We start from the raw sequence: 143,507 nt of genomic DNA on the forward strand, positions 1-143,507 counted from the left end.
CATAGACATTAAGCCCTCCATGGGGTGGATGACAGGGTCAGACACCCTGGACCTCAAGGAGGGGAGACCAGGCCAGCAGCAGCCTGAAGGCAGGACAGTTTCCTCCACATCAGACCTCTGTGTCTGGAAAGAAGGAGAGAAGAGAGAGAGAGACAGGAGTTGCATTGCAATACAGTGAGAGTGAGCGAGAGAGAGAAAAAGGAATGAGAAGGAAAGAAGAGCAGTAAACAAGTAGCATCCTCTCTGCATCTTAAAGTCAGCCCAGCTTACATAATCCTCCTGGGTTCTCCTCCCTAAACCCATAGCCTTTCTCCCTCCTTTCTATATACCTCTTCACCTCTCTATGCCATTCACCCTCTCCCTTATCACTCATCATATCCCCCCTCTTGTTCTCTCTACACCCTCCCAACCTCCTTTCCTTCAGTATAAATCATTTCCCAAGTTGCCCTGCAAGTCTGGCATTTCTCAGACCTGTAGGACGTGACTGTCCTTCTCTCTTCCACCCCCTCCCTCCCCTTTCATCCTATCCACTCTTCCTCCTCTCAAACTCTCCCCTCTAAGTGAGAGTAAATGAGTAGTAATGTGTAGAGGAGAGGGCAGTAAAGAAGGACCAGGAATGAATCCTAAATACGCAGAAAAAAACATACACACACACACACACACACACGCACACACACACAATGATTAATTGGGCATCAATGTCCTTTCCTTTCAGTAACCATGGAAACCCAACTTCATAGGCCACAGGGGATTATAGCCCTGGGCAAATATCCAGTGACAACCTAAACCTAGGCTATTCCCTCTCCATTTAGTTGCCCTATATGGGGACCAGGGTGCCATTTAAATGTAGTCCACTCTATGGGGATATGGTGTCATTTAAAAGGAGTGCACTATACAGGATGTGTCATTTAAAAGGAGTGCACTATACAGGATGTGTCATTTAAAAGGAGTGCACTATATGGGATGTGTCATTTAAAAGGAGTGCACTATACAGGATGTGTCATTTAAAAGGAGTGCACTATACAGGATGTGTCATTTAAAAGGAGTGCACTATACGGGATGTGTCATTTAAAAGGAGTGCACTATACGGGATGTGTCATTTAAAAGGAGTGCACTATACGGGATGTGTCATTTAAAAGGAGTGCACTATACGGGATGTGTCATTTAAAAGGAGTGCACTATACTGTCATTTGAGACACAGCTGGTGCCTTTGAAAGAATCCACAAATGTCTTGCCACAATAGCACCACCAGCACTGTGGTAAGACTTGGGTCATCATCAACATACTATGAAAGAGAATGGAATAACACTAATGAGACTATGATTCAAGACTAAAAAACTGAGACATTTGTTGATGTTCTGTCTGATACAGGATGAATTGTGGCGAGAGCATGACAGAGATGTAGACGAGCTTGAAACAAACAGCTGATCCTCTCTCCAAACTAACCAGCTCTATGACTCCCTTACAAAGTGTGAAGAACTAGCCAGATGAGATGTGGTTTTATAATGACACCAATCGGTCAGTGCCTGAATAACATCTGATGTCATGTTATAGGATGTCTATGGAACATCTGAAGAGAAACACACAACTGGGATCATCTGGTGGTAAATATTACCCTCTGCTGGTGACTCCACAAGTTGCAGAAGCAAGTCATATCGAATCAAATCAAATATGATGTCGCATGCACCAAATACAACATTGTGAAATGCTTACTTAGAAGCCCTTAACCATCAATGCAGTTAAGAAAATATTTACTAAATCACCTAAAGTAAAAAATAAAAAAGTAACAATAATGAGGCTATATACAATGGGTACCAGTACCGAGTCAATGTGCGGGGATACAGGTTAGCTGAGGTAATTTGTACAGGTAGAGGTAAAGTGACTATGCATAGATAATAAACAGTGAGTAGCAGCAGTGTAAAAACTAAGGGGAGGATAAAGGCAAATTGTCCATGTGGCCATTTGATTAGCTGCTCAGCAGTTTTATGACTTGGGGATAGAAGCTGCTGAGCAGTTTTATGGCTTGGGGATAGAAGCTGCTCAGCAGTTTTATGGCTTGGGGATAGAAGCTGCTGAGCAGTTTTATGGCTTGGGGATAGAAGCTGCTCAGCAGTTTTATGGCTTGGGGATAGAAGCTGCTCAGCAGTTTTATGGCTTGGGGATAGAAGCTGCTCAGCAGTTTTATGGCGTGGGGATAGAAGCTGCTCAGCAGTTTTATGGCTTGGGGATAGAAGCTGCTCAGCAGTTTTATGGCTTGGGGATAGAAGCTGCTCAGCAGTTTTATGGCTTGGGGATAGAAGCTGCTCAGCAGTTTTATGGCTTGGGGATAGAATCTGCTCAGCAGTTTTATGGCTTGGGGATAGAAGCTGCTCAGCAGTTTTATGGCTTGGGGATAGAAGCTGCTCAGCAGTTTTATGGCTTGGGGATAGAAGCTGCTCAGCAGTTTTATGGCTTGGGGATAGAAGCTGCTCAGCAGTTTTATGGCTTGGGGATAGAAGCTGCTGAGCAGTTTTATGGCTTGGGGATAGAAGTTGCTCAGCAGTTTTATGGCTTGGGGATAGAAGCTGCTCAGCAGTTTTATGGCTTGGGGATAGAAGCTGTTCAGCAGTATTATGGCTTAGGGATAGAAGCTGTTCAGCAGTATTATGGCTTGGGGATAGAAGCTGCTCAGCAGTTTTATGGCTTGGGGATAGAAGCTGTTCAGGAGCCTTTTGAACGTAGACTTGGCTCTCCAGCATCAATGGAGTCTTTGACAATTTTTTGGGCCTTCCTCTGATACCTCCTACGATATAGGCACTGGATGGCAGGAAGCTTGGCCGTACTCAGTTTGTTGGTGATGTGGACACTAAGGAACTTGAAACTCTCGACCCGCTCCACAGCCCCGTCGATGTGAATAGGGGTGTATTCGGTCCTCCTTTTCCTGTAGTCCACGATCATCTCTTTTGTCTTGCTCTCGTTGAGGGAGAGGTTGTTATCCTGGCACCACACTGCCAGGTCTCTGACCTCCTCCCTATAGGCTGTCTCATCATTGTCGGTGATTGTCGGTGATTGTTGGTGATTTCACAAAAGTTCCGAACCTATATATATTTTACAGATCCCGTATGTTTTACATTGTTTATCTTGTTATTAGTCCCACCCTTCAGCTCCATTCAACCCCTCCCATCTGTCTCTCAACATCATCCATTTCGGATTTCTACTTGCCATATATAATTCAACTGTGCTGTGATGCTTCACAAAATAATTGAACCCTCCTATTCTCATAGCTTCTACAGATTGTAAATTAAAAATAAACATTTTTGCTAAAATAATTATTATATTATTGATTGATTGACTATGGCTTTTCAAATCACCCAGTATTGCTATCTGTAGTGTTAGTACTAGGCAAATGTTGCAATTCTTCAGCCATTCCTGGACCTGTGACCAAAAACGATCTACATATGGACAGTACCGAAATAAATTACCTAATAACTCTGCCTCCTCACAGCAGAATCTGCAGAGCTGGGAAGATTGTATCCCCCCATATATATAACATTATATTAGTTGCAAGAATTTTGTATAGTAATTTATATTTAAAAATTAGAATTGCGTATCAATTCATAAACCATGTGCCATGGAATGGGTACATCGAAAATAACTTAATGATGGTGTAGGAGTTGTGCTTTGCTACGCAGTCGTGGGTGAACAGCGAGTACAGGAGGGGACTAAGCACTCACCATTGAGGTACCCCGTGTTGAGGATCAGCGTGGCAGATGTTTTGTTGTCTACCTAGTCAATGAACAGCATTCTCACATAGGTGTTCCTTTTGTCCAGGTGAGAAAGGGCAGTGTGGAGTGCAATTGAGATTGCATCATCAAGGCCTCCCGGGTGGCGCAGTGGTTAAGGGCGCTGTACTGCAACGCCAGCTGTGCCGTCAGAGTCCCTGGGTTCGCGCCCAGGCTCTGTAACCGGCCGCGACCGGGAGGTCCGTGGGGCGACGCACAATTGGCCTAGCGTCGTCCGGGTTAGGGAGGGCTTGGTCGGTAGTCCTTGTCTCGTCCTTGTCTCATCGCACACCAGCGACTCCTGTGGCGGGCCGGGCGCAGTGCGCGCTAACCAAGGTTGCCAGGTGCACGGTGTAGCCTCTGACACATTGTTGCGGCTGGCTTCCGGATTCTGAGATTGCATCATCTGTGGATTTGTTGGTCTGGTATGCAAATTGGAATGTGTCTAGGGTTTCTGGGATGATGGTGTTGATGACCAGCATTTTAAAGCACTTTATGGCTACTGACGTGAGTGCTATGGGGTGGTAGTCATTTAGGCAGGTTACCTTACCTTTCTTAGGCACAGGGACTATGGTGGTCTGCTTGAAACATGTACAGTTGAAGTCAGAAGTTTACATACACTTAGATTGGAGTCATAAAACTCGTTTTTCAACCACTCCACAAATTTCTTGTTGACAAACTATAGTTTTGGCAAGTCGGTTAGGACATCTACTTCGTGCATGAAACAAGTAATTTTTACAACAATTGTTTACAGACAGATTGTTTCACTTAAAATTCACTGTATCATAATTCCAGTGGGTCAGAAGTTTACATACACTAAGTTGACGGTGCCTTTAAACAGCTTAGAAAATGGCTTTAGAAGCTTCTGATAGGCTAATTGACATCATTTGAGTCAATTGGCGGTGTACCTGTGGATGTTTTTCAAGGCCTACCTTCAAACTCAGTGCCTCTTTGCTTGACATCATGGGAAAATCAAAAGAAATCAGCCAAGACCTCAGAAAATAATTGTTGACCTCCACAAGTCTGCTTCTTCCTTGGGAGGAATTTCCAAATGCCTGAAGGTACCACATTCATCTGTACAAACAGTAGTATGCAAATATAAACACCATAGGACCACGCAGCAGTAACACCGCTCACACATTCTGTCTCCTAGATATGAATGTACTTTGGTGAGAAAAAAGCAAATCAATCCCAGAACAACAGCAAAGGGCCTTGTGAAAATGCTGGAGGAAACAGGTACAAAAGTATCTATATCCACAGTAAAACGAGTCCTATATCGACATAACCCGAATGGCCGCTCAGCAAGGAAGAAGCCACTGCTCCAAAACCACCATAAAAAAGCCAGACTACAGTTTGCAACTGCACAATGGAACAAAGATCATACTTTTTGGAGAAATGTCCTCTGGTCTGGTGAAACAAAAATAGAATTGTTTGGCCATAATGACCATTGTTATGTTTGTAGGCTTGCAAGCCGAAGAACACCATCCCAACTATGAAGCACGGGGGTGGCAGCATTGTGTTGTGGGGGTGCTTTGCTGCAGGAGGGACTGGTGCACACACAAAATAGATTTCATCATGAGGTAGGAAAATTATGTGGATATATTGAAGCACCATCTACGTGATGAAAGAAATAAAAGCTGATATAAATAATTATCTTTACTACTATTCTGACATTTCACATTCTTAAAATAAAGTCGTGATCCTAACTGACATAAGACAGCAAATATTTACTAGGATTAAATGTCAGGAATTGTGAAAAACTGAGTTTGAATGTATTCGGCTATGGTATATGTAAACTCACGACTTCAACTGTAAATATTACAGACTTGGTCAGGGAGAGGTTGAAAATGCCAGTGAAGACACTTGCCAGTTGGTATGCGCATGCTCTGAGTACACATCCTGGTAATCCGTGTGGCCCCATGACCTTGTGAATTTTGACCTGTTTAAAGGTCTTGCTCAATTCGGCTATGGAGAGCGTGATCACACAGTCGTCCGGAAAAGTTGGTGCTCTCATACATGCTTCAGTGTTGCTTGGGCAGCTCACGGCTGGGTTTCCCTTTGTAGTCCGTAATAGTTTGTAAGCCCCTTCACATCCGACGAACGTCAGTGCCGGCGTAGTAGGATTCAATCTTAGTCCTGTATTGGCACTTTGCTTGTTTGATGGTTCTTCTGAGGGCATATTGGGATTTCTTATAAGCGTCCGGGTTAGTGTCCCACTCCTTGAAAGCGGCAGCTCTAGCCTTTAGCTCGGTACGGATGTTGCCTGTAATCCATGGCTTCTGGTTGGGATATATACTGTACGTACGGTCACTGTGGGGACGACGTCGTCGATGTACTTATTGATGAAGCCGGTGACTGAGGTGGTATACTCCTCAATGACATTGGATGAATCCCAGAACATATTCACCTTAGCAATCTCACTAGGATAAAGACCTCCTCCATTCCTGCCATTATTGAAAGAGATCGTGATACCTCACATCTCAAAATAGGGCTACTTAATGTTAGATCCTCACTTCAAAGGCAGTTATAGTCAATGAACTAATCACTGAACATAATCTTGATGTGATTTGCCTGACTGAAACATGGCTTAAGCCTGATGAATTTACTGTGTTAAACGAGGCCTCACCTCCTGGTTACACTAGTGACCATAACCCCCGTGCATTCCGCAAAGGCGGAGGTGTTGCTAACATTTACAATAGCATATTTCAATTTACAACAAAAAAAAAGACGTTTTCGTCTTTTGAGCTACAAGTCATGAAATCTATGCAGCCTACTCAATCACTTTTTGTACCTACTGTTTACAGGCCTCCTGGGCCATATACAGCGTTCCTCATTGAGTTCCCCTAATTCCTATCGGACCTTGTAGTCATAGCAGATCATATTCTAATCTTTGGTGACTTTAATATTCACATGGAAAAGTCCACAGACCCACTCCAAAAGGCTTTCAGAGCCATCATCGACTCAGTGGGTTTTGTCCAAAATGTCTCTGGACCTACTCACTCTCCCAGTTGTACTCTGGACCTATTGGACCTACATGGACCTACATGTTGTGGATCTTAATGTTTTTCCTCAAAATCCTGGACTATCGGACCACCATTTTATTACGTTTGCAATCGCAACAAATAATCTGCTCAGACCCCAACCAAGGAGCATCAGAAGTCGTGCTATAAATTCTCAAACAACACAAAGATTGCTTGATGCCCTTCCAGACTCCCTCTGCCTACCCAAGGACGTCAGAGGACAAAAATCAGTTAACAACCTAACTGAGGAACTCAATTTAACCTTGCGCAATACCCTAGATGCAGTTGCACCCCTAAAAACTAAAAACATTTCTCATAAGAAACTAGCTCCCTGGTATACATAAAATACCCAGGCTCTGAAGCAAGCTTCCAGAAAAGTGGAACGGAAATGGCGCCACACCAAACTGGAAGTCTTCCGATTAGCTTCCGACTAGTCTTCCGTGCAGTATCGAAGAGCCCTCACTGCTGCTCAATCATCCTATTTTTCCAACTTAATTGAGGAAAATAAGAACAATCCGAATTTGCAGCATTCCCCAAGTGAGGATGGCTTTCACTTCAGCAGTAATAAATTCATGAACTTCTTTGAGGAAAAGATTATGATCATTGAAGAGCAAATTACGGACTCCTCTTTAAATCTGCGTATTCGTCCAAAGCTCAGTTGTCCTGAGTCTGCACAACTCTGCCAGGACCTAGGATCAAGAGAGACACTCAAGTGTTTTAGTACTATATCTCTTGACACAATGATGAAAATAATCATGGCCACTAAACCTTCAAGCTGCATATTGGACCCTATTCCAACTAAACTACTGAAAGAGATGCTTCCTGTGCTTGGCCCTCCTATGTTGAACATAATAAACGGCTCTCTATCCACCGGATGTGGACCAAACTCACTAAAAGTGGCAGTACTAAAGCCTCTCTTGAAAAAGCCAAACCTTGACCCAGAAAATACAGTGCCTTGCGAAAGTATTCGGCCCCCTTGAACTTTGCGACCTTTTGCCACATTTCAGGCTTCAAACATAAAGATATAAAACTGTATTTTTTTGTGAAGAATCAACAACAAGTGGGACACAATCATGAAGTGGAACGACATTTATTGGATATTTCAAACTTTTTTAACAAATCAAAAACTGAAAAATTGGGCGTGCAAAATTATTCAGCCCCCTTAAGTTAATTTTTATTTATTTATTTATTTTACCAGGCAAGTCAGTTAAGAACAAATTCTTATTTTCAATGACGGCCTGGGAACAGTGGGTTAACTGCCTGTTCAGGGGCAGAACGACAGATTTGTACCTTGTCAGCTCGGGGGTTTGAACTCGCAACCTTCCGGTTACTAGTCCAACGCTCTAACCACTAGGCTACCCTGCCGCCCCATGATAATACTTTGTAGCGCCACCTTTTGCTGCGATTACAGCTGTAAGTCGCTTGGGGTATGTCTCTATCAGTTTTGCACATCGAGAGACTGAAATGTTTTCCCATTCCTCCTTGCAAAACAGCTCGAGCTCAGTGAGGTTGGATGGAGAGCATTTGTGAACAGCAGTTTTCAGTTCTTTCCACAGATTCTCAATTGGATTCAGGTCTGGACTTTGACTTGGCCATTCTAACACCTGGATATGTTTATTTTTGAACCATTCCATTGTAGATTTTGCTTTATGTTTTGGATCATTGTCTTGTTGGAAGACAAATCTCCGTCCCAGTCTCAGGTCTTTTGCAGACTCCATCAGGTTTTCTTCCAGAATGGTCCTGTATTTGGCTCCATCCATCTTCCCATCAATTTTAACCATCTTCCCTGTCCCTGCTGAAGAAAAGCAGGCCCAAACCATGATGCTGCCACCACCATGTTTGACAGTGGGGATGGTGTGTTCAGCTGTGTTGCTTTTACGCCAAACATAACGTTTTGCATTGTTGCCAAAAAGTTCAATTTTGGTTTCATCTGACCAGAGCACCTTCTTCCACATGTTTGGTGTGTCTCCCAGGTGGCTTGTGGCAAACTTTAAACAACACTTTTTATGGATATCTTTAAGAAATGGCTTTCTTCTTGCCACTCTTCCATAAAGGCCAGATTTGTGCAATATACGACTGATTGTTGTCCTATGGACAGAGTCTCCCACCTCAGCTGTAGATCTCTGCAGTTCATCCAGAGTGATCGTGGGCCTCTTGGCTGCATCTCTGATCAGTCTTCTCCTTGTATGAGCTGAAAGTTTAGAGGGACGGCCAGGTCTTGGTAGATTTGCAGTGGTCTGATACTCCTTCCATTTCAATATTATCGCTTGCACAGTGCTCCTTGGGATGTTTAAAGCTTGGGAAATATTTTTGTATCCAAATCCGGCTTTAAACTTCTTCACAACAGTATCTCGGACCTGCCTGGTGTGTTCCTTGTTCTTCATGATGCTCTCTGCGCTTTTAACGGACCTCTGAGACTATCACAGTGCAGGTGCATTTATACGGAGACTTGATTACACACAGGTGGATTGTATTTATCATCATTAGTCATTTAGGTCAACATTGGATCATTCAGAGATCCTCACTGAACTTCTGGAGAGAGTTTGCTGCACTGAAAGTAAAGGGGCTGAATAATTTTGCACGCCCAATTTTTCAGTTTTTGATTTGTTAAAAAAGTTTGAAATATCAAATATATGTCATTCCACTTCATGATTGTGTCCCACTTGTTGTTGATTCTACACAAAAAAATGCAGTTGTATATCTTTATGTTTGAAGCCTGAAATGTGGCAAAAGGTCGCAAAGTTCAAGGGGGCCGAATACTTTCGCAAGGCACTGTATAAATACTTTCGGCCTATATCGAATCTTCCATTCCTCTCAAACATTTTTGAAAAAGCTGTTGCGCAGCAACTTACTGCCTTGCCTTCCTGAAGAGAAAGAATGTTTCAAAATGCTTCAGTCTGGTTTTAGACCCCATCATAGCACTGAGACTGCACTTGTGAAGTTGGTAAATTACCTTTTAATGGCGTCAGACTGAGGCTCTGCATCTGTCCTCGTGCTCCTAGACCTTAGTGCCGCTTTTGATACCATCGATCACCACATTCTTTTGGAGAGATTGGAAACCCAAATTGGTCTACACGGACAAGTTCTGGCCTGGTTTAGATCTTATCTGTCGGAAAGATATCAGTTTTTTCTGTGAATGGTTTGTCCTCTGACATCAACTGTAAATTTCGGTGTTCCTCAAGGTTCTGTTTTTTTTCTGAAAACTATTGTTTTCACTATATATTGTACCTCTTGAGGATGTCATTCGCAAGCATGATGTTAACTTTCACTGCTATGCGGATGACACACAGCTGTACATTTCAATGAAACATGGTGAAGCCCCAAAATTGCCCTCGCTAGAAGCCTGTGTTTCAGACATAAAGAAGTGGATGGCTGCAAACGTTCTACTTTTAAACTCGGACAAAACAGAGATGCTTGTTTTAGGTCCCAAGAAACAAAGAGATCTTCTGTTGAATCTGACAATTAATCTTGATGGTTTAACAGTCGTCTCAAATAAAACTGTGAAGGACCTCGGTGTTACTCTGGACCCTAATCTCTCTTTTGACGAACATATCAAGACTTTTTTCCATTTACGTAACATTGCAAAAATCAGAAACTTTCAGTCCAAAAATTATGCAGAAAAATGTATCCATGCTTTTGTCACTTCTAGATTAGACTACTGCAATGCTCTACTTTCCAGCTACCTGGATAAAGCACTAAATAAACTTCAGTTAGTTCTAAAAATGGCTGCTAGAATATTGACTAGAACCAACAAATTTGATCATATTACTCCAGTGCTAGCCTCTCTACACTGGCTTCCTGTTAAGGCAAGGGCTGGCTTCCTGTTAAGGCTGATTTCAAGGTTTTACTGCTAACCTACAAAGCATTACAGGGGCTTGCTCCTACCTATCTTTCTGATTTGGTCCTGCCGTACGTACCTACACGTACGCTACGGTCACAAGATGCAGGCCTCCTAATTGTCCCTAGAATTTCTAAGCAAACAGCTGGAGGCAGGGCTTTCTCCTATAGAACTCCATTTTTATGGAATGGTCTGCCTACCCATGTGAGAGACGCAGACTCGGTCTCAACCTTTAAGTCCTTACTGAAGACTCATCTCTTCAGTAGGTCATATGATTGAGTGTAGTCTGGCCCAGGAGTGTGAAGGTGAACGGAAAGGCTCTGGAGCAAGGAACCGCCCTTGCTGTCTCTGCCTGGCTGGTTCCCCTCTCTCCACTGGGATTCACTGCCTCAAACCCTATTACAGGGGCTGAGTCACTGGCTTACTGGTGCTCTTTCATGCCGTCCCTAGGAGGGGTGCGTCACTTGAGTGGGTTGAGTCACTGACGTGATCTTCCTGTCTGGGTTGGCGTCCGCCCCCCCTTTGGTTGTGCCGTGGCAGAGATCTTTGTGGGCTGTACTCGGCCTTGTCTCAGGATGGTAAGTTGGTGGTTGAAGATATCCCTCTAGTGGTGTGGGGGCTGTGCTTTGGCAAAGTGGGTGCGATTATATCCTTCCTGTTTGGCCCTGTCCGGGGTTATCTTCGGATGGGGCCACAGTGTCTAAGGACCCCTCCTGTCTTAGCCTCCAGTATTTATGCTGCAGTAGTTTATGTGTCGGGGGGCTACTGTCAGTTTGTTATATCTGGAGTACTTCTCCTGTCTTATCCGGTGTCCTGTTTGAATGTAAGTATTCTCTCTCTAATTCTCTCTTTCTCTCTTTCTTTCTCTCTCTCGGAGGACCTGAGCCCTAGGTCCATGCCTCAGGACTACCTGGCATGATGACTCCTTGCTGTCCCCAGTCCACCTGGCCGTGCTGCTGCTCCAGTTTCAACTGTTCTGCCTGCGACTATGGAACCCTAACCTGTTCACCGGACATGCTACCAGTCCCAGACCTGCTGTTTTTAACTCTCTAGAGACAGCAGGAGCGGTAGAGATACTCCTAATGTTCAGCTATGAAAAGCCAACTGACATTTACTCCTGAGGTGCCTTCTTGCTGCACACTCGACAACTACTGTGATTATTATTATTGGACCATGCTGGTCATTTATGAACATTTGCACATCTTGGCCATGTTCTGTTATAATCTCCACCCGGCACAGCCAGAAGAGGACTGGCCACCCCTCATAGCCTGGATCCTCTCTAGGTTTCTTCCTAGGTTTTGGCCTTTCTAGGGAGTTTTTCCTAGCCACCGTGCTTCTACACCTGTATTGCTTGCTGTTTGGGGTTTTAGGCTGGGTTTCTGTACAGCACTTTGAGATATCAGCTGATGTAAGAAGGGCTATATAAATAAATTTGATTTGATTTAATATTCCAGTCTGTGCTAGCAAAACAGTCATGTAGCGTAGCATCCGTGTCATCTGACCACTTTTGTATTGAGCAAGTCACTGGTACTTCCTGATTTAGTTTTTGCTTGTAAGCAGGAATCAGGAGGATAGAATTATGGTCAGATTTGCCAAGGGGGAACTTTGTATGCGTCTGTGTGTGGAGTATTGGTGGTCTACAGTTTTTTTCCCCCTCTGGTTGCATGTGACATGCTGGTAGAGATGAGGTAAAACAGATTTGTCTACCTGCATTAAAATCCCCATCCATTAGTAGCGCCTCTTCTGGATGAGCATTTTTCTTGTTTGCTTATGGCCATGTGATGGTCAATATACAGCTATGAAAAATATAGATGAAAATTATCTTTGTAGATATCGTGGTCTACGGCTTATCATGAGTTACTCTACCTCAGGCAAGCAATACCTCGAGACCTTCTTAATATTAGATATCTCCCACCAGCTGCTATTGACAAATAGACACACCACCACCCCTTTTCTTCCCAGACGTAGCTGTTGTTCTGCCGATGCACAGAAAACCCAGCCAAATGTATATTATCCGTGTCGTCGTTCAGCCAAGACTTGGTGACACAAAAGATGTTACCGTTTTTAATGTCCTGTTCGTAGGAGTCTTGAACTGAGCTCATCCAGTTTATTCTCCAATTTTTGTACGTTGGCCAATGGAATGGATGGTAGAGGCGGGTTAGCCACTCACCAAACTAATTATCACATGGCACCCAGAACTGTCCCCCCTGGACCTTAGTCTTTTTTTTCATGCAAATGACAGGGATTTGGGCCTGGTCTGGGAGAAACAATATATCCTTCGCATCAGACTCATTAAAGAAAACAATCTTCATCCAGTTACAGGTGAGTAATCGCTGTTCTGATATCCAGAAGCAAAAACATGTATAAAATAAGTTAGTGAAAAAAAAAACAATTGGTTAGGAGCCCGTATAACGTAATTTATCCCCTCCGTGCCATTAGCTTGCTTTTACAAAAAGCAGGGTACTATACATTACACATGGCACCACAATGAAAACTGTGAAAATAAGTGCGACAATCATAGTCCTTGAATGAATACACCATTATATGCGTCGGCTTCTCAGATCCAGATGACCTAAATCTTAATTTTGGCTCGAGGGCCACATTGGGATTTCAAAATTAAACAGATAGCCACTGATTTTATGTTGACAGATTTGCTGGTCAAAATCAAATTACAGCCTAGAAAACTGGCACTCATTTCTAATTATATAGGTCTATTATCATTTCTACATACTTTCCATCTGGTTTTAGAGATGTAGTATTATTTAAATTAACATGCTGTATTTTGCCCACCCCTGACCAAAACCATCACGCTATTCTACATCACCACCGAAACAGCAAGAGGAGTTAAGGAGTATACTTTATTGATTTGATAAGACCAAGTGTACAGTACATACATCAACGTAAACTGCTGTTTGAATGGAATTGTTTGAAAAATAACATTGCGTCCCACACCATTAGGCCTAGGCCTTCGGTACGTTTTAAACAATAACTGGTCCTGTGATCAGACTGACATTGAGGTTAGCAGGTTAGATAGATTTTCAAGTAGACGTTAGGATGAGATAAAGATAAATTGGACAGCAAACACATGATTAAAAGAAATCAAAGGGTAAACACAGAGGCCCAACATTCTAATTTAAAACACCTAACTCCCCATGCAAATACACTTCCTGAAAGAACATTGAGATTTGACATCACCATCTAACCCCCTTCATGCTAAAGAAGCTGGAATCTTTCAGTGAATGTAATGTCATGTAAAGGTACTAGGTGATGTGTCTATGTATATAAGAGGGTGTATGTTGGTGTATTTTAGTGGGGCAGCTCGTGGGGCACCAGTTTGTAGTGGGAGCCACATGAGGGACAGCGCTGAGCATCACCCTGATGGAGCCAGAACCACACCACTGCAGTGTTATCCTCCTCACCTAGAGAGAGAATGGAGAAAGTGAGAGAGAAGGGGGAGAAAGGGGGGGAGAAAGGGGGGGAGAAATATAGGAGGGAGGGAGAGATCAGTTGAAGGAGACATTAGATATGAGCAGGAAGGTCAACCCTCAGACAGCCATGACAAATCAGAGTGGTACAGCTTCTGGCCACAGAACTACCAGACAGCTGTAGAAAAACTAATATAAAGCTAGTCACATACAGACACAGCCCACAATCCTCTTGGTAGTGATGGAGGGCACCAGATGGGGGTCAGCCTTTGAGCCAGCATACTCTTTGGGCTTCAACATGCTGTAGGGGTCCTGGAAAGAAATCACACAAGACAGGTTCAGTTTTAGACCTAGGTATGACTTGGTGACATGGAGAACAAAGCACACAAACCTTTTAAGGATCCTAAATGTGGCTAGAGACATGTCGGGCCAGTGCTGAGAACAGAGTGAGATTACTGCCAAACTAATTAATACTTGACATGTTAAACTACAGGTGTCACGTAAATGTTGGCCATAGCAACACAGTTGACGCAAATAATATTAATTTCAAACAAATGTCATCTCGACTCACCGCGCCCTGTTGCGCAGCCTTCATAACTATCTTCTCCAGACCAGTGGCCTGCTCCTCGTCGGTGGGGATGCCTGAAAACATGTCATCAGTGTTAGCTAGCAAGGTTAAATAGTTGGCATTAGCTAGTTTAAAAGTTAGCAAAATTAGCAGTGGGCTACTTCCGCGCTAAGCTCATTCAAAGATAAAGTCAACACGGATAGCTCGCTGACGCGCTAGCTAGAACCCTAAACTAAGGTACCATCTTTGACTTTATTATTTTAATTTGTTTTACCTTTATTTAACTAGGCAAGTCAGTTAAGAACAAATTCTTATTTTCAATGACGGCCTAGGAACAGTGGGTCAACTGCCTCGTTCAGGGGCAGAACGACATATTTGAACCTTGTCAGCTCGGGGGTTTGAACTTGCAACCTTCCGGTTACTAGTCCAACGCTCTAACCACCTGCCGTCCCTTTGACAAAGGTCGCTATATAAGGCAAAATAGCTCAATATAGGACATGAAAACAATCTGCTCAGCTAGCTACTTAATGAGAACAATGTGGACAGATTGAAAATTGTGATAACTTGGCTAGAAAGCCTTGCGCCATTGTCTGGCAATGCATCGCCTGTCCTTGGCAAGACATCAATATGTCAAATACGATGCTTCCATGTCTTCTGCCCAAAACCTCCACATTACCGACTCACCACCAACCGCCATGCCGCGGGTGAGAGCAGGGACCGGGGCGGCCCGGCAAGTTGTAGCGGCCCTGACGGCCGAGCGAAGCAATAACCTTGCAGCCATTTCTCCTTCTGGTCGAAAGCACTGCTGTATAAGAAGAGGTCGCAATACAACTGGCAGCACACTGATGACGTTTAATATTTACGTGACAGTCGCATTATTCTGACGTCTGTGCTCTTGTATTTAAAAACTAGACGCGTTCAAGGCTCGAGTCGTTGACTAACGTTACCTGAAAAGGTAGGCTATGAATATACTTTATCATGCAAACTGATTCAACCTTTCGTTCCCAAAACAACTAAGAAAACATTACAGTCCAATCAGTAGGCCTACATGACATCATCTGTTAATAATCTATTTTTTATTTAACCTTTATTAAACTAGGCAAGATTAGTCCAAATGAATACACCGTCCCCATTTCATAAAAGGGGGGTGAGCATAAATAATCTAGAACTCAAAAAAAGATTAAGCACATGGAAACAGTTGGACATTCATCTTTATTTATTGAAAAGTGGATCAAAAGCAAAAGTCTGACAAATTCAAGACACATATAAAACCCCAAACATCCCCATAATCCCATAGAAGACTGCTAGTCTGAGACCTGACTAAAACCAGACAATCATAAAGACTAGAATACACTGACATGAGCTCTGTTGTACATTAAAATACAGTAATCAAGTGACAGTCACTTTCCCTGACATCCCTGATAAGCCCTGCACCCCCATTCTCTTCTCTTTCTACTTATAAACCTAATATCTGTGCAGAGAGAAAAACATCCCCCTTCCTACCCCTGTATTGTTCGCATTGGTCGCAGTCAGAATGATCTGATGCTCTAATTGGTTGTAGGCATGTGGGAGGGCTTTGGAACTACAGGAGCTCAACGTAATTAGCAGGGAACATTCCGTAGTGTCCATCCGGTCCGTAGCCTCTCCACCAACCCTCATCCTCCATGTCTATCCCTGTGAGGGTTGGTGATGTCTATCCCTGTCTATCCCATGTCTATCCCTGTGATGATGTCATCAGGATCAAAGGTAATCTCAGAGTCGTCAGCTGAGGAGGAGAGGAGAGAAGGATGAAAGAAGAGTAAATTCAATACAACTTTATGGATAGAGATGAGATAGGGATGAGTGGTGCCAGAAGAGATGAAAGAAGGGAAGGAATATGAGGTGGGACATCAGAGAAAAGATTAGAAAAGCAAAGAAGGATCAGATGAAAGAAGATGAAATGAGAAAAAGAGAGGGACTTGATTTGAACCCAGAGCTGGGCAACACTCACTGGCTTGGTAGTCATACAGAGCCCTGGCACGCACATCCTGTCCACTGGCCTCCTCTCTCTGCTCCAGCACCCGAGAGAGATTGTTCAAGTGATAGGGAGTTAAAGAAGATTTGAACAGAATAAAACAGTGGAGTCATAACACCACAGAATTTTCCAACCTATTTGGAATAATATTTGATAACATGGCTAAGAGCAACGTCATCATACTTCCTGTAGACTTACTGTGGGTGTGTCCTGGTAGATATCATCATAAATGTTATCCTCCTCATTTGTTGCTGCCAATGGCAGGAGCTCGTATACCTCATCTAGGTCAATGTGCCTCTCTCTACCCTGAACCAGGCCGGCAACTGTTGGCTCTGAGAGATTCAATATTTAAAGACCCTCACCAGCTGTAGTTTTTAAGTGGTAACAATGTGAGAGTGGAAATGAGTTTGCGTTTGTGTGTGAGGTGGAGGCCTACCGTCCTCTGGTGCTGTGTCCTGTGTATCATCATCAAAATCATCTGACCAGTACTCCTCTTCAGTGAAGGAAGACTCTGTGACACACATACACACACATATTATTTAGACAGCCTTATCACTACGACATGAATCAGCCTGTGGTGGAAAGTGTTAGCTGCATGCCTGTATGCATGCGTGTTTGGCTTGTGGGTTGGACATGTGAGTGTAGGGCTGCTTGTGCCTCAGGCTGTAGGAACACAGTAGCAGGGGTTTCTGGGAGTAGAGGAGCAGGGCGTTCTGGGAGCAGAGAAGTAAGGGGTTAAAGGCTTAGCTATGATACAGATGTGTGTGTGCATTCATGTGTGCATGCGTGTCTGACTTGTGGGTTGGACAGGTGAGAGTGGGGCAGCTGCTTCTGGGAGCAGTGGAGCAGGGTTTAAAGGGCTATCTATGATACAGGTGTGTGTGTGTGTGTGTGTGTGGGTGGGTGCATGTATTACCTGCGGGTTGGACAGGTGAGAGTGGGGCTGCCTGTGCCTTGGGCTCTGAGAGCAGAGCAGGTGTTTTTGGGAGCAGTGAAGCCAGGGCTTCTGGGTGAAGAAAAGCAGGGTATTGTGGGGAACGTGGTTCGTTGGGTGTTTCTCTCTCAGTGGACTTCTGAGTCAGGAAGTGGCTCTGCAGCTTCCCTGAGGGAGGGGGAGAGGGGAATAATATGTGTTATATGTTATTGGGGCTAGGGGAATATGTGTTATGGGGGGGCAGAATGTGTTATTGATATGTCATAATGATTTATTGCTAACTTTATTTAAGTTATTAAGTGTGCTTAGCGTTGACCAGTTTTCTATATCAATACCCACCTTGTTGCTTATCTATAAAACATTATTACAACATTCTAGGTGATTTTACCAGGTCTGGAGCTGGGCGTGTTGTCCAGTGAGGCACTCTGCTCTCTCTTTTTAAACAGCTCTCTGGGGTTCAAGGACCTTTGGGAGATCAGACGTGCTGCCTCCTGACACACACACACACACACACACACACAGTTCAGTAAATTATGACATATTGAACACACAAACACACACACACAGTGAGTGCGGACTCTCACGTTTGCTTTTTGTACAGATGCAGGTCTTATCCTCTGAGAGTTCTGACGCTCACTGTCCTGCTGCTCCTAAAAAGCAGACACACACACAAAAACACACACACTCAAATAAGTTTGGAATACTGCAACTCACAAAAGCATTTTGTGCAATGCATAGAAATCACACATAGTACCACATAAAAGGCTCACCGGCTGATGTTGTTCCTGGTCTCTATACCCTGACTCCTGCTGCTTCTGGTAAGTCCTGTCAAACAGACACACACACAGACAATATTATATTATTGAGCATGTGTTTGTGTGTGTCTGCGCATATGTGCGTGCATCTGTGATGACTGACTTTGCCTGGTCGATTTGAGAGGTTCTCTCCTTTGCCCTCATTTCTCTCTCTGCAGCCTCCTTTTCATCCCTCTCTTTTTGCTCTCTTTTCACCCTTTGCCTCTCCTCCTCCACTCTCTTGCTCTCCTCCTTCTGACGTACCTCCTCATCTCTCTGAGAGAGAGAGAGAAAGTGAGAAATGTAACATTCTGTTGGAACCAAACTCCCAAAGAACCAGCAGCAGAGTAACTCAAAACAGGATTGCATACCACATTAGGAATAGGGAGATAACAATATAGTATAGTATTACTTTTGCCTGGAATTTTGTTATGTCTTAAGAGCAAGCACTTAAATGTAGCTTACTAGTTACATACAACAAATAAAATGTAGGCTTGGCTATCTGAGAAGGTCTACCTGAGATTGGGCCCAGAAGTTGTCCTTGTTGGTTTGCAGAATCTCATCCACAGCATTAGTCTTCTGGTACACCGACCCCTGAAACACAACAATACATTCTCTGCTGCCAATGACTGGAACGAATTGCAAAAATCACTGAAGCTAGAGACTCATATCTCCCTCACTAACTTTAAGCATCAGCTGTCAGAGCAGCTCACAGATCATTGCACCTGTACATAGCCCATCTGTAAATAGCCCATCCAGCTACCTCATCCCATATTGTTATTTATTTATTTTGCTCCTTTGTACCCCAGTATCTCTACTTGCACATTCATCTTCTGTACATCTATCACTCCAGTGTTTAATTGCTAAATAGTAATTGCTTCGCCACTACTGCCTATTTATTGCCTTACCTCCCTAATGTTACCTCATTTGCACACACTGTATATAGATTGTTTTTCCAATTGTGTTATTGACTGTACATTTGTTTATTTCATGTGTAACTCTGTGTTGTTGTTTGTGTCGCACTGCTTTGCTTTATCTTGGCCAGGTCGCAGTTGTAAATGAGAACTTGTTCTCAACTGGCCTACCTGGTTAAATAAAGGTGAAATAAAATAAATACAAACATTACAGCTGTTTGTGTGTGTGTGTGTCAAATCAAATCAAATTTTATTGGTCACATACACATGTTTAGGAGACGTTATTGCGGGTGTAGCAAAATGCTTGTGTTTCTAGCTCCGCCCGTGCGGTAATATCTAACAAGTAATATCTAACAATTTCACAATATATACCCAATACACATAAATCTAAGTGAAGGAATAGAATTAAGAATATATAAATATATGGACAAGCAACGTCAGAGCGGCATAGACTAAGATACAGTAGAATAAAATAGAATACAGTATATACATATGAGATGAGTAATGCACAATATGTAAACAGGGTAGGGTAGCCTAGTGGTTAGAGCGTTGGGACTAGTAACCGAAAGGTTGCAAGTTCATATCCCCGAGCTGACAAGGTACAAATCTGTCGTTCTGCCCCTGAACAGGCAGTTAACCCACTGTTCCTAGACCAGTTAACCCACTGTTCCTAGACCAGTTAACCCACTGTTCCTAGGCTGTCATTGAAAATAAGAATTTCTCCTGAACTGACTTGCCTAGGTAAAATAGACTTGCCTAGGTAAAATAAAAAAAAGTTACTATTGTTCCATTTTTTTTTTAAAGTGGCCAGTGATTTCAAGTCTATGTACAGTTGAAGTCGGACGTTTACATACACCTTAGCCAAGTACATTTAAACTCAGTATTTCACAATTCTTGACATTTAATCCTAGTAAAAAGTCCCTGTCTTAGGTCAGTTAGGATCACCACTTTATTTGAAGAATGTGAAATGTCAGAATAATAGTAGAGAGAATGATTTATTTCAGCTTTTATTTATTTCATCACATTTCCAGTGGGTCAGAAGTTTACATACACTCAATTAGTATTTAGTAGCATTGCCTTTAAATTGGTTAACTTGGGTCAAACTTTTTGGGTAGCCTTCCACAAGCTCCCCACAATAAATTGGGTGAATTTTGGCCCATTCCTCCTGACAGAGCTGGTGTAAATGAGTCAAGTTGGTAGGCCTCCTTGCTTGCACATGCTTATTCAGTTCTGCCCACAAATTTACTATAGGATTAAGGTCAGGGCTTTGTGATGGCCACTCCAACACCTTGACTTTGTTATCCTTAAGCCATTTTGACACAACTCTGGAAGTATGCTTGGGGCCCTTGTCCATTTGGAAGACCATTTGCGACCAAGCTTTAACTTCCTGACTGATGTCTTGAGATGTTGCTTCAATATATCCACATACTTTTCCATCCTCATGATGCCATCTATTTTGTGAAATGCACCAGTCCCTCCTTCAGCAAAGCACCCCCACAACATGATGCTGCCCCCCCCCCCCTTCACCATTGGGACGGTGTTCTTCGGCTTGCAAGCATCCCCTTTTTTCCTCCAAATATTAACGATGGTCATTATGGCCAAACAGTTCTATTTTTGTTTCATTAGACCAGAGGACATTTCTCCAGAAAGTACGATATTTGTCCATGTGCAGTTGCAAACTGTAGTCTGCCTTTTTTATGGCGGTTTGGGAGCAGTGGCTTCTTCCTTGCTGAGCAGCCTTTCAGGTTATGTTGATATAGGACTCGTTTTACTGTGGATATAGATACTTTTGTACCTGTTTCCTCCAGCATCTTCACACGGTCCTTTGCTGTTGTCCTGGGATTTATTTGCACTTTTCGCACCAAAGTACGTTCAACTCTAGGAGACAGAACACGTCTCCTTCTTGAGCGGTATGCTGGCTGCGTGGTCCCATGGTGTTTATACTTGCGTACTATTGTTTGTACAGATGAACGTGGTACCTTCAGGTGTTTGGAAATTGCTCCTAAGGATGAACCAGACTTGTGGAGGTCTACAATTTTTTTTCTGAGGTCTTGGCTGATTTCATTTGATTGTCCCATGATGCCAAGCAAAGAGGCACTGAGTTTGAAGGTAGGCCTTGAAATACATCCACAGGTACTCCTACAATTGACTCAAATGATGTCAATTAGCCTACCAGAAGCTTTTAAAGACATGACATACTTTTGGGGAATTTTCCAAGCTGTTTAAAAGCATAATCAACTTAGTGTATGTAAACGTCTTACCCACTGGAATTGTGATACAGTGAATTATAAGTGAAATAATCTGTGTGTAAACAATTGTTGGAAAAATTACTTGTGTCATGCACAAAGTAGATGTCCTAACCGACTTGCCAAAACTATAGTTTGTTAACAAGAAATTTGTGGAGTGGATGAAAAACGAGTTTTAATGACTCCAATCTAAGTGTATGTAAACTTCCGACTTCAACTGTATATAGGCAGCAGCCTCTAATGTGCTAGTGATGGCTGTTTAACAGTCTGATGGCCTTGAGATAGAAGCTGTTTTTCAGTCTTTCAGTCCCAGCTTTGATGCACCTGTACTGACCTCGCATTCTGGATGATAGCGGGGTGAACAGGAAGTGGCTCGTGTGGTTGTTGTCCTTGATGGTCTTTTTGGCCTTCCTGTGACATCAGGTGCTGTAGGTGTCCTGGAGGGCAGGTAGTTTGCCTCTGGTGATGCATTGGGCAGACCGCTCCACCCTCTGGAGAGCCCTGCGATTGCGCGCTGTGCAATTGCCGTACCAGGCGGTGATACAGCCCAACAGGATGCTCTCAATTGTGCATCTGTAAACGTTTGTGAGGGTTTTAGGTGCCAAGCCAAATGTATTCAGCCTCCTGAGGTTGAAGAGGCGCTGTTCCGCCTTCTTCACCACACTGTCCATGTGGGTGGACCATTTCAGTTTGTCAGTGATGTGTACCCCGAGGAACTTGAAGCTTTCCACCTTCTCCACTGTGGTCCAGTCGATGTAGATAGGGGGATGTTCCCTCTGCTGTTTCCTGAAGTCCACGATCATCTCCTTTGTTTTGTTGACATTGAGTGAGAGGTTATTTTCCTGGCACCACACTCCCAGAGCCCTCATCTCCTCCCTGTAGGCTGTCTCATCATTGTTGGTAATCAAGCCTGCTATTGTTGTGTCATCTGCTAACTTGATTATTGAGTTGGAGGTGAGCTTGGCCATGCAGTCATGGGTGAACAGGGAGTACAGGAGAGGGCTGAGCTGGCACCCTTGTGGGGCTCCAGTTATGAGGATCAGCAAAGTGGATGTGTTGTTTCCTACCTTCACCACCTGGGAGCGGCCCGCCAGGAAGTCCAGGTCCCAGTTGCACAGGGTGGGGTTCAGACCCTGGGCCTCAAGCTTAATGGTGAGCTTGGAGTGTACTATGGTGTTGAATGCTGAGCTATAGTCAATGAACAGCATTCTTACATAGGTATTGTCCAGATGGGATAGGGCAGTGTGCAGTGTGATGGCGATTGAATCATCTGTGGATCTATTGGGGCAGTATGCAAACTGAAGTGGGTCTAAGGTGACAGGTAAGGTAGAGGTGATATGATCCTTAACTAGCCTCTTAAAGCACTTCATGATGACAGAAGTGACAGCTAAGGGGCAATAGTCATTTAGTCCAGTTACCTTTGCTTTCTTGGGTACAGGAACAATGGTGCCCATCTTGAAGTATGTGGGGACAGCAGACTGGGATATGGAGAGATTGAACATGTCCGTTAACACACCAGCCAGCTGGTCTGCGTATGCTCTGATGACACGGCTAGGGATGCCGTCTGGGCCAGCAGCCTTGTGAGGGATAACACGCTTTAATGTCTTACTCGAGACGACCACGGAGAAGGAGAGCCCACAGTCCTTGGTCGCGGGCCGCGTCGGTGGCACTGTGTTATCCGCAAAGCGGGCAAAGAAGGTGTTTAGCTTGTCCGGAAATAAGAGGTCGGTGTCCGTGACTGGTTTTCCTTTTGTAGTCCGTGATTGTCTGTAGACCCTGCCCCATATGTCTCGTGTCTGAGACGTTGAATTGCAACTCCACTTTGTCTCTACACTGACGTTTTGCCTGTTTGATTGACTTGAGGAGGGAATAACTACACTGTGTGTGTGTGTGTGTGTGTGTGTGTGTGTGTGTGTGTGTGTGTGTGTGTTCTCACCACAGGCCCTCTGGGTATGTCATATTTCTGTGTCTCTTTGGTTTGCAGAATCTCATCCACAGCATTAGTCTTCTGGTACACCGACCCCTGAAACACAACAACACATTACTCTGTGTGTGTGTGTGTGTATGATTGTGTGTGCATGAGTGTGTGTGTGTTCTCACCACAGGTCCACTGGGTACATCGCTGTATTTCTGTGTCTCTTTGCGAAAGTTAAAGTTGGCCCCCGACGCCTTGGCCACTTTATCCATGATGCTCTCTGGCTCCACGTCATCCTCCCCCCGTGCATTGATGGTCACATGGGCACCCTGCAGGAATGAGATTGGTCAGAGAGAGAGTCTACACAGCGCAAATTTAGAGAATTAACATTTTGGAGCATCTCTCTCTTTAATGCAGGTAAAACTCACCCTTAGGAAGTTACCCATGGAAATGACATGGTTGGCGCACTGTCCTTTCCGAGAGTCCTTTACCCCTTCACCTGTCTAAAACACACACACACAAAGGTGAATGGCTGATTTGGCAAAGGTCTCTATTGATCGTTATGCTTCGAGGGTGGTGTGTGTGTGTGTGCTACTTACCCAGTTGATGAGGACATATTTACACAGGCCAGAGTTGGGGTCCTTGACACGACAGAAGGCATACATCACCTTCCCACTGCTCAACTCCTCCACCATCTCCTCCAGACCGCCGTCTACATACAGATACACATACACAAACACACAAATCGAATGTGGGTCGTCAACGTTACTGATGACCATGTCAGCCAGCTAAACTAAAGCCTACGTGGTATGGTGTATCATCAGTTTTCAGTTATCATACAACAAATTCCCTGAACCCCCCCCCACATTACACACATGCACAAACAACTTATATTGCAGACCCACACTCACCTCCCTTCTCTGCCAGGCGGATGTCATTGGTGTTCCCCTCATAGGTGAACAGAGTCCTGTAGACAGACAGAAAAACAACTGGAAGATTCTCTCTCTCTTGTCATTGCTGAATCACAAACACACACATACAGATACAACTGTGATACCAAATCAACTGATCTAATCCTTCTCTCAGTTCTTGCTCACCAGTTGGTATCAGACTTCACATCCACCACTTCTTTATACGCGGCCGTGAGTGCTGCTCCGTTTTTACTTAGATTCACCGACATTCTCCTGTGTGTCTATCTGTGCCGTGGCATTCACTGCGTCAAAGAAAACGCAGCACCAAAACTTTATCCAGGAAATAAGAAATGGTCTCTTCAGTTGGAGTAGCTGAGATATACTGAATGATGAAAGAGCACTCTAATGGGTAAAGGCAGAACTTCCAATGACGAGCGAGTCTTGTACCAAGGGGATTCTTTCAGCTTTGTCAAAACTGGGATGGATCAGGACCAAATCGGCAAAATAATGGTCTCCTCTCTGTGTCAAAGTAAGATTCAAATATTCTACCTAGAGAAATCAAGGAAAGAGGACCGCTAACACACACAGGCTGTCCGAGCTGATTCAGTATGAAGGAACTACTACACACACACCCCTCTGAAACTTGTCGGGGCAGTGTGTGTGTGTGCGTGCACGTGTGTGTGTGTGTGTGTGTGTGTGTGTGTGTGTGTGTGTGTGTGTGTGTGTGTGTGTGTGTGTGTGTGTGTGTGTGTGAGAGAGAGAGAGAGAGAGAGAGAGAGAGGGAGTGAAAGAAACCGGTCAGGGCAGAACCGGAAAAGTCTAATTTTTTAGATTGGTGCTGCAGTACCGCAAGTTCTTCAGTACAAGCAGGTCGGCAGACTAAATGCTTCCTGCTAACTATTTAGGTGGTGGAAGAGTCTACTGTAAAGGGACTGAGGGTGATTGCTGGTTAGACTACAGAAGGTTCACAAACATCAGCCTTGTTGATAAGTAGATCTCCACTCTTTCTCTATCCTATCTCATTATCTCTTTGCTGTTGGTGAGCAGTTCCCTCTCTCCCTCCTTTTCTATCCCTGCCAACCCTCTTTCTCTCTCTCTCTTGCATGCTCTCTCTCTCTGTGTGTAGATGAGCACCCTCCAGCTTCCTCTTTTACACATGCACATGCACACACATACACAAACACACACACACACACACACACACACACACACACACATACACATACTGAACATACACTAGCTTTCTCAGGAACAAAAGAGGGAATTCCTTTTCACCAATGCACACAGACAGACATAGAGGCATAGACACAAATACACTCACACACACACACTATTTCAGATGCAGTCTAATCCCTTGTCTCCTTTGCTCGTTGGTGGGTGGTTTTATTATGAGGGAGGGGGGCATGACACTCATCATTCCCAACACCCCCATCACACACATGTTTGCACTACACACACATGCACAAACACACTATTGTGCAATAGTATTATGTTAGCTTGGAAATGCCTGTGGTTTGCTAGAGGGTTGAGTGTCAATTTTGTAGCAAGGACCTGCAGTCACATAAACATATATGGGGGGGGGGGGGGGGGGGGGTGTAACAGATAACAGACCAAGGGAGGGCTCGGGTTACAGTCTCACAGAAAAAAGTACACACACAAAGATTAAAGAGAGAAGGAGAGCGGGCATTATCAACACCATTATCTTCATCATAATCATTAGCCTACTATTACATCCTTCAGTTCTCTCCTATGAATATGCACATGAAGCCAGCTGGAATCCAATATAATTCAGTGTGGTGAAACAACAGTAAAACTGAGCGATATTCAGTGCGGAGGCAAACTGATTTGTATTTTTAATTGTGTGCCACCCTATGGGACTCCCAATCACAGCCTGATGTGATACAGCCTGGATTTGAACCAGGGACTGTAATGCACTGAGATGCAGTGCCTTAGACCACTGTATCACGGGTGATCTGGCTGGGAATCCAGACAATGCAAAGATATACTTTCCCCCTGACCAATATAATTTTTTAGCTCCAGAAATCAGATGGGAAAAACTCCTGGCACCATTGACACATACATCATTGATAGCTGGACTGGAATTACTCTGCCCAAGCGTCTTCCCTCCCCACTTTCTTCCTCCTGTTTTCTCTCCTCTCCCACCCCCAGTCTTCCCTCCCCACTTTCTGCCTCCAGTCTCCCGTCTTCCCTCCTCACTTTCTTCCTCCAGTCTCCCTTCTCCCGTTTTCCCTCCTCCCCCACCCCAGTCTCCCGGCGGCGGCCTAGCTCTTCCTTCCACTCCACCTCAGAAACACCAAGCGACTTGTATTATTTCCCATGCGACCATATACACGCACACAACCAGCGACTAACTTTTCTCAAACTCGCAAGGGTTGAATTTTCTATTTTTGAAGGATAATGGACGACAAAATAATTAAGAAAGTAGGCTTGTGAGCTGACTTTTCTTCGGGCTGATTTTACTCGGGAGGCTAACGTTAAGTAGGAGGAGAACGTATGTGCAGGAGGACAACTTATGTGCGTGCGTGTTTTAAACTTCTGCGACGTACAGCTTTCCATTGTTTTCGTTTTCCCTTTCAGTTTTAAGAGATTGCTAGTTGTTTTTACATCAGTATACGGTTATTCGTGGGGTCGTCGATGTGGGTTGTAACGTTAGCTAGTTTTTCTAGCCCAAAATAAAAGACGCGACAAGAAACGAGTGGAACAACTCCAGGAATCGACTAGCTAGTTAACTAGTTAGCTTAGCATGGCTAACTAACGTTAGCTAGCTAACAATGAACAGTCGTTGGATGCTTATTTTTGCAAAGTTTGCAACAACTCGTCTTGTTCATGGCTAATCTCGTTACTACCACTGGAAATCGTGGAAATCCAAATAATACAGTGTACTAGCTAGCTAACGTTAGCAGGGTGTTTTGAAACTCGGTGGGTACGACATCACTTCCACGGCAAGACAACAGTGAGTGTGTTTTTAGAAATTCAAGATGCCGCAGCTGGACGGAGGAGGAGGAGATGATTTGGGAGCCAACGATGAGTTGATCTCGTTTAAAGACGAGGGGGAGCAGGAGGAAAAGACCGCCGAGAATGTGTCCTCTGAGCGGGACCTGGACGATGTCAAGTCTTCACTGGTCAACGAGACGGAGAACAACAGCAGTTCGTCTGACTCCGAGGTAGCTAACTTTACTAGCTAGCCAGCTAGGGACAGACGATTGAATCACTATATAAACAACTACGGTACTAACCTTTTTCTTCTAGCCACCAATCTCCAGTGTTTTTTGGCAAACAACGTTTGTGTGTGTTTGTCAGCAGGCAGTCAGTCATAGACGTCCCCAGCATCACATACCGGATTGGGAGAGTTATGTCAGACAGAGAGAGTTCGTTGCAGAAGGTAAAACACGACAGACTCATAGTAAAACTATAACTCTCACTTTTATCCTTCATATGAGTGCCCCCCTCTCCCCACTTTTCTTTATATCCTCTCCTTTATCTCTCCCTCCCAGTCCATTCCTTTATTTCTCAATTCATTTAAAAAAAAGCAGTGTTGAAAGAGTTAGGTCATTTTACACCCCTTACAAGAAACACAGAACATATAGCAATAAATCAACAACTACAAGCATTCTTGCCTTGGCGGCAGCTCTGCAGAGTGGTCACTAGCTGGCACAGTCATACAATCTGATTTGAAACACACTGCAAACCCGAATGCCTAAACTTAAATTGAGACCAAAAAGCTAATTTTTGTATATATGAATTTTTGCGTTATTGCCAATTATGACTTTGCAGCTGGAACATCTAGTGGAAACCGCTCAGTTCTTCCTCCAGAATCCTCCTCTCTCCAGCCTCATTTCCCCCCCTCACCCATCTCCCACACCCCCATTTTTCTCTCCCAATTCAATGAGCCCTGTTAACAAGAGATGTCACTGTCTTACATGCTAACAAAGCAACTAAACAGATTATAATAGATTGACAACAACCCATCCCTAGTCTATCCCCCAGCTCTGAGGAGGCAGTTGGTCAATGGTTGTTGAAGTAAACTCGGTCTCAATTTTTTCAATCCAATTTAGGCTCTCTATTGGCATGGGAAACATATGTTAACATTGCCAAAGCAAGAGAAGTAGATAATAAACAAAAGTGAAATAAATGGAAATTAACAGTAAACAACACACTCTCAGAAGTTCCAAAAGAAAAAAGACATTTCAAATGTCATTATTTCTATATACAGTTTCTCTCTCTCCCTCTCTCTCCCAGCTCTGAGGAGACAGCAACACGACAGTGGGTTGTTCAAGGCATCTCTGTACGCTGGCTATCCCTTACTGATGATCCCTGACCTGGGTAACCTAGCCAACCTGGGCCACTTGGGGAACCTTGGTAACCCCTACCTTTCTCCTGGAGTCCTCTCACCCGGCTCCAGGACGGTGAGTCAGTCACATGCACGCAGGAACATGCATCACATACTGCCTCTCTGTTATTGTTCTTATAATTTTTGCAAGTAAGGCTGCTGTACTAACATAGCTGTCTGTGTGTGGTGTCTGGCGGTGTGTGTATCGACTGTGTGGGATGTCTGTTGTGTGGTTATAAGGGACAGTGAATGATGAGTTGTGTGTGTGGGCTCCAACTCTGAGCAGTGTGATGTATCTCATAGCGATTAATGGTGTATTAACACACTGGCACTACCGCTGCAGACAGGCCCCAACACAGCCCTGATAAAACACTGTTGCTGGAATGTGTGTGACAGAGTGAGCGAGGGGGGAGAGAGAGGCTACAGTATTTCATCACCATCCATGCGTAACTATGCTACAGTTGTAGCTAACGTTGTTGTTTTTTTTTGTTTCCTTTCTGTGTTTTGGGATTGAGGCTAGAGGTCGACCGATTATGATTTTTCAACGCTGATACCAATTTTGGAGGACCAAAAAAAGCCAATACCGATTAATCAGCCGTTTTTTAATATATATTTGTAATGACAATTACAACAATACTGAATGAACAATGAACCCTTTAATTTTAACATAATACATAAATCTATTTAGTCTCAAATAAATAATGAAATGTTCAATTTTGTTTAAATATTGCAAAAACAGTCTTGGAGAAGAAAGTAAAAGTGCAATATGTGCCATGTAAAAAAGGCTGCCGTTTAAGTTCCTTGCTCAGAACATGAGAACATATGAAAGCTGGTGGTTCAATATTCCCAGTTAAGAAGTTTTAGGTTGTTATTATAGGAATTATGATGCGTCAACTATTTCTCTATACCATTTGTATTTCATACACCTTTGACTATTGGATGTTCTTATAGGCACTTTAGTATTGCCAGTCTAATCTCAGGAGTTGATAGGCTTGAAGTCATTAACAGCGCTGTGCTTCAAGCATCGATTGCTAAGAGCTGCTCGCAAACGCAGTAAAGTGCTGTTTGAATAAATGCTTAAGAGCCTGCCGCTGCCTACCACCACTCAGACTGCTCTATCAAATATCAAATCATAGATTTAATTATAATAAACACACAGAAATACGAGCCTTTAGTTTCCGGATTTGACCATATTAATGACTATCATTTCGAAAACAAAACGTTTATTCTTTCAGTGAAGTACGGAACCGTTCCATATTTTGTTGAACGGGTGGAAACCCTAAGTCTAAATATTGCTGTTACATTGAACAACCATCAATGTTTTGTCATAATTATGTACAATTCTGGCAAATTAATTACGGTCTTTGTTAGGAAGAAACACAGTTTGCAATGAGCCAGACAGCCCAAACTGTTGCATATACCCCATCCCGCATGCAGGAGCGTAATCATCGCCTGACACTAATTAGCATAATGCAACGGACATAAATATTCCTATTCATGGAAATCACAAGTGAAATATATTGAGACACAGCTTAGCCTTTTGTTAATCACCCTGTCATCTCAGATTTTCAAAATATGCTTTACAGCCAAAGCTAGACAAGCATTTGTGTAAGTTTATCGATAGCATAGCATTTTGTCCAGCTAGCAGCAGGTAACTTGGTCACGGAAATCAGAAAAGCAATCAAATTAAATCGTTTACCTTTGATGAGCTTTGGATGTTTTCACTCACGAGACTCCCAGTTAGATAGCAAATGTTCCTTTTTTCCAAAAATATTATTTTTGTTAGCGAAATAGCTCTGTTTGTTCTTCACGTTTGGCTGAGAAATCACCTGGAAATTGCAGTCACGAAAACGGTGAAAAATATTCAAAATTAGCTCCATAATATCGACAGAAACATAGCAAACGTTGTTTATAATCAATCCTCAAGGTGTTAGGATATCTATTTGATAATATATCCGTCGGGACAATTAGTTTTTCAGTAGGACCGATTGGAGTAATGGCTACCTCTGTACTTTACACAAGAATTTCTCTGTGGGCATCAGGTGACCACTTACGCAATGTAGCCGCCTACGGCTATTCTTCAACATAAATGCGTAAAACTACGTCACAATGCTGTAGACACCTTGGGGAATACGTAGAAAGCGTAATCTGGTTGATAGCACATGAACAGCTCAATAGGGACTCATTGTAACGCAGCGCTTTCAAAATATGGGGCACTTCCAGATTGGATTTTTCTCAGGCTTTCGCCTGCAACATCAGTTCTGTTATACTCACAGACATTATCTTTACAGTTTTGGAAACGTTAGAGTGTTTTCTATCCTAAGCTGTCAATTATATGCATATTCTAGCATCTTGTCCTGACAAGATATCCCGTTTTAAAACGGGAACTTTTTTTTTCTCCCAAAAATGAAAATACTCCACCTAGAGTCGCAACAGGTTATGTCATAATTATGTACAATTCTGGCAAATTAATTACGGTCTTTGTTAGGAAGAAACACAGTTTGCAATGAGCCAGACGACCCAAACTGTTGCATATACCCTGACTCGGCTTGCACTGAACGCAAGAGAAGTGACAAAATTTCCCTAGTTAACATTGCCTGCTAACATTTATTTTAACCAAATATGCAGGTTTAAAAATATATACTCTGTGTTGATTTTAAGAAAGGCATTGATGTTTATGGGTAGGTAGATTTGTGCAATTTACGTGCTTTTTTCACGAATGCGCTTTTGTTAAATCATCTCCTGTTTGGCGAAGTTGAAGTAGGGTGTGATTCGATGATAAATGAACAGGCACTGCATTGATTATATGCAAAGCAGGACAAGCTAGTTAACCCAGTAATATCATCAACCATGGGTGGTTAACTAGTGATTTTGTGAAGATTGATTGTTTTTTTTATACGATAAGTTTAATGCTTGCTAGCAACTTATCTTGGCTCCTTGCAGCCACAAGGTCATTTTGACGCTACACTGCTGTAACAGGTGGCCTGCCACGCAGTTTCCTCATGGATTGCAATGTAATCGGCCATAATCAACGTCCAAAAAGGCAGATTACCGATTGTTATGAAAACTTGAAATCGGCCATGCCGATTAATCGGTCAACCTCTAATTGAGGCCCTCTTTGGGTATCTTCACTCTGAATTGTGTATGTGTAAGTAGACAAAAAGCTAACATTCCGATTCAAAGGTTTTATAAGTCTGATGTGGAAATGTTTCCCTTCAACACAACTGGTAGTAGTTGCTCTTTTTTTGTATACATTAACTCCACACCCTGTCTGCTTGCCTTTGTATTCCCTTCCCCAGGTATTAATGGGATATTGTTGTCATTAGGAGGAGGTGGAGAAGCTGAATGGACTTAATACTGTTCTCAATAGGAGATCATCCCCACACAGTGGTTGATACGCCTTCCTCCTCCCCCAACCTTCCTCCTCCCCCAACCTTCCTCCTCCCCCAACCTTCCTCCTCCCCCAGCCTTCCTCCTCCCCCAGCCTTCCCCCCCCCCAGCCTTCCTCCCCTATTAGATGGTGATAGAGATGCCCACTTCTCTGTCTGAGAGAAGATAAACATACTAATGTTAACCCCTTAAATGTAGGGATGCACCAATATTACATTTTTTGACCGATACCCGATAATACATTTTTTTGCGGCCTTTTTAGCATTCTAATACAGTTAGAGTTGAAACACACACGGACCTGCTGTTTCGTTGTTCATTTGTTCAATCGTTTCATTCTCAACCAGAATTTCATCATACATGTCAAGCAGTGAAGTTTCAGCTCTGTCTGTCCGTGGCCTCTCCTCTCGCGGGGCCTCTTCAGTGCGCACTGTCACTGTGTCCGTTTCTATCTTGTCCAGCTGTGTCACGTAAACCCTGTTTCTTGTCTGCATCGAAGTAGCGGTCCTTGTACCTAGCATCGAGCATGCTGGCGACACAGTAAAGAGGCTCGGAGAGAATGACACAAGTTACTTGTTCACAGCCTCTAGTAGAGTACTTTTGCAAGTTTTGTTGAGCAGGCGTTTCAATGCCATGACAGAGGGTATCACGTCTGCTGCAGACGCAGTTGATGAGCTTATTTCTCCAGTCAGTTGTTCAAATGGAGCTAGGAGTGTTTCCAAGTTTCTAACATGTTCTCAAATGCAATTGAAATGGCAGCAGCAGTATGAGAATCAGCACATTCTTGAGCATGCAATAAGGCTTTCCTCAGTACGAAATCCTTGTCAACCCACTGTGCTGTTAGACTCAGCATGCTCATGGGGCTGATATCGCTGGTCCAAATGTCAGTTGTGAAACTAATAGCAGTGATGGCCATAGCAAGTAGCTCATGAATGTGCGTTTCAACGATACTGTGTAACTCCGATAGGGCAACATCTGAAAAATAGTGCCTGCTTGGAAGTGTGTACTGGGGCTCGAGGTGCCCGACCAGTCGACGAAAGCCAACACCATCCACGACAGAGAACGGTTGATTGTCAAGGGCAATTATCTTGGCGTTAATGGATTTTACCTTTGAGGTGTCTCACTGAAATGTTCTTACTTTTTCAAATGACTGCTCAACTTGAACTTGTTTAATTGTTGGAAGTGGGCACTTAGTTTTTTTCGGCTTTTCTTCTAAATAGTCGCCTAACGTCTGGGGGTGATGCACTTTCAAATGAGTAATTAGGTTTGTGGTTTTGAAAGATTTCACTTTCTCCCCTCAGGAAATAATAGCAGCACAAACATTGCTTATGGCCTTTTTGTTATCTTCCTCTGAAACTTCAAAGTAGATCCACACAGCAGACATTGTGGGCCAGGTTAGGAATAGTGTTGCGCGTGTAGCGTTGTATTTTTCGTGGCGTCATTACGTCATCTACCTAACGTTATATAGGTATACATGTCCGCTTTGACATCGGTGTTAAACTAGACATTTGTCCGATGTTGTCATTTTTTGCTAATATCGTCCGATTCTGAAATGCTTACCGATATATCATGCATCCCTACTTAAATGTAAAGTCCCCATGTTTGGGGAGTCTATTAGATATATATATATATATATATATATATAAATTCAGTTCAATGAGAACGCTAGCCCCTAGCTGCAAAAGCAGGGTGTCTGTCTGCAGAAAGCTGAGTATCTTGGTTATTGATCTGTGCCTTAAAATCTTTGGTGTGGCCTCAATCTGCCTGACTAACCGGTGTCTGTATGTAGCCTCGCTACTGTATATAGCCCGTCTTTTTGCTGCTGTTCTATTTTTTTACTTACCTATTGTTAACCTAATACCTTTTTTGCACTATTGGTTAGAGCCTGTAAGTAAGCATTTCACTGTAAAGTCTACACCTGTTGTATTCGGTGCACGTGACAAATAAACTTTGATTTGACTTACTACATTATATGGGCATACTAATGTATAAGGGCAGGCCAAGCCAATGACCTAATTTCAAGATAGTTGCTACCTACATTCCTGTTAGCGCTGTGGAGCATAAACAAAATAAACACAGAATACATCGATTCACAACGAGAGCCGGGACTCTGCAGATCATGATTATGTCTTATTTGTTTGCCTGTGACCTACTGTTATTGATCACCAGTCCCGAGAGTCAAAATGTTTATTTTACACAATGTTTTCAGCAAACATCTTACAAGGTAAGCTTCCATTTGGTCTGTGTTTGAGCTATAGCTACATGGGGGTATAAAATTAATACTTAGGTTGGTAGGAACAAATCTAGCCTATTGCCAATGTTATCTGATGATATATGACTTAATGGCAACATAGAATGTCCACCAAGTGACTCTTTGCTCATCAAAAATATGACGTCGCCTGCTTACACGCCGTAGGCATCCATTACACAGGGTATTGGCTACTATGGCACCTTGACAGTCTTGTAGCCAATGGGATAAGCTTTTTAGGAATATGCAGTTGGCCTGGGTGGACAAAGCAAGGCCTAGAACATTTTATGCGTAATGCAAACTATTGCTACCTGGCTCAGAGACGAGACACACCAAGCACGCTACATTACATTGTAAACAGATTTAATCTCTATAATTTCATCGCTTTAGCATAAAATATCGCTTCTCAAGGAAGAAAAAAGGGGGGGGGGGGGGAGACTAAGAATATCGAACAGGAAGCTAGAAAAAAGGCTGCTATGTATACCGATCTCGGATCAGGGGAGCGATTTGGGCAGCGATTATTTCGACTCAGCCGAGGAAGATTGCTTTCTAGAAGGATTGGATCCACTTTTAGCTCTGTAAGTAAATTATTTTCATGACTTTATATCGATAATTTACTAAACTTATCAAAAATTAAATGTATTCTGCTATTTGTGCTTTGGATCTGCTATTTGTGCTTTGGATTTAGTTTACATAGGCCTATGTAACAAGTAATTTCTATGTTTCATAATAGTTCACTGTTCTAAGTTTCATCCTTGTAACTTTGGAGAGGCCACTAAACTCTCCTAGCCGTTGTTTATTTGTGGTTCTCACTGTTTGCATTGTGTGTGCTTCACACCAATTTGAGTCACTGTATAGATACAGTTTAGGCTTAGTGTGTTTACAGTAATATTTTGTAAATATAGTCAACTGTAATTCTGTGTCTTCAACAATATATACATTTATTTAATTCACAACAGAGTGGAGGAATCAGAGGATATGGAGGATGACATTTGGGCACCATCCCTCCCCAGCAAGCGCCCCGCCGGTCAACGTCTTCACCCACTCTGCCATGTCAACCACCCCATCTGATGGTTCCACATCCACTTTTAATAGACCTCTTGAAAAATAAAGTAGTGTCTTGTGGCACCATTCATCCTAACAGAATCGGTTTCTCCAACACCAAGGTAAACGACATGACAAAGACAGCGGAGAGGGAGACCATACTGTCGATCAGGACTAACAAGCTGCTTTTTGTGAAATGGAAGATCACTAGCGAAGTAACCATATTCAGCATAAGGCATTCAATAACAACCATGTCTCAAGGAGGGTGAAAAAGGAAGAATATCTCAAATCCTGTTTCTGTGAAGGACTACAATGCTATCATGGGGGGTGTCGACCTATCTGATGTTCTGATAGGCTACTACCAGGTCCTCCACAAGACCAGGAAGTGGTAGATTTTTTTTTTTTTTTTACACTTTGTGGACATTGCTACAGTAAATACTTTCATTCTCCACAAGTATATGGCCAAAGCAAAAGGTCAAGCTCCTCTTTCCCAGTTGGCCTTCCGAGAGCAGCTGGTGTTGGAAATAGCTGATTTGGGGGCCCAAAGCAACCTCATAACCATCACAAGACCACCCACTCAAGGTGAGTGCCACTATCTAACACACATGACAAAAGAACAATCTGGAGGGTAAAATGCCAGATCTTCTGTCCGAAATGCCAGTTCGCTTTTTGTTTCCTGGTAGAGAGGGACTGCTTCAAAGACTCATGACATGCACAAGCTACGGTGAAAGTGAAATCTAATCATCTACACCTGGGATGTAAAACGAACACGACTGCCATTTGTAAATAGTAAAGCTTATTTCTATTTTGCACCTTTTTTTGTGAAGGACACGTGTGTAACCAAGTTCGTTTTTTATGTACAGTACCAGTAAATCGTTTGGACACACCTACTCAGTCAAGGGCTTTCTTTATTTTTACAATTTTCTACATTGTAGAATAATAGTGAACACATCAACATTATGAAATAACACATATAGAAACATGTATTAACCAAGAAAGTGTTAAACAAATCAAACTAATGTTATATTTGAGATTATTCAAAGTAGCCACCCTTTGCCTTGATGACAGCTTTGCACACTGTTGGCATTCTTTCAACCAGCTTCACCTGGAATGATTTTCCAACAGTCTTGAAGTTCCCACATATGCTGAGCACTTGTTGGCTGCTTTTCCTTCACTCTGCCATCCAACTAATCCCAAACCATTTCAATTAGATTGAGGTCGGGTGATTGTGGAGTCCAGGTCATCTGATGCAGCACTCAATCACTCTCCTTTTTGGACAAATAGCCCTTACACAGCCTAGAGATGTGTTGGGTCATTGTCCCTTTCAAACACAAATGATAGTCCCACTAAGTGCAAACCAGATTGGATGGCATATTGCTGCAGAATGCTGTGGTAGCCATGCTGGTTAAGTGTGCCTTGAATTCTAAATAAATCACAGACAGTGGCACCATCACACCACCACCTCCATGCTTCACGGTGGGAACCACACATGCGTAGATCATCCGTTCACCTACTTCGTGTCTCACAATGACACGGCAGTTGGAACCAAAAATCACACATTTTGACTCATCAGACCGAAGGACAGATTTCTACTGGTCTAATGATCATTGCTTGTGTTTCTTGGCCCAAGCAAGTCTCTTCTTTTTATTGTTGTCCTTTAGTAGTGGTTTCTTTGCAGCAATTCGACCATGAAGGCCTGATTCACGCATTCTCCTCTGAACAGTTGATGTTGAGATGTGTCTGTTACTTGAACTCTGGGAAGCATTTATTTGGCCTGCAATTTCTTAGGCTAGTAACTTTAATGAACTTATCCTCTGCAGCAGAGGTAACTCTGGGTCTTCCTTTCCTGTGACGGTCCTCATGAGAGCCAGTTTCATCATAGCGCTCAATGGTTTTTGTGACTGCAAGTTGAAATGTTCCGGTTTGACTGACCTTCATGTCTTAAAATAATGGACTGTCGTTTCTCTTTGATTATTTGAGCTATTCTTGCCATAATATGGACTTGGTCTTTAACAAACAGGGCTATCTTCTGTATACCACCCCTACCTTGTCACAACACAACGTATTGGCTCAAATGCATTAATTTGTGGAATTTCTTTCCTTAACTTTTAGCAAGGCACGCCTGTTAATTGAAATGCATTCCATGTGACTACCTCATGGAGTTGGTGGAGAGAATGTAAAATGTGCAAGGCTGTCATCAAGGCAAAGGGTGGCTACTTTGTAGAATCTCAAATATAAAATTGTTTGTTTTTGTTACTACATGATTCAATATGTGTTATTTCATAGTTTTGATGTCTTCACTATTATTTTACTATTTAAAAATAAAGCAAAATCCTGGAATGAGTAGGTGTGTCAAGTTTTGACTGGCACTGTGTATCTGTTGCTTTTATATTGTTTTTGTAAATTTGTATGTGGGACCAATACATTGGATATGCCTAGGCTAAACTTTCAGGCACGTTGGAAGGTTGAAAAACAGTTGGATGTCCCCCGACACTACCACAATGTTTGAGAGATGTTGGTGTTGTGGAGATTTTGTTTTTATAGCGAACAATAACTTTTAGGCACATCCAGTGTGCAAAAACAGTGCAATTACCACATTTGGACACTTTGGAGAAGTGAAAGGACACTTGAATGTACCCTGGTTGATATGGTAGAAATTGTATTTTTATGCTGAACAAATAGCATTTAGGGATTGCAAATATGTAATTGCACTGGAATTGTCTAATTTACAGACATATCAAAATCAAATCCAACTTTATTTGTCACATGCGCCAAAGACAACAAGTGTGGACTTTACTGTGAAATGCTTACTTACAAGCACTTACTAAAACCATCTGTCCATTTTTATTTGTTAGGTCTATCAATCCATTTTTTCCCTGATTGTTCACATGTTGTGGAAGCCATCTAACGTGTTTCCAGCTCTGGGAATCAATTCACTAATAGATTGTCATTGAAAGATGACTTTCAAAATAAAAAACGGTTATTTTGTGTGTGTGTGATCTTGTGTTTTCTGAACTATGTAACTCCTATCTTTTGACCATTTCCGCATCTCCCACATGTCTTCTTTCCAAATATACCAAGTTTTGGCATGTCAGAATCATGTAATTACACATGAATAGCAGTTTACTTTTGGGTATGTCTATTTAGGTGAAAATCAACATTTTGTCATTACATTTAAATGGTTAACTGTAGAATAGCCAGAAATGGCACTGACAGAAAGGGGAGCCGTGCTTCTAGCTCCTAGGCAACTTTACAGTATTTTGTTTTTGTAAAGTCATGGCCAAAAGTTGAGAATGACACATTAATTTCCACATAGTTTGCTGCTTCAGTGTCTTTAGATATTTTTGTCATGTGTTGCTATGGAATACTGAAGTATAATTACAAGTGTTTCATACGGAGTCAAAGGCTTTTATTGACAATTACATGAAGTTGATGCAGAGAGTCAATTTTTGCAGTGTTGACCCTTCTTTTTCAAGACCTCTGCAATCCGCCCTGGCATGCTGTCAATTAACTTCTGGGCAGCCCATTCTTGCATAATCAATTCTTGGAGTTTGTCAGAATTTGTGGGTTTTTGTTTGTCCACCCGTCTCTTGAGGATTGACCACAAGTTCCCAATGGGATTAAGGTCTGGGGAGTTTCCTGGCCATGGACCCAAAATATCGATGTTTTGTTCCTTGAGCCACTTAGTTATCACTTTTGCCTTATGGCAAGGTGCTTCATCATGCTGGAAAAGGCATTGTTCGTCACCAAACTGTTCCTGGATGGTTGGGAGAAGTTGCTCTCGGAGGATGTTGGTACCAGTCTTTATTTATGGCTGTGTTCTTAGGCAAAATTGTGAGTGAGCCCACTCCCTTGGCTGAGAAGCAACCCCACACATGAGTGGTCTCAGGATGCTTTACTGTTGGCGTGACACAGGACTGATGGTAGCGCTCAACTTGTCTTCTCCAGACAAGCTTTTTTTATGGATGCCCCAAACAATTGGAAAGGGGATTTATCAAAGATAATGACTTTACCCCAGTCCTCAGCAGTCCAATTCCTGTACCTTTTGCAGAATATCAGTCTGTCCCTGATGTTTTTCCTGGAGAGAAGTGGCTTCTTTGCCGCCCTTCTTGACTCCAGGCCATCCTCCAAAAGTCTTTGCCTCACTGTGCGTGCAGATGCACTCACACCTGCCTGCTGCCATTCCTGAGCAAGCTCTGTACTGGTGGTGCCCCGATCTCGCAGCTGGATCAACTTTAGGAGACGGTCCTGGCGCTTGCTGGACTTTCTTGAGTGCCCTGAAGCCTTCTTCACAGTTGAACCACTCTCCTTGAAGTTGTTGAGGATCTGATAAATGGTTGATTTGGGTGCAATCGTTACTGGCAGCAATATCTTTGCCTGTGAAGTCCTTTTTGTGCAACGCAATGATGACGGCACTTGTTTCCTTGCAGGTAACCATGGTTGACAGAGGAAGAACAATGATTCCAAGCACCACCCTCCCTTTGAAGCTTCCAGTCTGTTATTCGAACTCATCCAGCATGACATAGTGCTCTCCAGTCTTGTCCTCGTCAACACCCACACCTGTGTTAACGAGAGAATCACTGACATGTCAGCTGGTCCTTTTGTGGCAAGGCTGAAATGTAGTGGAAATGTTTTTTGGGGGGGTTTCAGTTAATTTGCATGGCAAAGAGGGACTTTGCAATTAATTGCAATTCATCTGATCACTTTTCATAACATTCTGGAGTATATGCAAATTGCCATCATACAAACTGAGGCAGCAGACTTTGTGAAAATTAAGAATTGTGTCATTCTCAACTTTTGGCCACGAATGTATGTGTTATTTCTTAGGTTATTAGGCCAGAATTTTTTTTGTGTAATTACATACAGCCGGGAATAACTTTTGGATATCAGAGTGACGGTAACTCACCAGCATTATGACCAGGAATACGACTTTCTTGAATTGGATCCTTTGTTCGTATCCCCCAAGGCAGTTTAACTGATTCCAGAGGTTGATCCAAAACATCGCCAGAGGAGAAGAGGTATTCGGAGTGTACTTCTCTGGAAGAATTTCCTTCCAATGACACATCAGGACTTGTAACGCACTCTGTTTCACGGTAACATTGCATTTGGCTTCTCAGTTCATCGCTCAGACAGGAATAAATATCTCTCTGGGAAGAAGGAGTGCGGGGGTGTATGTTTCATGATTAACTATGATTGTGATAACATACAGGAACTCAAGTCCTTTTGTTCACCCGACCTACAATATCTCACAATCAAATACCGGCCGTGTTACCTCCGAAGAGAGAATTTTCTTCGGTTATAGTCACAGCCGTGTATATTCCCCCTCAAGCCGATACCACGACGGCCCTCAAATACTTTATGCAAGCTGGATACCACACATCCTGAGGCCGTATTTGTTTTTGCTGGGGATTTTAACAAAAAAAAATTGAGGAAACCGCTGCCGAAGTTCTATCAACACATTGACTGTAGTAATTCGCGCTGCTAAAACACTCGACCACCAACTCCAACTTCCGAGATGCCGACATAGCCCACCCCTTCCCTCCCTTCGGCAAATCTGATCACGACTCCATTTTGCTCCTCCCTTCCTATAGGCAGAAACTCAAACAGTAAGTACCCGTGCCAACGACTATTCAACGTTGGGCTGACCAATCGGAATCCACACTTCAAATTGTTTTGATCATGTTGACTGGGATATGTTCCGTGTATCCTCTGAGAATAACATTGATGAATACACTGATACAGTGACTGAGTTTCTCATGAAGTGTATAGGAGATGTTGTTCCCACTCTGACTATTAAAACCATACAAACAGTGTAGTTATTCCCTCCGCAATGCAATCAAACAGGCAAAACGTTAGTATAGAGACAAAGTGGAGTCGTAATTCAACACAAGACGTATGTGGCAGGGTCTACAGACAATCACGGACAACAAAGAGAGAACCAGCCTACTCACGGACACCGACGTCTTGCTTCCGGACAAACTAAACACCTTTGCCTGCTTTGAGGACAACACAGTGCCACAGAAGCGGCCCGCTACCAGTGAATGTGGGCTTTCCTTCTCTTTGGCCAACGTAAGACATTTTAAGCGTGTTAACCCTCGCAAGGCTGCTGGCCCACACGGCATCACTAGCTGCATCAGAGCATGCGCAGACCCGGTGGTGGGTGTGTTTACGGACATACTCAATCTCTCCCTATCCCAGTTTGCTGTCCCCACATGCTTCAAGATGGCCACCATTGTTCCTGTACCAAGAAAGCAAAGGTAACTGAACTAAATAACCATTGCCTCATAGCACTCACTTCCGTCATCATGAAGTGCTTTGAGAAACTAGTCAAGGATCATATCACCTCTACCTTACCTGATACCCTAAACCATTTAAATTTGTTTACCACCCCAATAGATCCATAGACGATGCAATCGCCATCACACTGCATACTACCCTATCCCATCTGGACAAGAGGAATACCCATGTAAGAATGCTGTTCATTGGCTATAGCTCAGCATTCAACTCCACGGTACCCTCCAAGCTCATCATTAAGCTCAAGGCCCAAAGAATACTTCCACTTCGCTGATCCTCAATTCATACAAATAGACTTGAAATCACTGGCCACTTAAATAATGTTTACATATTTTGCAGTACTCATCTCTTATGTACAGTTGATGTCGGACGTTTACATACACCTTAGCAAAATACATTTAAACTCAGTGTTTCACAAATCCTGACATTTAATCCTAGTAAAAATTCCCTGTCATAGGTCAGTTAGGATCCCCACGTTTTTTGAAGAATGTGAAATGTCCGAATAATAGTAGAGTGATTTATTTCAGCTTTTATTTATTTTGTCAAATTCCCAGTGAGTCAGAAGTTTACATACACTCAATTAGTATTTGGTAGCATTGCCTTTCAATTGTTTAACTTGGGTCCCTTTACACTTGTGTGTGTATAAGGTAGTAGTTTTGGAATTGTTAGGTTAGATTGCTCGTTGGTTATTACTGCATTGTCGGAACTAGAAGCACAAGCATTTCGCTACACCCGCAATAACATCGGCTAAACGTGTATTTTACCAATTTTACCATAGCATACCATCTATCCTCACCGAAATATAGACCAAAAATTCTAGGGGTGAAATCAGATTGTCACAGAAGGAGATATCTCCTCTCCAGGACTGGAAGTAAAACTTGTATATAATTTCAGCCAGTAATTTTGAGAGGTGCTCACGAGCCAAAATGTTTTTATTTAATTTAAGTACTACATCTGTTTCGTATGATGTTACGTCCTGCTATGATTATTATTTATAATAACATATCATACTTACAATTTTTTTAAAGTGTACAATATGTTGCAAATTTTTTTGTGCTTTAGAACCCGGGCTGCATCTTTAAGTCTAGCTCTCCAGGATTAGGGAAACCCGAAAAGCTGTTTCCCATGGATACTGTAACCCCAGGGAGAGTTGTTCAGGAACCCTTTCCCCTTTTAACACGCACCCTTTTTTCCTTATTTTTTTTGTCTCCTTTTTCTCCCCAATTTCATGGTATCCATTTGGTAGTTACTGTCTTGTCCCATCGCTGCAACTTCCATTCGGACTCGGGAGAGGCAAAGGTCGGGAGCCGTCCGTCCTCCGAAACACAACCCAGCCAAACCGCACCGCTTCTTGACACAATACCCATTTAACCCAGAAGCCAGCTGCACCAATATGTCGGAGGAAATACCGTACGCCTGGTGATCGTGTCAGGAGTCGCTAGAGCACGATGGGACAAGAACATCCCTGCTGGCCAGCTTCCACTCTTCTGGGAAGGGTTCCCACTAGATGTTGGAATTTTGCTGCGGGGACTTGCTTCCATTCAGCCACGAGAGCATTAGTGATTCATTACTCCAGAGAACGCGTTTCCACTGCTCCAGAGTCCAATAGCGGTGTGCTTTCCACCACTCCAGCTGACGCTTGGCACTTTGCATGGTCTTGTTAGACTTGTGTGTGGCTGCTCGGCCATGGAAACGCATTTCATGAAGCTCCTTACGAACAGTTATTGTGCTGATGTTGTTTCCAGAGGCAGTTTGGAACTTGGCAGTCAGTGCTGCAACCAAGGACAGACGATTTTTTACGCGCTTCGTCACTCGCTTGTCACTTTCTTTGAGCTTGTGAAGTCTACCACTGAGCCGTTGTTGTTCCTAGACATTTCCACTTCACAATAACAGCACTTACAGTTGACCGGGGCAGCTCTAACAGTGCAGACATTTGGAAACGTGGCATCCTATGACTGCTACGCTGAATGTCACTGAGCTCTTCAGTAAGGCCGTTCTACTGCCAATGTTTGTCTATGGAGATTGCATGGCAGTGTGCTCGATTTTAAACACCTGTCAGCAACTGGTGTTGCTGAAATAGCCGAGTCCACTAATTTGAATGGGTGTCCACATACTTTTGTGTATATATAGTGTACCTCCGATCTTCATTTGAAAATAACTTTGCTTGGAAAACAATAAAAAGGCGGCAGTAGTACTGTTTGTCCGTCTTGAGACACCGTGGCCAGTATACACTCCCTCAAAATAATTAGACTTAATCTAAGAACTCGGAATCTGTCATTAATTGTGACGTTTTTGCTGAGGTGATCTTAGTCACTCAATTAGATTTAACTTGGGTGTTTGGTGCCGTGAAGTGAAGAAATGTGCATGAAAACGAGTCATGTCTCGTTGAATTACGACAAACACTTCATCGAGGAGTCCCTACTGTTGACCAATCACCAACGAAGGGGCGTTGACTTCGGCTGGCCTCGAGGGGAAAAATTCTTGCCTGATGCCAAAACGTCACAAAATGTCATCATAATATATGCATAAACTGTTTTGGATGGGAAGCTTGCAGAATCCGTTAGAGTTAGGCAGGAGATATTAAGATGGCGCTGAAGAACATGGCTGACGTTTTACATTCTCCCAACCAAAATTCTGCAATTTTGTTATTTTTTTTGCAGTTTGTTGTCTTATTTGTTAACTTATTGTGTAGATAATGTTGCTACTGCTGTCTCTTATGAACGAAAATAACTTCTGGACATCAGGAAAGTGATTACTCACCGCGGACTGGAAGAAACGTTTTCCTTTAACGAGTCCGATGAGAAGTAGTATATCCTGCTTACACTGGAACAGGCCCAGATCCACGCCTTCTGCGTGAAGAAAAGACGGTGGAAAAATGCATATCGGGGATCCTTCTGAGAATCCGGAGGCGAGCGAGTAAACTCCCACTGCCATCCGTTCTTCTTGCTAACTTACAATTATTGGAAAATAAAATTGTTGACCTACGATTTTAGGATTATCCTACGAACGGGACATTAAAAATTGTAACATCTTATGTTTCATCGAGACGTGGCTGAATGAAGAAATGGACAAAGAGCTAGCGGGATTTTCCATGCACCGGCAGAACAGACACGCTACCTCTGGTAAGACGAGGAGGGGTGGTGTGTGTGTCTATTTGTCAATAACAGCTGGTGTGCGATGTCTAATATTAAAGAAGTCTCAAGGTATTGCTCGCCTGAGGTAGAGTACCTTATGATAAGCTGTCAACCACACTATCTACCAAGAGAGTTCTCGTCTGTATTATTCGTAGCCGTCTATTTACCACCACAAAGCGAAGCTGGCACTCAGACCTCTCTCAACCAACTGCATAAGGCCATAAGCAAACAAGAAAATGCTCACCCAGAAGCGGTGCTCATAGTGGCCTTGGAATTGAATGCTGGCAAAATTTAAATCCGTTTTACCAAATTTTTACCAATATGTCGCGTGTAAACATGGGGGGGAAAAAATCCTGGACCACCTTTACTCCACACACAGAGATGCATACAAAGCTCTCCCCTGTACTCCATTTGGCAAATCTGACCACAATTCTATCCTCCTGCTTACAAGCAAAACCTAAAGCCGGAAGTACCAGTGACTTGCTCAATACGGAAGTGGTCAGATGATGTGGATGCTTCACTACAGGACTGTTTTGCTAGCACATACTGGAATATGTTCCGGGATTCATCCAATGGCATTGAGGAATACACAACCTCAGTCATCGGCTTCATCAGTAAGTGCATCGATGAAGTCATCCACACAGTGACTGTACGTACATATCCCAACCAGAAGCCAAGGAATACAAGCAACATCTGCATCGAGCTAAAGGCTAGAGCTGCCGCTTTCAAGGAGCGGCAGTTTATAAGAAATCCCGCTATGCCCTGAAGACAAACAAGCAAAGCATCAATACAGGATTAAGATTGAATCCTACTACACCGGCACTGACGCTCGTCGGATGTGGCAGGGCTCGTCGAATGTGGCAGGGCTCGTCGAATGTGGCAGGGCTCGTCGAATGTGGCAGGGCTCGTCGAATGTGGCAGGGCTTGAAAACCCAGACACGAGCTGCCCAATGATGCGAGCCTACCAGACGAGCTCAATGCCTTTTATGCTCACTTCGAGGCAAGCAACACTGACGCATGCACGAGAGCACCAGCTGTTCTGGATGACTGTGTGATAACGCTCTCGGTAGACGTGAATGTGGTAGATGTGAACAAACCTTTTAAACAGGTCAACATTCTCAAAGCAGCTTGGCCAGACGGATTACCAGGACGTGTACTCAGAGCATGCGTGGACCAACTGTCAAGCGTCTGCACTGACATTTTCAACCTCTCCCTGACCAAGTCTGGAATACCTAAATGTTTCAAGCAGACCACCATAGTCCCTGTGCCCAAGGAAGCGAAGGTAACCTGCCTTAATGATTACCGCCCTGTGGCACTCCCGTCGGTAGCGATGACATGCTTTAAAAGGCTGGTCATGGCTCACATCAACAGCATCCTCCCAGACAGCCTAGACCCACTCCAATTTGCATACCGCCCCAACAGATCCATAGATGATGCAATCTCAATCGCGCTCCACACCGCCCTTTCTCACTTGGACAAAAGGAACACCTATGTGAGAATGCTGTTCATCAACTATAGCTCAGCGTTCAACACCATAGTGCCCACGAAGCTCATCACTAAGCTAAGGACTCTGGGACTAAACACCTCCCTCTGCAACTGGATCCTAGACTTCCTGACAGGCCACCCCCCAGGAGATAAGAGTAGGCAACACCACATCTGCCATGCTGATCCTTAACACTGGGGCCCCTCAGGGGTGTGTACTTAGTCCCCTCCTGTATTCACTGTTCACCCACGACTGGTTGTCAAACACGACTCCAACACCATCATTAAGTTTGCTGACGACACAACAGTGGTAGGCCTGATCACCGACAACGATGAGACCGCCTATAGGGAGGAGGTCAGAGAACTGGCAGTGTGGTGCCAGGACAATGACCTCTCCCTAAATGTGAGCAAGACAAAGGAGCTGATCGTCTACTACAGGAAAAGACGGGCCAAACAGGCGGGCTGTAGTGGAGCGGGTCGAGAGTTTCAACTTCAAGTTCCTTGGTATCTACATCACCAACGAACTATCATGGTCCAAACACATCAAGACAGTCTTGAAGAGGGCACAACAAAACATTTTCTCCCTCAGCAGACTGAAAAGATTTGGCATGGGCCCCTTGATCCTCAAAAGGTTCTACAGCTGCACCATCGAGAGCATCCAGACCGGTTGCATCACCGCCTAGTATGGCAACTGCTGTAAGGCGCTACCGAAGGTGGTGCGAATGGCCCAGTACATCACTGGGGCCAAGCTTCCTGCCATCCAGGACCTTAATAGGCGTTGTCAAAGACTCCAGTCACCCAAGTTGTAGACTTCTATCCACAAGCCATAAGACTGTTGAGCAATTCATAAAAAGTGCCACCGGACAATTTACATTTACCCCCCCTGCTGTGCACTGCTGCTACTCGCTGTTTGTTTGTTACCTAGTCACTTTGCCCCCACCTGCATGTACAGATTTCCTCAACTAGCCTGTACCCCTGCACACTGACTCGGTACCGGTGCCCCGTCTTTATATAGCCTCGTTATTCTTATTCTTATTGTTATTTTTTATTATTACTTTTTTATTTTAGTCTACTTGGTTAATATTTTCTTCTTCTTGAACTGTACTGTTGGTTAAGGGCTTGTAAGTAAGCATTTCACGGTAAAGTCCACACTTGTTGTATTCGGCACGTGTCACAAAGTTTGATTTAATTCCAGTGTTGGAGATGGAGGCAGAAGTGTGGCTCAGGTTGCTCTCTCAGCAATCTTTCAACTTACACAATCGGTGTTCAGTCATCCCTGGGCGTTAGTGCATTTCAGAAGGGACTGGATGGAGAGATTAGTGACTGTTCTAACATACCTCTCTTGTATGTGTTCAGGTTGGTGGTGATAGCCTTCTCTCCTGTTATTTTAAGACCAGTGAGACAATATGGAGTCAAAACAGGCAATAGGGCCTCAAACTTAACATAACACACACTGCAACCTTAACACACACACAGACTTGCACATTATATCGTATTTGTGTACTCAAATGGGACAATGAGGTCAGTCTAAAGAAGGCCAGTTTTATTGCTGCTTTAATCAGCACAAAAGTTTTCAGCTGTGCTAACATAATTGCAAAGGGGTTTTCTAATGATCAATTAGCCGTTTAAAATGATTAACTTGGATTAGTTAACACAATGTGTCATTGGAACACTGAAGTGATGGTTGCTGATAATGGGCCTCTGTAGATATTCCATAAAAAAACAGCTGTTTCCAGCTACAATAGTAATTTACAACATTAACAAAGTCTACACTGTATTTCTGATCAATTTGATGTTATTTTAATGGACTAAATGTGCTTTTCTTTCAAAAACAAGGATATTTCTAAGTGACCCCAAACTTTTGAACAGTAGTATATATATATTTTTTTACCTACCTAGTTTGCAGAGAGAAACTGACGTGGACTTAAATTCATTTTGTTTCTCTCGCTGAACTTCAAAAATGATTCTGTTGTATTCTGCAATCAAATGTTTTTGCAACATACAAAGAAAGCTAAATGATGCTACCTACTGCTGTTTACAGCTTTTTATTTATGGTGAATAGTGTTTGCAAAACTGGTTATGGAACCTATTATGCTAAATTAAGGAGGGTGGGGGGTGTTGGTGTGTGTGTGGTTTGTGTCTTGGTGTTTTATAAGAAGCAGTATGTTTAGCCTCCAGCTGTGCAGTGACTTCATGATAGAGCAGCTAACTCCTTATTGTTCAGGGATAAAGAGAGAGAGTGTGTATATGTGTGTAGGCTTCATCAGTATGGTATTTCTAACAGCTGGTTTCAGTTAGAGCTCACAGCTAGAACTTCCTGGGGCCTTGGGGTGGGTGGGTGTGTGTGTGTGTGAGAGAGAGAGAGGTAACAATAAAGAGTAAAGAGCTGCTCAGCCTCTCACACACTTTTTCTCCTTGTGCAGTGTACACACACTCCCTGCACAGGCAAACACCTATGTTCTTGTGGTCCTCATTATTTTAGTTTTATTTGGCCTGCTACACAATGGGACCCTTATTCATGATGTGTGTGCTACGTTAGTTTTTTCCTCAACTGTAGTCAGCGACTCAATGTAGCATGTTGGTCTGCTGTGAACAAAACTGGGACCCATTTTGCAATGGCGAATTCATCAGTGACCCCTCATAATCACAACACGAGTTCTACTATGACTTTGGAAGTGCATGGCTGGACAAACCAAGTTTCGGTCCCTGGGAAGGAACATTTTAAAGGCCCATCTCTTGGAAATGGTGAGAACGTTAAGCAAATGTTCTGCAATTCTACACATTTTATCATGGGGCAGTTTTAAAGTTTAAATTACAGTACATTTATGCCTGTAATTGTTGGATACCAATATCCCAGTGAGCATCCCAGGCCCAGGTGACCAAGGGTTACACAAACTGTAGATGAATAATATTGTATTACACTCTCTAAACTTATTCCACGGAGCCCTTGGCCAAAATTTGTTTGAGCTGTTAGTAATATTAATTTAAAAAATAATATACTCCCTGCAGTACCTCCGCAGACCCTGTCCACTTTGAGAACCCCTGCATTATACCCGTCACACACATTCTCTCTCCCCCTCTATGGCACATCTTACTACTCCTCTCTCGACCTCTAGGTCACTTTGCACCTCAAGATTATTGTCCCTACACAGATACTAGACCTCTCTACTCCTGCAAATTGCCATGTCCATTTTTAGCCCCCTCGCTTATCCCTTCTTCCTTCCTGTCTCACTTCCTTTGAGTGGAGACTGACCCCTGAGCTGTTGTAGTTTACGTCAATGTGTTCTCCCTTATATGCATTTAGCAGTGGTGCACTGCCGCTGCTAAATCGTGGCCGGGGTTTCGGGAAGGTAAAACATTTTCAGTGTAAGCGTAAACGGCTAAAACCAGATACATTTTTTAAAATTCAATTATATTTGAGAGCTAACAATCACCAAAATAAAAACTACATCCAGGGAGAATCTGAAATTCCAAAAGTGTCACGGCATCAAATCAAAGTTTATTTGTCACGTGCGCCGAATACAACAGGTGTAGAAATTAGTGAAATGCTTACTTACGGGCTCTAACCAATAGTGTGGAGGGGAAAAAAGTGTGTGTGTGTGTAGGTAAGTAAGTAAAGAAATAAAACAACAGTAAAAATAAATTTGAAAATAAGAGGAGCAAGGCTATATACAGACACCGGTTAGTCAGGCTTATTGAGGTAGTATGTACATGTAGATATAGTTAGTGACTATGCATAGATGATGAACAGAGAGTAGCAGTAGCGTAAAAGATAGGCGTTGGCGGGTGGTGGGACACAATGCAGATAGTCCGGTTTGCCAATGTGTGGGAGCACTGGTTGGTCGGGCCAATTGAGGTAGTATGTACGTGAATGTATAGTTAAAGTGACTATGCATATATGATTAATAGAGAGTAGCAGCAGCATAAAAGAGGGGTTGGGGGGGAACACTACAAATAGTCCGGGTAACCATTTGGTTACCTGTTCAGGAGTCTTATGGCTTGGGGGTAAAAACTGTTGAGAAGCTTTTTTTGTCCTAGACTTGGCACTGCTTGCCATGCGGTAGTGGAGAGAACAGTCTATGACTGGGGTGGCTGGGGTCTTTGACAATTTTTAGGGCCTTCCTCTGACACCGCCTGGTGTAGAGGTCCTGGATGGCAGGAAGCTTTGCCCCAGTGATGTACTGAGCCGTACGCACTACCCTCTGAAGTGCCTTGCGGTCGGAGGCTGAGCATTTGCCGTACCAGGCAGTGATGCAACCGATCAGGATGCTCTCGATGTTGCAGCTGTAGAACCTTTTGAGGATCTCAGGACCCATGCCAAATCTTTTTAGTTTCCTGGGGGGGAATAGGCTTTGTTGTGCCCTCTTCACGACTGTCTTGGTGTGTTTGGACCATTTTAGTTTGTTGTTGATGTGGACACCAAGGAATTTGAAGCTCTCAACCTGCTCCACTACAGCCCGTCGATGAGAATGGGGACGTGCTCGGTGCTCCTTTTCCTGTAGTCCACAATCATCTCCTTGGTCTTGGTTGCGTTGAGGGATAGGTTGTTATTCTGGCACCACCCGGCCAGTTCTCTGACCACCTCCCTATAGGCTGTCTCATCGTTGTCGGTGATCAGGCCTACCACTGTTGTGTCGTCTGCAATCTTAATGATGGTGTTGGGAGTCATGCCTGGCCATGCAGTCGTGGGTGAACAGGGAGCTCTAGGGGAGCTCTAGTGTTGAGGATCAGCGTGGCAGATGTGTTGCTACCTACCCTCACCACCTGGGGGAGGCCCGTCAGGAAGTCCAGGTTCCAGTTGCAGAAGGAGGTGTTTAGTCTATGGTGGTCTGCTTGAAGCATGTTGGTATTACAGACTCAATCAGGGACATGTTGAAAATGCCAGTGCAGACACCTGCCAGTTGGTCAGCACATGCCCGGAGCACACGCCCTGGTAATCCATCTGACCCCACAGCCTTGTGAATGTTGACCTGTTTAAAGGTCTTACTCACGTCGGCTACGGAGAGCGTGATCACACAGTCGTCCGGAACAGCTGATGCTCTCATGCATGCCTCAGTGTTGCTTGCCTCGAAGCGAGCATAGAAGTGATTTAGCTCGTCTGGTAGGCTCGCATCATTGGGCAGCTCGCGTCTGGATTTTCAAGCCCTGCCACATTCGACGAGCCCTGCCACATCCGACGAGCGTCGGAGCCGGTGTAGTAGGATTCAATCTTAATCCTGTATTGATGCTTTGCTTGTTTGTCTTCAGGGCATAGCGGGATTTCTTATAAACTGCCTTTATGGAAGAGTGGCAAGAAGAAAGCCATTTCTTAAAGATATCCATAAAAAGTGTTGTTTAAAGTTTGCCACAAGCCACCTGGGAGACACACCAAACACCAACTTTTTGGCAACAATGCAAAACGTTATGTTTGGCGTAAAAGCAACACAGCTGAACACACCATCCCCACTGTCAAACATGGTGGTGGCAGCATCATGGTTTGGGCCTGCTTTTCTTCAGCAGGGACAGGGAAGATGGTTAAAATTGATGAGAAGATGGATGGAGCCAAATACAGGACCATTCTGGAAGAAAACCTGATGGAGTCTGCAAAAGACCTGAGACTGGGACAGAGATTTGTCTTCCAACAAGACAATGATCCAAAACATAAAGCAAAATCTACAATGGAATGGTTCAAAAATAAACATATCCAGGTGTTAGAATGGCCAAGTCAAAGTCCAGACCTGAATCCAATCGAGAATCTGTGGAAAGAACTGAAAACTGCTGTTCACAAATGCTCTCCATCCAACCTCACTGAGCTCGAGCTGTTTTGCAAGGAGGAATGGGAAAAAATGTCAGTCTCTCGATGTGCAAAACTGATAGACATACCCCAAGCGACATACAGCTGTAATCGCAGCAAAAGGTGGCGCTACAAAGTATTAACTTAAGGGGGCTGAATAATTTTGCACGCCCTATTTTTCAGTTTTTGATTTGTTAAAAAAGTTTGAAATATCCAATGTCATTCCACTTCATGATTGTGTCCTACTTGTTGCTGATTCTTCACACAAAAATACAGTTTTATATCTTTATGTTTGAAGCCTGAAATGTGGCAAAAGGTCGCAAAGTTCAAGGGGGCCGAATACTTTCGCAAGGCACTGTACGTACAGGGATACAGCCCTTTGTAGTCTGTAATAGTTTGCAAGCCCTGCCACATCCGACGAGTGTCGGAGCCGGTGTAGTAGAATTCAATCTTTGCCCTGTATTGACGCTTTGCCTTTTTGATGGTTCGTCGCAGGGCATAGCGGGATTTCTTGTAAGCCTCAGGGTTAGAATCCAGCACCTTGAAAGCGGCAGCTCTACCCTTTAGCTCAGTGCGAATGTTGCCTGTAATCCATGGCTTCTGGTTGGGGTATGTACGTACAGTCACTGTGGGGACGACGTCCTTAATGCACTTATTGATAAAGCCAGTGACTGATGTGGTGTACTCCTCAATGTCATCGGAAGAATCCCAGAACATGTTCCAGTCTGTGATAGCAAAACAGTCCTGTAGTTTAGCATCTGCTTCATCTGACCATTTTTTTCATAGACCGAGTCACTGGTGCTTCCTGCTTTAATTTTTGCTTGTAAGCAGGAATCAGGAGGATAGAGTTGTGGTAGGATTTACCAAATGGAGGGCTCTGTACGCATCTCTGTGTGTGGAGTACAGGTGATCTAGAATTATTTTCCCTCTGGTTGCACATTTAACATGTTGATAGAGATTTGGTAGAACTGATTTAAGTTTTCTGCCGTAAGATACGGTTGCAGAAACATTATGTACAAAATAATTTAGAAATATCGCGAAAATAAACACATAATAGCACATAGGCCCCACATGGTTTGTTTCAGTAACTCAGATCGCATAAGAGCAAGGCATAAGCCATGACCATTGCAGAATTGCAGGAGATTAGCTTTGAAACTGCAATTTGTCTCTTCGCCCCATGACAAATGTATAAAATTGCAGGAAACAAGCTTCAAAACTGTGAAATAGTCTATCTTCCTTATGGTAAAATGTGTATAATTGCAGGAAATTGGCTTTAAAATAAAGGTGAAAAAAAATATATGTATTTTATTTTAGTCCGCGGCCAAGAGGGCCTCTAAAACCACACCATTGTCCATGCCCACTACCCCTTCCACCCTGCTAACTTAAGCCCTGGTTGTGTGTGCACTGCTTTTCTAAAAGCAAGCGTTCACACACATAAACCTTAATGTAGAGAGACGTGCAGCTGGGGCCTGACTGATACACTCACCAGATAGAGGGGGGAGGGGTGTGTGTGTGTGTGTGTGTCTGCATACATAATCTGACCCAGACCCATGTGGAGAGTCATCGGAGTACACTCTCTCAACCGCTCACATTCTGTAACACACACATCCTCCCTCGTACGTCCCTCCACAGACACCCCTCGTCATACCCGTTTCACGATATGTCATATTTGTCCATTAAATATTTTTTTATATGTAGTGCATGCAGACAATGAATCAAAGTGGTATGTTTTAAATCACGCTCGCTCTCTCTAGTATCTACAGATGAAGTGGCCCATGCTGGATGTTCCTGGAACTTCTGCTTTAAAAGACCCTCGCTCTCCCTCCCCTGCTCACATGGTGAGTGTGTGTGCACTGCAGTCTAGTGACTGTGCAGTGACATCACTTGCCCTGACACATAACATGTAAAAGGACAACTGTACGTAGCAAGTAAGCTTCTAGCTTTACGTACTTTATTGAAGTACCTTGTTTTTATTACATAACTTACCCTGGTTAGTTACCCTGCTCTGCTACTATCAGCCATTTAGCATGTCTCCCGGAGTATCCACACACGGCACTCGGGTGACCTGAATCGGGTCCTCCCTCACCCTCTCCAGGCTCACACACACACCCTCCTGACCTCCCTCAAACCTGCTGCAGACAGACAGACGCTGGAATGTTAAAGCTGAATGGTGTTAATCCGTCCAGAGACAATGAGGACTTTAGCACCTCCGGGTGGTGTGTGTGTTCTGATACAGAGACCAGGACCGTGAGTGTGTATGTAACGGAGTGTGTGTTCGGTATCTGAGGATATCCCTGAAGACCAGGACTCACCCCCTGTCACTGACACAGCCAGTCAGCCCAGAAACAACCGCAGGCCCTAGGGCCAATGCTCATGTCGATTTGAAAGCATTGTATAGCTGTTCCAAATCTAATCCCTGCCTCTTCCCTCTCTATCTCCCTCTCTCCTCTCTTTCTCTCTCTAGTCCAATAAGGTCCCAGTGGTGCAGCATAGTCACCTGTCCCCCTTTTCCCCACTCCTGTCCTACAGTCCAGACCCCTTCCCTCCACGGACACCCCCTCCTCACCTCTCAGCTGACACGGGTATGAAAGTTCCTCTCCTCTCTCATCCCTCTTTCTGCTTTTGTCTGGAATACTCAGTATTAATGTTAAAACCTAGGTGATTCACATTTTACGTTTGATATCTGTCAGATGACACTTGTTGCTATATAACAACAGATATATATGTTGCTCTCCCCTCTCCAGGTCTTCCCCCCACCCCCCACCCAGCAGAGCTCTCTCCTTACTACCCTCTCTCTCCTGGAGGCATGGAACACATGACACACCCGCTGAGCTGGCTGTGAGTCACACACACGCCCATTCAAACTCTCATGATGAATACAATAATGGTTTAGTTTATTTTGCCAACAATTTTTAGCACAACATATGCTATTACAAAAGTGTCGCTGTTTCCCCTCCCTCGTTTTCTGTCTCCAGGCAGGGCCAGTCCATGTACGGTATTCCAGTGGGGGGGTTTAGACCATCCTACCCTGCAGCTCTCGCCTTGAACTCTTCCATGTCCAGGTACAGCTCACCTAATCACTCACACACATCCACGTATCACTCCTCTGGAGACTACATACTGTGATGACTGGACTTCTGTAAAGATTGCAAACATGTCATTTAATTGTTATTTATGTTTGTGGTATGGTGTGTGTTTGACAGCTTTGTGTCCAGTCGTTTCTCACCCCACATGGTCCCGCCTCCCCAGACGTCAGTCCCCCACCCTGCTATCGTTTCCACGGCGATCAAACAAGAACCGAGAGACAGCAACCAGCACGGGTACGCACACACACAGCTCTTTAAACCACACACCTTTCTCACACCCCCGTTGCTGACTCCGTAACTCTGTGCTGTGGTGTGTGTAGGAGGTGTGCTGTGTCTATGGGGGACAGAGAGGAGGAGAAGAAGCCTCACGTGAAGAAGCCTCTAAATGCCTTTATGCTGTACATGAAGGAGCAGAGACCCAAGGTGGTGGCTGAGTGCACCCTGAAGGAGAGCGCTGCCATCAACCAGATTCTGGGACGCAGAGTGAGTGGCAGTGTGTGTGTATGCGTGCTCACACACAGTCATTGTTTGTACGATGTGTGCGTTCGTAGTGAACGTTGTGGTCAATGACCTATGCTCCAGAAGGGAGTGTGTGTGTTAACCCTGTGTGTCTGTGCGTCTGTCTACAGTGGCACACTCTGTCTCGTGAGGAGCAGTCTAAGTACTATGATATGGCCCGCAAGGAGAGACAGCTACACTCCCAACTCTACCCTGGATGGTCAGCTAGAGACAACTACGTAAGTAGTAATTATTTAGTAGTGATTTGATTGGTTGCTGTGTGGTGGTGGTGGAGGACGTGATGTGATTGTATGTGTGCAGGGGAAGAGGAAGAAAAGGAAGAGAGATGGCAGGCCAGAGACTGCTCCAGAGGGACAGATGACACACCGCCAGTCAGCTGCTCCAGAGGGTAAGAACCACCTAATACATTCAAGATCAGAGCAATATGAAGACGTGAGAAGTGACCTACTCTGTTCTACTTAATGACATAACTGGGAAGTAACAGCAAGACTGATCAGTGTGTTTTTATTTTGTCTCTAGAGCACTTCTCCGCGCAGCTCAAGAAGTCGTGTGTGTCGTATGGAACTCAGGAGAGACCCAGTGTGTCTCACACACACCTGACACACACACACCTGTCCCAGGCTAGTCCCGCCTCCTCTCTGGACTCTCCAGCCACGCCCACCACTGCTCTGGCCTCCCCTGCTGCTCCCGCACCTACACACACCGAACACACACACTCACACTCCGAGCACACACATCCTGAGCAGGTCCAGCCCCTCTCCCTCACCACCAAACCCCCTCGTCTGCAGTCACTCAGGGACACACACAGTCAGGCTTACACCCACATCCAGTCTCACACACATTCACATGTATTAACTCACACACACCTCCCTCTGCCCCCTACCCCCAATACCTCTTCATCCCCCTACTCTCATCCCCCATTTTCTCTCCACATGAGCTCATCCAGCAAACAGACTCCACCACTTCTGTCTCGACCAATCCCCTTTGCCTCTGGCTTAGCTCCTCCCACCTCTATCCACCAATCAACAATGAGCTCCCATCATGCCATGCTCCAGTCCCAGCCACTCTCCCTCGTCACTAGAAATAATAGTTAAAACCCAAAGACGCTAACCACAGATCTATGATCAGATTCCTCTAAGGCCAGCCGTAATCGTAAGCATTACACTACCCCTAACCACAGATACCTCTAAACCCTGTCTAATCATGGGTGGGATGAAAAAATATATGACCCCCTATCAGTGTGTAGGAGAGTCCACTCTACTATGTGGGCAGGGGTGAACAACTCCTTGAGGGCTACATGATGCTCCAGCCTAGCAACACACACAATTGAAATAGTGTTTGAATAGAGGTTTAAATGAAGATCATTATTAATTGATTAGCAGAATCATGTTAGTGATTGGGGGGGGAAAGCCTGCAACACCCCCTGTTTGTTGCCTTAGGATTAGGGTCAATTTCTTCCTACTTTTTTAATTGCTTTTTTTTGTCTGTAAATAAACTTTTTTTTTAAACCTTTTATAGATATTAGACCGGGTTTTATATTAGTATGGAAAGGAAACAATTATTGGTCAATATTTGACCACACCTCTTAACTTGTCTTCATGTAACTACATTTTTTTGTCAAATGGTATTGCAACGTCTTACCTTTTTTTGTATTCATTTGTCCAATTTGCTACTTGTATAAAATACAAAAAAGGAAAGGTACATTTTTAAAGAAAAATAGATCAAAGTACGTTTCAGTCTTTGTGGTAGTAATGTGTTTTCTGTTTTCCCTCCCTCCCCTATTCTTTTATAACCCCCCGTATGACTTGAGTCTTGATAATAAACATCTACTTATTTCTGAAACGTCTCTGTTCCTGCGTTGTCTTTGCCTTTGGTAGCACAGTCTTTCTAATAAACACACTGCATCTTCAATGGATCTCATCATCGAAGGTAGGTGTTTCCTATGAACCTCAACGTTTGACCAGCACAAATAAAATGTGCGTGCTTAGTCCCCTCCTGTTCACCCATGACTGAGTGGCCAAGCACGATTCCAACACCAAGTTTGCTGCCGATAACGGTGGTAGGCCTGATCACCGACAACGATGAGAGCCTATAGGGAGGAGGTCAGAGACACCAGGATAACAATCTCTCAATGTGAGCAAGACAAAGGAGATGATCGTGGACTATAGGAAAAGGATGGCCAAACACACCCCTATTCATATCGACGGGGCTGTAGTGGAGCGGCTTGAGAGTTTCAAGTTCCTTGGTGTCAAAATCAAATCAAATGTATTTATATATCCCTTCGTAAATCAGCTGATATCTCAAAGTGCTGTACAGAAACCCAGCCTAAAACCCCAAACAGCAAGCAATGCAGGTGTAGAAGCACGGTGGCTAGGAAAAACTCCCTAGAATGGCCAAAACCTAGGAAGAAACCTAGAGAGGAACCAGGCTATGTGGGGTGGCCAGTCCTCTTCTGGCTGTGCCGGGTGGAGATTATAACAGAACATGTCCAAGATGTTCAAATGTTCATAAATGACCAGCATGGTCCAATAATAATAAGGCAGAACAGTTGAAACTGGAGCAGCAGCACGGCCAGGTGGACTGGGGACAGCAAGGAGTCATGTCAGGTAGTCCTGAGGCATGGTCCTAGGGCTCAGGTCCTCCGAGAGCGAGAAAGAGAGAATTAGAGAGAGCACACTTAAATTCACACAGGACACCTAATAGGACAGGAGAAGTACTCCAGATATAACAAACTGACCCTAGCCCCCCTGACACATAAACTACTGCAGCATAAATACTGGAGGCTGAGACAGGAGGGGTCAGGAGACACTGTGGCCCCATCCGAGGACACCCCCGGACAGGGCCAAACAGGAAGGATATAACCCCACCCACTTTGCCAAAGCACAGCCCCCACACCACTAGAGGGATATCTTCAACCACCAACTTACCATCCTGAGACAAGGCTGAGTATATCCCACAAAGATCTCTGCCACGGCACAACCCGTGGGGGGGGGGGGGGGCGTCAACCCAGACAGGGTGACCGATGTCCACATCACCAACAAACTATCTTGATCCAAATACACCAAGACAGTCGTGAAGAGGGCACGACAGCACAATTTCCCCCTCAGGAGACTGAAAAGATTTGGCATGGGTCCCCAGATCCTTAAGTTCCACAGCTGTACCATTGAGAGCATCCTGACCGGGTTCATCACTGCCTGGTAAGGCGCTGCAGAGGGTAGTGTGTACAGCCCAATACATCCCTGGCTCCAAGCTTCCTGACATCCAGGACCTATATACTAGGCGTTGTCAGAGGAAGACCCCAAAAATTGTCAGACTCCAGTCACCCAAGTAATGCTGTTCTCTCTGCTACCGCATGGCAAGCGGTACCGGAGTGCCAAGTCTAGGTCCCAAAAGGGTCCTTAACAGCTTCTACCCCAAATCAATAAGACTGCTGAACAATTAATCAAATGGACACCCAGACTATTTACATTGACACCTCCGCCCCTTTGTTTTTACACTGCTGCTACTCACTGTTTATTTTATATGCATAGTCACTTTACCGCTACCTAAATGTACAAATGACTTCGACTAACCTGTACCCCCCACATTGACTTGGTACCGGTACCCCCTGTATATAGCCTCGTTATTGTTATTTTGCTATTTATTTTGTAAAAGTTTTTTTACTTTAGTTTATTTAGTAAATATTTTCTTAACCAACATTGCAGTTCAAGAAATGAAGGGCTTGTAAGGTCTACACCATTTGTTTTTGGCGCATGTGACAAGTAACATTTGATTTGGATTTGAGATGTAGATATGATCTGTTCAAGAACAAGTTTCCTCAACTCAACCTTTATTACTACAATAAAGTGCACAGTCACTGATCTAATCGTCTTACAATCGGAGCAAGGCTGAACTTGGGTATTTGGAACGCAGACGTCGTGTGTGTGTGTCTGTACCAGCCCAGGGTAAACTCAGAGCAGGTAGTCTAGGGGTTAAGAGCAAGTAACTGAACTTACCTGGTTCGAATCCCTGACCAGGTAAAAAAAAATATGTGCCCTTGAGCAAGGCACTTAACCCTAACTGCTCCTGTAAGTCCTGGATAAGAGCGTCGGCTCATTGGCTAAAATGTAAATGCATAGGTGTATAGTATCAGTTGCTCTACTAAATTTAATCAGCTGGTTGAAGGAACTCCCAGGTTAATGATTAAACATGTAACTCTTATGGTCATGACCTCAGAGTTCCTCAGCAGAGAGTCCGTCTTACTGTAAATGAGTCTTGAGAGCGGAAAGTGATAGTGCTGAGAAGTACATTTGTATCAGTAATGAATCAGATGTGTGTGGTAGGTGTTTATGAGGTGGTTTATCAGTGTGCTTTGTTTGCCGTAGGTAATTATGTGCCAGAGTGTATCAGGTGACAGGCGTTCATGTTATGTGTTCTTCTTTCCCTGTCTTGTCTGTCTGAGGAAAGGCCTATAGTCCTTCTCACAGCTCAGTATGTGGGTTCAAAGAGTAAGGACGCATTCCAGCAATCTTTTTACTTTCCCTGTTGGAAAAACAATATCCCACCTATACAGTAATATACACACACTTAAGGGTTACACAAGTTCAAACTCAGTCATCCATTCAAGGAGTTAGTCTGATGGACTCCCCCATGCTTGCGGGAACAATAGTTGAGAAATAGAGAACCCCACTTGTGCCATGTCATGAGGATACCTGGGCCACTTATTGAGATGTTCCTTTTAAGTAAATGAGGTGAGAAGGAGACTGTAGTGTGACTTTAATCTTTTAGTCTACCTGGACTGGTGTTCCTCCTTCTACAGCAGAGGTACTCAAATCTGAGCCTGCTGGTGCACTGGTTTGGCGTAACGCTGTGTCTTCTTCAACTTACTCTCCGTCTCACTGTACCAGTCAGAGCGCTACAACTTAGGAATACAGTCATGTCTTGTCTCAGTTAAAATACTAAAAACACCTTGAACATTAGATTTATCAAATCAATGAATGAAAAAAAGATATTGTCACACACAAAGTCGTTTTTTAACACACTCAACATTGAGCATGCGTGTTCAACTTACATTTAATGGTTTAAAATAAAAGCATAGAAGCAGAAGCTTAGCCTTAGGTTGCCATTTGAATTAAAGAAACAGACTCAAATAACATAGTATACCATTCATTATCTAGAATATTTTAACATGCATGTCTATAAAGGAAGACGCCATAATCATCTACTCTGTGGTGAAACCACCAACACCTCCAGATCTGTTCCTTTATCCACATATCTGATCTTTACAATGTTCTGTTTCTATTATGCACACGAACATGTACACAAGTAACAGAGTGGAAATTCTGTCCCAACCTTTGCACAAACTCACAACCCTCTGGCTAACAACACATTGAAAGTCATCCGTACTAATGTAGCTGACAGAGCAAGTCTACCCTGTCAATCTGTGAGCGACAAGTGTCTTTAGTTCTCACAAAGACTTCGGGTTTAGCTTATAGATGGTTTGCGAGGTCTGTTGTACTCTGGGTTGACCAATGTCGTTGCAGAAAGCCCATTGGCCCCGCCCTCCTTCTCGGGCTCGGCGAATGGGAATACCTCTCTGGTCAGTCGCGATACAAAGCAAGGCATTTCCTTCTTCCCCCCCAGCAGACGACCTTTGGCCTGGAAGCCAAAGGCTACACGATGGGAGAGGCGTGTCAGTAGGCGTGTCAGCTCCAAGGCTCTGCCCCCTTCCTCCTCCAATAGGATGCAGAGTGTCTGGAGGAAGACAGCCCCCAGAGGGTGCATGAAGGCCCCGTAACCTGGCGTGGTGGCGTACATCACCGCTGTATCCATGGGGATGGACAGGTACTGAGACAGAGTGTCCTCAATGACATCACTTCCTGCTGAATCCGTCTCCACTGTCACCCCATCATCCAGCTCAACCCCACGACACGCCTAGGGAGAGAGAAAGATGATTACTAATGATGATTGTCACATCACTGACTGATTTTTTGTTGTGGATGTGGTGATTGATGATAATGGTACTGACCTGGATAAAGAACAGTTTGGTCTTTCCCTCCATGTGTGAATTGTTGAAGCAGGAGAAGATGTGGGACAGTCTAACCGGCCTTCCGTCTGCCCCGAACACACAGCCCTCCTCCCCGTGAGATGACAGCACTGCCAGGAAACACTCCTTCACCGGCCGCTCGCTCTCTGCAATCAATCAATGCATCAATCAATCAATCAATTAATGAAATGTTATTAATTTATAAATGTTTTGTCAGAAAGTGCTTTACTGGCCTAGACCCACTAAGAGCTAACAGCAGCACAGTGGCAAGGAAACAGTCCCTAAAAGGAAGAAACCTTTAGAAGAACGAGACTATTGGTCGGCCCATCCCTCTCTGGCTGTACTGGTTAGAAGAAGAAACATTAATCTAACATTATCTCCCTGTTGGGTCATGTGATGATGGTGGAATGCGATTCCTCAGAACAGTTTGCTTTAGTGAAAGATTAGCTTATCCATCTGTCATCCTGTCTGCAGGTCACAGCACGGTGTGTGCATATGTCCGCAGGTGTTTGCACAGTACTTATTAAACAGGTGTGTATAGGACTGTGTCATCCTTTATTACTAGGACATTCTGTCTCGTGAGTGTGCGTGTGTGTTTGTGTGTGTCATCATTTCATTCTGTCTGCACGCCATAGATACAGTATTTCAAATCTCCTATGATTACTACTGTAAGTAACTGTAAATAACAATGAATGGCAAATAATCTTTCCTCTGCCTCAGGTTAAAGACAGGTTAAAGAAGGATTTTTAAGCCTTGAGACAATTGAGACATGGATTGTGTGTGTGCCATTCAGAGGGTGAATGGGCAAGACAAGAGATACGATCTGTTAGGAAGGTGTTGTTAATGGTTTGTTTTGTACACTCTGTTTATGTGTGTGTATACACTGAGTGTACCAAACATTAAGAACACCTTCCTAATATTGCGGTGTGCTCCCCCTTTTGCCCTCAGAATAGCATCAATTCGTCGGGGAATGGACTCCACAGGGACGCTGGCCCATGTAGACTCCAATTCTTCCCACAGTTTGGTCAAGGTGGGGTCTGGCACCTACAACCATACCCTGTTCAAAAGCACGTAAATCTTTTATCTTGACATTTCACCGTCTGAATGGTACATACAGTGCCTTGCGAAAGTATTCGGCCCCCTTGAACTTTGCGACCTTTTGCCACATTTCAGGCTTCAAACATAAAGATATAAAACTGTATTTTTTTGTGAAGAATCAACAACAAGTGGGACACAATCATGAAGTGGAACGACATTTATTGGATATTTCAAACTTTTTTAACAAATCAAAAACTGAAAAATTGGGTGTGCAAAATTATTCAGCCCCCTTAAGTTAATACTTTGTAGCGCCACCTTTTGCTGCGATTACAGCTGTAAGTCGCTTGGGGTATGTCTCTATCAGTTTTGCACAACGAGAGACTGACATTTTTTCCCATTCCTCCTTGCAAAACAGCTCGAGCTCAGTGAGGTTGGATGGAGAGCATTTGTGAACAGCAGTTTTCAGTTCTTTCCACAGATTCTCGATTGGATTCAGGTCTGGACTTTGACTTGGCCATTCTAACACCTGGATATGTTTATCATTGAACCATTCCATTGTAGATTTTGCTTTATGTTTTGGATCATTCTCTTGTTGGAAGACAAATCTCCGTCCCAGTCTCAGGTCTTTTGCTGACTCCATCAGGTTTTCTTCCAGAATGGTCCTGTATTTGGCTCCATCCATCTTCCCATCAATTTTAACCATCTTCCCTGTCCCTGCTGAAGAAAAGCAGGCCCAAACCATGATGCTGCCACCACCATGTTTGACAGTGGGGATGGTGTGTTCAGCTGTGTTGCTTTTACGCCAAACATAACGTTTTGCATTGTTGCCAAAAAGTTCAATTTTGGTTTCATCTGACCAGAGCACCTTCTTCCACATGTTTGGTGTGTCTCCCAGGTGGCTTGTGGCAAACTTTAAACGACACTTTTTATGGATATCTTTAAGAAATGGCTTTCTTCTTGCCAGATTTGTGCAATATACGACTGATTGTTGTCCTATGGACAGTCTCCCACCTCAGCTGTAGATCTCTGCAGTTCATCCAGAGTGATCATGGGCCTCTTGGCTGCATCTCTGATCAGTCTTCTCTGTGTATGAGCTGAAAGTTTAGAGGGACGGCCAGGTCTTGGTAGATTTGCAGTGGTCTGATACTCCTTCCATTTCAATATTATCGCTTGCACAGTGCTCCTTGGGATGTTTAAAGCTTGGGAAATATTTTTGTATCCAAATCCGGCTTTAAACTTCTTCACAACAGTATCTCGGACCTGCCTGGTGTGTTCCTTGTTCTTCATGATGCTCTCTGCGCTTTTAACGGACCTCTGAGACTATCACAGTGCAGGTTCATCTACAATGATTGAAGTTGATTTAACTAGGGACATCAATAAGGGATCATAGCTTTCACCTGGATTCACCTGATCAGTCTATGTCATGGAAAGAGCAGGTGTCCTTAATGTTTTGTACACTCAGTGTAGGTTTTCAATTGTTTTGTATTCAGGGCTGCAGTGGACTCTGTGACCGTCCCCTAATTGCTAACATTACGTAATAACGCTGATATGTTTGATAAAATGGATAAAACCAGGATATAAAGTATTTGTTACTGTTTTAGAGCTGATGTAGAGCAGGGGTGTGTGTGTATAAGGTATGTGCGTGTCTGTGTGTGTTACCTGTCTTGAAGAGTGTGTACATCTCATGAGAGGTGAGGTCAGTGTGTATGTCCACTCTGTATCCTAGTCTGGTCAGGGTACGGTGGAGTCTTTTGGCGTCTTTCTCTGCCCCTGGTCTCCTGCACAGTGGTACACCGTGGTCAAAGTTCGACACTGCGACCAGGACAGCGCGGTTACACTCCTCATCGCCAGCCTTTGTCCGTCTCCACAGTGGCATTTCCAAAAATATAGAGACCATTGGTCCAGTTGGTCGCTGCAGTCTGGTTCCTCTCAAGGTTTCTACCAATCCCTTTGGAGTCTCAACCTATCCCTTGCTTCTGTCGTCTCTGCTTGCTCTCTGGGGGTTTAGGTCGGATTCAATGTCTCTGACAAATGTACTAGTATATTGTGCACAAAGTCCAATGTGATAGAAAGAGTGTAGATCAGAGTGCCGAATTGAGTGACTTCTCTCTTGGGGTAAGGTTCAACAGGTAAGAGCCACCTGAATACACCACCAGCAGGTAAATATCCACCTGAATACACCACCAGCAGGTAAATATCCACCTGAATACACCACCAGCACGTATACATCCACCTAAGCTGTGTCTCAGCTTCTTTAGAATGTCAGTGTAAAGTCTGTGTGTTTATGAGTCAGGTTCAGGTGTGTATGTATTTATACTGCAGCTGAACACTGTTCCAACTTGCAGACAGATGGGCTACCGCCAATAGCCCTGCCCTTTACACTAACACACCTGGAAGGCCAGAAGTGGAATATCAGGATCACATCCTGTTGCGTCACAGTATTACCTAACTCTGCTCTTTCTGTTTTTCCCTCATTTCCTCCTACATTCATCTACTATGTTCTTTCTGTCTGCTGGGAAAGCCATCTCAGTGAAACCCGTGTAAGCTCATCTCTGGACTTAACCATATTTCACAACCTATACTATAGCAATGGATAACCACCTCATCTCATTTGTAAAGGGCTTGCTGGGCAGACTGTCATCAATAGCTTCACTTTCACAAAGACTCAAAGTCACATTGTATAAATAGGAGTAAGTGGTTCTGAATAATCACATTACTCAGGGATTGCCAATTTCAGACAATTTAACCAGCTATATTCACCTACATAACCAGAAAGAACTGACTACTGGAATGTTTTGCTTTTTAGTTGTTGTTAGGGATGGTCGTGAGTACACGAGGAATCAATTCAAGGTTTGTATTTGATTAATAATAATCAAATGCAAGAACTTAAAATGTTCACTGAACAAAAATGTAAGCTCAACATGTAAAGTCTTGGTCCCATGTTTCATGAGCTGAAATAAAATATCCCAGAAAGCTTATTTCTCTCAAATTTTGTACACAATTTTTTTACATCCCTATTAGTCTATCTATTCCTTTCTTTAATCTTTTGGCAAAAACCAGAGCAATCAATTTGTAATCAACATTGAGAGAAGGGTCTTTATCGGGCTTCGGAATCATTGAAATATGGCCCTGTTTCATAGTGGAGCCCATTTCCAATGCAATCTTGAAACATAAAAAATAGGGTCTTCTATTAACTGTCACGCCCTGATCTGTTTCATCTGTATGTTTCCAAGTCAACCAGCGTTTTCCCGTTCTCCTGCTTTTTGCTATTCTCCTTTTTCTAGTCCTCCGGTTTTGACATTTGTCTTTTTCTGGACTTTGTACCTGCCTGCCTGACCATTCTGCCTGCCTGACCATTCTGCCTGCCTGACCATTCTGCCTGCCTGACCATTCTGTCTGCCTTGACCATGAGCCTTTTCTGTCACTCTGTACCTCCTAGACTCTGATCTGGTTTTGACCTTTTTGCCTGTCCATGACCATTCTCTTGCCTACCCCTTTGGATTAATAAACATTGTAAGACTCCAACCATCTGCCTCCCGTGTCTGCATCTGGGTGTCGCCTTGTGCCTTGATAGTAACTCCCAAAACTGTCTATAGAATTCAACTGACAGGCCGCCAGGGCCAGGTGGTTTCCCTTTTTTCATTGAATTCAGAGCCTCTAATTTCTTCAGTTGACACAGGTGAATCGCAAACTGATTGGAAATCATCCTCAATTACAGAGACATAATTCTGAATGTGGTAAATGTAGCTTTCACAACCATCTTCCTGAAATTGTGAGTTGTTTGAGTTTTAGTGACCTAAAGAGAAATTGATGTTCAATTGTGTCAAAGGCTTTATATAATTGACAAATGTTGATATTGTAATGGGATCTTTGCATAACACATTAAATTTGAGTGCAGTTATAGATTTTATTTTGTAGCTTATTTTTTCAAGTGCAAAAAAGTAACTAGTGTTTCTTTTCCACTCTTCAATCCATTTTGCTCTTGATCTGACAAAGGCCCCCTTCCCCAGAGCCGTGTAGAACGGTTCTAATTCTAGTTGTAAAGATTTAAATACAGACTTCTTGAGATAATTATCTTTCTTTAGAAAACTGTCAAGCTTGCTCATCAACTCTTTTACTCTAAGGTTCTTTAACTTCACTAGGGTAGGGGGCAGCATTCAGAATTTTGGATGAAAAGCGCGCCCAAATTAAACTGCCTGCTACTAATTGCTAACATTACGTAATAACGCTGATATGTTTGATAAAATGGATAAAACCAGGATATAAAGTATTTGTTACTGTTTTAGAGCTGATGTAGAGCAGGGGTGTGTGTGTATAAGGTATGTGCGTGTCTGTGTGTGTTACCTGTCTTGAAGAGTGTGTACATCTCATGAGAGGTGAGGTCAGTGTGTATGTCCACTCTGTATCCTAGTCTGGTCAGGGTACGGTGGAGTCTTTTGGCGTCTTTCTCTGCCCCTGGTCTCCTGCACAGTGGTACACCGTGGTCAAAGTTCGACACTGCGACCAGGACAGCGCGGTTACACTCCTCATCGCCAGCCTTTGTCCGTCTCCACAGTGGCATTTCCAAAAATATAGAGACCATTGGTCCAGTTGGTCGCTGCAGTCTGGTTCCTCTCAAGGTTTCTACCAATCCCTTTGGAGTCTCAACCTATCCCTTGCTTCTGTCGTCTCTGCTTGCTCTCTGGGGGTTTAGGTCGGATTCAATGTCTCTGACAAATGTACTAGTATATTGTGCACAAAGTCCAATGTGATAGAAAGAGTGTAGATCAGAGTGCCGAATTGAGTGACTTCTCTCTTGGGGTAAGGTTCAACAGGTAAGAGCCACCTGAATACACCACCAGCAGGTAAATATCCACCTGAATACACCACCAGCAGGTAAATATCCACCTGAATACACCACCAGCACGTATACATCCACCTAAGCTGTGTCTCAGCTTCTTTAGAATGTCAGTGTAAAGTCTGTGTGTTTATGAGTCAGGTTCAGGTGTGTATGTATTTATACTGCAGCTGAACACTGTTCCAACTTGCAGACAGATGGGCTACCGCCAATAGCCCTGCCCTTTACACTAACACACCTGGAAGGCCAGAAGTGGAATATCAGGATCACATCCTGTTGCGTCACAGTATTACCTAACTCTGCTCTTTCTGTTTTTCCCTCATTTCCTCCTACATTCATCTACTATGTTCTTTCTGTCTGCTGGGAAAGCCATCTCAGTGAAACCCGTGTAAGCTCATCTCTGGACTTAACCATATTTCACAACCTATACTATAGCAATGGATAACCACCTCATCTCATTTGTAAAGGGCTTGCTGGGCAGACTGTCATCAATAGCTTCACTTTCACAAAGACTCAAAGTCACATTGTATAAATAGGAGTAAGTGGTTCTGAATAATCACATTACTCAGGGATTGCCAATTTCAGACAATTTAACCAGCTATATTCACCTACATAACCAGAAAGAACTGACTACTGGAATGTTTTGCTTTTTAGTTGTTGTTAGGGATGGTCGTGAGTACACGAGGAATCAATTCAAGGTTTGTATTTGATTAATAATAATCAAATGCAAGAACTTAAAATGTTCACTGAACAAAAATGTAAGCTCAACATGTAAAGTCTTGGTCCCATGTTTCATGAGCTGAAATAAAATATCCCAGAAAGCTTATTTCTCTCAAATTTTGTACACAATTTTTTTACATCCCTATTAGTCTATCTATTCCTTTCTTTAATCTTTTGGCAAAAACCAGAGCAATCAATTTGTAATCAACATTGAGAGAAGGGTCTTTATCGGGCTTCGGAATCATTGAAATATGGCCCTGTTTCATAGTGGAGCCCATTTCCAATGCAATCTTGAAACATAAAAAATAGGGTCTTCTATTAACTGTCACGCCCTGATCTGTTTCATCTGTATGTTTCCAAGTCAACCAGCGTTTTCCCGTTCTCCTGCTTTTTGCTATTCTCCTTTTTCTAGTCCTCCGGTTTTGACATTTGTCTTTTTCTGGACTTTGTACCTGCCTGCCTGACCATTCTGCCTGCCTGACCATTCTGCCTGCCTGACCATTCTGCCTGCCTGACCATTCTGTCTGCCTTGACCATGAGCCTTTTCTGTCACTCTGTACCTCCTAGACTCTGATCTGGTTTTGACCTTTTTGCCTGTCCATGACCATTCTCTTGCCTACCCCTTTGGATTAATAAACATTGTAAGACTCCAACCATCTGCCTCCCGTGTCTGCATCTGGGTGTCGCCTTGTGCCTTGATAGTAACTCCCAAAACTGTCTATAGAATTCAACTGACAGGCCGCCAGGGCCAGGTGGTTTCCCTTTTTTCATTGAATTCAGAGCCTCTAATTTCTTCAGTTGACACAGGTGAATCGCAAACTGATTGGAAATCATCCTCAATTACAGAGACATAATTCTGAATGTGGTAAATGTAGCTTTCACAACCATCTTCCTGAAATTGTGAGTTGTTTGAGTTTTAGTGACCTAAAGAGAAATTGATGTTCAATTGTGTCAAAGGCTTTATATAATTGACAAATGTTGATATTGTAATGGGATCTTTGCATAACACATTAAATTTGAGTGCAGTTATAGATTTTATTTTGTAGCTTATTTTTTCAAGTGCAAAAAAGTAACTAGTGTTTCTTTTCCACTCTTCAATCCATTTTGCTCTTGATCTGACAAAGGCCCCCTTCCCCAGAGCCGTGTAGAACGGTTCTAATTCTAGTTGTAAAGATTTAAATACAGACTTCTTGAGATAATTATCTTTCTTTAGAAAACTGTCAAGCTTGCTCATCAACTCTTTTACTCTAAGGTTCTTTAACTTCACTAGGGTAGGGGGCAGCATTCAGAATTTTGGATGAAAAGCGCGCCCAAATTAAACTGCCTGCTACTCAGGCCCAGAAGATAGGATATGCATATAATTAGTAGATTTGGATAGAAACACTCTAAAATTTCAAAAACTGTTAAAATAATGTCTGTGAGTATAACATAACTGATATGGCAGGCGAAAACCAGAGGAAAATCCAACCAGGAAGTACTATTATTTTGAAAGGCTGTTTTTCCATTGAAAGCCTATCCACCATACAGAGACTTAGGACCCAGTTCATGAGCTCTGTGGCTTCCTCTACACGTGACCAGTCTTTAGGCATTGAGGGAGTTACAGCACTTTCAATCAGTGGCCAGTGGAAATTTCCATTCATCAGCCATGTGCCTGATCGGGAACGCGCCTTTCTTGTTTCTCCTTTCCCATTGACGAAGCTTTTGTCTGGTTGAAATATTATTGAATATTTATGACAAAAACAACCGGAGGATTGATTTTAAACATTGTTTGGTATGTTTCTACTAACCTCTATTGTACTTTTTAAAAACCTTTTGTCTGGACTTATCAAACAAAACAAACATTTATTGTCTAACATGGAGACCTGGGAGTGCCACCAGATGAACATCATCAAAGGTAAGTGATTAATTTTAATGCTATTTCTGACTTTTGTGACACTCTCCTTGGCTGGAAAATGGCTGTATGGGTTTCTGTGGCTAGGTGCAGACCTAACATAATCGCAAAGTGTGCTTTCTCCGTAAAGCCTTTTTGAAATCTGACACAGCGGTTGCATTAAGGAGTTTATCTTTATTCGTATGTTTAAGACTTGTATCGTTTATCAATGTTTATGATGAGTATTTCTGTAATTTGATGTGGCTCTCTGCACTTTAACCAGATGTTTGTTTGAGACAATGCATTTCTGACCATAACGCACCAATGTAAACTGAGATGATTTTTGGATATAAATATGAACTTTATCGAAAAAAACATACATTGTGTAACATGAAGTCCTATGAGTGCCATCTGATGAAGATCATCAAAGGTTAGTGATTCATTTTGTCTCTATTTCTGCTTTTTGTGAGTCCTCTCTTTGGCTGGTAAAATGGCTGTATGGTTTTCTGTGACTAGGTGCTGACCTAACATAATCGCATGGTGTGCTTTCGCAGTAAAGCCTTTTTGAAATCTGACACTGTGGTTGGATTTACAAGAACTTTATCTTTAAAATGGTGGATAATACTTGTATGTTTGAGGAATTTTAATTATGGGATTTCTGTTGTTTTGAATTTGGCGCCCTGCAATTGCACTGGCTGTTGCTGAGGTGGGACGCCCACTTGTACCAGAGAGGATACAGTGCCTTGCGAAAGTATTCGGCCCCCTTGAACTTTGTGACCTTTTGCCACATTTCAGGCTTCAAACATAAAGATATAAAACTGTATTTTTTTGTGAAGAATCAACAACAAGTGGGACGCAATCATGAAGTGGAACGACATTTATTGGATATCTCAAACTTTTTTAACAAATCAAAAACTGAAAAATTGGGCGTGCAAAATTATTCAGCCCACTTAAGTTAATCCTTTGTAGCGCCACCTTTTGCTGCGATTACAGCTGTAAGTCGCTTGGGGTATGTCTCTATCAGTTTTGCACATCGAGAGACTGAATTTTTTTCCCATTCCTCCTTGCAAAACAGCTCGAGCTCAGTGAGGTTGGATGGAGAGCATTTGTGAACAGCAGTTTTCAGTTCTTTACACAGATTCTCGATTGGATTCAGGTCTGGACTTTGAATTGGCTATTCTAACACCTGGATTGGTTTATTTTTGAACCATTCCATTGTAGATTTTGCTTTATGTTTTGGATCATTGTCTTGTTGGAAGACCAATCTCCGTCCCAGTCTCAGGTCTTTTGCAGACTCTATCAGGTTTTCTTCCAGAATGGTCCTGTATTTGGCTCCATCCATCTTCCCATCAATTTTAACCATCTTCCCTGTCCCTGCTGAAGAAAAGCAGGCCCAAACCATGATGCTGCCACCACCATGTTTGACAGTGGGGATGGTGTGTTCAAGGTGATGAGCTGTGTTGCTTTTACGCCAAACATAACGCTTTGCATTGTTGCCAAAAAGTTCAATTTTGGTTTCATCTGACCAGAGCACCTTCTTCCACATGTTTGGTGTGTCTCCCAGGTGGCTTGTGGCAAACTTTAAACAACACTTTTTGTGGATATCTTTAAGAAATGGCTTTCTTCTTGCCACTCTTCCATAAAGGCCAGATTTGTGCAATATACGACTGATTGTTGTCCTATGGACAGAGTCTCCCACCTCAGCTGTAGATCTCTGCAGTTCATCCAGAGTGATCGTGGGCCTCTTGGCTGCATCTCTGATCAGTCTTCTCCTTGTATGAGCTGAAAGTTTAGAGGGACGGCCAGGTCTTGGTAGATTTGCAGTGGTCTGATACTCCTTCCATTTCAATATTATCGCTTGCACAGTGCTCCTTGGGATGTTTAAAGCTTGGGAAATATTTTTGTATCCAAATCCGGCTTTAAACTTCTTCACAACAGTATCTCGGACCTGCCTGGTGTGTTCCTTGTTCTTCATGATGCTCTCTGCGCTTTTAACGGACCTCTGAGACTATCACAGTGCAGGTGCATTTATACGGAGACTTGATTACACACAGGTGGATTGTATTTATCATCATTAGTCATTTAGGTCAACATTGGATCATTCAGAGATCCTCACTGAACTTCTGGAGAGAGTTTGCTGCGCTGAAAGTAAAGGGGCTGAATAATTTTGCACGCCCAATTTTTCAGTTTTTGATTTGTTAAAAAAGTTTGAAATATCCAATAAATGTCGTTCCACTTCATGATTGTGTCCCACTTGTTGTTGATTCTTCACAAAAAAATACAGTTTTATATCTTTATGTTTGAAGCCTGAAATGTGGCAAAAGGTTCCAAAGTTCAAGGGGGCCGAATACTTTCGCAAGGCACTGTAAGTGCATCAGCGCTTTGGCACATTTAATGGCTACAACTCTGACTTTATATTTGAAAAATTCCCATCTACTTCCATGACCCAAGTCTTTTCTTGCAAAAATATATTTGGCTAACAATTTGATGTTTCCAAGAGAATAGGATCTTTAAGAAAAGTATTGTTTAATTTCCAATATCCTTGAGTACCTTTTAGATTTTTTAGTAGCTTGTAAATTCAGGGAAATCAAGTGATGATTATAATGAACACGATGGGAAACCGAGAGCTGGTTTCAAGCGCAGGGCACAGAAGGTGTTTATTGTTAAAACTTCTTATGGCATGGGGGCAGTATTTCGACATCTGGATGAGAAGCGTGCCCAAAGTAAAATGCCTGTTACTCAGGCCCAGAAGCAGGATATGCATATTATTGGTAGATTTGGATAGAAAACACTCTAACGTTTCCAAAACTATTAAAATAATGTCTGCGTATAACAGAACTGATATGACAGGCGAAAACCTGAGGAAAATCCATCCAGGAAGTGGGATTTTGTTGATGTGGGTACTTTTCAAATTAATGCCTGTAGAGTTTCTAATGGGTTAGTACCCAGTTAGTACCCAGATACTATTAGGATGTATTCATCTGCATGTTTTGACCGCCTTTGAGCCAGTGGATTACTGAACAAAACGAGCCAACAAAACAGAATTTTTGGGATATAAAGAGGGACTTTATCAAACAAAACAAACATTTATTGTGTAGTTGGGAACTCTTGTGAGTGCAACCATATGAAGATCTTCAAAGGTAAGTGATTAATTCTATCGCTATTTCTGACTTTTGTAATTCCTTTACTTGGTTGTAAAATATTTACATGCTTTTATAAGCGGGGCGCTGTCCTCAGATAATCACATGGTATGCTTTTGCCGTAAAGCCTTTTTGAAATGTGACAAAGCGGCTGGATTAACAAGAAGTTCATCTTTAAGCCGATGTATAACGCTTGTATTTTTGTATGAATGTTTATTATGACAATTTCTGTATTTTGAATTTGGTGGAATGCCTGCGCCAGAGATGGACCACAGGAGGAGGCAGGTAGCTGGGTCCAGGGGCAGGCAGAAGGTCATACACAGGGGGTCCAAAAAGGCAACAGTACAGGCAGGGAAAAGGCTAGTTACGTCATCCGGGAGCTCAGGCAATGGATTGATAACAGGAAATCTGATAGGCTAAAGTACAGACAGGGAATAGGCAAAAGGCAGGCAAAAACTATCATACACAAGAGGGTTAAATTATGGGAAAAACTGAGCTCCGAATAGAAGTGTGTCACAAAACAAACAATACCTCACAATAACAGGGTGCAAAGAACTGAACTAAATAGTGTGTGATAATGACATACAGGTGTGTGAACAGGTGATCAGAATTCAGGTGATTGGGATCTGGAGAGTGAGCTGCTTTCACGGGACCTATGTGTTTGAGAGTGTGAGCTGGAAAGTGAGCTGCGTTCAGGGGATCTACGTGTTTGAGAGCGTGAGTTGGGAGCAGACATTACAATGATCAGAAAAGGGAGCCAACTGATGATCTACATCTATAACAAATTGTAACAGAACGGGGGAAATTAGGAATACTACGTGACATAGTTTTGTTGGTCCAGGTATAACCCTTTGCCTCCGGATTGAAATAATGGCAGGCATCATCAACGGAGAGATCCATGCATAATGAAGTGATGATATTGAAATTTTGAGGGCTTTGACTCGTTCTCGGAGGAAAACGATCAGCAGATTCATCAGGTGTTTCATTAAAATACACTGAAATAATTAGAAAAGCCTCTGAGTATTTGTTGCATAAATCCTGTAATTTTCTGGTAAGTTGGGTAAGAGGGGTCTTATTTGCAGCATGTGAGTTATGTCCATATACATTGCAAATGATGAAAATAGCATTGTCAAGTTCAACAGTTACTATGACCCATCCATCTCCCATCCTGTGAAGTGGATGTGGATTCTAATAATGTCGCCTTTAAACTTGTGAATAAGTGTCAAAACGCCAGCAGAATGGTTTGATCCATGACTGAAGTAGGCCATTTCTCCCCATTGGGATTTCCAAAATGTAAAATAACTTTCACACAAATGAGTTTCCTGAAGAAGGACAACATCTGCGTTTACAATATAAAAATAAGGCTTTCCTTTTTGTAAGATCTCTCAAACCCCTAGCATTCAGACTAACAACATTGAGTGAGTTGAAAATGAACTCCCGCATTAAAAAAAGAAAGAGCACAAACTAGATAACAGAAGTAGTAATGTGAACAATAAAACAACCTTGAGGGGTTTACTCCGATGGAAAACTACGCTCTGCTAAGGTAGAGGTGGTTATCAGTATAACAAACATCTTTTTATCCTTTTTTTAGTTGGCAAGTGTTCATAAGTTGTAGTTTGAACTGTACATTTACTCGTGGCAGTACATTAAATGTACTCGTGGCACTACTCACAGTTCCAGTATGGTTCATGTCAACAGAGTTACCCATTTTGGGATTTTGGGATTGCAGTTTCTTCAGCTCATTCTCCAGGAACGTTATCTTTTCCTTGTTCTCGCTCACAATTTTGTGAAGCTGACTCACAGTCTCTGACAAATTATCGATCTTCTATGATGTTTTGTTGGTAGCCCGCCCTATGATGGACACTTTGGAGAATGTGGAGTGTTGTTTAGTAGACAGGGACTGGATTGCAGAGAAAAGTTCACTTCACTTTTTTCACCGGTGGTTTTTAATTGGAGTCTGAGGTAAAGAGGTTGCAAGGATTTCATCCTGGTCTGTCTTGTTCTTTCTCTTGCTTGAGCTTGCGTCATCGTGTGTATCCATGCGGTTCTGACTCTCCTCGTAGCTAGCTAGCATGCCTGCCGTCTTCTGTGAGGCTTGGATATTCCGTCATCTGTTGTCTTTCTGTTGTGTTCTTCCCATTCAACTTGACAAAAACTAACTCTAAACTTGCCCTATGTCACTAAAACAAGTTATAGTTAGTTTCTTTCAACATTGATAGCCAATATTAGACTGTAAACCACCTAACCCTCAATGTTGCTTTGATAAGCGAGAAAACACTCCCTCTCACAGCGACGCCATCTTGACTCCGCACAGGTTCAGTAATAATAACCCCCTCGTCCTACAAGACGATCGTTGAGTGACGCCATCTGACGTAAGACAATGCCAGATCCCTATACTCCCTGTGCCCAATGATGGTATGTTTATCACCCAGATCCCTATGCTTACTATGCCCAAACATGGTATGTTTATCTTTAAAAAAAAACGTTTTATTTAACCAGGCAAGTCAGTTAAGAACAAATAATTTTTTACAATGACAGAGGGTTAACTGCCTTGTCCAGGGGCAGAATGACAGATTTTTACCTTGTCAGCTCAGGGACTCGATCTAGCAACCTTTCATTTACTGGCCCAACACTCTAACCGCTTGGCTACCTGTCACCCCTTATCACCTAGATGCTTATATTCACTATGCCCAAACATGGTATGTTTATCACCCAGATCTCTATACTCACTATGCCCAAACATGGTATGTTTATCACCCAGATCCCTATACTCACTATGCCCAAACATGGTATGTTTATCACCCATATCTCTATACTCACTATGCCCAAACATGGTATGTTTTTCACCCAGATCCCTATACTTACTATGCCAAAACATGGTATGTTTATAGGATTTATAGGATACTAGTTGAACGTGTCTGGCAAATCAATTCTCTCAAGTGATGTTCAGACTCTAATAAAGAATAGGCAAATATGAATAATAACACTATACTTCTCACTGGCTGTTTCTCAGGTTGTGACAGGAGGCCACAAATGTGGCTGCTAAAACACAGCATTTTGTTCTTTCACTAAATTTTTTATTAGTTGGGATGAGATTTTTTATGTAGCGATTCCATGGTACAGGGTGTATGCGTTGATATATAAAACGACTCAAGATTCAATACTTCTGTCACGCCCTGACCATATAGAGCCTTTTTATTCTCTATTTTGATTAGGTCGGGGTGTGACTAGGGTGGGTATTCTAGGTTGTTTAGTTCTATGTTGGCCTGGTATGGTTCCCAATCAGAGGCAGCTGTTTTTCGTTGTCTCTGATAGGGGATCATATTTAGGCAGCCATTTCCCCACTGTGTTTTGTGGGATCTTATTTTTGTGTTGTTGCCTGTGAGCACTCCAGAACGTCAAGTTTAGTTTATTCTTTGTTGTTTTGTTGTGCGGTTCACTTCAAATAAAAGATGTCGAACTGATTTCCTGCTGTGCTTTGGTCTGAATGTGATTACGACGATTGTGACAGAAGATCCCACCACAACAGGACCAAGCAGCGTGCCCAGGAGGAGAGGGTATCCTGGACTTGGGAGGAGATATTGGATGGGAGGGGATCCTGGACTTGGGAGGAAATCCTGGCAGGACAGGATCGCCTTCCTTGGTGGCAGACGCAAGGAGAGAAGGGAGGACAGTGACGACGCCGGGGTTCGCGGCCACTTAGAAAGCCCAAATAACAGCCCCAAATTTTTTTTGGGGGGGGGCACACGGGTTGGTCGGCGGAGCCGGGGAGTGAGCAAGAGCCTGTGTGTGAGTCGATAAGGAAGGTAATGAGAGATACCGGAGAGAGGTTTTGGCAAGGAGTATTCTGCAGCGCAGGTGCTCTGAAGAGCGCCTTCTCAGCCCGGCACCATCTGTGCCAGCTCCACGCACCAAGTTTCTAGTGCGCCTTCACAGCCCAGTACGTCCTGTGCCAGCTCCCCTCACTCGCCGTGCGAAGTGTGTCATCGTTCCGGTACAATTTGTGCCGGCTCTACGCACCAGCTCTCCAGTGCGCCTCCACAGCCCAGTACGTCCTGTGCTAGCTCCCTGCACTCACTGTGCGGAGGTTGTCATCTGTTCGATACCAGTTGTGCCGGCTCCACGCACCAGGTCTCCAGTACGTCTCCTCAGTCCGGTGCGTCCTGTGCCTGCTCCTCACACTTGCCCTGAAGTGTGTGTCACCAGTCTGGTACCACCTGTGCCGGCTCCACACACTAGACCTCCAGTGCGCCTTCCCAGTCAGGTGCGTCCTGTGCCTGCTCCTCGCACTTGCCCTGAAGTGTGTGTCACCAGTCCGGCGCCACCTGTGCAGGCTCCACGCACCAGGCTTCCAGCGACGGTCCCCAGCCCAGAGCTTCCAGCGTCGGTCCACAGTCCAGAGCTTTCGGCGACGGTCCCCAGTCCGGAACCTCCTACGACGGTCCACAGTCTGGAACCTCCTATGAAGGTCCACGGTCCGGAACCTCCTGTGACGGTCCACGGTCCGGAACCTCCTGTGACGGTCCAGAAAGTCCCGCTCCAAGGCCGGAGCCTTCCTCTGCGCCGGTGCCTAGTCCAGGCACGGCGTCCAGTCCAGCTCCAAGGCAGGAGCCTTCCTCTGCACCGATGTCCAGTCTGGACCCGGTGTCCAGTCCCGCTCCACGGCAGGAGCCTTCCTCGGCACCAAGGTTCAGTCCAGGCACAGTGTTCATCCCGGGTCCAGGGCTGGATCCACGGGATGAGCGGGTTCTTCGTCCTGCACCATTGATGTTGAATATTTAGAGCATACAATCAACGCAGCTCTGCAGATTTTGTTGTGAGGATACAGAATCATTAGACCATTTTTTATGGTATTGCCCTCAGGTAGCCTGTTTCTGGACTGGCTGAAAATGCATAACATTAATCTGAAATTGACCCTAGAAATAGTATTGTTGGGAGATCTGGAGTGACCAGGTCTGTCAATTACTAATATACTAAAACTCTTCGTAAGTGTTTATCTTCAACTTGCAATATGTGGAATCTATTCGATTAGATAGATTCAAATTGTATGTTTAAAATCACAGCATAGTTGAAAGATATGTGGTGCATAGAAACCCGAGGTGGGTGGCCAGCAGAGATAAATGGGATGGGCTGAGGGAAGCTGAGGGTTGGGATGTGGAATTGGAGACAAGTGGGAGTGGAGTTGCTGGGTGGGGGTTAGAATGACGGTCAAAGATAAAAGTTAAAAGAAAAAGTAAGTTTGAATGACACTGAGGAGCAGTGATGTTACAGCTAATTCTGGTTTTCCCGAGGCTGATCTCTCTCTCTGAGGCTGATGCCGCGCAGGTGTTTGTACACATGCATATACACACACTCTCATTCAAATGCACACACGAGCAAATACACGGACACACACACATACTCACATGTAAATAGTGTCATACATGCATTCAAACAGATACAGTAGGCCTTGTTATGCTTTTTTGTTGTCCTTGATGTCTTTTGTTTTTTTGCATTGTTGTTTTCTGTTTTCCTTTTCCCCCCCTCTTTTATTCATTTTTATGGTTGTTGGTGTGTGTGTGGGGGAGGGGTCTCAGATTGTTGAGGAGCAGCTCTTGGGGGAACTGTGGAGGGAATCTTGGAGGGCTGGTGGCCTGGGGGTTGGGAGCTTGGGCCAGTGGCTGATAGGTCACAGATTCGGGTCCCCATTTTTGACCTTGTATGAGATCTGTCAACGTGCTCTTGAGCAGGGCGTTGACCCTGGTTGCTTCGGTGGGTCTCTCTGGATGGGAGTCTGTTAGATGACTGATGTGATGTAGATGTTTTGTGGATTCAGTGCAAATAGATTGTATGTTTCAAATATTAAATTAAAAAACAAAACAAAAATATTTTTTAAAGTTTGTCTTCATCATTTAGGTTGTCTAATTCTTCGTATTGTTTTATAATTTGAGGGAAGAATGTATTTCTTATGTCAGAATATCTGTCAAAGTATATCTCTTCCTGGGGGCAGAATGAGCACAGCCTGTCCTCTCTGGTCAGCCAGGTTTGCCTGTGATGACCATTCTCTATGGCTAGGTTGTGATCACTGAGTTTGTTAATAGTGCTTTCCTCATTTTTCTATCAGTTACAGTGGTCAGTCTGCCACCATGTACTGTCTGTTTAGAGACAAATAGTATTGAAGTTTACCTAGATTTTTTGTGATTTCTTTCCAATGGGTGATATATTTAGATTTTGTGATAATTTGGTTGGGCCAGATTTTCTGAGTGTTGTTCTTAGGCTTTGTTGGGTTGGTAGTGGTTAGTGAATTGAGCCACATGACCAGCTGGCTGAGGGGTGTCACGATCGTTGGTTGAATTAATGGACCAAGGCGCAGCATGCATAGAGTTCCACATGTTAATTAGATAAAACTCACAGGAAACAATAAATCGCAAAACGAAACGTGAAACTAATGTAGTGCTCGCAGGCACCTAGACATAGACAAGATCCCACAAAAACCCAGTGGGAAAAGGCTGCCTAAATATGATCCCCAACAATAGACAGCTGGCTCTGATTGAGAACCATACCAGGCCAACATAGAAATGAAAAACTAGACTAACCACCCTAGTCACCCCCTGACCTAACCAAAATAGAGAATAAAAAGGATCTTTAAGGTCAGGGCGTGACAAGGGGACTCTTCTCTATGGTCACCTCTTGGCAGTTAAGGACTTGGTAATGGTTGGATTGGGGGTCACTTGTTTTTAAATTATTCTAACATTTGGTGGCTCTTTTTTAGATATGAATCAGAAGATTAGGGTGTGTAGGATATATATGTGATCTTATGTTCGATAATTTGGTAGGAATCCAATTTGATTTTTGCTCAGGACATTGTGTTCACTGAGAAAATGCAGTAATCTGCTGTTCATTATGGCGCAGAATATTTCCTCTCTCTAGATCTATCCTCCCATCAACGTTCTGCCGTCTCTCTCTCGTCTGATGAAGTCAGCCATCGGAGAAGGGATGAAATGCGTAGACCACTTAGATGTCTCCAACCAGCTGGCACACACGCACACAAATGCACACACCCGCACAAATATACACACACACACACACACACACACACACACACACACACACACACACACACACACACACACACACACACACACACTGCTCAACAACGTTCAGCACTTCTGCTAGGAAAATCTGTGATCGTGTACGTGTGTTTGTATATATAGTTTGTGTGTTATGCGATAGGTAAGGATGTGCAGGCGATGAAGGCTGTGGTGGGAGAGGAGGCTCTCACGCCTGATGATCTGCTCTACCTGGAGTTCCTACAGAAGTTTGAAAAGAACTTCATCGCCCAGGGTACACTGGTGTGTAGGGGAGGGGGGTGGGGCTGTGTGTGTGTTTTTATAACATCTCATTTCATTCTCTCTGTTCTAGGAGCCCATGAGAACAGGACTGTGTTTGAGACGCTGGACATCAGCTGGCAGCTGATGAGAATCTTCCCCAAAGAGATGCTGAAGAGAATCCCTCAGAGCATCCTGGCAGAGCTCTACCCCCGCTTGAAGTAATGATGACAACATAGAGAGGCCCAGTGACTTACACACCACTCAAGCCCTTCCCTCTTGTCTCTCTCTCTCTCTCTCTCTCTCTCTGTGTATATATATATATGGGTGTTTCTGTTCTAACATTGACATTTCTGTTCTGTCTGTATCGTAATGACTAGTACTGATACTGTCACTCCAGCAGACTACACTATGCTATGTTTCTGCACACACACAGACAACATCTTGCCCTCACCATTAAGCCTGTATGGACCAGAGAAGTAGGATAAGCACATGAGGGAGATGTTAGTTTCTAAACCAGAGAGATTCTCTCTGACCAGCAGAGCCAAGTAGCCTGGGACTAGGACCTGGAGTTTTCCCTGGTCAGATCACATGGTTAGGAAAACCTCCTGGTCCTAGTTGTTGGATGTACTGGATGGATGAATGGATAGATGAATTGATGGTCGGTGAATGGTGTGTCAGAAGTCAGAGGGATGGTGTGGTGTGTATTTAAGACGATATGTAGATGCACTGTAGATCAGTGATGATGCATGTGCATGACAGATGAGATTACGCCGAACAGCATGTTTCACTCAGTGATTTTTTGGACATTTTCAATGGTCTTTTGTTATGACCAGATTGTTGCCTGTGTGTTGTTGCCGCTGGTATGTTTGGAAGAGATTAGTGCTGTTTTTGCAGTGTCAATCCAAATGCTTAAACTTACTTTTGTATATGAACTAAAACCAGACACGCAACTAAACAGATGCCTATTGGTATTCCTGCCTATTTAACTATATGTGCCATCCATATATTTCTCTATATTGTGTGTGATATTGTAGCTGCTCCTTCAACACGCACACTGTGGTTTAGTAATGACGATGTCTTGTTATTTACAGTGAAGACTCCCGGAGCAGATGGATATATTTCTGTTTGTTTCTCTATATTCTTTGGAATATATTTTGGTATATGTCTCCATTTCAGTATGATTGTTTGGTGTAGTTTCGGTCTAAATGCACACATGACTGCTCAGCTTTTTGGAATGTGTCTGTACAGTAAAGGAATAAACGCTGCTTGCCCTCTACTGTGGTTCCTGGCTCTTTATGCCATACAGATATTTTGTGTCTGAAAATGATTGAGTCAATGGTTTTTCAATGGATGTCTTACATTGACGGATGATGGACAATGCGATGGAGGTGATTGTCTGACAAAAAAACACACATTCTCTATCCATTTACCTATACAACTCATCCGAAAGTACTCGTCACACAGTTACAGGCACAATCCTCTGTGACTGCAAAGAAGATGCAGTGCAGTATAAGGCCATAGGGTAGTGCTGTTGGTCTGTGTAATAACGGATGTGATGAACCTCTCCTCTCTCTTCAATCAGCACATCTACACCTAACAGGTAGACTGTCTGCAAGTCGTGACAACTGCACTCTACTGAACACGTGCTGAGAAACAAGCTGGTTTGATCTTTAATCCCACTGAGAACAGATAGGATAGGGGTTAATGTTGATATTTAGGAAGGTAGCGAGGAGAGAAGGGGGAGCGAGAGGAGATGTGTGTGCAGAGTGCTGTGTGTTTCATGGTGTCCTCATACACACAGACAGTTTGTTCTCTCTCTCTCTCTCTCTCTCTCTCTCTCTCTCTCTCTCTCTCTCTCTCTCTCTCTCTCTCTCTCTCTCTCTCTCTCTCTCTTTATCGGTCTCCCTCTCGCTTTCCTCCCTGCTCTGCCAGACTCACACCTTCACTGAACACCTCTCTGTGGGGCGGAAATGGGCTGTATCCTCCCTGGTGTGTCTGGTTGTGCATCTGTGTGTGTGTGTTTGTATGTGTGTGTGTGCGAGCATGTGTCCACGTAAGTGCACGTGTGTAGGGGGTCAGTTGAGTCCTAGAGGGAGCTGAATCACTGCATGTAAATCAGCCATACCAGCTGAGAAGAAGAGAGACACACACACACACACAGACAGACACAAGGGTAAGTCTTGTCGTGGGGTGGCTTTTTTAGAGGGCATGTGTGTTTATCATTCCTCAAAGCCTGAGTGTGTCTGCCATGATGACACACACTGTCACATCTCATAGATCACAACACACACCCACCCACCCTCACGCACACACATACAAATGACTGTGTGTGTGAGGAGTGTTGTTATGCGGGGTGTCACATGCTGAGATTCTCCTCCATTCTGTCACTCGTATCTTTTTATTAATCAGACGTATTTGTTAGTGTTAGTGTTAGTGTGTGTGTGTGTGTGTGTGTGTCAATAAGTGTTTTTCAGGGTAGATCAAATTTTCCCACACACATGAAATTATGCATGTGATGAAAAAAAGATAACACACATAATTAAAGTAATGACGATAACATAGGGACACACACACACACACACCACTAAAATGGCAAAACGTGACAGAGCAGTAGAGTGTGAATGGTAATAGTCAGAGGACTATTATTATTATTATTATCTATTTAATCAATATTTAATTGAGTCAACCTTAACCCTTTTCACAGTCTCTATGGGCTTTTCACTGTATTGAAGCGGACACACACAATGTGCAGCACAAGAATAGAGGAGCGAAGAAGAGGGTGGAGGAGAGGAAATGAGAGAAGACAGGAGGATAGGAAATTTGAGGAGACGAGAGCGGAGGAGAGTTGATGAAAGAGGAGGCAAAAAGGAGACGAGAGGAGACGAGAGGAAAGGAGACGAGAGGACAGGAGAGTGTTTTTCTGGGTTGTCTGTGTCTAGCATGGTGTGTGTGCGTGTGTTAGTGTCTGAGTGACCTGTGTTTGAACTGCAAGTGCTGAACGAGCAGTGTTCAAACCTCCAAAGGCACACACACACACACACACACACACACAGACACGCACACTCTCTAAGTAATGTATTATCTGTCCTGATTCCTTCAATTATGTAAATAGGAGTCGTCTTCTCCTTGGGGACAATAAGGCCTTGTTAGGAGGGTAAATGACAAGAAATGAACAGATTGGAGAGGAAAGTGAGAGAGGGCGAGGTCACACATCTCCCTCACTGCATAACAAGTAGAGTGAGAGAGTGAGAGTGAGTGTGTGTGTGTCAGTGTGAGTGTGTGAGAGAGAGAGAGAGAGAGAGAAGCGATGGAGGCAGTGAAAGTGTACAATGAAGTCTATATGGAAACATGCCCCTTACTTCAAGTTGTAAGTTGTACCTTAACAATATTTAGTTATTTTCTCTCTATCACAATAATTCTCTCTCTCTATCCAGGTATATTATTTTTATTTATTTTTTATTTATTTTACCTTTATTTAACCAGGCAAGTCAGTTAAGAACAAATTCTTATTTTCAATGACGGCCTGGGAACAGTGGGTTAACTGCCTGTTCAGGGGCAGAACGACAGATTTGTACCTTGTCAGCTCGGGGGTTTGAACTCACAACCTTCCGGTTACTAGTCCAACGCTCTAACCACTAGGCTACCCTGCCGCCCCATTACCACTGTGACTTGACCAGAGTTTCATTTCTCCTGACACCCGCTCACAGCGCATGAATCTTGAATCATTTCTGACCTACCTTTCCACTTATTGCTCTTTAATTTTCCTCCATTCATGCTGTCTCTATCTGGTGACTCATCTGATAATCAGGTCTTTCCTTTTCACCCAGGACAACCAATCAGAGAAGAGCAGTTAAGTGGCTTTAGAGAAATAATATTGATCTTTGGCCCCGCTGTTTGTGTTCTTCTCTGTGTTTACAGTCTAGAACTCATGTTTTGCTGCTGCTTTATCACATTTAACTATGTAACGATGTAACTTTGTAATATAAAGAGAACAAGAGAGTTAGAGGAAAGGACAGAGTAGAGAAATGCAAGGTGGAATTCACATATTCAGCTTATCAGCTGTATCAGCGTGTGTGTGTGTGTGTGTGTGTGTGTGTGTGTGTGTGTGTGTGTGTGTGTGTGTGTGTGTGTGTGAATTGAGGAAAAGTTGGGTGACATTTACAGCTTCATCATAACTACAGAGTCAAGCAACGCTCAGGTAGTCTACTGAAAATGGAAAATGTTTGTATGAGTCAGTAGCAATTAATGTCTGTAAGTCCATTAGTGTTTATCTTATGTTCACTGAGAGAGAGACAAAGAGAGAGAGAGAGAGAGAGAGAGTGAGAGACAGCGAAATATTATTATTTAAAAAAATGTATTTAACCTTTATTTAACTAGGCAAGTCAGTTAAGGACAAATTCTTATTTACAATGGCGGCCTACTGGGGAACGGTGGGTTAACTGCCTCATTCAGGAGCAGAACGACAGATTTTTACATTGTCAGCTCGGGGATTCAATCCAGCAACCTTTCGCTTACCACTAGGCTACCTGCCGCTCCAAGATAGATAAAAAGAGGATGAAAGAGAAAGACAGAGAAAGAGAGAGAGAGAGTGATGCAAGCAGAAATGACAGCATCCCATTACTGCCAGTGTGACAGAAAGCATGCCGGAAGCCATGCTGACACACAGCACTGCTATTCTGTCAACTAATCATCACCCATTTAGTGTGATGAGCAAGAGTCAATGGAGACAGTAATGACTGACACATTACCAATACAGCTGTGACATCACAAATCACAGCATAACATATGCGCAAGCACGGACATACACACTCACACACTCACACAGACTAAAACATTTAGCATGTTGTATAATAACACATTCTTTGAAACGCAACCATTTAAATAACACATTCAACATTCAAAACACTGATTGAAAGGGACTGGTAAAAACAATGTCAACAATAATGTTTTGAAGCTTGTGTTTCCTGTATGAATGAGAGACCTAGGGCTCCAGTGGTGTATTAGATGGCAATGGTGACTAGCAGGTGTTAGTGGAGTGGAAGAAGGGAATTGTGGCTCCAGGAATCTAAGTTTAGGGTTTTTTTATAGGCTGGAAAGAGCAGAAGGCTATCATCTTGCATTAACCTTGTACAAAATAAAAGAAAATGTAAATATTTGTTGCACAAAAGCAAAGCTACGTAACAGCAACACTACCCCAATATATCCCTGTAATATGATATCTACCATACAGGGATCTAGCACAATGTATTATGGATATCTACCATACAGGGATCTAGCACAATGTAATATGGATATCTACCAAACAGGGTTCTAGCACAATGTAATATGGATATCTACCAAACAGGGATCTAGCACAATGTAATATGGATATCTACCATACAGGGTTCTAGCACAATGTATTATGGATATCTACCATACAGGGATCTAGCACAATGTAATATGGATATCTACCAAACAGGGTTCTAGCACAATGTAATATGGATATCTACCAAACAGGGTTCTAGCACAATGTAATATGGATATCTACCATACAGGGATCTAGCACAATGTAATATGGATATCTACCAAACAGGGTTCTAGCACAATGTAATATGGATATCTACCATACAGGGTTCTAGCACAATGTAATATGGATATCTACCATACAGGGATCTAGCACAATGTAATATGGATATCTACCATACAGTGATCTAGCACAATATAATATGGATATCTACCAAACAGGGTTCTAGCACAATGTAATATGGATATCTACCATACAGGGTTCTAGCACAATGTAATATGGATATCTACCATAGAGGGTTCTAGCACAATGTAATATGGATATCTACCATACAGGGTTCTAGCACAATGTAATATGGATATCTACCATACAGGGATCTAGCACAATGTAATATGGATATCTACCATACAGGGATCTAGCACAATGTAATATGGATATATTCCATAGAGGGTTCTAGCACAATGTAATATGGATATCTACCATACAGGGATCTAGCACAATGTAATATGGATATCTACCATACAGGGATCTAGCACAATGTAATATGGATATCTACCATACAGGGATCTAGCACAATGTAATATGGATATCTACCATAGAGGGTTCTAGCACAATGTAATATGGATATCTACCATACAGGGATCTAGCACAATGTAATATGGATATCTACCATAGAGGGTTCTAGCACAATGTAATATGGATATCTACCATACAGGGTTCTAGCACAATGTAATATGGATATCTACCATACAGGGATCTAGCACAATGTAATATGGATATCTACCACACAGGGTTCTAGCACAATGTAATATGGATATCTACCATAGAGGGTTCAAGCACAATGTAATATGGATATCTACCATACAGGGTTCTAGCACAATGTAATATGGATATCTACCATACAGGGATCTAGCACAATGTAATATGGATATCTACCATACAGGGATCTAGCACAATGTAATATGGATATCTACCAAACAGGGTTCTAGCACAATGTAATATGGATATCTACCATACAGGGATCTAGCACAATGTAATATGGATATCTACCATAGAGGGTTCTAGCACAATGTAATATGGATATCTACCATAGAGGGTTCTAGCACAATGTAATATGGATATCTACCATACAGGGTTCTAGCACAATGTAATATGGATATCTACCATACAGGGTTCTAGCACAATGTAATATGGATATCTTCCATACAGGGTTCTAGCACAATGCAATATGGATATCTACCATACAGGGTTCTAGCACAATGTAATATGGATATCTTCCATACAGGGTTCTAGCACAATGTAATATGGATATCTACCATACAGGGTTCTAGCACAATGTAATATGGATATCTACCATAGAGGGTTCTAGCACAATGTAATATGGATATCTACCATACAGGGTTCTAGCACAATGTAATATGGATGTCTACCATACAAGGTTCTAGCACAATGTAATATGGATATATTCCATAGAGCGTTCTTGCACAATGTTATATGGATATCTTCCATACTGGGTTCTAGCACAATGTAATATGGATATCTACCATACAGGGTTCTAGCACAATGTAATATGGATATCTACCATACAGGGTTCAAGCACAATGTAATATGGATATCTACCATACAGGGTTCTAGCACAATGTAATATGGATATCTACCATACAGGGTTCTAGCACAATGTAATATGGATATCTACCATACAGGGTTCAAGCACAATGTAATATGGATATCTACCATACAAGGTTCTAGCACAATGTAATATGGATATATTCCATAGAGGGTTCTAGCACAATGTAATAAGAATATCTACAATACAGGGTTCTAGCACAATGTAATATGGATATCTACCATAGAGGGTTCTAGCACAATGTAATATGGATATCTAACATACAGGGTTCAAGCACAATGTAATATGGATATCTACCATACAAGGTTCTAGCACAATGTAATATGGATATATTCCATAGAGGGTTCTAGCACAATGTAATATGGATATCTTCCATACAGGGTTCAAGCACAATGTAATATGGATATCTACCATACAAGGTTCTAGCACAATGTAATATGGATATCTACCATAGAGGGTTCTAGCACAATGTAATATGGATATCTAACATACAGGGTTCAAGCACAATGTAATATGGATATCTACCATACAAGGTTCTAGCACAATGTAATATGGATATATTCCATAGAGGGTTCTAGCACAATGTAATATGGATATCTTCCATACAGGGTTCTAGCACAATGTAATATGGACATCTTCCATAGAGGGTTCTAGCACAATGTAATATGGATATCTACCATACAGGGTTCAAGCACAATGTAATATGGATATCTACCATACAAGGTTCTAGCACAATGTAATATGGATATCTACCATACAAGGTTCTAGCACATTGTAATATGGATATATTCCATAGAGCGTTCTTGCACAATGTAATATGGATGTCTACCATACAAGGTTCTAGCACAATGTAATATGGATATCTACCTAAAAAAAAATATATATATATATATATATATATATATATACATAAATATATAAACATTTAATTTGAATGTACTGCTATTAGCCCAAGGAAACACACTGAATAACAGCTTCATACATGTAGAAACAGATAGTCCCCCCAAAAAATCTAAAGGAAGTTTGTTCTGAAGTGTCTCTCCTAAATCTGAGAGGTATAAGAAAGATCAGGAAACTATATATATATATATATATATATATATATATATATATATATATATATATATATATACTATCTGTTTATACATGTATGAAGCTGTTATTCAGTGTGTTTCCTTGGGCTAATAGCAGTACAGTCAAATTCAATGTTTATATGTTTATATATATATATATATACTATCTGTTTATACCTGTATGAAGCTGTTATTCAGTGTGTTTCCTTGGGCTAATAGCAGTACATTCAAATTCAATGTTTATATATTTATATATATATATATATATACTATCTGTTTATACCTGTATGAAGCTGTTATTCAGTGTGTTTCCTTGGGCTAATAGCAGTACATTCAAATTCAATGTTTATATATTTATATATATATATATATATATACTATCTGTTTATACCTGTATGAAGCTGTTATTCAGTGTGTTTCCTTGGGCTAATAGCAGTACATTCAAATTCAATGTTTATATATTTATATATATATATATATATACTATCTGTTTATACATGTATGAAGCTGTTATTCAGTGTGTTTCCTTGGGCTAATAGCAGTACAGTCAAATTCAATGTTTATATATTTATATATATATATATATACTATCTGTTTATACCTGTATGAAGCTGTTATTCAGTGTGTTTCCTTGGGCTAATAGCAGTACAGTCAAATTCAATGTTTATATATTTATATATATATATATATATATACTATCTGTTTATACCTGTATGAAGCTGTTATTCAGTGTGTTTCCTTGGGCTAATAGCAGTACAGTCAAATTCAATGTTTATATATTTATATATATATATATATATATACTATCTGTTTATACCTGTATGAAGCTGTTATTCAGTGTGTTTCCTTGGGCTAACAGCAGTACATTCAAATTCAATGTTTCATCAATGAAAAACATAACTATTGTGTATACCTTAAGAGATCCTAAAACTCTAAATCAAATAGGTAAATAATCCTTGGTATGGAAGTCCTCTCCCGACATACCTGTTTACCTGGACACCGGGACAGACGTCAGATTTTGCAGTGAATCTTGAGCGACCTGGCTGCTACAATAGCCTATCATATTTGATTTGATTGCTGCAAAACATTTGAATTGCACATTCAAATTCTTTCTTTTTAAATAAAGAAACATTGATTGAAAGTAACTGGTGAAGAAATGTAAACACTTGTATTGATTTGAGCTTGTCTTCTCTTCTCTTCTCACTCTGCCAATTTACCAATCAATTCATGTTTATTGTTGTTAATAAATGCTACTGATTGGCCAGATTACTCAGTCATCATGTTCAGTAGGCACAAAACGGCATAAAACACTTAGAAAAAGAAGCAAATACATGAAGTTGATCAATAAGAACAGAGATATTTTGGTTCTGTGTTGCTCTGCTACAGTGTGCTCGACTGAACTCAACCCAGGTTTCCCTCAGGTGTTGTGTTGTCTGTAGTCTGCAGGTCCTAGTTCAAATACACACACAAAAAAAAACATGTTTACGTACACAATATTTGGTGAGGAAAAGAGATGCAGGCCTTTTCTGACTGTCTGGAATATAACATAGCAGTAGACCTGTGTGTCACCTTGTCTGTGTCTGGTTATTTTAGGTGGTTTGGACAGTTCTGTCTCCCAGAGTGGATTGTGTTTGGACGACCGTCCTTCCGTCTGTCTTCAGGCTGGCTCTCTATATCTGGATGAAGACCTTCTCAAAGACAACAGAGGAGGACTGGTGTGCATGTGTGTGTGTGTGTGTGTGTGTGTGTGTGTGTGTGTGTGTGTGTGTGCACACTCATGTGTCACGTTTGCACTTGTGTGTGGCCATCACATGCTGTGAAAAACAACAACATTTGTTTCAGCTAATTATTATTAAGTAATTGGTTCCACTGACTTTTTTTTGTTTACGCAACTTTTCAGTGCAAGTTACCTGAACTTAAACAAATTAGTTTAACTTAAGAAAAAATTCAGTCAACTTAAAATGATGTGTTTGCTCAACATGTTTCACATGTTCATTCAACGAGATATTCATATTTTGGCATCTTACCTAAAAAAGGCTGTGGAACAATGTAGTTACACACACACACACACACACACACACACACACACACACACACACACACACACACACACACACACACACACACACACACACACACACACACATAGGACACACACACACACACTCACACACACACATACACACACACACACACACACACACACACACAGAGGACACACACACACACACACACACACACACACACACACTCACACTCACACATACACACACACACACACACACACTCACACACTCACACACACACTCACACATACACAGTGTTCTTAACATAAAATGTTTTCCATTGATATATTTGACACATGTTGACATACATTTCTTTATTTTTTAAATTGTTTTATTGAACCTTTATTTAACTAGACAATTGAGTTAAGAACAAATGAATGACAGCCTACCAAAAAGCAAAAGGCCTCCTGTGGGGACCGGGGCTGGGATTTAGCTGGTAGCAGCTAAAAATATGTTACAAACATTATTGGGCACAGACAGTAGCACAAAGGGCAAGAAGGTAGAGACAGCAATACATCACGCGAGGCAGCAGCAACTGTCAGTACGAGTGTCCATGGCTGAGTCTTTGAATGAAGATAAAACAGTCCAGTTTGAGTGTTTTTTGCAGCTACCATGTTGTGATTACATTGTGCATGTTAATTTATACATTCATCATTATTCAACACCTTGGATATGAACTCCTAGGGAGAGGACAACCATGTATGTGTCAGTTATCAGTTAATCTGACTATTCTCTCAATCATTGATTTGATTGACATATTTCAGCAATTGAATTTTTCTCTGTAGTTGTCTAATGTTGGTGGGGCATGTTAATCTGTTTTAATGTTACACCTAAGTCACTATGATATTTACAAACGTTTTTTCTTGAGTGTACTTTTAACAGAGCTGAGATATACTTTGAAGTGCGAATTGTAGCAATACATGAAAAATCTGTCTTTGACACCAACAAGGGGGTTTAGCAGGAAGATTGGACTGATTGGACTGCCGTGAATCAAGAGGTTGCGAGTTCAAATCTGAGGTGAGGACATGTTGAATATTAATTACTGTAAAAATGCATTTCAACAATGTATGTGTCAAATATTTAAGTTGAAAACATTGAATGTTAACAGCACTGTGTGTGAAACAAGTTCTACAGTAATATTTTAGGTTAGATGCCAAATATTAATTTCTAGTTGAATGAACATTTGAGACAAAGATATCAATTTAAGTTTATTTAATTTTGCCAACATTTTCTCAAGTTGGAGCTAAGTTCAGAGACATACACACGGGCATATTCACATGCAAACACACCTCAGCAGGTCTAACCCCTGACAAGGTAAAGAGACAGTTTAAAGACTCTAATCAGTGGAGCTGTTTAACCTGTCTGAACTCTTACCTGACTCTAATCATAGCTTTCTGTCTCCCCCCTCTTTCTCTCCCTCTATCTCTCTACCCCCCCACCCTTTTTTCTCTCTCTTTGTGTGTGTATTTGTGCGTGCATGCGTGCGGCTGTAATCACAGCTGCTGAATTTAAACCTGATGGTAATTAACCACCAGCTCGACACTGAAATGATCAGCTGAACGGAAGGTGTCACAACACCGGCTATAACTTCCCTTAGTGCAACAGGCCTGGTCACAACACCTGAGTGCAGCACCTGGTTCAGAGACACACAGAGCAGGTAAACATCTCCACATGTTGTTATCTTACTGTCTTACCCTAGAACACAGCACTGTTTATAGCGGCTCTCTGTGTGTGTGTGCATGTGTGCTTGTGTGTACCTGTGTGTGCATGCGCGTGCATGTACGTGTGTGTGTGTGCGTGTTTGTGTGTCTGTGTGCATTTTATTTGACGCACTCACTAGTACAGTGAAATGCTTAACTTGTAAACCCTACCCAACAGTATTCTAAATATAGTGTAATGAATAAAGAATAAAGAGACATAAGGAATAAGAGAAGAAGCCATTTACAAGGTCAGTGCCAATACCACAGGTACAATATGCAGGGATAATGGAATGTATTAGATATGTGTATGTACTGTAGGTAGGGATTAGGAGCTATGACTGGTGGCAGGATAAATAATAATAATAATAGTAATAATAATAATAACAATAATAATAATAATAATAGTAAAAATAATACTAATACTAATAATAGTAATAATAATAATAATTTTAGTAATAATAATAATAGTAATAATAATAATAACAATAGTAATAATACTACTAATACTAACAATAGCAATAATAATAATAACAATAGTAATAATAATACTAATACTAATAATAGTAATAATAATAATAATTATAGTAATAATAATAATAATAACAATAGTAATACTAATACTAATACTAATAATAATAATAATAACAATAGTAATAATAATACTAATAATAGTAATAATAATAATACTTATAGTAATAATAATAATAGTAATAATAATAATAACAATAGTAATAATAATACTAATACTAATAATAGTAATAATAATAATAATAATAATAGTAATAATAATCATAATCATAATCATAATAGTAGTAAATGGTGTAGCAGCAGAGGTGGGTGTGTAAGTACGTGTTAGTGTGAGTGTGTGAGTGTGTTAGTATGTTTTATTTTACCTTTATTGTACTAGGCAAGTCAGTTCAGAACAAATTCTTATTTTCAATGATGGCCTAGGAACAGTGGGTTAACTGCCTGTTCAGGGGCAGAACGACAGATTTGTACCTTGTCAGCTCGGACTAGCAACCTTTCAGTTACTAGTTCAACGCTCTAACCACTAGGCTACCCTGCCGCCCCAAGGTAACCTAGTGGTTAGTGTGTTAGTGTGAGTGTGTTAGTGTGTTAGTGTGAATGTGTTTGTGTGTTAGTGTTAGTGTGTGAGTGTGAGTGTATTAGTGTGAGTGTGTGAGTGTGTTAGTGTGAGTGTGTGAGTGTGTAAGTGTGAAAGTATTAGTGTGAGTGTGTTAGTGTGAGTGTGTTAGTGTGTTAGTGTTAGTGTGTGAGTGTGAGTGTGTTAGTGTTAGTTTGTTTGTGTGAGTGTGTGAGTGTGTTAGTGTGAGTTAGTGTGTAAGTATTAGTGTGTGTGTGTTAGTGTGTTAGTGTGTTAGTGTTAGTGTTAGTGTGAGTGTGTTAGTGTGAGTGTGTTAGTGTGAGTGTGTTAGTGTGTTAGTGTGAGTGTGTTAATGTGTTCGTGTGAGTGTGTTAATGTGTTTGTGTGAGTGTGTTAGTGTTAGTGTGATTTTGTGAGTGTGTGAGTGTGTTATCGTGTTAGTGTGTTAGTGTGTTAGTGTGTTAGTGTGAGTGTGTTAGTGTGTGAGTGTGTTAGTGTGTTAGTGTGAGTGTGTTAGTGTGAGTGTGAGTGTGTTAGTGTGAGTGTGTTATCGTGTTAGTGTGTGAGTGTGTTAGTGTGTTAGTGTGAGTGTGTTAGTGTGAGTGTGTTAGTGTGAGTGTTTTAGTGTTAGTGTGAGTGTGTTTGTGTTAGTCTGTTAGTGTGTGAGTGTGTGTGTAAGTGTGAGTGTGTTAGTGTGAGTGTGTTAGTGTGAGTGTGTTTGTGTGTGTGTGTGAGTGCATTAGTGTGTGTGTGTGTTAGTGTGAGTGTGGTAGTGTTAGTGTGTTAATGTGTTAGTGTGAGTGTGTTAGTGTTAGTGTGAGTGTGTTAGTGTGTGAGTGTGTTAGTGTGAGGGTGTTAGTATGAGTGTGTTAGTGTTAGTGTGTTAATGTGAGTGTGTTAGCGTGAGTGTGTTAGCGTGAGTGTGTTAGTGTTAGTGTGATTATATGAGTGTGTTAGTGTGAGTGTGTTAGTTTGTTAGTGTTTAAGTGTGAGTATGTGAGTGTGAGTGTGTTAGTGGGAGTGTGTTAGTGTTAGTGTGAGTGTGTTTGTGTTAGTGTGTTAGTGTTTGTGTTAGTGTGACTGTGTTAGTGTGACTGTGTTAGTGTTAGTGTTAGTGTTAGTGTTTGTATGAGTGTGTTAGTGTGTGAGTGTGTTAGTGTGAGGGTGTTAGTATGAGTGTGTTAGTGTTAGTGTGTTAATGTGAGTGTGTTAGCGTGAGTGTGTTAGCGTGAGTGTGTTAGTGTTAGTGTGATTATACGAGTGTGTTAGTTTGCTAGTGTTTAAGTGTGAGTATGTGAGTGTGAGTGTGTTAGTGGGAGTGTGTTAGTGTTAGTGTGAGTGTGTTTGTGTTAGTGTGTTAGTGTTTGTGTTAGTGTGACTGTGTTAGTGTGACTGTGTTAGTGTTAGTGTTAGTGTTAGTGTTTGTATGAGTGTGTTAGTGTGAGTGTGTTAGTGTGTTCGTGTGTTCGTGTGAGTGTGTTAGTGTGAGTGTGTTAGTGTTAGTATGTTAGTGTGAGTGTGTTAGTGTGAGTGTGTTAGTGTTAGTTTGAGTGTGTTAGTGTGAATGTGTTAATGTTAGTGTGTTAGTGTGAGTGTGTTAGTGTGAGTGTGTTATTGTGAGTGTGTTAGTGTGGGTGTGTTAGTGTTAGTATGTTAGTGTGAGTGTGTTTGTGTGAGTCTGTTAGTGTTAGTTTGAGTGTGTTAATGTGAGTGTGAATGTGTTAATGTTAGTGTGTTAGTGTGAGTGTGTTAGTGTGAGTGTGTTAGTGTGGGTGTGTTAGTGTTAGTATGTTAGTGTGAGTGTGTTTGTGTGAGTCTGTTAGTGTTAGTTTGAGTGTGTTAGTGTGAGTGTGAATGTGTTAATGTTAGTGTGTTAGTGTGAGTGTGTTAGTGTGAGTGTGTTATTGTGAATGTGTTAGTGTGAGTGTGTTAGTGTGAGTGTGAGTGTGTTACTGTTAGTTTGAGTGTGTTAGTGTGAATGTGTTAATGTTAGTGTGTTAGTGTGAGTGTGTTAGTGTGAGTGTGTTATTGTGAGTGTGTTAGTGTGGGTGTGTTAGTGTTAGTATGTTAGTGTGAGTGTGTTTGTGTGAGTCTGTTAGTGTTAGTTTGAGTGTGTTAGTGTGAGTGTGAATGTGTTAATGTTAGTGTGTTAGTGTGAGTGTGTTAGTGTGAGTGTGAATGTGTTAATGTTAGTGTGTTAGTGTGAGTGTGTTAGTGTGAGTGTGAGTGTGTTACTGTTAGTTTGAGTGTGTTAGTGTGAATGTGTTAATGTTAGTGTGTTAGTGTGAGTGTGAATGTGTTAATGTTAGTGTGTGAGTGTGTTAGTGTGGGTGTGTTAGTGTTAGTATGTTAGTGTGAGTGTGTTTGTGTGAGTCTGTTAGTGTTAGTTTGAGTGTGTTAGTGTGAGTGTGAATGTGTTAATGTTAGTGTGTCAGTGTGAGTGTGTTAGTGTGAGTGTGTTAGTTTGAGTGTGTTAGTGTGAGTGTGAATGTGTTAATGTCAGTGTGTTAGTGTGAGTGTGTTAGTGTGAGTGTGTTATTGTGAGTGTGTTAGTGTGAGTGTGTTAGTGTGAGCGTGATAGGTTGATATAAATGTAAAGTGGACTGAAAGGTGACTGGTAGCAGGAATATGTAAATGATCATGGTAATATACTTATGGTAATATATACAGTACATGTAAACAGGAGTAATAGTGACCAGTAGCAGGATAAATAGAAAGATACTAATGGTAGTGGAATTCAATCAATGAACAGCAGCGTAGTGGTAGTAATAAATCTAATCAACAGTCATTTTAGCAGCAGCGTAGGTGTGAGGGGGAGCAGTAGGTATCAGCAATACAACAGTCTTATGGCCAGGACATAGTAGCTGTTTAGGAGTCTGTTGGTCTGAGCCGTGATAAACTGGTACCGCCTGCCTGATGTGAGCATGGAGAACAGTTCATGTCTAGGGTGGTTGGAGTCAATGGCAGTTTTTCGGGCCTTTCTCAGACACTGCCTGGCATGTACATCCTGGATAGCTGGGAGCTCACCCCCAGTTATGTGTTGGACCGGCAGCACCACCTTCTGTTGGGCCTTCCAGTCGAGGGTGGTGTAGTTGCCATACCAGACGATGATACAACCAGTCAGGATGCTCTCGATGGTGCAGCTGTAAAAGTTCCCAAGGATCTGATGGGCCATGACGGAGAGAGGCACTGCGGCACACGACTGTGCTGGTGTGAGAGGACCATGGTGTGGACACCAAGGAATTTGAAGCTCTTGACCCTCTCCACTGCGGCCAAGTCTATAGGGATGGGGGATGTGCACCTGCCCCTGTTTCCTGTAGTCCACGATCAGCTCATTGGTCTTGCTGACATTAAGAGAGAGGTTGTTGTCCTTGCACCACACTGCCAGGTCTCTGACCTCCTCCCTCTCTGACCTCATCGCCGTTGGTGATCAGGCATACCACCGTCATGTCCTCTGCAAACTTGATGATGGAGTTAAAGTCGTGCGTGGCCACACAGTCGTGGGTGAACAGGGAGTACAGGAGGGGTTTAAGCACATGCCCCTGGGAGGCCCAGGTGTTGAGGGTCAGTGTGGTGGAGGTGTTGTTACCTACTCTTACCACCTGGGGAAGTCAGTCAGGAAGTCCAGGATCCAATTGCAGAGGGAGGTGTTTAGTACCAGGTCAAGCTTGCAGGGCACCATGGTGTTGAACGCTGTGCTGTAGTCAATGAACAGCATCCTCACATAGGTATTGATCTTTTTTAGGTGGGAGAAGGCAGAGGGGAGTGCAATTGGGATTGCGTCGTCTGTGGATCTGTTGGGGCCCAGCGTGTCTGGGATGATGTAGTTGATGTGTGCCATGACCAGCCTTTCAAAGCCTTTCATTATTACTGATGTGATTACAGTTTGTGTGTGTTTGTGTTTGTGTTTGTTAGTGTGTGTGTGTTTGTTGCTGTGTGGTCCAGAGCTTTAGCTGTTTTATGGTCCCAGTCGGAGCCTCATAGCTTAGCTTAGACGGATTTACAACAAGACTATACACACACACACACACACACACTTGCACTCTCTCTCTCTCTAATCCCACTAAGCTAACACAAGTCACATTCATAAAACCCGCTCAGATGTGGCCAAGCCAAAAACCTGCAGCTTTGTACACCCGTGTGTATGTACCTACAGCTTTATCAATCTGCATGTGATGGATCTCTAGGGTCGTCGTTGTATTAATATGGGCCGAGATTCTGCTCAGATGAAGAGAGATAGAGAGATCCCTTTCTTTTCTCCCTCTCGGTGTGTCAGTGATCTAAACTCCTTTAGCATTAGTGTTCCTCACCTTACAGAGGTAGTTGTACTGCTGCATCACCTTCAGTCAAACACATCATCATTGTTTTAGCACCACTTAACTCTATCTGTCCTCCCAGCCTCTCAGTGTGTGTGTCTGTGTGTGAGTGTGTGTGTGTGTGTGTGTGTGTGTGTGTGTGTGTGTGTGTGTGTGTGTGTGTGTGTGTGTGTGTGTGTGTGTCTGTGCATGCTTGCACGCGTGTGTGTGAGGCAGGGCTGTCAAACAGACTGTGAAGAGCTCCAATGGATTCGTGCTCATAACCTCAAATGACAGGGAAACCTGCAGAGTGTGTGAGCTATGAATCATGAAGGATACACTGTGCTGCTGGTACGTCACATCTGATCCTAGTTCTACCTTTAACATGATCATACCAGACACACACACTTCATTAGCATAGTTATAGACATTCTCACCTCATACTAGACACAACTGGACTTTCTAGGAAATATGTGATTAAAAGTTGAACAGTGTGAGTGTTAAAGACATGTCCGTAACCCGGCTTGTCTACTACTTACTTAAACTACATACTGTGTACTAATTGTACTACATACTATTTAGAACATACTGTTTAGTACAAACAAAAGCAGTAAACAACAAATATCAACATACTAGGTTCATCCTACTGAGAATGCCTCATCTAATGTGCAATTGCGTTCATTCCCGCCATTGGTTCATCGCTTCCCCTCAGCTGATTATCATCTGTTATCAAACACACGTGGGTCTCGAAAGACGAGCATGTGTGTGAGAGAGAGAGATAGCGTGCACGTGTGAGTGTGTTTGTGTTAATATGTGTGCTTAACCGTGTGTCCATCCCTCCCTACTCCCCAGGTCTAGGCAGTCAAGGAGGGTAAAATGCTTTGAGGCTATTTGGTGATTATCTGTAGAATAATGTTTCACACAATGTCCCTGTCAATGACTGCAGCACTTACCCTGGTATGTGTGTGTGTGTTGGTGTGGGTGTGGGTGTGTGTGTGTGTGACCTTGGTAGAGCTTCTATCTGAGATTGATAGCTCAGACAATGGGTCTGTCTGCTATTCAAGACAATCACACACCATTTAACTCTCCCTTTATCTCCCGCTCTCTCTCTCTCTCCTTTTTCTTTCCCCCCTCTCTCTTTCTCTGTCTTTGTCTCTTCATCCCTTCTCTCCTCTACCCTTTCTTTTCTCACCCTCTCCCTTCTTAGCCACCAACCACTCTCCCCTTTCCCTACCACCTTGTCTCCCTCTCTTTCTGTCTTTCTCATCATTCTCCCTTCTACAAATCCCTTTCTCCTCATCCCTTTCTCCTATCCTGCTCTTCTCCCTCCCTCTTTCCTGCTCTCTAGTTGGCGCTGACAGTTGGACAGGTTTCCAAGGCGGCAGGGTTCTTGTCTCTGAATGTGGTCCACTTACACCTATGACTGCTTATAATGACTTGTAATGGGCACTTAGGCCATCCTGCTCTGAGGAAATTGAGAGGGATTAGTCCTGTCACTCGAGAGAGAGATATGGAGGTGTGTGTGAGGGGGAATGTATAGGTGTGTGTGGGAATGTATATGTGTGTGTGTGTGTGTGTGTGTTTGTGTGTGTGTGTGTGTGTGTGTGTGTGTGTGTGTGTGTGTGTGTGTGTGTGTGTATACATGCGTGTGTACGTGTGTGTTTGCGTGCGTGCACACGTGCATGTTTGTGTGTGTGTGTGGACCTACTTCCCAAGAGTGAGAGCATCGTAGTTCAGAATTAGCAACTAGTTAAGATCATTTTCTCTCCAGATTTGTGTGTGCGTATGAGTGTGTGTGTGTTAGCTAAGATGATGGTTTGTCTCTCTAGGTGACACTGTCCTGTGGTCTTGCAGCTACAAACAGACAGACCTGGTTGCTATAGAGACTACACTGGAACCGTAGCATATCTGTGTTTTGAACGTTGGTCAGCCACAGTTAAAACGCTCCCACTGTAATCAATGAGACATGCCAGAGAGCACTGGTCACAGCACATCAGTGAAACAGCACATCTGTGAAGTAGCTGTCTTTTTATGCTTCAAGTCTATTTTCAAGGGTTCTATGGTCTGTAAAGTGTAAACAACTGATAAAAATATCCTGTGCTTCCATGGTTTCGCAATCAAAAACAGAACACTCCTGGAACGCTCACAGAACACTCACCGAATGCATGGAACACACATTTGCTGTGTAGTTTTGGGTTCAGGGCCAGGGCCAATATTACTAAACATTGCATCAGGTGTATTTTCTGCGAAGAAACAGGTCAAATTGTGAGGACAGATGCTGGGGGAGAGGAGAAGCAAGTACAGGGAGTGAACATTTAATGGATAAACAGACATGAAACAAAACAAGGACAGCATCTGGACAAGGAAAACATAACAACATTAATGCAGACACAGGGAAGAAACTGAGGAAGTGACAGATTTAGAGGAGCTAATCAGTAAGGTAATAGAGTCCAGGTGAGACCCATGAAGCACTGATGCGAGTAACGATGGTGACAGGTGTACGTAATGATGGTCCGCCTGGCGGAAGCAGGCGTGACAGTACCCCCCTCCGCTAGGGGTGCCACCCGGTGTCCCACCTGGGCGAGCTGAGGTATGGAAGTCCGACAGGCTGGCTGAAGCATGGACGCCCGACGAGCTGGCTGAGGCGTGGGAACCTGCCGAGCCAACCGAGGCAAGGAAACCTCTCGAGCCAGCTGAGGCGTGGAAGCCTGACGAGCCAGCTGAGGCACCCCCGGTTCCTTCGGCAGCAGCACCCGAACCCGACGTTACCAACCAAAACAAAACAAAACTCCCTGATGCTTCCAATATTGGTGTCTGCATTCTGTGAGGACAGACGCCAGGAGGCGAGAAGCATGTACAGGGAGTGAACATTTAATGGATAAACAGACATGAAACAAAACAAGGACAACTTCTGGACAAGGAAAACAACGACAATAATGCAGACACGGGGAAGAAACTGAGGAAGTGACAGATATACGGGAGGCAATCAATAAGGTAATAGAGTCCAGGTGAGTTTAATGAAGCGCTTATGCGCCTAACAATTGTGACAGGTGTGGGTAATGATGGGCCGCCTGGCGCCCTCGAGCACCAGAGAGAGGGAGCGGGAGTGGGAGCAGGCATGACACAAATAAAGGTGAACACAGGAAAAGAACAGTAAGAGTTAAGGTTGTGCTTGCAGCTACATTGAACAAAAATATAAACACAACATGTAAAGTGTTGGTCCCATGTCTCATGAGCTGAAATAAAATATCCCAGAAATCATCTGTGCACAAAAAGTCTGCACAAAAAGCTTATTTTTCTCAAATGCACAAATTAGTTTCCATCCCTTTTATTGAGCATTTCTCCTTTACCAAGATAATCCATCCACCTGACAGGTGTGGCATATCAAGAAGCTGATTAAATAGCATGATCAGTACACAGATGCACCTTGTGCTGCAGGGACAATAAAAGGCCACTCTAAAACGTGCAGTTTTGTCACACAACACAACGCCACGTCTCAAGTTTTGAGGGAGCGTGCAATTGGCATGCTAACTGCAAGAATGTCCACCAGAGCTGTTTCTAGATTTAATGTTAATTTCTCTACCATAAGCCGCCTCCAACATCCTTTTAGAGAATTTAGCAGTACGTCCAACCTGCCTCACAATCGCAGACCACGTGTAACCATGCCAGCACAGGACCTCGACATCCATCTTCTTCACCTGCAGGATCATCTGAGACCAGCCACCCAGACAGCTGTGGGTTTGTGGGTTTGCACAACCAAATAATTTCAGCACAAACTATTCAGAAACGGTCTTAGGTAAGCTCATCTGCGTACTCATTGTCCTCACCAGGGTCTTGACTTGACTGTTATTCGGTGTCGTAACCCACTTCTGTGGGCAAGTGATCAACTTCAATGGCCACTGGCACGCTGGAGAAGTGTGCTCTTCACGGATGAATGCCGGTTTCAACTGTACTGGGAAGATGGCAGACAGCGTGTATGGTGTCATGTTGGAGAGTGGTTTGCTGATGTCAACGTTGTGAACAGAGGTGGTGGTGGGCTCATGGTATTGGTAGGCATAAGCTACGGACAATGAACACAATTGCATTTTATCGATGTCAATTTGAATGCACAGAGATACCATGACGATATCCTGTGGCCCATTGCTGTACCATTCATCCACCACAATCACCTCATGTGATGATAATGCAGGGCCCCATGTCACATGGATCTGTACACAATTCCTGGTAGCTGAACATTTCCCAGTTCTTTCATGGCCTGCATACTCACCAGACATGTCACCCATTGAGCAAGTTTGGGAGGCTCTGGATCTAAGTGTATGACGGGGTGTTCCAGTTCCCGCTAATATCCAGCAACTTCGCACAGCCATTGAAGAGGAATGGGACACCATTCCACAGGCCACAATCAACAGCCTGATCAACTCTATGCGATGCAGATGTGTCACACTGCATGAATCAAATGGGGGTCACACCAGATACTGACTGGTTTTCTGATTCACACCACTACCTTATTTTTATAGGCATCTGTGACCAACAGATGCATTTCTGTATTCCCAGTCATGTGAAACTCATAGATTAGGGCCTCATGAATTCATTTCAATTTACTAATTTCGTTAAGTGAACTGTAACTAAGTAAAATATTAGAAATTGTTGCATGTTGTGTTTATATTTTTGTTCAGTGTAGATCAAGCACTGTGTGGTATTTGATTTAGGAGGTGATCACTCATCAACAATATTCTATGAATCGTATCAGGTACGTGTTCTTTAACACTGTTTTGTGACATTCTCATCATAAGCTGTTGAAATGTAAATAGTACCCTGCCCCAGCGCCTGAACTCTCTATTCTGTCTGTTTATCATATCAATGCCTTTATCATCAGAGGTGAGAGATCTGGTTGATAATAACAGTTTCTACTGTGTCTCTGGTAGAAAGAGACAAAGACAGTTTCAGGTTATAGCTTTGTTGTCGGTGTTTCATCCCCTGGGGGGAAAAAAGAGGGTTCAGCTTAACACCTGGTTGGTTGTCTCTCCCTCTCTCCCTCTCACACATAGTCCCTTGCCAGCACTCCCAGTAGGTTCTGTAATTAATGTGGCATTGGTTGTCTCTCCCTCTCTCCCTCTCACACATAGTCCCTTGCCAGCACTCCCAGTAGGTTCTGTAATTAATGTGGCATTGGTTGTCTCTCCCTCTCTCCCTCTCACACATAGTCCCTTGCCAGCACTCCCAGTAGGTTCTGTAATTAATGTGGCATTGGTTGTCTCTCCCTCTCTCCCTCTCACACATAGTCCCTTGCCAGCACTCCCAGTAGGTTCTGTAATTAATGTGGCATTGGTTGTCTCTCCCTCTCTCCCTCTCACACATAGTCCCTTGCCAGCACTCCCAGTAGGTTCTGTAATTAATGTGGCATTGGTTGTCTCTCCCTCTCTCCCTCTCACACATAGTCCCTTGCCAGCACTCCCAGTAGGTTCTGTATTTAATGTGGCATTGGTTGTCTCTCTCTCTCTCCCTCTCACACATAGTCCCTTGCCAGCACTCCCAGTAGGTTCTGTATTTAATGTGGCATTGGTTGTCTCTCCCTCTCTCCCTCTCACACATAGTCCCTTGCCAGCACTCCCAGTAAGTTCTGTAATTAATGTGGCATTGGTTGTCTCTCCCTCTCTCCCTCGCACACATAGTCCCTTGCCAGCACTCCCAGTAGGTTCTGTAATTAATGTGGCATTGGTTGTCTCTCCCTCTCTCCCTCTCTCCCTCTCACACATAGTCCCTTGCCAGCACTCCCAGTAGGTTCTGTAATTAATGTGGCATTGGTTGTCTCTCCCTCTCTCCCTCTCACACATAGTCCCTTGCCAGCACTCCCAGTAGGTTCTGTATTTAATGTGGCATTGGTTGTCTCTCTCTCTCTCCCTCTCACACATAGTCCCTTGCCAGCACTCCCAGTAGGTTCTGTAATTAATGTGGCATTGGTTGTCCGGCTGTTAGCTATTTAGCCATGGCACGCTTACTGATAGCGGTTTTAGTGTGTGTGTGTGTGTGTGTGTGTGTGTGTGTGTGTGTGTGTGTGTGTGTGTGTGTGTGTCGGCTCTGTGAGCTCAAGCCACTGTAAGCTCATTATCCAGCCAGGTCGCTCAAGAGCCACTGCGGAATTCGACATCCATCCAGGTAAGCAGGACGTCGGGAGATTACTTAAAAACTGGCCACTAGGGGCAACCGTGACCGCTATCGTCGTCAAATAGGCTTGGTTTTTCTGGGGTGTTGTGGACGGGGATGGGGGATGGGCATAAGCCACAAGCTCCAGCTCCCTATCTCAAACCTTAACCCTTACCTTAACCATTCAAAATGAATGCCTAAACTAAACCTTTAAAAATGTGAGGTTTATGGACATAAGCTTGTTGCATTATCATTACAAGTGCCAGGGCTGGAATTGACAAATTCATTAGCTCAACGCTCGCAGAGTCCTTGTTTTCCCGTCGTTGTGAGCATGAGTGGTTGTGTATGTGTGTGTCCCTGCCTGCTTTTTTGTGTGCTCATGGCTATTTGTGCCTGTTGACATATCTGTGTGGGTTTTGTTTGCGTATGTGTGTCTGTGTGTGTTTGATGTGTCATTCCAAGCTGTCATCCCAAGCTCACGCGCAGTGTTTTACTTCAGGCACTCTCACACACTACTTGTACCTGTTCCTGTGTAAAACATCTGCACCCCCTCCTCCCCCTCCTGCCCCCTCCCCTGTCATCAGAATTAGAATGCTCCCCACCGTTCTGCTAAAGGTTTGAGTTCCGCTGCAATTTACTGTTCAAAGGATCTGAGTCTGAGGATCCCAGCCACAATTACCGCTACAAAGGCTTGGTCGACTGGGAGAGATGCCGTAATTGAGTTCAAATTGAGTTTCTGAATAGATCATTCTGTTAATTTCAGAATAAATATATTTCTCTACTATCAGACAATACTTGAGCTCAGGAAAGAGAGAGGAGAAATGATGAAATCTCTTTTTTCAGTTCCTAGTATAATAAACACACACACACACACACACACACACACACACACACACACACACACACACACACACACACACACACACACACACACACACACACACACACACACACACACACACACACACACACACACAACCACGCACACACAGTCGCTTCAGTACTGCCACCCTGGATTCATATGACCCCGGGCGGCAGTACTGCAAACATTTTCAGCACCAAGGACAGCAGCCACTGAATAGTCATTCCTGCAGCGTCACCCTTAAACTTATTAGCAACATGGACAGCAAACCCATAACATGGAACTAGCATCCTCCACCCACCATCCTTCATCCCGTTAATAAGACATATCCTTATAATTTCACCTGAGACCAAGCAGTCAGTCAGTTTCAGACAGCTGAGACATCACCCTTGCAGTGATATAAGGCTGCCTCAGGCTCACTAGAAGCAGAGGTCAAGAAGCCAGAAAAACCAAGCCATAAACAACACCTTAATTGGGGAGGACAGGCTCATAGTAATGGCTGGAATGGAATGAATGGAATGTTATCGACACATCAAACATCAAATACATGGTTTCCTTGTTTTTGATTCCATTACAGTCATTATTTGAGCCGTCTCCCCAAAATCAGCCTCCTGAGATATAGAGTACCAGTCAAAAGTTTGGACATACCGACTCATTCCAGGATTTTTCTTTATTTTTACTATTTTCTACATTGTAGAATAATAGTGAAGACATCAAAACTATGAAATAACACATATGGAATCATGTAGTAACCAAAAAAGTGTTAAACAAACCAAAATATATTTTAGATTTTAGATTCTTCAAGTAGCCACCATTTGCCTTGATGACAGCTTTGCACACTCTTGGTATTCTCTCATTCAGCTTCATGAGGTTGTCACCTGGAATGCATTTCAATTAACAGGTGTGCTTATTGACTGGTACTGTACAACTGCTCAAGTGCCATGTCTAACAGATGTGTATATAGGGACTGACCTGATCCCCCAGCCTTGGCTGTCCTGCCTGACCTGCACCTATTGGTGCTCTGATGCCTTTTCATTTGGAGTCCAAAAACATGATGTGCTCCAGGGCTCAGCTGTACTTTGCGGTTGCCTTGTCATTTCTACTCCTGTCTGACTGGCACGAGGCCACGACTGCACACACACATGTGCACACGTACACACACACATATCTGCACCAATGACAGTGAGCGAGTTCAAGTCTGACTTAGAGTTGTTTGTTCTGAATTTACCTTCTGTCTGCTAGTCTCAACATTCACCCCATTTCCATCTCTCTCCCTCTCTCTCTCTCTCTCTCTCTCTCTCTCTCTCTCTCTCTCTCACTCTCTCTCACTCTCTTTCTCTTTCTCTCTCTCTCACTCTCTCTCGCTCTCTTTCTCTCTCTCTCTCTCTCGCTCTCTCTCTTTCTGCAATAGTGTATAATGGGTTTGAATAGAAGAACAATAGAGCCCCTGTGTGTGTGTGTGTGTGTGTGTGTGTGTGTGTGTGTGTGTGTGTGTGTGTGTGTGTGTGTGTGTGTGTGTGTGTGTGCGTGTTTATGGTTTGGTTCTACTACCAGAAGTCCTCCCAAGGATAGTAAAACAATACAACTGTGGACAGTTGGGGACATTTCGCCAATCCACACTATTTGAGGTTTAGGGTTTAGGATTAGAGTTACAAATAGGTTTAAGGGTTAGATTTAGCGTTAGAAATAGGGTTAGGGGTTAGGGGTTAGATTTAGGGTTAGGAGTTAGGATTAGGGCCTAGATTTAGGATTATAATTAAGGTTTGCGGTTAGATTTAGGGTTATTATTAGGGTTTGGTGTTAGATTTAGGGTTATAATTAGGAATAGCTTAGATTGAAGGTTAGGAGTTAGGGTTAGGGGGTAGATTTAGGGTTAGGAGTTAGGGGTTAGATTTAGGGTTATAATTAGGGTTAGGGGTTAGATTTAGGGTTTGGCGTTAGGGTTAGGAAATGGGTTATAAATAGGGTTAGGGGTTAGATTTAAGGTTAGGAGTTAGGGGTTAGATTTAGGGTCAGGAGATAGGGTTTGGTTTAATTTTCAGGTTCGGTTTAGGGGTTAGATTTAAGGTTAGGAGTAAGGGGTTAGATTTAGGGGTTAGATTTCAGGTTAGGTTTAGGGGTTTGTATTTAAGGTTAGCTTTAGGGTTAGATTTCAGGTTAGGTTTAGGGTTTTGTATTTAAGGTTAGCTTTAGGGTTAGATTTCAGGTTAGGTTTAGGGGTTTGTATTTAAGGTTAGCTTTAGGGTTAGATTTCAGGTTAGGTTTAGGGGTTTGTATTTAAGGTTAGCTTTAGGGTTAGATTTCAGGTTTGGTTTAGGGGTTTGTATTTAAGGTTAGCTTTAGGGTTAGATTTCAGGTTAGGTTTAGGGGTTTGTATTTAAGGTTAGCTTTAGGGTTAGATTTCAGGTTAGGTTTAGGGGTTTATATTTAAGGGTAGCTTTAGGGTTAGATTTCAGGTTAGGTTTAGGGGTTTGTATTTAAGGTTAGCTTTAGGGTTAGATTTCAGGTTAGGTTTAGGGGTTTGTATTTAAGGTTAGCTTTAGGGTTACATTTCAGGTTAGGTTTAGGGGTTTGTATTTAAGGTTAGCTTTAGGGTTAGATTTCAGGTTAGGTTTAGGGGTTTGTATTTAAGGTTAGCTTTAGGTTTAGATTTCAGGTTAGGTTTAGGGGTTTGTATTTAAGGTTAGCTTTAGGGTTAGATTTCAGGTTAGGTTTAGGGGTTTGTATTTGAGGTTAGCTTTAGGGTTAGATTTCAGGTTGGGTTTAGGGGTTTGTATTTAAGGTTAGCTTTAGGGTTAGATTTCAGGTTAGGTTTAGGGGTTTGTATTTAAGGTTAGCTTTAGGGTTAGATTTCAGGTTGGGTTTAGGGGTTTGTATTTAAGGTTAGCTTTAGGGTTAGATTTCAGGTTAGCTTTAGGGTTAGATTTCAGGTTAGGTTTAGGGGTTTGTATTTCAGGTTAGGTTTAGGGGTTTGTATTTAAGGTTAGCTTTAGGGTTAGATTTCAGGTTAGCTTTAGGGTTAGATTTCAGGTTAGGTTTAGGGTTAAATTTCAGGTTAGGTTTAGGGTAAAATTTCAGGTTAGGTTTAGGGGTTTGTATTTCAGGTTAGGTTTAGGGGTTTGTATTTAAGGTTAGCTTTAGGGTTAGATTTCAGGTTAGCTTTAGGGTTAGATTTCAGGTTAGCTTTAGGGTTAGATTTCAGGTTAGGTTTAGGGTTAGATTTCAGGTTAGGTTTAGGGGTTTGTATTTCAGGTTAGCTTTAGGGGTTTGTATTTAAGGTTAGCTTTAGGGTTAGATTTCAGGTTGGGTTTAGGGGTTTGTATTTAAGGTTAGCTTTAGGGTTAGATTTCAGGTTAGGTTTAGGGGTTTGTATTTAAGGTTAGCTTTAGGGTTAGATTTCAGGTTGGGTTTAGGGGTTTGTATTTAAGGTTAGCTTTAGGGTTAGATTTCAGGTTGGGTTTAGGAGTTTGTATTTCAGGTTGGGTTTAGGGGTTTGTATTTAAGGTTAGCTTTAGGGTTAGATTTCAGGTTGGGTTTAGGGTTTTTTTTTTTCAGGTTAGCTTTAGGGTTAGATTTCAGGTTGGGTTTAGGGGTTTGTATTTAAGGTTAGCTTTAGGGTTAGATTTCAGGTTAGGTTTAGGGGTTTGTATTTAAGGTTAGCTTTAGGGTTAGATTTCAGGTTAGGTTTACGGGTTTGTATTTCAGGTTGGGTTTAGGGGTTTGTATTTAAGGTTAGCTTTAGGTTTAGATTTCAGGTTGGGTTTAGGGGTTTGTATTTCAGGTTGGGTTTAGGGGTTTGTATTTAAGGTTAGCTTTAGGGTTAGATTTCAGTTTAGGTTTAGGGGTTTGTATTTCAGGTTAGGTTTAGGGGTTTGTATTTAAGGTTAGCTTTAGGGTTAGATTTCAGGTTAGGTTTAGGGGTTTCTATTTAAGGTTAGCTTTAGGGTTAGATTTCAGGTTAGGTTTAGGGGTTTGTATTTAAGGTTAGCTTTAGGGTTAGATTTCAGGTTAGGTTTAGGGGTTTGTATTTAAGGTTAGCTTTAGGGTTAGATTTCAGGTTGGGTTTAGGGGTTTTGTATTTAAGGTTAGCTTAAGGGTTAGATTTCAGGTTAGGTTTAGGGGTTTGTATTTAAGGTTAGCTTTAGGGTTAGATTTCAGGTTAGGTTTAGGGGTTTGCATTTAAGGTTAGCTTTAGGGTTACATTTCAGGTTAGGTTTAGGGGTTTGTATTTAAGGTTAGCTTTAGGGATAGATTTCAGGTTAGGTTTAGGGGTTTGTATTTAAGGTTAGGTTTAGGGTTAGATTTCAGGTTAGGTTTAGGGGTTTGTATTTAAGGTTAGCTTTAGGGTTAGATTTCAGGTTAGGTTTAGGGGTTTGTATTTGAGGTTAGCTTTAGGGTTAGATTTCAGGTTGGGTTTAGGGGTTTGTATTTAAGGTTAGCTTTAGGGTTAGATTTCAGGTTAGGTTTAGGGGTTTGTATTTAAGGTTAGCTTTAGGGTTAGATTTCAGGTTGGGTTTAGGGGTTTGTATTTAAGGTTAGCTTTAGGGTTAGATTTCAGGTTAGGTTTAGGGTTAGATTTCAGGTTAGGTTTAGGGGTTTGTATTTCAGGTTAGGTTTAGGGGTTTGTATTTAAGGTTAGCTTTAGGGTTAGATTTCAGGGTAGCTTTAGGGTTAGATTTCAGGTTAGGTTTAGGGTTAAATTTCAGGTTCGGTTTAGGGGTTAGATTTAAGGTTAGGAGTAAGGGGTTAGATTTAGGGGTTAGATTTCAGGTTAGGTTTAGGGGTTTGTATTTAAGGTTAGCTTTAGGGTTAGATTTCAGGTTAGGTTTAGGGTTTTGTATTTAAGGTTAGCTTTAGGGTTAGATTTCAGGTTAGGTTTAGGGGTTTGTATTTAAGGTTAGCTTTAGGGTTAGATTTCAGGTTAGGTTTAGGGGTTTGTATTTAAGGTTAGCTTTAGGGTTAGATTTCCGGTTTGGTTTAGGGGTTTGTATTTAAGGTTAGCTTTAGGGTTAGATTTCAGGTTAGGTTTAGGGGTTTGTATTTAAGGTTAGCTTTAGGGTTAGATTTCAGGTTAGGTTTAGGGGTTTATATTTAAGGGTAGCTTTAGGGTTAGATTTCAGGTTAGGTTTAGGGGTTTGTATTTAAGGTTAGCTTTAGGGTTAGATTTCAGGTTAGGTTTAGGGGTTTGTATTTAAGGTTAGCTTTAGGGTTACATTTCAGGTTAGGTTTAGGGGTTTGTATTTAAGGTTAGCTTTAGGGTTAGATTTCAGGTTAGGTTTAGGGGTTTGTATTTAAGGTTAGCTTTAGGTTTAGATTTCAGGTTAGGTTTAGGGGTTTGTATTTAAGGTTAGCTTTAGGGTTAGATTTCAGGTTAGGTTTAGGCGTTTGTATTTGAGGTTAGCTTTAGGGTTAGATTTCAGGTTGGGTTTAGGGGTTTGTATTTAAGGTTAGCTTTAGGGTTAGATTTCAGGTTAGGTTTAGGGGTTTGTATTTAAGGTTAGCTTTAGGGTTAGATTTCAGGTTGGGTTTAGGGGTTTGTATTTAAGGTTAGCTTTAGGGTTAGATTTCAGGTTAGGTTTAGGGTTAGATTTCAGGTTAGGTTTAGGGGTCTGTATTTCAGGTTAGGTTTAGGGGTTTGTATTTAAGGTTAGCTTTAGGGTTAGATTTCAGGTTAGCTTTAGGGTTAGATTTCAGGTTAGCTTTAGGGTTAGATTTCAGGTTAGGTTTAGGGTTAGATTTCAGGTTAGGTTTAGGGGTTTGTATTTCAGGTTAGGTTTAGGGGTTTGTATTTAAGGTTAGCTTTAGGGTTAGATTTCAGGTTGGGTTTAGGGGTTTGTATTTAAGGTTAGCTTTAGGGTTAGATTTCAGGTTGGGTTTAGGGGTTTGTATTTAAGGTTAGCTTTAGGGTTAGATTTCAGGTTAGGTTTAGGGTTAGATTTCAGGTTAGGTTTAGGGGTTTGTATTTCAGGTTAGCTTTAGGGGTTTGTATTTAAGGTTAGCTTTAGGGTTAGATTTCAGGTTGGGTTTAGGGGTTTGTATTTAAGGTTAGCTTTAGGGTTAGATTTCAGGTTGGGTTTAGGGGTTTGTATTTAAGGTTAGCTTTAGGGTTAGATTTCAGGTTGGGTTTAGGGGTTTGTATTTAAGGTTAGCTTTAGGGTTAGATTTCAGGTTGGGTTTAGGAGTTTGTATTTCAGGTTGGGTTTAGGGGTTTGTATTTAAGGTTAGCTTTAGGGATAGATTTCAGGTTAGGTTTAGGGGTTTGTATTTAAGGTTAGGTTTAGGGTTAGATTTCAGGTTAGGTTTAGGGGTTTGTATTTAAGGTTAGCTTTAGGGTTAGATTTCAGGTTAGGTTTAGGGGTTTGTATTTGAGGTTAGCTTTAGGGTTAGATTTCAGGTTGGGTTTAGGGGTTTGTATTTAAGGTTAGCTTTAGGGTTAGATTTCAGGTTAGGTTTAGGGGTTTGTATTTAAGGTTAGCTTTAGGGTTAGATTTCAGGTTGGGTTTAGGGGTTTGTATTTAAGGTTAGCTTTAGGGTTAGATTTCAGGTTAGGTTTAGGGTTAGATTTCAGGTTAGGTTTAGGGGTTTGTATTTCAGGTTAGGTTTAGGGGTTTGTATTTAAGGTTAGCTTTAGGGTTAGATTTCAGGGTAGCTTTAGGGTTAGATTTCAGGTTAGGTTTAGGGTTAAATTTCAGGTTCGGTTTAGGGGTTAGATTTAAGGTTAGGAGTAAGGGGTTAGATTTAGGGGTTAGATTTCAGGTTAGGTTTAGGGGTTTGTATTTAAGGTTAGCTTTAGGGTTAGATTTCAGGTTAGGTTTAGGGTTTTGTATTTAAGGTTAGCTTTAGGGTTAGATTTCAGGTTAGGTTTAGGGGTTTGTATTTAAGGTTAGCTTTAGGGTTAGATTTCAGGTTAGGTTTAGGGGTTTGTATTTAAGGTTAGCTTTAGGGTTAGATTTCCGGTTTGGTTTAGGGGTTTGTATTTAAGGTTAGCTTTAGGGTTAGATTTCAGGTTAGGTTTAGGGGTTTGTATTTAAGGTTAGCTTTAGGGTTAGATTTCAGGTTAGGTTTAGGGGTTTATATTTAAGGGTAGCTTTAGGGTTAGATTTCAGGTTAGGTTTAGGGGTTTGTATTTAAGGTTAGCTTTAGGGTTAGATTTCAGGTTAGGTTTAGGGGTTTGTATTTAAGGTTAGCTTTAGGGTTACATTTCAGGTTAGGTTTAGGGGTTTGTATTTAAGGTTAGCTTTAGGGTTAGATTTCAGGTTAGGTTTAGGGGTTTGTATTTAAGGTTAGCTTTAGGTTTAGATTTCAGGTTAGGTTTAGGGGTTTGTATTTAAGGTTAGCTTTAGGGTTAGATTTCAGGTTAGGTTTAGGCGTTTGTATTTGAGGTTAGCTTTAGGGTTAGATTTCAGGTTGGGTTTAGGGGTTTGTATTTAAGGTTAGCTTTAGGGTTAGATTTCAGGTTAGGTTTAGGGGTTTGTATTTAAGGTTAGCTTTAGGGTTAGATTTCAGGTTGGGTTTAGGGGTTTGTATTTAAGGTTAGCTTTAGGGTTAGATTTCAGGTTAGGTTTAGGGTTAGATTTCAGGTTAGGTTTAGGGGTCTGTATTTCAGGTTAGGTTTAGGGGTTTGTATTTAAGGTTAGCTTTAGGGTTAGATTTCAGGTTAGCTTTAGGGTTAGATTTCAGGTTAGCTTTAGGGTTAGATTTCAGGTTAGGTTTAGGGTTAGATTTCAGGTTAGGTTTAGGGGTTTGTATTTCAGGTTAGCTTTAGGGGTTTGTATTTAAGGTTAGCTTTAGGGTTAGATTTCAGGTTGGGTTTAGGGGTTTGTATTTAAGGTTAGCTTTAGGGTTAGATTTCAGGTTGGGTTTAGGGGTTTGTATTTAAGGTTAGCTTTAGGGTTAGATTTCAGGTTAGGTTTAGGGTTAGATTTCAGGTTAGGTTTAGGGGTTTGTATTTCAGGTTAGCTTTAGGGGTTTGTATTTAAGGTTAGCTTTAGGGTTAGATTTCAGGTTGGGTTTAGGGGTTTGTATTTAAGGTTAGCTTTAGGGTTAGATTTCAGGTTGGGTTTAGGGGTTTGTATTTAAGGTTAGCTTTAGGGTTAGATTTCAGGTTGGGTTTAGGGGTTTGTATTTAAGGTTAGCTTTAGGGTTAGATTTCAGGTTGGGTTTAGGAGTTTGTATTTCAGGTTGGGTTTAGGGGTTTGTATTTAAGGTTAGCTTTAGGGATAGATTTCAGGTTAGGTTTAGGGGTTTGTATTTAAGGTTAGGTTTAGGGTTAGATTTCAGGTTAGGTTTAGGGGTTTGTATTTAAGGTTAGCTTTAGGGTTAGATTTCAGGTTAGGTTTAGGGGTTTGTATTTGAGGTTAGCTTTAGGGTTAGATTTCAGGTTGGGTTTAGGGGTTTGTATTTAAGGTTAGCTTTAGGGTTAGATTTCAGGTTAGGTTTAGGGGTTTGTATTTAAGGTTAGCTTTAGGGTTAGATTTCAGGTTGGGTTTAGGGGTTTGTATTTAAGGTTAGCTTTAGGGTTAGATTTCAGGTTAGGTTTAGGGTTAGATTTCAGGTTAGGTTTAGGGGTTTGTATTTCAGGTTAGGTTTAGGGGTTTGTATTTAAGGTTAGCTTTAGGGTTAGATTTCAGGGTAGCTTTAGGGTTAGATTTCAGGTTAGGTTTAGGGTTAAATTTCAGGTTCGGTTTAGGGGTTAGATTTAAGGTTAGGAGTAAGGGGTTAGATTTAGGGGTTAGATTTCAGGTTAGGTTTAGGGGTTTGTATTTAAGGTTAGCTTTAGGGTTAGATTTCAGGTTAGGTTTAGGGTTTTGTATTTAAGGTTAGCTTTAGGGTTAGATTTCAGGTTAGGTTTAGGGGTTTGTATTTAAGGTTAGCTTTAGGGTTAGATTTCAGGTTAGGTTTAGGGGTTTGTATTTAAGGTTAGCTTTAGGGTTAGATTTCCGGTTTGGTTTAGGGGTTTGTATTTAAGGTTAGCTTTAGGGTTAGATTTCAGGTTAGGTTTAGGGGTTTGTATTTAAGGTTAGCTTTAGGGTTAGATTTCAGGTTAGGTTTAGGGGTTTATATTTAAGGGTAGCTTTAGGGTTAGATTTCAGGTTAGGTTTAGGGGTTTGTATTTAAGGTTAGCTTTAGGGTTAGATTTCAGGTTAGGTTTAGGGGTTTGTATTTAAGGTTAGCTTTAGGGTTACATTTCAGGTTAGGTTTAGGGGTTTGTATTTAAGGTTAGCTTTAGGGTTAGATTTCAGGTTAGGTTTAGGGGTTTGTATTTAAGGTTAGCTTTAGGTTTAGATTTCAGGTTAGGTTTAGGGGTTTGTATTTAAGGTTAGCTTTAGGGTTAGATTTCAGGTTAGGTTTAGGCGTTTGTATTTGAGGTTAGCTTTAGGGTTAGATTTCAGGTTGGGTTTAGGGGTTTGTATTTAAGGTTAGCTTTAGGGTTAGATTTCAGGTTAGGTTTAGGGGTTTGTATTTAAGGTTAGCTTTAGGGTTAGATTTCAGGTTGGGTTTAGGGGTTTGTATTTAAGGTTAGCTTTAGGGTTAGATTTCAGGTTAGGTTTAGGGTTAGATTTCAGGTTAGGTTTAGGGGTCTGTATTTCAGGTTAGGTTTAGGGGTTTGTATTTAAGGTTAGCTTTAGGGTTAGATTTCAGGTTAGCTTTAGGGTTAGATTTCAGGTTAGCTTTAGGGTTAGATTTCAGGTTAGGTTTAGGGTTAGATTTCAGGTTAGGTTTAGGGGTTTGTATTTCAGGTTAGCTTTAGGGGTTTGTATTTAAGGTTAGCTTTAGGGTTAGATTTCAGGTTGGGTTTAGGGGTTTGTATTTAAGGTTAGCTTTAGGGTTAGATTTCAGGTTGGGTTTAGGGGTTTGTATTTAAGGTTAGCTTTAGGGTTAGATTTCAGGTTAGGTTTAGGGTTAGATTTCAGGTTAGGTTTAGGGGTTTGTATTTCAGGTTAGCTTTAGGGGTTTGTATTTAAGGTTAGCTTTAGGGTTAGATTTCAGGTTGGGTTTAGGGGTTTGTATTTAAGGTTAGCTTTAGGGTTAGATTTCAGGTTGGGTTTAGGGGTTTGTATTTAAGGTTAGCTTTAGGGTTAGATTTCAGGTTGGGTTTAGGGGTTTGTATTTAAGGTTAGCTTTAGGGTTAGATTTCAGGTTGGGTTTAGGAGTTTGTATTTCAGGTTGGGTTTAGGGGTTTGTATTTAAGGTTAGCTTTAGGGATAGATTTCAGGTTAGGTTTAGGGGTTTGTATTTAAGGTTAGGTTTAGGGTTAGATTTCAGGTTAGGTTTAGGGGTTTGTATTTAAGGTTAGCTTTAGGGTTAGATTTCAGGTTAGGTTTAGGGGTTTGTATTTGAGGTTAGCTTTAGGGTTAGATTTCAGGTTGGGTTTAGGGGTTTGTATTTAAGGTTAGCTTTAGGGTTAGATTTCAGGTTAGGTTTAGGGGTTTGTATTTAAGGTTAGCTTTAGGGTTAGATTTCAGGTTGGGTTTAGGGGTTTGTATTTAAGGTTAGCTTTAGGGTTAGATTTCAGGTTAGGTTTAGGGTTAGATTTCAGGTTAGGTTTAGGGGTTTGTATTTCAGGTTAGGTTTAGGGGTTTGTATTTAAGGTTAGCTTTAGGGTTAGATTTCAGGGTAGCTTTAGGGTTAGATTTCAGGTTAGGTTTAGGGTTAAATTTCAGGTTCGGTTTAGGGGTTAGATTTAAGGTTAGGAGTAAGGGGTTAGATTTAGGGGTTAGATTTCAGGTTAGGTTTAGGGGTTTGTATTTAAGGTTAGCTTTAGGGTTAGATTTCAGGTTAGGTTTAGGGTTTTGTATTTAAGGTTAGCTTTAGGGTTAGATTTCAGGTTAGGTTTAGGGGTTTGTATTTAAGGTTAGCTTTAGGGTTAGATTTCAGGTTAGGTTTAGGGGTTTGTATTTAAGGTTAGCTTTAGGGTTAGATTTCAGGTTAGGTTTAGGGGTTTATATTTAAGGGTAGCTTTAGGGTTAGATTTCAGGTTAGGTTTAGGGGTTTGTATTTAAGGTTAGCTTTAGGGTTAGATTTCAGGTTAGGTTTAGGGGTTTGTATTTAAGGTTAGCTTTAGGGTTACATTTCAGGTTAGGTTTAGGGGTTTGTATTTAAGGTTAGCTTTAGGGTTAGATTTCAGGTTAGGTTTAGGGGTTTGTATTTAAGGTTAGCTTTAGGTTTAGATTTCAGGTTAGGTTTAGGGGTTTGTATTTAAGGTTAGCTTTAGGGTTAGATTTCAGGTTAGGTTTAGGCGTTTGTATTTGAGGTTAGCTTTAGGGTTAGATTTCAGGTTGGGTTTAGGGGTTTGTATTTAAGGTTAGCTTTAGGGTTAGATTTCAGGTTAGGTTTAGGGGTTTGTATTTAAGGTTAGCTTTAGGGTTAGATTTCAGGTTGGGTTTAGGGGTTTGTATTTAAGGTTAGCTTTAGGGTTAGATTTCAGGTTAGGTTTAGGGTTAGATTTCAGGTTAGGTTTAGGGGTCTGTATTTCAGGTTAGGTTTAGGGGTTTGTATTTAAGGTTAGCTTTAGGGTTAGATTTCAGGTTAGCTTTAGGGTTAGATTTCAGGTTAGCTTTAGGGTTAGATTTCAGGTTAGGTTTAGGGTTAGATTTCAGGTTAGGTTTAGGGGTTTGTATTTCAGGTTAGCTTTAGGGGTTTGTATTTAAGGTTAGCTTTAGGGTTAGATTTCAGGTTGGGTTTAGGGGTTTGTATTTAAGGTTAGCTTTAGGGTTAGATTTCAGGTTGGGTTTAGGGGTTTGTATTTAAGGTTAGCTTTAGGGTTAGATTTCAGGTTAGGTTTAGGGTTAGATTTCAGGTTAGGTTTAGGGGTTTGTATTTCAGGTTAGCTTTAGGGGTTTGTATTTAAGGTTAGCTTTAGGGTTAGATTTCAGGTTGGGTTTAGGGGTTTGTATTTAAGGTTAGCTTTAGGGTTAGATTTCAGGTTGGGTTTAGGGGTTTGTATTTAAGGTTAGCTTTAGGGTTAGATTTCAGGTTGGGTTTAGGGGTTTGTATTTAAGGTTAGCTTTAGGGTTAGATTTCAGGTTGGGTTTAGGAGTTTGTATTTCAGGTTGGGTTTAGGGGTTTGTATTTAAGGTTAGCTTTAGGGATAGATTTCAGGTTAGGTTTAGGGGTTTGTATTTAAGGTTAGGTTTAGGGTTAGATTTCAGGTTAGGTTTAGGGGTTTGTATTTAAGGTTAGCTTTAGGGTTAGATTTCAGGTTAGGTTTAGGGGTTTGTATTTGAGGTTAGCTTTAGGGTTAGATTTCAGGTTGGGTTTAGGGGTTTGTATTTAAGGTTAGCTTTAGGGTTAGATTTCAGGTTAGGTTTAGGGGTTTGTATTTAAGGTTAGCTTTAGGGTTAGATTTCAGGTTGGGTTTAGGGGTTTGTATTTAAGGTTAGCTTTAGGGTTAGATTTCAGGTTAGGTTTAGGGTTAGATTTCAGGTTAGGTTTAGGGGTTTGTATTTCAGGTTAGGTTTAGGGGTTTGTATTTAAGGTTAGCTTTAGGGTTAGATTTCAGGGTAGCTTTAGGGTTAGATTTCAGGTTAGGTTTAGGGTTAAATTTCAGGTTCGGTTTAGGGGTTAGATTTAAGGTTAGGAGTAAGGGGTTAGATTTAGGGGTTAGATTTCAGGTTAGGTTTAGGGGTTTGTATTTAAGGTTAGCTTTAGGGTTAGATTTCAGGTTAGGTTTAGGGTTTTGTATTTAAGGTTAGCTTTAGGGTTAGATTTCAGGTTAGGTTTAGGGGTTTGTATTTAAGGTTAGCTTTAGGGTTAGATTTCAGGTTAGGTTTAGGGGTTTGTATTTAAGGTTAGCTTTAGGGTTAGATTTCCGGTTTGGTTTAGGGGTTTGTATTTAAGGTTAGCTTTAGGGTTAGATTTCAGGTTAGGTTTAGGGGTTTGTATTTAAGGTTAGCTTTAGGGTTAGATTTCAGGTTAGGTTTAGGGGTTTATATTTAAGGGTAGCTTTAGGGTTAGATTTCAGGTTAGGTTTAGGGGTTTGTATTTAAGGTTAGCTTTAGGGTTAGATTTCAGGTTAGGTTTAGGGGTTTGTATTTAAGGTTAGCTTTAGGGTTACATTTCAGGTTAGGTTTAGGGGTTTGTATTTAAGGTTAGCTTTAGGGTTAGATTTCAGGTTAGGTTTAGGGGTTTGTATTTAAGGTTAGCTTTAGGTTTAGATTTCAGGTTAGGTTTAGGGGTTTGTATTTAAGGTTAGCTTTAGGGTTAGATTTCAGGTTAGGTTTAGGCGTTTGTATTTGAGGTTAGCTTTAGGGTTAGATTTCAGGTTGGGTTTAGGGGTTTGTATTTAAGGTTAGCTTTAGGGTTAGATTTCAGGTTAGGTTTAGGGGTTTGTATTTAAGGTTAGCTTTAGGGTTAGATTTCAGGTTGGGTTTAGGGGTTTGTATTTAAGGTTAGCTTTAGGGTTAGATTTCAGGTTAGGTTTAGGGTTAGATTTCAGGTTAGGTTTAGGGGTCTGTATTTCAGGTTAGGTTTAGGGGTTTGTATTTAAGGTTAGCTTTAGGGTTAGATTTCAGGTTAGCTTTAGGGTTAGATTTCAGGTTAGCTTTAGGGTTAGATTTCAGGTTAGGTTTAGGGTTAGATTTCAGGTTAGGTTTAGGGGTTTGTATTTCAGGTTAGCTTTAGGGGTTTGTATTTAAGGTTAGCTTTAGGGTTAGATTTCAGGTTGGGTTTAGGGGTTTGTATTTAAGGTTAGCTTTAGGGTTAGATTTCAGGTTGGGTTTAGGGGTTTGTATTTAAGGTTAGCTTTAGGGTTAGATTTCAGGTTGGGTTTAGGGGTTTGTATTTAAGGTTAGCTTTAGGGTTAGATTTCAGGTTGGGTTTAGGAGTTTGTATTTCAGGTTGGGTTTAGGGGTTTGTATTTAAGGTTAGCTTTAGGGTTAGATTTCAGGTTGGGTTTAGGGTTTTTTTTTTTCAGGTTAGCTTTAGGGTTAGATTTCAGGTTGGGTTTAGGGGTTTGTATTTAAGGTTAGCTTTAGGGTTAGATTTCAGGTTAGGTTTAGGGGTTTGTATTTAAGGTTAGCTTTAGGGTTAGATTTCAGGTTAGGTTTAGGGGTTTGTATTTCAGGTTGGGTTTAGGGGTTTGTATTTAAGGTTAGCTTTAGGTTTAGATTTCAGGTTGGGTTTAGGGGTTTGTATTTCAGGTTGGGTTTAGGGGTTTGTATTTAAGGTTAGCTTTAGGGTTAGATTTCAGGTTAGGTTTAGGGGTTTGTATTTCAGGTTAGGTTTAGGGGTTTGTATTTAAGGTTAGCTTTAGGGTTAGATTTCAGGTTAGGTTTAGGGGTTTCTATTTAAGGTTAGCTTTAGGGTTAGATTTCAGGTTAGGTTTAGGGGTTTGTATTTAAGGTTAGCTTTAGGGTTAGATTTCAGGTTAGGTTTAGGGGTTTGTATTTAAGGTTAGCTTTAGGGTTAGATTTCAGGTTGGGTTTAGGGGTTTTGTATTTAAGGTTAGCTTAAGGGTTAGATTTCAGGTTAGGTTTAGGGGTTTGTATTTAAGGTTAGCTTTAGGGTTAGATTTCAGGTTAGGTTTAGGGGTTTGCATTTAAGGTTAGCTTTAGGGTTACATTTCAGGTTAGGTTTAGGGGTTTGTATTTAAGGTTAGCTTTAGGGAGAGATTTCAGGTTAGGTTTAGGGGTTTGTATTTAAGGTTAGGTTTAGGGTTAGATTTCAGGTTAGGTTTAGGGGTTTGTATTTAAGGTTAGCTTTAGGGTTAGATTTCAGGTTAGGTTTAGGGGTTTGTATTTGAGGTTAGCTTTAGGGTTAGATTTCAGGTTGGGTTTAGGGGTTTGTATTTAAGGTTAGCTTTAGGGTTAGATTTCAGGTTAGGTTTAGGGGTTTGTATTTAAGGTTAGCTTTAGGGTTAGATTTCAGGTTGGGTTTAGGGGTTTGTATTTAAGGTTAGCTTTAGGGTTAGATTTCAGGTTAGGCTTAGGGTTAGATTTCAGGTTAGGTTTAGGGGTTTGTATTTCAGGTTAGGTTTAGGGGTTTGTATTTAAGGTTAGCTTTAGGGTTAGATTTCAGGTTAGCTTTAGGGTTAGATTTCAGGTTAGGTTTAGGGTTAAATTTCAGGTTAGGTTTAGGGTTAAATTTCAGTTTAGGTTTAGGGGTTTGTATTTCAGGTTAGGTTTAGGGGTTTGTATTTAAGGTTAGCTTTAGGGTTAGATTTCAGGTTAGCTTTAGGGTTAGATTTCAGGTTTGCTTTAGGGTTAGATTTCAGGTTAGGTTTAGGGTTAGATTTCAGGTTAGGTTTAGGGGTTTGTATTTCAGGTTAGCTTTAGGGGTTTGTATTTAAGGTTAGCATTAGGGTTAGATTTCAGGTTGGGTTTAGGGGTTTGTATTTAAGGTTAGCTTTAGGGTTAGATTTCAGGTTGGGTTTAGGGGTTTGTATTTAAGGTTAGCTTTAGGGTTAGATTTCAGGTTGGGTTTAGGGGTTTGTATTTAAGGTTAGCTTTAGGGTTAGATTTCAGGTTGGGTTTAGGAGTTTGTATTTCAGGTTGGGTTTAGGGGTTTGTATTTAAGGTTAGCTTTAGGGTTAGATTTCAGGTTGGGTTTAGGGGTTTTTATTTCAGGTTAGCTTTAGGGTTAGATTTCAGGTTAGTTTTAGGGGTTTGTATTTAAGGTTAGCTTTAGGGTTAGATTTCAGGTTAGGTTTAGGGGTTTTTATTTCAGGTTTGGTTTAGGGGTTTGTATTTAAGGTTAGCTTTAGGGTTAGATTTCAGGTTGGGTTTAGGGGTTTGTATTTCAGGTTGGGTTTAGGGGTTTGTATTTAAGGTTAGCTTTAGGGTTAGATTTCAGGTTGGGTTTAGGGGTTTGTATTTCAGGTTAGGTTTAGGGGTTTGTATTTAAGGTTAGCTTTAGGGTTAGATTTCAGGTTAGCTTTAGGGTTAGATTTCAGGTTGGGTTTAGGGGTTTGTATTTAAGGTTAGCTTTAGGGTTATATTTCAGGTTAGCTTTAGGGTTAGATTTCAGGTTAGCTTTAGGGTTAGATTTCAGGTTAGCTTTAGGGTTAGATTTCAGGTTAGCTTTAGGGTTAGATTTCAGGTTGGGTTTAGGGTTAGATTTCAGGTTAGCTTTAGGGTTAGATTTCAGGTTAGCTTTAGGGTTAGATTTCAGGTTAGCTTTAGGGTTAGATTTCAGGTTAGCTTTAGGGTTAGATTTCAGGTTAGGTTTAGGGTTAGATTTCAGGTTAGCTTTAGGGTTAGATTTCAGGTTAGGTTTAAGGTTAGATTTCAGGTTAGCTTTAGGGTTAGGCGTTTTGGAAAATAGGATTTTGAAAGGGAGTACATTTTTTGGTCCCCACAAGGATAGTAAAACAAACATGTGTGTGTGTGTGTGTGTGTGTGCATGTGCGTGTGCGTGTTTGTGGGTGTGTGTATAGAACTGTAGGTGACGAATGTTGTTTTTAGATGTCAGAGCTGAGAGGGAATCTGACACACTCAAATCTCTCTGCAGACGTTCCAAAAATAAACAACGAAAACAAACAAAAAAAATCCCTCTTCTGGTGGTGTGTTTGTATTTGAAGTGTTGTTTGTGTGTGTGCGAGCGTGAGTTTGTGTATTTTTACATCAGTGGAAAACCTCTAGCTAGGTCATTCGAGGCTAGTGAGGGGAGGGCGGCTCATACTAATGGCTGGAATAGAGTAAATGGAATGGCATTTAACACATGGAAATGGTTGGATGTGTTTGATACCATTCCACTGATTCAATTCTAGCCATTACTATGAGCCTGTCCTCCCCAATTAAGGTTCCACCAGCCTGTGCTAGGATTTCACCACGAGATCCCTTCCCTCCCTCCCTCTCATCTACCTGCCTCTCTTATCAGCAGCTTCAAAGCTCCTCGGCAGGACATAAACTCTCCAACTGTCACTCCTCTGTTCCTCTCCTCCTCACTTCTCCTTTCTCTCCATCAGACTTAGAGAAGGTTCACTCTGAATATTTTTTCTCACCCTCATCAACCTGTCATCTCCTATAGTACCTCTATGTAACGTCTATCTCTACTCTCTGTAGCATCTCTTTCTACTCTCTACTCTCTGTAACGTCTATCTCTCATCTTTACTCTCTGTAACGTCTATCTCTCATCTTTACTCTCTGTAACTCCTATCTCTCCTCTCTACTCTCTGTAACAACTATCTCTACTTTCGACTCTCTGTAACTTCTATCTGTCCTCTCTACCCTCTGTAACTTCTATCTCTACTTTCGACTCTCTGAAACTTCTATCTCTACTCTCTACTCTCTGTAACGTATATCTCTACTCTCTGTAACGTCTATCTCTCCTCTACTCTCTGTAATGACTATCTCTCCTCTCTACTCTCTGTAACATCTATCTCTACTCTCTACTCTCTGTAACGTCTATCTCTCCTCTCTACTCTCTGTAACTTCTATCTCTACTCTCTATAACGTCTATCTCTCTTCTAGTCTCTGTAATGTCTATCTCTCCTCTCTACTCTCTGTAACGTCTCTCTCCTTTCTACTCTCTGTAACGTCTATCTCTACTCTCTGTAACGTCTATCTCTCCTCTCTACTCTCTGTAACGTCTATCTCTACTCTTTGTAATGTCTATCTCTCCTCTCTACTCTCTGTAACTTCTATCTCTACTCTCTACTCTCTGTAACGTATATCTCTACTCTCTGTAACGTCTATCTCTCCTCTACTCTCTGTAATGACTATCTCTCCTCTCTACTCTCTGTAACATCTATCTCTACTCTCTGTAACTTCTATCTCTCCGCTCTGTAACTTCCATATCTCCTCTCTACTCTCTGTAACGTCTATCTCTCCCCTCTACTCTCTGCAACTTCTATCTCTCCTCTCTACTCTCTGTAACGTCTATCTCTCCTCTCTACTCTCTGTAACTTCTATCTCTACTCTCTACTCTCTATAACGTCTATCTCTCTTCTAGTCTCTGTAATGTCTATCTCTCCTCTCTACTCTCTGTAACGTCTCTCTCCTTTCTACTCTCTGTAACGTCTATCTCTACTCTCTGTAACGTCTATCTCTCCTCTCTACTCTCTGTAACGTCTATCTCTACTCTTTGTAATGTCTATCTCTCCTCTCTACTCTCTGTAACTTCTATCTCTCCTCTCTACTCTCTGTAACGTCTATCTCTATTCTCTACTCTGTAACTTCTATATCTCCTCTCTACTCTCTTTAACGTATATCTCTCTTCTCTACTCTCTGTAACGTCTATCTCTACTCTCTGTAACGTCTATCTCTCCTCTCTACTCTCTGTAACGTCTATCTCTACTCTTTGTAATGTCTATCTCTCCTCTCTACTCTCTGTAACGTCTATCTCTATTCCCTACTCTCTGTAACTTCTATCTCTCCTCTCTACTCTCTTTAATGTATATCTCTCCTCTCTACACTCTGTAACTTCTATCTATACTCTCTACTCTCTGTAACGTCTCACTCTCCTTTCTCCTCTCTGTAATGTCTCTCTCTCCTTTCTACTCCCTGTAATGTCTCACTCTCCTCTCTGCTCTCTGTAACATCTATCTCTGCTCTCTACTGTCTCTAATGTCTATCTCTTTTCTATGTAACGTCTCTCTCTCCTCTATACTCTCTGTAATGTCTATCTCACCTCTCTGTAACGTCTCACTCTCCTCTCTACTCTCTGTAACGTCTATCTCTTCTCTCTTTAATGTCTCTCTCCTCTCTACTCTCTGTAACGTCTATCTCTCCTCTCTACTCTCTGTAACTTCTATCTATACTTTTTGTAACGTCTATCTCTCCTCTCTACTCTCTGTAACGTCTCACTCTCCTCTCTACTCTCTGTAACGTCTATCTCTCCTCTACTCTCTGTAATGTCTATGTCTCCTCTCTACTCTATGTAACGTCTATCTCTACTCTCTGTAACTTCTAAATCTCCGCTCTGTAACTTCCATATCTCCTCTCTACTCTCTGCAACTTCTATCTCTCCTCTCTACTCTCTGTAACTTCTATCTCTATTCTCTACTCTCTGTAACGTCTATCTCTACTCTCTGTAACGTCTATCTCTCCTCTCTACTCTCTGTAACTTCTATCTCTACTCTCTACTCTCTGTAACGTCTATCTCTCTTCTAGTCTCTGTAATGTCTATCTCTCCTCTCTACTCTCTGTAACGTCTCTCTCCTTTCTACTCTCTGTAACGTCTATCTCTACTCTCTGTAACGTCTATCTCTCCTCTCTACTCTCTGTAACGTCTATCTCTACTCTTTGTAATGTCTATCTCTCCTCTCTACTCTCAGTAACGTCTATCTCTATTCCCTACTCTCTGTAACTTCTATCTCTCCTCTCTACTCTCTTTAATGTATATCTCTCCTCTCTACACTCTGTAACTTCTATCTATACTCTCTACTCTCTGTAACGTCTCACTCTCCTTTCTCCTCTCTGTAATGTCTCTCTCTCCTTTCTACTCCCTGTAATGTCTCACTCTCCTCTCTGCTCTCTGTAACATCTATCTCTGCTCTCTACTGTCTCTAATGTCTATCTCTTTTCTATGTAACGTCTCTCTCTCCTCTATACTCTCTGTAATGTCTATCTCACCTCTCTGTAACGTCTCACTCTCCTCTCTACTCTCTGTAACGTCTATCTCTTCTCTCTTTAATGTCTCTCTCCTCTCTACTCTCTGTAACGTCTATCTCTCCTCTCTACTCTCTGTAACTTCTATCTATACTTTCTACTCTATGTAACGTCTATCTCTACTCTCTGTAACTTCTATCTCTCCGCTCTGTAACTTCCATATCTCCTCTCTACTCTCTGCAACGTCTATCTCTCCTCTCTACTCTCTGTAACGTCTCACTCTCCTCTCTACTCTCTGTAACGTCTATCTCTCCTCTACTCTCTGTAATGTCTATCTCTCCTTTCTACTCTATGTAACGTCTATCTCTACTCTCTGTAACTTCTATCTCTCCGCTCTGTAACTTCCATATCTCCTCTCTACTCTCTGCAACTTCTATCTCTCCTCTCTACTCTCTGTAACTTCTATCTCTCCTCTCTACTCTCTGTAACTTCTATCTCTACTCTCTACTCTCTGTAACGTCTATCTCTACTCTCTGTAACGTCTATCTCTCCTCTACTCTCTGTAACGTCTATCTCTCCTCTCTTCTCTCTGTAATGTCTATCTCTCTTTTCTACTATCTGTAACGTCTCACTCTCCTCTCTACTCTGTAACGTCTATGTCTTTTCTATGTAACGTATCACTCTCCTCTCTACTCTCTGTAACGTCTCTCTCTACTCTCTGTAATGTCTCACTCTCCTTTCTACTCCCTGTAATGTCTCACTCTCCTCTCTGCTCTCTGTAACATCTATCTCTGCTCTCTACTGTCTCTAATGTCTATCTCTTTTCTATGTAACGTCTCTCTCTCCTCTATACTCTCTGTAATGTCTATCTCACCTCTCTGTAACGTCTCACTCTCCTCTCTACTCTCTGTAACGTCTATCTCTTCTCTCTTTAATGTCTATCTCTCCTCTCTACTCTCTGTAACGTCTATCTCTCCTCTCTACTCTCTGTAACTTCTATCTATACTTTTTGTAACGTCTATCTCTCCTCTCTACTCTCTGTAACGTCTCACTCTCCTCTCTACTCTCTGTAACGTCTATCTCTCCTCTACTCTCTGTAATGTCTATCTCTCCTCTCTACTCTATGTAACGTCTATCTCTACTCTCTGTTACTTCTAAATCTCCGCTCTGTAACTTCCATATCTCCTCTCTACTCTCTGCAACTTCTATCTCTCCTCTCTACTCTCTGTAACTTCTATCTCTACTCTCTACTCTCTGTAACGTCTATCTCTACTCTTTGTAATGTCTATCTCTCCTCTCTACTCTCTGTAACGTCTATCTTTATTCCCTACTCTCTGTAACTTCTATCTCTCCTCTCTACTCTCTTTAATGTATATCTCTCCTCTCTACACTCTGTAACTTCTATCTATACTCTCTACTCTCTGTAACGTCTCACTCTCCTTTCTCCTCTCTGTAATGTCTCTCTCTCCTTTCTACTCCCTGTAATGTCTCACTCTCCTCTCTGCTCTCTGTAACATCTATCTCTGCTCTCTACTGTCTCTAATGTCTATCTCTTTTCTATGTAACGTCTCTCTCTCCTCTATACTCTCTGTAATGTCTATCTCACCTCTCTGTAACGTCTCACTCTCCTCTCTACTCTCTGTAACGTCTATCTCTTCTCTCTTTAATGTCTATCTCTCCTCTCTACTCTCTGTAACGTCTATCTCTCCTCTCTACTCTCTGTAACTTCTATCTATACTTTTTGTAACGTCTATCTCTCCTCTCTACTCTCTGTAACGTATCACTCTCCTCTCTACTCTCTGTAACGTCTATCTCTCCTCTACTCTCTGTAATGTCTATCTCTCCTCTCTACTCTATGTAACGTCTATCTCTACTCTCTGTAACTTCTAAATCTCCGCTCTGTAACTTCCATATCTCCTCTCTACTCTCTGCAACTTCTATCTCTCCTCTCTACTCTCTGTAACTTCTATCTCTACTCTCTACTCTCTGTAACGTCTATCTCTACTCTTTGTAATGTCTATCTCTCCTCTCTACTCTCTGTAACGTCTATCTTTATTCCCTACTCTCTGTAACTTCTATCTCTCCTCTCTACTCTCTTTAATGTATATCTCTCCTCTCTACACTCTGTAACTTCTATCTATACTCTCTACTCTCTGTAACGTCTCACTCTCCTTTCTCCTCTCTGTAATGTCTCTCTCTCCTTTCTACTCCCTGTAATGTCTCACTCTCCTCTCTGCTCTCTGTAACATCTATCTCTGCTCTCTACTGTCTCTAATGTCTATCTCTTTTCTATGTAACGTCTCTCTCTCCTCTATACTCTCTGTAATGTCTATCTCACCTCTCTGTAACGTCTCACTCTCCTCTCTACTCTCTGTAACGTCTATCTCTTCTCTCTTTAATGTCTATCTCTCCTCTCTACTCTCTGTAACGTCTATCTCTCCTCTCTACTCTCTGTAACTTCTATCTATACTTTCTACTCTATGTAACGTCTATCTCTACTCTCTGTAACTTCTATCTCTCCGCTCTGTAACTTCCATATCTCCTCTCTACTCTCTGCAACGTCTATCTCTCCTCTCTACTCTCTGTAACGTCTCACTCTCCTCTCTACTCTCTGTAACGTCTATCTCTCCTCTACTCTCTGTAATGTCTATCTCTCCTTTCTACTCTATGTAACGTCTATCTCTACTCTCTGTAACTTCTATCTCTCCGCTCTGTAACTTCCATATCTCCTCTCTACTCTCTGCAACTTCTATCTCTCCTCTCTACTCTCTGTAACTTCTATCTCTACTCTCTACTCTCTGTAACGTCTATCTCTCCTCTCTACTCTCTGTAACTTCTATCTCTACTCTCTACTCTCTGTAACGTCTATCTCTACTCTCTGTAACGTCTATCTCTCCTCTACTCTCTGTAACGTCTATCTCTCCTCTCTTCTCTCTGTAATGTCTATCTCTCTTTTCTACTATCTGTAACGTCTCACTCTCCTCTCTACTCTGTAACGTCTATGTCTTTTCTATGTAACGTATCACTCTCCTCTCTACTCTCTGTAACGTCTCTCTCTACTCTCTGTAATGTCTCACTCTCCTTTCTACTCCCTGTAATGTCTCACTCTCCTCTCTGCTCTCTGTAACATCTATCTCTGCTCTCTACTGTCTCTAATGTCTATCTCTTTTCTATGTAACGTCTCTCTCTCCTCTATACTCTCTGTAATGTCTATCTCACCTCTCTGTAACGTCTCACTCTCCTCTCTACTCTCTGTAACGTCTATCTCTTCTCTCTTTAATGTCTATCTCTCCTCTCTACTCTCTGTAACGTCTATCTCTCCTCTCTACTCTCTGTAACTTCTATCTATACTTTTTGTAACGTCTATCTCTCCTCTCTACTCTCTGTAACGTCTCACTCTCCTCTCTACTCTCTGTAACGTCTATCTCTCCTCTACTCTCTGTAATGTCTATCTCTCCTCTCTACTCTATGTAACGTCTATCTCTACTCTCTGTTACTTCTAAATCTCCGCTCTGTAACTTCCATATCTCCTCTCTACTCTCTGCAACTTCTATCTCTCCTCTCTACTCTCTGTAACTTCTATCTCTACTCTCTACTCTCTGTAACGTCTATCTCTACTCTTTGTAATGTCTATCTCTCCTCTCTACTCTCTGTAACGTCTATCTTTATTCCCTACTCTCTGTAACTTCTATCTCTCCTCTCTACTCTCTTTAATGTATATCTCTCCTCTCTACACTCTGTAACTTCTATCTATACTCTCTACTCTCTGTAACGTCTCACTCTCCTTTCTCCTCTCTGTAATGTCTCTCTCTCCTTTCTACTCCCTGTAATGTCTCACTCTCCTCTCTGCTCTCTGTAACATCTATCTCTGCTCTCTACTGTCTCTAATGTCTATCTCTTTTCTATGTAACGTCTCTCTCTCCTCTATACTCTCTGTAATGTCTATCTCACCTCTCTGTAACGTCTCACTCTCCTCTCTACTCTCTGTAACGTCTATCTCTTCTCTCTTTAATGTCTATCTCTCCTCTCTACTCTCTGTAACGTCTATCTCTCCTCTCTACTCTCTGTAACTTCTATCTATACTTTTTGTAACGTCTATCTCTCCTCTCTACTCTCTGTAACGTATCACTCTCCTCTCTACTCTCTGTAACGTCTATCTCTCCTCTACTCTCTGTAATGTCTATCTCTCCTCTCTACTCTATGTAACGTCTATCTCTACTCTCTGTAACTTCTAAATCTCCGCTCTGTAACTTCCATATCTCCTCTCTACTCTCTGCAACTTCTATCTCTCCTCTCTACTCTCTGTAACTTCTATCTCTACTCTCTACTCTCTGTAACGTCTATCTCTACTCTTTGTAATGTCTATCTCTCCTCTCTACTCTCTGTAACGTCTATCTTTATTCCCTACTCTCTGTAACTTCTATCTCTCCTCTCTACTCTCTTTAATGTATATCTCTCCTCTCTACACTCTGTAACTTCTATCTATACTCTCTACTCTCTGTAACGTCTCACTCTCCTTTCTCCTCTCTGTAATGTCTCTCTCTCCTTTCTACTCCCTGTAATGTCTCACTCTCCTCTCTGCTCTCTGTAACATCTATCTCTGCTCTCTACTGTCTCTAATGTCTATCTCTTTTCTATGTAACGTCTCTCTCTCCTCTATACTCTCTGTAATGTCTATCTCACCTCTCTGTAACGTCTCACTCTCCTCTCTACTCTCTGTAACGTCTATCTCTTCTCTCTTTAATGTCTATCTCTCCTCTCTACTCTCTGTAACGTCTATCTCTCCTCTCTACTCTCTGTAACTTCTATCTATACTTTTTGTAACGTCTAGCTCTCCTCTCTACTCTCTGTAACGTCTCACTCTCCTCTCTACTCTCTGTAACGTCTATCTCTCCTCTACTCTCTGTAATGTCTATCTCTCCTCTCTACTCTATGTAACGTCTATCTCTACTCTCTGTAACTTCTAAATCTCCGCTCTGTAACTTCCATATCTCCTCTCTACTCTCTGCAACTTCTATCTCTCCTCTCTACTCTCTGTAACTTCTATCTCTACTCTCTACTCTCTGTAACGTCTATCTCTACTCTCTGTAACGTCTATCTCTCCTCTACTCTCTGTAACGTCTATCTCTCCTCTCTTCTCTCTGTAATGTCTATCTCTCTTTTCTACTCTCTGTAACGTCTCACTCTCCTCTCTACTCTCTGTAACGTCTATGTCTTTTCTATGTAACGTATCACGCTCCTCTCTACTCTCTGTAACGTCTCTCTCTACTCTCTGTAATGTCTCACTCTCCACTCTACTCTCTGTAACGTCTCACTCTCCTCTCTACTCTCAGTAACGTCTATCTCTCCTCTCTACTCTCTGTAACGTCTACCTCTACTCTTTGTAACGTTTCTCTCTCCTCTCTACTCTCTGTAACGTCTATCTCTCCTCTCTACTCTCTGTAACGTCTACCTCTACTCTTTGTAACGTCTCTCTCTCCTCTCTACTCCCTGTAACGTCTATCTGTCCTCTCTACTCTCTGTAATGTCTATCTCTCCTCTCTACTCTATGTAACTTATGTCTCTCCTCTCTACTCTCTGTAACATACATCTCTCCTCTTTACTCTCTGCAACATCTATCTCTTCTCTCTGTAGCGTCTATCTCTAATCTCTAACCTCTGTTATGTCTATCTCTACTCTGTAACATACATCTCTCCTCTCTACTCTCTGTAACTTCTATCTCTCCTCTCTACTTTCTGTAACTCCTATCTCTACTCTCTACTCTCTGTAACTTCTATCTCTCCTCTCTACTCTCTGTAACTTCCATCTCTACTCTCTACTCTCTGTAACGTCTATCTCGCCTCTCTACTCTCTGTAATGTCTATCTCTCCTCTGAACTCTCTATAACATATTTCTTTCCTCTCTATTCTCTGCTCTCTGTAACGTCTTTCTCTCCTCTCTGCTCTCTGTAACGTCTATCTCTCCTCTCTACTCTCTGTAACTTCTATCTCTACTTTCGACTCTCTGTAACTTCTATCTGTCCTCTCTACCCTCTGTAACTTCTATCTCTACTTTCGACTCTCTGTAACTTCTATCTCTACTCTCTACTCTCTGTAACGTATAGCTCTACTCTCTGTAACGTCTATCTCTCCTCTACTCTCTGTAATGACTATCTCTCCTCTCTACTCTCTGTAACATCTATCTCTACTCTCTGTAACTTCTATCTCTCCGCTCTGTAACTTCCATATCTCCTCTCTACTCTCTGTAACGTCTATCTCTCCCCTCTACTCTGCAACTTCTATCTCTCCTCTCTACTCTCTGTAACGTCTATCTCTCCTCTCTACTCTCTGTAACTTCTATCTCTACTCTCTACTCTCTGTAACGTCTATCTCTCTTCTAGTCTCTGTAATGTCTATCTCTCCTCTCTACTCTCTGTAACGTCTCTCTCCTTTCTACTCTCTGTAACGTCTATCTCTACTCTCTGTAACGTCTATCTCTCCTCTCTACTCTCTGTAACGTCTATCTCTACTCTTTGTAATGTCTATCTCTCCTCTCTACTCTCTGTAACTTCTATCTCTACTCTCTACTCTCTGTAACGTATATCTCTACTCTCTGTAACGTCTATCTCTCCTCTACTCTCTGTAATGACTATCTCTCCTCTCTACTCTCTGTAACATCTATCTCTACTCTCTGTAACTTCTATCTCTCCGCTCTGTAACTTCCATATCTCCTCTCTACTCTCTGTAACGTCTATCTCTCCCCTCTACTCTCTGCAACTTCTATCTCTCCTCTCTACTCTCTGTAACGTCTATCTCTCCTCTCTACTCTCTGTAACTTCTATCTCTACTCTCTACTCTCTGTAACGTCTATCTCTCTTCTAGTCTCTGTAATGTCTATCTCTCCTCTCTACTCTCTGTAACGTCTCTCTCCTTTCTACTCTCTGTAACGTCTATCTCTACTCTCTGTAACGTCTATCTCTCCTCTATACTCTCTGTAACGTCTATCTCTACTCTTTGTAATGTCTATCTCTCCTCTCTACTCTCTGTAACTTCTATCTCTCCTCTCTACTCTCTGTAACGTCTATCTCTATTCTCTACTCTGTAACTTCTATATCTCCTCTCTACTCTCTTTAACGTATATCTCTCCTCTCTACTCTCTGTAACGTCTATCTCTACTCTTTGTAATGTCTATCTCTCCTCTCTACTCTCTGTAACTTCTATCTCTCCTCTCTACTCTCTGTAACGTCTATCTCTATTCTCTACTCTGTAACTTCTATATCTCCTCTCTACTCTCTTTAACGTATATCTCTCCTCTCTACTCTCTGTAACGTCTATCTCTACTCTCTGTAACGTCTATCTCTCCTCTCTACTCTCTGTAACGTCTATCTCTACTCTTTGTAATGTCTATCTCTCCTCTCTACTCTCTGTAACGTCTATCTCTATTCCCTACTCTCTGTAACTTCTATCTCTCCTCTCTACTCTCTTTAATGTATATCTCTCCTCTCTACACTCTGTAACTTCTATCTATACTCTCTACTCTCTGTAACGTCTCACTCTCCTTTCTCCTCTCTGTAATGTCTCTCTCTCCTTTCTACTCCCTGTAATGTCTCACTCTCCTCTCTGCTCTCTGTAACATCTATCTCTGCTCTCTACTGTCTCTAATGTCTATCTCTTTTCTATGTAACGTCTCTCTCTCCTCTATACTCTCTGTAATGTCTATCTCACCTCTCTGTAACGTCTCACTCTCCTCTCTACTCTCTGTAACGTCTATCTCTTCTCTCTTTAATGTCTATCTCTCCTCTCTACTCTCTGTAACGTCTATCTCTCCTCTCTACTCTCTGTAACTTCTATCTATACTTTTTGTAACGTCTATCTCTCCTCTCTACTCTCTGTAACGTATCACTCTCCTCTCTACTCTCTGTAACGTCTATCTCTCCTCTACTCTCTGTAATGTCTATCTCTCCTCTCTACTCTATGTAACGTCTATCTCTACTCTCTGTAACTTCTAAATCTCCGCTCTGTAACTTCCATATCTCCTCTCTACTCTCTGCAACTTCTATCTCTCCTCTCTACTCTCTGTAACTTCTATCTCTACTCTCTACTCTCTGTAACGTCTATCTCTACTCTTTGTAATGTCTATCTCTCCTCTCTACTCTCTGTAACGTCTATCTTTATTCCCTACTCTCTGTAACTTCTATCTCTCCTCTCTACTCTCTTTAATGTATATCTCTCCTCTCTACACTCTGTAACTTCTATCTATACTCTCTACTCTCTGTAACGTCTCACTCTCCTTTCTCCTCTCTGTAATGTCTCTCTCTCCTTTCTACTCCCTGTAATGTCTCACTCTCCTCTCTGCTCTCTGTAACATCTATCTCTGCTCTCTACTGTCTCTAATGTCTATCTCTTTTCTATGTAACGTCTCTCTCTCCTCTATACTCTCTGTAATGTCTATCTCACCTCTCTGTAACGTCTCACTCTCCTCTCTACTCTCTGTAACGTCTATCTCTTCTCTCTTTAATGTCTATCTCTCCTCTCTACTCTCTGTAACGTCTATCTCTCCTCTCTACTCTCTGTAACTTCTATCTATACTTTTTGTAACGTCTAGCTCTCCTCTCTACTCTCTGTAACGTCTCACTCTCCTCTCTACTCTCTGTAACGTCTATCTCTCCTCTACTCTCTGTAATGTCTATCTCTCCTCTCTACTCTATGTAACGTCTATCTCTACTCTCTGTAACTTCTAAATCTCCGCTCTGTAACTTCCATATCTCCTCTCTACTCTCTGCAACTTCTATCTCTCCTCTCTACTCTCTGTAACTTCTATCTCTACTCTCTACTCTCTGTAACGTCTATCTCTACTCTCTGTAACGTCTATCTCTCCTCTACTCTCTGTAACGTCTATCTCTCCTCTCTTCTCTCTGTAATGTCTATCTCTCTTTTCTACTCTCTGTAACGTCTCACTCTCCTCTCTACTCTCTGTAACGTCTATGTCTTTTCTATGTAACGTATCACGCTCCTCTCTACTCTCTGTAACGTCTCTCTCTACTCTCTGTAATGTCTCACTCTCCACTCTACTCTCTGTAACGTCTCACTCTCCTCTCTACTCTCAGTAACGTCTATCTCTCCTCTCTACTCTCTGTAACGTCTATCTCTACTCTTTGTAACGTCTCTCTCTCCTCTCTACTCTCTGTAACGTCTATCTCTCCTCTCTACTCTCTGTAACGTCTACCTCTACTCTTTGTAACGTTTCTCTCTCCTCTCTACTCTCTCTAACATCTATCTTTCCTCTCTACTCTCTGTAACGTCTATCTGTCCTCTCTACTCTCTGTAATGTCTATCTCTCCTCTCTACTCTATGTAACTTATGTCTCTCCTCTCTACTCTCTGTAACATACATCTCTCCTCTTTACTCTCTGCAACATCTATCTCTTCTCTCTGTAGCGTCTATCTCTAATCTCTAACCTCTGTTATGTCTATCTCTACTCTGTAACATACATCTCTCCTCTCTACTCTCTGTAACTTCTATCTCTCCTCTCTACTTTCTGTAACTCCTATCTCTACTCTCTACTCTCTGTAACTTCTATCTCTCCTCTCTACTCTCTGTAACTTCCATCTCTACTCTCTACTCTCTGTAACGTCTATCTCGCCTCTCTACTCTCTGTAATGTCTATCTCTCCTCTGAACTCTCTATAACATATTTCTTTCCTCTCTATTCTCTGCTCTCTGTAACGTCTTTCTCTCCTCTCTGCTCTCTGTAACGTCTATCTCTCCTCTCTACTCTCTGTAACTTCTATCTCTACTTTCGACTCTCTGTAACTTCTATCTGTCCTCTCTACCCTCTGTAACTTCTATCTCTACTTTCGACTCTCTGTAACTTCTATCTCTACTCTCTACTCTCTGTAACGTATAGCTCTACTCTCTGTAACGTCTATCTCTCCTCTACTCTCTGTAATGACTATCTCTCCTCTCTACTCTCTGTAACATCTATCTCTACTCTCTGTAACTTCTATCTCTCCGCTCTGTAACTTCCATATCTCCTCTCTACTCTCTGTAACGTCTATCTCTCCCCTCTACTCTGCAACTTCTATCTCTCCTCTCTACTCTCTGTAACGTCTATCTCTCCTCTCTACTCTCTGTAACTTCTATCTCTACTCTCTACTCTCTGTAACGTCTATCTCTCTTCTAGTCTCTGTAATGTCTATCTCTCCTCTCTACTCTCTGTAACGTCTCTCTCCTTTCTACTCTCTGTAACGTCTATCTCTACTCTCTGTAACGTCTATCTCTCCTCTCTACTCTCTGTAACGTCTATCTCTACTCTTTGTAATGTCTATCTCTCCTCTCTACTCTCTGTAACTTCTATCTCTACTCTCTACTCTCTGTAACGTAGATCTCTACTCTCTGTAACGTCTATCTCTCCTCTACTCTCTGTAATGACTATCTCTCCTCTCTACTCTCTGTAACATCTATCTCTACTCTCTGTAACTTCTATCTCTCCGCTCTGTAACTTCCATATCTCCTCTCTACTCTCTGTAACGTCTATCTCTCCCCTCTACTCTCTGCAACTTCTATCTCTCCTCTCTACTCTCTGTAACGTCTATCTCTCCTCTCTACTCTCTGTAACTTCTATCTCTACTCTCTACTCTCTGTAACGTCTATCTCTCTTCTAGTCTCTGTAATGTCTATCTCTCCTCTCTACTCTCTGTAACGTCTCTCTCCTTTCTACTCTCTGTAACGTCTATCTCTACTCTCTGTAACGTCTATCTCTCCTCTATACTCTCTGTAACGTCTATCTCTACTCTTTGTAATGTCTATCTCTCCTCTCTACTCTCTGTAACTTCTATCTCTCCTCTCTACTCTCTGTAACGTCTATCTCTATTCTCTACTCTGTAACTTCTATATCTCCTCTCTACTCTCTTTAACGTATATCTCTCCTCTCTACTCTCTGTAACGTCTATCTCTACTCTTTGTAATGTCTATCTCTCCTCTCTACTCTCTGTAACTTCTATCTCTCCTCTCTACTCTCTGTAACGTCTATCTCTATTCTCTACTCTGTAACTTCTATATCTCCTCTCTACTCTCTTTAACGTATATCTCTCCTCTCTACTCTCTGTAACTTCTATCTCTCCTCTCTACTTTCTGTAACTCCTATCTCTACTCTCTACTCTCTGTAACTTCTATCTCTCCTCTCTACTCTCTGTAACTTCCATCTCTACTCTCTACTCTCTGTAACGTCTATCTCGCCTCTCTACTCTCTGTAATGTCTATCTCTCCTCTGAACTCTCTATAACATATTTCTTTCCTCTCTATTCTCTGCTCTCTGTAACGTCTTTCTCTCCTCTCTGCTCTCTGTAACGTCTATCTCTCCTCTCTACTCTCTGTAACTTCTATCTCTACTTTCGACTCTCTGTAACTTCTATCTGTCCTCTCTACCCTCTGTAACTTCTATCTCTACTTTCGACTCTCTGTAACTTCTATCTCTACTCTCTACTCTCTGTAACGTATAGCTCTACTCTCTGTAACGTCTATCTCTCCTCTACTCTCTGTAATGACTATCTCTCCTCTCTACTCTCTGTAACATCTATCTCTACTCTCTGTAACTTCTATCTCTCCGCTCTGTAACTTCCATATCTCCTCTCTACTCTCTGTAACGTCTATCTCTCCCCTCTACTCTGCAACTTCTATCTCTCCTCTCTACTCTCTGTAACGTCTATCTCTCCTCTCTACTCTCTGTAACTTCTATCTCTACTCTCTACTCTCTGTAACGTCTATCTCTCTTCTAGTCTCTGTAATGTCTATCTCTCCTCTCTACTCTCTGTAACGTCTCTCTCCTTTCTACTCTCTGTAACGTCTATCTCTACTCTCTGTAACGTCTATCTCTCCTCTCTACTCTCTGTAACGTCTATCTCTACTCTTTGTAATGTCTATCTCTCCTCTCTACTCTCTGTAACTTCTATCTCTACTCTCTACTCTCTGTAACGTAGATCTCTACTCTCTGTAACGTCTATCTCTCCTCTACTCTCTGTAATGACTATCTCTCCTCTCTACTCTCTGTAACATCTATCTCTACTCTCTGTAACTTCTATCTCTCCGCTCTGTAACTTCCATATCTCCTCTCTACTCTCTGTAACGTCTATCTCTCCCCTCTACTCTCTGCAACTTCTATCTCTCCTCTCTACTCTCTGTAACGTCTATCTCTCCTCTCTACTCTCTGTAACTTCTATCTCTACTCTCTACTCTCTGTAACGTCTATCTCTCTTCTAGTCTCTGTAATGTCTATCTCTCCTCTCTACTCTCTGTAACGTCTCTCTCCTTTCTACTCTCTGTAACGTCTATCTCTACTCTCTGTAACGTCTATCTCTCCTCTATACTCTCTGTAACGTCTATCTCTACTCTTTGTAATGTCTATCTCTCCTCTCTACTCTCTGTAACTTCTATCTCTCCTCTCTACTCTCTGTAACGTCTATCTCTATTCTCTACTCTGTAACTTCTATATCTCCTCTCTACTCTCTTTAACGTATATCTCTCCTCTCTACTCTCTGTAACGTCTATCTCTACTCTTTGTAATGTCTATCTCTCCTCTCTACTCTCTGTAACTTCTATCTCTCCTCTCTACTCTCTGTAACGTCTATCTCTATTCTCTACTCTGTAACTTCTATATCTCCTCTCTACTCTCTTTAACGTATATCTCTCCTCTCTACTCTCTGTAACGTCTATCTCTACTCTCTGTAACGTCTATCTCTCCTCTCTACTCTCTGTAACGTCTATCTCTACTCTTTGTAATGTCTATCTCTCCTCTCTACTCTCTGTAACGTCTATCTCTATTCCCTACTCTCTGTAACTTCTATCTCTCCTCTCTACTCTCTTTAATGTATATCTCTCCTCTCTACACTCTGTAACTTCTATCTATACTCTCTACTCTCTGTAACGTCTCACTCTCCTTTCTCCTCTCTGTAATGTCTCTCTCTCCTTTCTACTCCCTGTAATGTCTCACTCTCCTCTCTGCTCTCTGTAACATCTATCTCTGCTCTCTACTGTCTCTAATGTCTATCTCTTTTCTATGTAACGTCTCTCTCTCCTCTATACTCTCTGTAATGTCTATCTCACCTCTCTGTAACGTCTCACTCTCCTCTCTACTCTCTGTAACGTCTATCTCTTCTCTCTTTAATGTCTATCTCTCCTCTCTACTCTCTGTAACGTCTATCTCTCCTCTCTACTCTCTGTAACTTCTATCTATACTTTTTGTAACGTCTATCTCTCCTCTCTACTCTCTGTAACGTATCACTCTCCTCTCTACTCTCTGTAACGTCTATCTCTCCTCTACTCTCTGTAATGTCTATCTCTCCTCTCTACTCTATGTAACGTCTATCTCTACTCTCTGTAACTTCTAAATCTCCGCTCTGTAACTTCCATATCTCCTCTCTACTCTCTGCAACTTCTATCTCTCCTCTCTACTCTCTGTAACTTCTATCTCTACTCTCTACTCTCTGTAACGTCTATCTCTACTCTTTGTAATGTCTATCTCTCCTCTCTACTCTCTGTAACGTCTATCTTTATTCCCTACTCTCTGTAACTTCTATCTCTCCTCTCTACTCTCTTTAATGTATATCTCTCCTCTCTACACTCTGTAACTTCTATCTATACTCTCTACTCTCTGTAACGTCTCACTCTCCTTTCTCCTCTCTGTAATGTCTCTCTCTCCTTTCTACTCCCTGTAATGTCTCACTCTCCTCTCTGCTCTCTGTAACATCTATCTCTGCTCTCTACTGTCTCTAATGTCTATCTCTTTTCTATGTAACGTCTCTCTCTCCTCTATACTCTCTGTAATGTCTATCTCACCTCTCTGTAACGTCTCACTCTCCTCTCTACTCTCTGTAACGTCTATCTCTTCTCTCTTTAATGTCTATCTCTCCTCTCTACTCTCTGTAACGTCTATCTCTCCTCTCTACTCTCTGTAACTTCTATCTATACTTTTTGTAACGTCTAGCTCTCCTCTCTACTCTCTGTAACGTCTCACTCTCCTCTCTACTCTCTGTAACGTCTATCTCTCCTCTACTCTCTGTAATGTCTATCTCTCCTCTCTACTCTATGTAACGTCTATCTCTACTCTCTGTAACTTCTAAATCTCCGCTCTGTAACTTCCATATCTCCTCTCTACTCTCTGCAACTTCTATCTCTCCTCTCTACTCTCTGTAACTTCTATCTCTACTCTCTACTCTCTGTAACGTCTATCTCTACTCTCTGTAACGTCTATCTCTCCTCTACTCTCTGTAACGTCTATCTCTCCTCTCTTCTCTCTGTAATGTCTATCTCTCTTTTCTACTCTCTGTAACGTCTCACTCTCCTCTCTACTCTCTGTAACGTCTCTCTCTACTCTCTGTAATGTCTCACTCTCCACTCTACTCTCTGTAACGTCTCACTCTCCTCTCTACTCTCAGTAACGTCTATCTCTCCTCTCTACTCTCTGTAACGTCTATCTCTACTCTTTGTAACGTCTCTCTCTCCTCTCTACTCTCTGTAACGTCTATCTCTCCTCTCTACTCTCTGTAACGTCTACCTCTACTCTTTGTAACGTTTCTCTCTCCTCTCTACTCTCTCTAACATCTATCTTTCCTCTCTACTCTCTGTAACGTCTATCTGTCCTCTCTACTCTCTGTAATGTCTATCTCTCCTCTCTACTCTATGTAACTTATGTCTCTCCTCTCTACTCTCTGTAACATACATCTCTCCTCTTTACTCTCTGCAACATCTATCTCTTCTCTCTGTAGCGTCTATCTCTAATCTCTAACCTCTGTTATGTCTATCTCTACTCTGTAACATACATCTCTCCTCTCTACTCTCTGTAACTTCTATCTCTCCTCTCTACTTTCTGTAACTCCTATCTCTACTCTCTACTCTCTGTAACTTCTATCTCTCCTCTCTACTCTCTGTAACTTCCATCTCTACTCTCTACTCTCTGTAACGTCTATCTCGCCTCTCTACTCTCTGTAATGTCTATCTCTCCTCTCAACTCTCTATAACATATTTCTTTCCTCTCTATTCTCTGCTCTCTGTAACGTCTTTCTCTCCTCTCTGCTCTCTGTAACGTCTATCTCTCCTCTCTACTCTCTGTAACTTCTATCTCTACTTTCGACTCTCTGTAACTTCTATCTGTCCTCTCTACCCTCTGTAACTTCTATCTCTACTTTCGACTCTCTGTAACTTCTATCTCTACTCTCTACTCTCTGTAACGTATAGCTCTACTCTCTGTAACGTCTATCTCTCCTCTACTCTCTGTAATGACTATCTCTCCTCTCTACTCTCTGTAACATCTATCTCTACTCTCTGTAACTTCTATCTCTCCGCTCTGTAACTTCCATATCTCCTCTCTACTCTCTGTAACGTCTATCTCTCCCCTCTACTCTGCAACTTCTATCTCTCCTCTCTACTCTCTGTAACGTCTATCTCTCCTCTCTACTCTCTGTAACTTCTATCTCTACTCTCTACTCTCTGTAACGTCTATCTCTCTTCTAGTCTCTGTAATGTCTATCTCTCCTCTCTACTCTCTGTAACGTCTCTCTCCTTTCTACTCTCTGTAACGTCTATCTCTACTCTCTGTAACGTCTATCTCTCCTCTCTACTCTCTGTAACGTCTATCTCTACTCTTTGTAATGTCTATCTCTCCTCTCTACTCTCTGTAACTTCTATCTCTACTCTCTACTCTCTGTAACGTAGATCTCTACTCTCTGTAACGTCTATCTCTCCTCTACTCTCTGTAATGACTATCTCTCCTCTCTACTCTCTGTAACATCTATCTCTACTCTCTGTAACTTCTATCTCTCCGCTCTGTAACTTCCATATCTCCTCTCTACTCTCTGTAACGTCTATCTCTCCCCTCTACTCTCTGCAACTTCTATCTCTCCTCTCTACTCTCTGTAACGTCTATCTCTCCTCTCTACTCTCTGTAACTTCTATCTCTACTCTCTACTCTCTGTAACGTCTATCTCTCTTCTAGTCTCTGTAATGTCTATCTCTCCTCTCTACTCTCTGTAACGTCTCTCTCCTTTCTACTCTCTGTAACGTCTATCTCTACTCTCTGTAACGTCTATCTCTCCTCTCTACTCTCTGTAACGTCTATCTCTACTCTTTGTAATGTCTATCTCTCCTCTCTACTCTCTGTAACTTCTATCTCTCCTCTCTACTCTCTGTAACGTCTATCTCTATTCTCTACTCTGTAACTTCTATATCTCCTCTCTACTCTCTTTAACGTATATCTCTCCTCTCTACTCTCTGTAACGTCTATCTCTACTCTTTGTAATGTCTATCTCTCCTCTCTACTCTCTGTAACTTCTATCTCTCCTCTCTACTCTCTGTAACGTCTATCTCTATTCTCTACTCTGTAACTTCTATATCTCCTCTCTACTCTCTTTAACGTATATCTCTCCTCTCTACTCTCTGTAACGTCTATCTCTACTCTCTGTAACGTCTATCTCTCCTCTCTACTCTCTGTAACGTCTATCTCTACTCTTTGTAATGTCTATCTCTCCTCTCTACTCTCTGTAACTTCTATCTCTCCTCTCTACTCTCTGTAACGTCTATCTCTATTCTCTACTCTGTAACTTCTATATCTCCTCTCTACTCTCTTTAACGTATATCTCTCCTCTCTACTCTCTGTAACGTCTATCTCTACTCTTTGTAATGTCTATCTCTCCTCTCTACTCTCTGTAACTTCTATCTCTCCTCTCTACTCTCTGTAACGTCTATCTCTATTCTCTACTCTGTAACTTCTATATCTCCTCTCTACTCTCTTTAACGTATATCTCTCCTCTCTACTCTCTGTAACGTCTATCTCTACTCTCTGTAACTTCTATCTATACTCTCTACTCTCTGTAACGTCTCACTCTCCTTTCTCCTCTCTGTAATGTCTCTCTCTCCTTTCTACTCCCTGTAATGTCTCACTCTCCTCTCTGCTCTCTGTAACATCTATCTCTGCTCTCTACTGTCTCTAATGTCTATCTCTTTTCTATGTAACGTCTCTCTCTCCTCTATACTCTCTGTAATGTCTATCTCACCTCTCTGTAACGTCTCACTCTCCTCTCTACTCTCTGTAACGTCTATCTCTTCTCTCTTTAATGTCTATCTCTCCTCTCTACTCTCTGTAACGTCTATCTCTCCTCTCTACTCTCTGTAACTTCTATCTATACTTTTTGTAACGTCTATCTCTCCTCTCTACTCTCTGTAACGTATCACTCTCCTCTCTACTCTCTGTAACGTCTATCTCTCCTCTACTCTCTGTAATGTCTATCTCTCCTCTCTACTCTATGTAACGTCTATCTCTACTCTCTGTAACTTCTAAATCTCCGCTCTGTAACTTCCATATCTCCTCTCTACTCTCTGCAACTTCTATCTCTCCTCTCTACTCTCTGTAACTTCTATCTCTACTCTCTACTCTCTGTAACGTCTATCTCTACTCTTTGTAATGTCTATCTCTCCTCTCTACTCTCTGTAACGTCTATCTTTATTCCCTACTCTCTGTAACTTCTATCTCTCCTCTCTACTCTCTTTAATGTATATCTCTCCTCTCTACACTCTGTAACTTCTATCTATACTCTCTACTCTCTGTAACGTCTCACTCTCCTTTCTCCTCTCTGTAATGTCTCTCTCTCCTTTCTACTCCCTGTAATGTCTCACTCTCCTCTCTGCTCTCTGTAACATCTATCTCTGCTCTCTACTGTCTCTAATGTCTATCTCTTTTCTATGTAACGTCTCTCTCTCCTCTATACTCTCTGTAATGTCTATCTCACCTCTCTGTAACGTCTCACTCTCCTCTCTACTCTCTGTAACGTCTATCTCTTCTCTCTTTAATGTCTATCTCTCCTCTCTACTCTCTGTAACGTCTATCTCTCCTCTCTACTCTCTGTAACTTCTATCTATACTTTTTGTAACGTCTAGCTCTCCTCTCTACTCTCTGTAACGTCTCACTCTCCTCTCTACTCTCTGTAACGTCTATCTCTCCTCTACTCTCTGTAATGTCTATCTCTCCTCTCTACTCTATGTAACGTCTATCTCTACTCTCTGTAACTTCTAAATCTCCGCTCTGTAACTTCCATATCTCCTCTCTACTCTCTGCAACTTCTATCTCTCCTCTCTACTCTCTGTAACTTCTATCTCTACTCTCTACTCTCTGTAACGTCTATCTCTACTCTCTGTAACGTCTATCTCTCCTCTACTCTCTGTAACGTCTATCTCTCCTCTCTTCTCTCTGTAATGTCTATCTCTCTTTTCTACTCTCTGTAACGTCTCACTCTCCTCTCTACTCTCTGTAACGTCTATGTCTTTTCTATGTAACGTATCACGCTCCTCTCTACTCTCTGTAACGTCTCTCTCTACTCTCTGTAATGTCTCACTCTCCACTCTACTCTCTGTAACGTCTCACTCTCCTCTCTACTCTCAGTAACGTCTATCTCTCCTCTCTACTCTCTGTAACGTCTATCTCTACTCTTTGTAACGTCTCTCTCTCCTCTCTACTCTCTGTAACGTCTATCTCTCCTCTCTACTCTCTGTAACGTCTACCTCTACTCTTTGTAACGTTTCTCTCTCCTCTCTACTCTCTCTAACATCTATCTTTCCTCTCTACTCTCTGTAACGTCTATCTGTCCTCTCTACTCTCTGTAATGTCTATCTCTCCTCTCTACTCTATGTAACTTATGTCTCTCCTCTCTACTCTCTGTAACATACATCTCTCCTCTTTACTCTCTGCAACATCTATCTCTTCTCTCTGTAGCGTCTATCTCTAATCTCTAACCTCTGTTATGTCTATCTCTACTCTGTAACATACATCTCTCCTCTCTACTCTCTGTAACTTCTATCTCTCCTCTCTACTTTCTGTAACTCCTATCTCTACTCTCTACTCTCTGTAACTTCTATCTCTCCTCTCTACTCTCTGTAACTTCCATCTCTACTCTCTACTCTCTGTAACGTCTATCTCGCCTCTCTACTCTCTGTAATGTCTATCTCTCCTCTCAACTCTCTATAACATATTTCTTTCCTCTCTATTCTCTGCTCTCTGTAACGTCTTTCTCTCCTCTCTGCTC

General features: G+C 42.1%; 4 protein-coding genes across 10 annotated transcripts; 1 reads left to right on the top strand and 3 right to left on the bottom strand.

The window, feature by feature from the left end:
• Positions 1-13,458: 13,458 nt before the first annotated feature.
• On the bottom strand, positions 13,459-15,453 carry LOC110523434 (cytochrome c oxidase subunit 5B, mitochondrial). The gene is made up of 4 exons (XM_021602118.2): positions 15,297-15,453; positions 14,616-14,686; positions 14,257-14,356; positions 13,459-14,038 (listed from the first exon to the last, which is right to left on the bottom strand). Exons 1-4 carry the CDS (start codon positions 15,391-15,393, stop codon positions 13,926-13,928), a joined length of 381 nt encoding a protein of 126 aa, XP_021457793.1. The 5' UTR covers positions 15,394-15,453; the 3' UTR covers positions 13,459-13,925.
• A 352-nt stretch (positions 15,454-15,805) lies between these two features.
• On the bottom strand, positions 15,806-27,977 carry LOC110523433 (drebrin-like protein B). Of its 4 annotated transcripts, none has more exons than XM_036977058.1 (17): positions 27,598-27,977; positions 24,341-24,396; positions 24,029-24,141; positions 23,858-23,932; positions 23,615-23,758; positions 23,451-23,537; positions 18,871-18,948; positions 18,479-18,630; positions 18,331-18,385; positions 18,145-18,210; positions 17,949-18,051; positions 17,543-17,728; positions 17,063-17,137; positions 16,825-16,958; positions 16,603-16,672; positions 16,325-16,377; positions 15,806-16,278 (listed from the first exon to the last, which is right to left on the bottom strand). In XM_036977058.1, exons 3-17 carry the CDS (start codon positions 24,122-24,124, stop codon positions 16,195-16,197), a joined length of 1,458 nt encoding a protein of 485 aa, XP_036832953.1. In that variant the 5' UTR covers positions 24,125-24,141; positions 24,341-24,396; positions 27,598-27,977; the 3' UTR covers positions 15,806-16,194. The 4 variants fall into 4 exon arrangements, with proteins under 4 accessions (XP_036832953.1, XP_036832951.1, XP_036832952.1 ...); XM_036977056.1 differs by lacking the exon at positions 27,598-27,977 and adding an exon at positions 24,527-25,034 and having other exon boundaries at positions 16,603-16,663; XM_036977057.1 differs by lacking the exon at positions 27,598-27,977 and adding an exon at positions 24,527-25,033 and having other exon boundaries at positions 16,603-16,660.
• Positions 26,499-57,500, top strand: LOC110523432 (transcription factor 7-like 1-B). Of its 3 annotated transcripts, none has more exons than XM_036977053.1 (12): positions 26,499-27,525; positions 27,665-27,743; positions 28,601-28,767; positions 53,808-53,891; positions 54,518-54,635; positions 54,798-54,891; positions 55,029-55,115; positions 55,257-55,373; positions 55,460-55,622; positions 55,769-55,876; positions 55,959-56,046; positions 56,178-57,500. In XM_036977053.1, the coding sequence occupies exons 1-12, from the start codon at positions 27,340-27,342 to the stop codon at positions 56,750-56,752; spliced, it is 1,866 nt and encodes a 621-aa protein (XP_036832948.1). In that variant the 5' UTR covers positions 26,499-27,339; the 3' UTR covers positions 56,753-57,500. The 3 variants fall into 3 exon arrangements, with proteins under 3 accessions (XP_036832948.1, XP_021457787.2, XP_036832949.1); XM_021602112.2 differs by having other exon boundaries at positions 26,500-27,525; positions 27,662-27,743; XM_036977054.1 differs by lacking the exon at positions 53,808-53,891 and having other exon boundaries at positions 26,500-27,525; positions 27,662-27,743.
• Positions 57,501-60,663: 3,163 nt separating this feature from the next.
• On the bottom strand, positions 60,664-68,052 carry LOC110516770 (caspase-3-like). Of its 2 annotated transcripts, none has more exons than XM_036977060.1 (3): positions 67,066-68,052; positions 61,666-61,829; positions 60,664-61,571 (listed from the first exon to the last, which is right to left on the bottom strand). In XM_036977060.1, exons 1-3 carry the CDS (start codon positions 67,301-67,303, stop codon positions 61,122-61,124), a joined length of 852 nt encoding a protein of 283 aa, XP_036832955.1. In that variant the 5' UTR covers positions 67,304-68,052; the 3' UTR covers positions 60,664-61,121. The 2 variants fall into 2 exon arrangements, with proteins under 2 accessions (XP_036832955.1, XP_036832954.1); XM_036977059.1 differs by lacking the exon at positions 67,066-68,052 and adding an exon at positions 64,381-65,347.
• Between the last annotated feature and the right edge of the window lie 75,455 nt (positions 68,053-143,507).

Source organism: Oncorhynchus mykiss, chromosome 5 (genome assembly GCF_013265735.2).
Source record: "Oncorhynchus mykiss isolate Arlee chromosome 5, USDA_OmykA_1.1, whole genome shotgun sequence".
Taxonomy (NCBI): Eukaryota; Metazoa; Chordata; class Actinopteri; order Salmoniformes; family Salmonidae; genus Oncorhynchus; species Oncorhynchus mykiss.

Bases quoted from the DNA above. Each gene is read 5' to 3' on its own strand.
- LOC110523433 (XM_036977055.1), bottom strand. From the start codon at position 24,609: ATGTCGGTGAATCTAAGTAAAAACGGAGCAGCACTCACGGCCGCGTAT. The intron at 23,759-23,857 runs GTGAGTTTTACC...TCATTCCTGCAG, and splicing joins CCATGGGTAACTTCCTAAGG to GGTGCCCATGTGACCATCAA. The intron at 17,729-17,948 runs GTAAAATCACCT...CCCCTCCCTCAG, and splicing joins CACGCCCAGCTCCAGACCTG to GGAAGCTGCAGAGCCACTTC.
- LOC110523432 (XM_021602112.2), top strand. From the start codon at position 27,340: ATGCCGCAGCTGGACGGAGGAGGAGGAGATGATTTGGGAGCCAACGAT. The intron at 54,636-54,797 runs GTATGAAAGTTC...TCCCCTCTCCAG, and splicing joins TCACCTCTCAGCTGACACGG to GTCTTCCCCCCACCCCCCAC. The intron at 55,623-55,768 runs GTGAGTGGCAGT...GTCTGTCTACAG, and splicing joins ACCAGATTCTGGGACGCAGA to TGGCACACTCTGTCTCGTGA.
- LOC110523434 (XM_021602118.2), bottom strand. From the start codon at position 15,393: ATGGCTGCAAGGTTATTGCTTCGCTCGGCCGTCAGGGCCGCTACAACT. The intron at 14,687-15,296 runs GTGAGTCGGTAA...ACATGTTTTCAG, and splicing joins CCGCGGCATGGCGGTTGGTG to GCATCCCCACCGACGAGGAG. The intron at 14,039-14,256 runs GTATGTGACTAG...TTCTCTCTCTAG, and splicing joins GAGGATTGTGGGCTGTGTCT to GTGAGGAGGATAACACTGCA.
- LOC110516770 (XM_036977060.1), bottom strand. From the start codon at position 67,303: ATGGTCTCTATATTTTTGGAAATGCCACTGTGGAGACGGACAAAGGCT. The intron at 61,830-67,065 runs GTAACACACACA...GATTGATTGCAG, and splicing joins GTACACACTCTTCAAGACAG to AGAGCGAGCGGCCGGTGAAG. The intron at 61,572-61,665 runs GTCAGTACCATT...CTCTCTCCCTAG, and splicing joins CCAAACTGTTCTTTATCCAG to GCGTGTCGTGGGGTTGAGCT.